General features: G+C 43.5%; 1 protein-coding gene across 9 annotated transcripts; it reads right to left on the reverse strand.

Annotated features, from left to right (window-relative positions):
• Positions 1–26216: 26216 nt before the first annotated feature.
• On the reverse strand, positions 26217–95272 carry LOC147453163 (uncharacterized). Of its 9 annotated transcripts, none has more exons than XM_086518632.1 (7): positions 95148–95272; positions 92820–94995; positions 90537–92327; positions 66605–66953; positions 66313–66487; positions 26942–27248; positions 26217–26865 (listed from the first exon to the last, which is right to left on the reverse strand). In XM_086518632.1, the coding sequence occupies exons 2-5, from the start codon at positions 93394–93396 to the stop codon at positions 66358–66360; spliced, it is 2847 nt and encodes a 948-aa protein (XP_086374758.1). In that variant the 5' UTR covers positions 93397–94995; positions 95148–95272; the 3' UTR covers positions 26217–26865; positions 26942–27248; positions 66313–66357. The 9 variants fall into 9 exon arrangements, with proteins under 9 accessions (XP_086374758.1, XP_086374759.1, XP_086374765.1 ...); XM_086518633.1 differs by having other exon boundaries at positions 92820–93483; positions 95148–95244; XM_086518639.1 differs by having other exon boundaries at positions 92820–92879; positions 95148–95242.
• Positions 95273–144179: the final 48907 nt, after the last annotated feature.

Below are 144179 nucleotides of genomic sequence, written 5' to 3' on the forward strand. Positions count from 1 at the left end.
TAAATATGTTAGTTAGAGGATCTTTAAAAATATAACCTTGCATTTTAGAAGCTACCATGATCAAGAACTATACTCATCAAGTTGACCCTCATGTATGATCACTTCAGTATCTCTCTCCACTTTGTATGTGAATACATATAAGCATTTCTACTCCATTAACTCCCTCACTAGGGATTTAATAATTACGTGATCATGTGAAATTTCTTGTGATCATAGTGTCTATTGTCATATTTACATAATCACTTAACACGATCACAAAAAAGCCGACAAGTGGTGAAATGGAAACCCATCAAAATCTTGTCGAGGTATGTGTTTTTCTTGATGGGCCCATCGGAAAACTATAAAAAAAACTAAACCAAGCCCACCAAGAAATGAAAAAACCTTAGTGGGCGTACTAAATTGGTCAATTTCTACAGGTTAAAGGGAAGTCACCTGAAGAATTAACATGATTATGTATTTTGAAATGTGACCACTCAACGTTATTAACCTGCTCACATATTCGTGATCAGGTTAACCTCCCAACCATACCTATATATAGGCCCTTGGCCCTCTGGTTCTTAGCTATATATAGCCCTTGTACCGTATGTGTATCCGTTTGCCCTTGGCCAGGGTCGTTCCCTCCTATAGTCCTACCCTTGGCATGACATTACTCCTCCCTTGGAGAAGCGTTTTCATCCCCAAAAACAAAAGTGATAGGATCTTCATAAGAACACTAATATTTTCCACCGTGGTATCTCTCATGGATCCATCTGCTTTTTTTATGGAAACATGGTGCAGTAGGAGGTCCGATATAATCAAGAATAACATCTTGATTTTGCACATTGTTGTCCATTTGCAACCATCTTGTGTTATCGGCTCCAATCCAATCATAGTGTGTAGAGTCCATTTAGAATGGACAAGAGCATGCTAAATGAGTTATCACAACAAAGATGTACCTGAAAGAGTACCGCTTTTCACTTTCCATGAAGATAACTTGCTGACATAACTCATCAGCCAAGTGTAAGTCCTTAACTTGTTCTCCAATTTCATCAGTAAACAACCCCACCATGACTAGTGCTCAAGGTTGAGAACCTGACGTATACATGAAGAGACTAAACATAGTCGCAAACATGCTTTGTCTGATGGTAAGCAAACTCCATGCAGAGTAATAAATGCTTATTAATTGGATTTCTTGGTGCTAATGTACGCACTCTGCATATCCTTTATCACAAGATTACACTTGTAATCTGCCTATCCCCTTGGATAACTGACAGTACTAAGGTGTGTTTCCCCCATATTTACAGACAGTCTTCGCAGATAACTAGTAAACGGGGATCACAATATCGTACAACATTGCTAAGGAATCAACAATGTCCTGAATAACCATCGTGGTTAACTTGAAAAATCCACAAGCACCCAAACCGAGCCATGACCTCTATTGATTGGTAGACCCAAAAGTAATCTCATAGAGATACTACACTGAGAGTGCAAAATGCTTCATAAGCAAGTAATGTGATGAATATGCATGCCGCTCCAAATCAGCCTTTGCTAAACACTAGGATACATAACACCTAGTGTGCATGCATTTAGCAAAAACAAATTTGAACCTGTATATCCATGACCATCTTTGCAAAAACTGATGGAGAATGTGATGCTCCTAGCACACATTAAAGAGGAATGTAAATTGCTCTAAAAAGAAACTAAATACTTTATGTTGCAATCATTTGCAAGCCTTGTTGAAACGTTTGAACCATAATAGAAGGTGAAACAAAAGTCACGTTTAGGTACAAACAATGAAATGTTTTCATGAACAACTCATAGCCTTGCTATATATATAAACAATCATATGTAATGTTGTTTAGCAGCACTTGTACCGTAACAAGTCATTCTAAGTATCCGACAATTTTCGGCCACTAAAAGTGCTCTTGATACGTCGTGTTGAAAATGGTCTAGAAAATAGATTTGACCAACACCTAGGGACATTGTCATGACACATACTTGAAATAGTGGGTGACACTGTCAGTCCGAGAGACTCATATTTGCCACATGTGGAATATGTATCAACTAAGGATGTCTAAAAAAAGAACATCCTACAAGTACAAGATGTACTTGTGTGTGGAGGTAACTGCAAACACTCTACGATTGGAGTGAGAGGGACCCTCATTAGCCTTGCTCCACACTGGCTAAACCGAACTCCTTGAGTCCCTAAACCATGTTGTATCTCATGTGACAACATGTGCCAAATAAACCCTACAAGTGGGTCTATAACCGCATAATCCAGAACCTTATTTTGAACACTATAGCCCAAATGTCTTTGGCTCTTATATGACCTTGTCATCTCTGCAAAGAGCAAAAATGGATATGCATCCTATGTAGAAAAAGCAAACCAAAAGAAACAAAACCAAAACAAATGCGTACCTGTAGTAGCAGAGTGAAAAGCACCTACCCAAATTTCCCGTTGGCAAGGCCTAGGAACACTAATTAGAAAATTAGAAAAATGAAAGTAATATTGCACATGTAACCTTGGGTGTTGCCATTGCAATCCAAACCCCTCGGTCATTGCCAAACCGCGTGGTTAGACTTTTGTATAAAAACTGCTCAACTAGCAGTCAACAGAATCTTAATGCAACTGTGGATTTTGAAAGTATCCACGAGCCCTTGGCAACTTATGGACTTCTTTCCTTGAAAGTGCAAGTGTGAAGATTCCAAGAATTGACCATCACACGTAATAAGGAATGTAGTAATCATGAGTTGGGTCTTACCCCCAAAACTGGACTCATATAGACACTCTTAGTGCTAGAGATAAAATAGGAGATTCACTAAAGTTGGAATCAGATTCACAACTAGATCTTTTCGGACCCAAAAATCCATAAGTTTGGATGTTTGTGAATAACCGTGCCCTCCTATAGTCCTACATGCCATATTGGCTTCAGCTATACATTTTGGTAGAGATAAGCCCTTACAAGTTTAAGACGTTCAAAACTCAACTTGATTTTCACACTCAAAGTGTGTACTGTTAAAATAACACCCAAAGAATAAAATAAAGTAAAAAAATCACTAATGGCAAGACTCTTGCTTGTCCATTAGAATTGAGGGGTACTCAACTAAATATAGTTGTTCGATCTTGAAAGCAATCACTGATGGATTACAAACAGATGGCTCTTAGCCATTTCAAAATAGGTGACTCTTAGCCCTTCCAAAACAAATTCTCTTAGCCCTGCCTGTTACCATATCGACATAGAAAGAGAGAGAGAGAGAGAGAGAGAGAGAGAATGTTGGGATGAGGAAATCACCTGAGGCGATTGTGTTGTATGCCCTGTGCAGACCATGGTTGTGTCATAGCTTATCCTATAAGCATATAGCTACACACTCTCGTAGAGAGAGGCATAGCGTATCCTATAAGCGTACATCTGTGTACTTGTACCACGCCCTCGTAGAGAGAGGTACCGTAAGTCACATCTTGACCAACTTACCATGTACATGAATGTGATTTTATTAGGGTGCATTTGTATGGCACTTTGCTCGTGATTAAACATAAAAAATATTTGAAGAAACCAGTCACTTACCTTGTCCTTGACAGAGTAGTTAATGTTATAGCGGTAGTGTATGCAAGGATGGGTATTGTACGGCCATCGTACTAGTATGCCATGCATACCAAACCCAAAATAGAATAATAAGCCCTTGGCTTCAATGATAGTCTCAACCATGTGAGCCCCTCCTATACGTGACGTGCACGATTACACTGGCATGGATACATCACAGTGCATCGTTGTGTAAATTGTGAGCGTATATCCATATAGTGCCAAAGATGTGTGCCAGTATTAGTGATCTAAAGTCAATTGGGCACATAAGAGAAGCCCTGCTTCACATGAAGACGAGCAAATCACTGTGCTTTGTTGTACAATGGTTGCTTATGGAGTCTACCCAAGAACTTTGCTTTGCACAGCAGAGAGATTTTTCTCAAAATGAAATAAACAAACATAGCTTGAAATTGACTAACCTTGTCGCCCAGTGTGGGTAGATTTCTGGTAGTGTGCTCAAATCTGACGTAAATCCATATATGCGACTAATTTGAGAGGTGTTGGATGTCCTGCACATGCCTTCTTGGCTTGGGTTAATCCAATCTATGCTTGGCTTGATTACGAATGTCCTTGACCATGTAGATTTGTTTCAATTGACGCAACCTTTGTAAAACGTTGCCTAGGAACCATGTCCTAGCAAAAAGAAAAATCCAAAATGCAACGTAGAGAAACCCCTAGCGGCTTTGCAAGCTGAGGAGTGAGACGTACCCACTGGCCATATTGTCATAAAACTTGAATGAAGTTCAATGAAGAAAAGATCCTTGTAGAACCGTAGGTAATGGTTGACCTTGCCGAGGTACCTGTGTAGCCTTCATCAAGGGTAGCAATAGGCCGTGTCAATCTCCATGAGATTCGTAAGCACGACCATGCCATGACCTTTAATTGGTCCATGTCCTTTGCAGAAAAATTCACGCTTTGTATCAAGAGTGGTTCACAAAAGCAAGCCTTTCTTGACAGTTGTCTTCACACCACTCTTTGGTATTTGTAATGCTTAAACAATAACAAAAGAAAAATTTGTTATGGCAGCACACATGTCTGTTGCATACCATGATCGTTGATCTTATTTTTAAAAACAAATGTGTCAACAAAACCAAAAGTTATTGCATAGCTTTTTAATTACTTACGTTGACTTGCCTTGCCAAGCAGTGGCTTGTGTGTCTGATTTGTACATGAATGTGATTTTATTAGGGTGCATTTGTATGGCACTTTGCTCGTGATTAAACATAAAAAATATTTGAAGAAACCAGTCACTTACCTTGTCCTTGACAGAGTAGTTAATGTTATAGCGGTAGTGTATGCAAGGATGGGTATTGTACGGCCATCGTACTAGTATGCCATGCATACCAAACCCAAAATAGAATAATAAGCCCTTGGCTTCAATGATAGTCTCAACCATGTGAGCCCCTCCTATACGTGACGTGCACGATTACACTGGCATGGATACATCACAGTGCATCGTTGTGTAAATTGTGAGCGTATATCCATATAGTGCCAAAGATGTGTGCCAGTATTAGTGATCTAAAGTCAATTGGGCACATAAGAGAAGCCCTGCTTCACATGAAGACGAGCAAATCACTGTGCTTTGTTGTACAATGGTTGCTTATGGAGTCTACCCAAGAACTTTGCTTTGCACAGCAGAGAGATTTTTCTCAAAATGAAATAAACAAACATAGCTTGAAATTGACTAACCTTGTCGCCCACGTGTGGGTAGATTTCTGGTAGTGTGCTCAAATCTGACGTAAATCCATATATGCGACTAATTTGAGAGGTGTTGGATGTCCTGCACATGCCTTCTTGGCTTGGGTTAATCCAATCTATGCTTGGCTTGATTACGAATGTCCTTGACCATGTAGATTTGTTTCAATTGACGCAACCTTTGTAAAACGTTGCCTAGGAACCATGTCCTAGCAAAAAGAAAAATCCAAAATGCAACGTAGAGAAACCCCTAGCGGCTTTGCAAGCTGAGGAGTGAGACGTACCCACTGGCCATATTGTCATAAAACTTGAATGAAGTTCAATGAAGAAAAGATCCTTGTAGAACCGTAGGTAATGGTTGACCTTGTCGAGGTACCTGTGTAGCCTTCATCAAGGGTAGCAATAGGCCGTGTCAATCTCCATGAGATTCGTAAGCACGACCATGCCATGACCTTTAATTGGTCCATGTCCTTTGCAGAAAAATTCACGCTTTGTATCAAGAGTGGTTCACAAAAGCAAGCCTTTCTTGACAGTTGTCTTCACACCACTCTTTGGTATTTGTAATGCTTAAACAATAACAAAAGAAAAATTTGTTATGGCAGCACACATGTCTGTTGCATACCATGATCGTTGATCTTATTTTTAAAAACAAATGTGTCAACAAAACCAAAAGTTATTGCATAGCTTTTTAATTACTTACGTTGACTTGCCTTGCCAAGCAGTGGCTTGTGTGTCTGATTTGTCATATTCGACAATCAAGCAATAAACACCCTTTGAGCCGTGCTCCACTAGTGACAAGCTTTCATCTTTACCTCAAGTTCAATAAAGACTTCCTTCTCCACCACCATGCTCTGCATGGATTCTGCATAAGTCATGTACTTGTCATCGACTGTATGGTAAAATATTTACGAAAATTATTTGCTTGCTTCAAGTATCGCCCTCCTTGAGAGCTTGATTACACATGGCGGTGCTTTTGGACACGACTACATGTCTTTGCCTTCAAAACAATTGACCTCGAGTGTGAGTCCGTGATTCCAAGCCCTTGCTGTTTGCAAAATCCGAGGAACACCATATTGCCCTCATGCCTGCCTAGTTTATCTCCAAAGCCGTTGGTGGTGTTCGCAACCTCGAGTTTCTTGCTGCGAGCGAATGGTGACAGGTGGGCACATGTCCTTAAATTTTTTAGGTTGGCCAAGGTACTCCAATTGGTTGCCTTAGTTTGAAAAGGTGTTCCCAACACGGTTGCGTAGGTTTTGCCGCCGATGGGAGGAGCGAGATGATGCAATCAAGGAGGCCTAATCAGGCCTCTCCATAGAAGCAAGAAATGAGCCTGACAGTAGCGCAAGCTCAACGAGCCTCAAAACCCTCAATTTCGTGCATATCGACTATCATCCCCCTCCGGCCCCAAGGACGCCTGCACACGGCCGCGTCCAACCCTTTTTGCATATCAATTGTCAAGGGCGCCTGCACACGACCGGCTCAAGCCCCTTGCCAAGGGTCTATGCACACACGGTGTGCACTCACATGCAAGACCATGCACGACCTTGCTGAAAACGAGGGAGAGACCGAGAGAGAGGTCATGCCTCATATTACATTTTAGAGAGAGAGTCCTTTCCCCTCCTCCATAGCTCTCCCCTCCCCTGCTGCTCTAATACCGGTGAAAGGGCATAGGGAGATAGACATGCCAATAACCTCCCAGCCATACCTATATATAGGCCCTTGGCCCTCTGGCTCTTAGCTATATATAGCCCATGTACCGCATGTGTATCCGTCTACCCCTTGCCAGGGCAGTGCCCTCCTATAGTCCTACCCTTGGCATGACATTAATGAAATCCTTGTCCCTCACATTGGGTTCATCACATCTGTAATAGATAATTTTCTTTCCGTTATCGTACTTCTACAACCCACATACGTGTTGTTCGTGTTCACACAAGTAGCCACATTCCTTCGCCTACGCTTTGCATTGCGAATTTCTAGCTTTGGTGGATTTTTCTCAGGCTCAACATTAAATTTATCTTTAATGTCCATCAATCCCAACTTGTTCACAATAAAGGGATTTTGCACAACTAATAGTACATGTTTCCTTCCTCATCCAAGTATCGATCACCACTATAATCTACAGGCATTTTCAAATTGGTATTGCAAATGCAAAAGTTTTATGTTTGGTGATGTTTATGATGGTCCCATTCCCATATTTGTTTCCTCCTTGGAACTCACACTCTTGAATCCTTCAATCATATATATATATATATATATATATATATATATATATATATATATACATATATATATATATATATACACACACACACACACACACACACACACATATATATATATATATATATAGGATCTCTTTGAAGAAGTATCACAAAGACTCTCCCTTAAGATTGGCTCTAGAATTGGCAATGGTCCTTGATTGACACTCTCGTCTGTTGAAATACAACTCACTTGTCTCTAGCAATCGGGTTGCTACTCAGATGTATAACCTACCTAATTGCAAATACATCAAGAACTCACTTGTCAATACCCTAACATGTTACCTCTTATGATGCATCCATGTCCTTGAATTGAAAGCACTTTGAGCCGCATACTCTAGCTCTTGCATTCTATATAAAAAACACTCAGTAGCTATAAGTTAGTAGCTATAAGTTTACAACCGCTTGTTAGTCAAACTCTGAAACCAGCAAAATTCAATCTCACTTTTGATAGAATTTCTTGTTTTTCTTGTGAAATCCACAATACAAATTCAAATTGAATATTGAAAAGACCACTATGCTCCTAGAGACTAGTGCTACCTATGAATGAGTCTGAGCTTAATCTATGACAAACGAACATGGATCGCAATCCATGTACCTTTATCTCAGATCTTGTTGAAGCTTGGTACACAACTTCTTCTTAGTCCATTGATCTTTGCTATATGTTTTTATGTAATTTGGATCAATTTAGGCCACCCAAAAGTCAAACCTTAGGTCTGTCAAGCTTGGATTTCTTTAGTCCTCTTTTGTCCCACTTCTTGAATTTGTTTGGCTACCTTTCTTTTGTAAGTTTCGTTTGTATTTATCTCTGCTAAAACAGGTTTGTATGGTCTCTGTCCCAAAAGTAAAAAAAGAAATATGGATCACGATCCATGTTCCATCAGATTTGTTGGACCACAAATTTGGATGATTACTTGCGGTCTAAGTAGTCTACTCCACCACTTATTTTTGGATTTAAAACCTTTTGTTAATCAAAAGTAAATTTTTGTGTCTACCTTGTGGTTTTTGACTAGCAGTTGATGTGTTGACGATTTGATCAAGTTTTTGTAGTCTTTTGGTAAGATACCCCTTGCAAAAGTTGTTCCAAATACCGCTAGCTATCTACTACTCAAACCTCAATCTCAAATTGTTAAAAGGTACATGGATCATGAAACATGCTCGACCACATCTGAACATGAAATTTGTCTAGTTGAATGTTTACACTCTGTAGAGGTCAGTTTTTCACTCATTTTTGGATTTGGATCTCAAAAAGTTAAAAAGGCCCAAATTTTGGTCAATTTCCAAGATTTGTGTGCCTTATGTCCAACTTCTTTATTTTGAATGTGTTTTCAGTGTCAATTTCTCACCCAAAGTGTATATGTTGTGATTAAGAACCACCCTAGACCCAATGGTATCAGTTTCTACTCAAACAATCACATCAAAACATGGATCGCAATCCATGTTTCTACACCAAATGGATTGAAACTTTCCAAATTGACTCTTCTTAGCTTGGTTATCCCCCTTTTACAGTTATTTTTGGGTTTAGATCAACTTTTGAGTTTTGATCATCAAATTTTCAAATCTTCAGAGTTATTGTCTTACTTACCAAAATATCGTTTTTGTATTGTTTTTTTCTAAACTTCTCAACCCAAATTAATGGTTTTGGTTGTTACTTAACCTACTCCTAAGTGTTGAAATGAGTCCTAGGAACAAAAAAAAACACGAAATACAAAATTGAAAGTAAAATGGATGATGGAACAACACTTTCAAAGCATTAAAAAAAAAAAAAGAATTTAATGATTTTTGTATCTCACTCACAACTCCCTATGCCTCTTAAGAGTAGATCTAGCAAGTCCCCGATTTCTAGCCTCTACCAGGCACTACACCCCGCGTCTAGCTGGTTGACCGCTAAGGTGTAAACAGAATGGAAAGAAAAATCTAAGGTCTCAAAAGTAAAAGCTATAGCTAGTTCATTCACCACCTAAGGATCACTTTCCGTGGTGGGTGTCGAGGATTAGACGTCTACCTCATAACTGTCTGGCACTAACATAATGTCAATACACAGGGAAGCGACTCAGATGGGGCACGTAGACTCTTTGAGCGTGTCAAGCTCAAGAAGTGATCCTAGAAAATGAATCTATCTAATGCACTAGCAAATCTATCACTCTCTACTCAGGCAATCTACATATGTCTTGTCTCACTGCTCTTGATTGTCACGCCATTTGGACACTCAAACTAAGTCAAAATTCAACGAAATTTTACAAGGACTATCCTACCAAGTCTGGTCATAATCCAACAAGGTACTATCATGATCCATCATGATCAAGGTCCCAAAAATTGCAACAAAACAGTCAAGAAAGGTCACCCTATGGTCCAGGAACACTCTCTTGTGGTCAAAACATCAAAAAATAACCATTTACTCACTCAAAGAACCAAATTTAGCTCGCCGACGTGTAGTTGCAAACCACAGCAAAAATGAGAATGATTGCACTTAAATTCAAAGAGCATTAGACAAGCAACACAATGCAATTGTCGAAAACAAATTTTGATTACCAAATCTCAAGAGAAATGGATTACAAGTCGCATGAGAGTAGTCACTCCATGTTGTATGCTTCAATCTCTCCAAAGCCTTTGATAATGATAAGTGTTGTGTTCAAACTTACAAAATAGGCTTTATACCTAGGGCGTCTTTTGGCCAATGGTCTGTTTACAAGGCTGAGGCTCAGAATCAGACACTACAACTCAGATTTTACAAAAAAATGGCTCAATGATCATTCAGCTAAAAATCAAAGATCCTCATATTCACAAGGTTTTAATCGAAAAAACAATGGGAGTAAAAAATTGGTAGCTTTATGACGAAGTGGCCAACTAGGAGGGTGCTCGTCTAGTCCATCTTCTAATAACTATGAGAGGGTTTCTTGGAAAAGGAGTCAATGAGGATATCTGCTCAAGAATGTCTTGAAAGAAATATGATGTATGAAGAGTACCCTCCACTAGAGATGAAGAGATTCTTAAAAACAAATCATGGGGTAATAATGCTACCCGAAGATCCTTGTATTTTGATAGAAAAACAAGAAACTCCCACAAGCATATTGCATCTACTCAGGATGACATTCATGAAGGATGGGAAGCTCATTGGTCTAAAGTCACACAGTTGGCACAATATGTGTTAGGTATGTTGAAAATTGATATGTGAACATGTATATATGTACATGTAGACTAACACTCTAGACATAACTTTGTAAGCAAAACATTGCCATGGTGTGATGAAGGTTGTCTTCTTTTGATCTTCTTCAACGATGCTAATTTCGAAGTAGCCTGAGTAGCCATCACATACCGTGTAGCGCTCATGTCATGCTACCTCATTGAGAATTTCATCTTGAAAAGGAAGACGAAAATGGTCCCTCTTTGTGGCTGTAACAACGGGCTTTGTAATCAACACAAACCCTCCACTTACCATTCTTCTTTGGTGTGACTACCACTAGAGAAACCCACTCTGAGCCTTCAATGGGATAGATGAAACCTGCTTCTAGGAGTTTCCTCACCTCTTTGAGCAAGGCGTCTTGTTGAATTACTCCTAGCCGCCTGAGCTTCTGCACTACATGTTTACTTCCCTCCTTGAGTATAATGTGATGCTGAACTACTGTGATGCCAGTGATTTTATCATATTCATCAATGAACAATGTGGTAAAATTACTTAGCATCAAAATATAATCTTCACACTCCTTTCCACACAACTAACTAGAGAGCATTCAATGTAGCTTACTTGCTTCTACCAGAGGTTGTATACCTGGTGTCTCCCCTTGGTTTGATGATGATGCATCAGGTTGCTCCATCCTCTTAGGGTCCTTGAGAATGACCCCCATCACCTCATTGCTATTGTTGCTTTCTTCAGTCACTGTTGACCCCTCCTTCGAAGTGGTAGAAGAGTCACTACTAGAAAACTCATCCTAGAGGTTTCTAGATCCATGTCGCATTGCCGACCTGTCTTCATGTCATGAAGTATTGGATTTCCTTTGGCATCCTTCATTTGGATTATGCCGGTGTCCCAGTCCCTGTTGACTCCTTCTTTGAAGTGGTTGAAGAGTCACTACTAGAAAACTCATCCCTAGAGGTTTCTAGATCCATGTCGCGTTGCCGACCTGTCTTCATGTTGTAAAGTATTGGCTTTCCTTTGGCATCCTTCATTTGGATTATGCCGGTGTCTAGTCCTACTTATCTCTCATAGCCATAAGCCAAGGCCTCCCTAGAATGATAGGATAGCCCTCCCCTTTCTGTGGCATGACAAAGATATCCAGATCTACCTCGGTGTTGAACGTCTTTATCCTAGCTACATTTATAACACCAACACATTGAACTTCTACATTATTTGTCATTTTGGCTCGGCATGGTGCCAGCATACTTATCTCTAAACCCAAACGGTGTATCATTTTTTCACTCATGATGCATATTTGTGCACTACCATCGATGTAGATATTGGAGATGTGTTGCCCTTTGATGTGAGCATTCATCACTAGTAGTATATCATCTAGATTCCTCCCAGAGATAACCCCAGCTATCTTTGGCTTTGGTCGTTTCATGCTACTAACCATCTTTGTTTATTGTCTCCTCACCCTAGGTTCTAGGTGGAGTAACTAGGGCTAGGTGATTTTTGGGCCCTGCACAGAAACATCTTGAACCAAATTATATGGTTTAGAACATTCTCCCAAAGAGAAATCTACAATGTCAATTTTACGTCGTCACTTGGACGGCTTTTTCCTAGATTTTCCTTTAGTTTTTATCTTTTCTTTATTTTAAAAAGATTCACCATGCCTAGCGTGATTTACCCCCATGAAATCTACTCCTTTAAACCTAGTCTTACCTTTTTTCACTCCCTTGATATCCTCCTCCACTTTCTCCTTTCCCTTACCTTTAAGAGTGTTGACACTTATTGCCTGATTTCCAACTGGTGGTGGGGGTAAGGGTGGAATGAGAGGTTGTGGTGGTGGTGGTGGTGGATGTGGTTGAATGGGTGGTTGTAGGATTTTCATGGGTGGTGCTTATTGTGGTGCTCTCAGTGGTGGTGATCTTGCTCTCGATGGTGAAACTTAGTTTTGTCTAGCTCCTCTATTGAAATTATGCCTCCTTGGTTGTGGACAGTAATACATGACATGGTCATCCTCCCCACAATTGTAGCAATGGTATTCTTGGTTTTGCCTTCGTTGTCCTCTCCCTTGCTCTTGATTGCGGTTGTGTGCATGCCCTTGTTGCATGAAATGCACAGATAGATTCTCAAGCTCAGTAGTGAAGCAACTCAAAAGGTCTTGATGCTCTTCTAATGCCTCTTGTGGTTGGGTTCTTTGAGCCATTGTTGCAGTCACTGGGGCTAGACGAACTGAGCTTGATTCCTCTAACTCGTTGACTTTTGCTTGTATGTGCAGCTTCTTGTCTTTAAGATGGGCTACTTCCACTGCCAACTCATATGTTGCAGGGAATCTCCCCTTCACCTTCTCTTTAAGCGGTGAGCACAGGCCAGCAATGAAACGGTCCTTCTTTAAGAAATTAGGTGCTCCTTCACCTTCCTCTAGTGAGACAACCCATCGCTCCCACAAATCCACAAACTTGGATTCGTAAATGACATACTCTAGCAGACCTCCCTGCTTTAACTCTATCAGCAGCAGCTACCATAACTTTTCTGAGGTTGTGCCTCCACCAAACTTCTTCACAAAGACATCACACGTAGTAAGTCTCATGCATCCTTGGTAGCTTGGGACAAAGCATTGTACTAAGACTTTGCCTCCACTTCCATCAATAGAGGAAAGATTCGTAACCGTGAGGCATTTTCATCCTTGTTGAAAACTACACAAGCGATGTCAAAGTTATCCAAAAAACCAGTGGTGATGTCTGCTTCCTTCTTGCCACTGAATGTGGGAAAAGAGACACTTTCCATGGTAGTAAATCAATGAGCAGACACTTACTTTTTTTTTTAAATGACTTAGTGATTCATAAAGGTTTGTACATATGTGGGAAACTTGAGCAGGAGCTAAGAAGAGCGCAAGGCTAGAATAGATTAAAGATGCTTACATCAAAAGAGTGGTAGAGTCCTTGTAAGGGATGCTCCAGAAAGCTAACTATATCACCGAAGGTACCTCCACATTTGAGAATATCCCAGCTCAATGAAAGCCTCACGCTATCGACCCTTAGCAATGTAGGTTATGCAGCAAAACATATAGCCAAGTCTCAAAAATGGCTATCATCCGGACCAAGTCTCATAAATGGCCGGGACTGCCATACTAGCCAAAAAATGGCTCCACAAAAGCGTACAATGGCAATATCCACAGAGACGTACAAGCTGTCACGACGCTCAAACAATCACCAAAAGCATGTACATGCAAAGAAATATTCCTGCGGGGAATCAAACCGCTCTCAAAAGAGCTCAAACACTGTCAAAAGTGCCAACATATGCATGTACGCATAAAAATTTGCTCCCACTGGAACCAGAATATCGCAAGCACTAAAACTTGTAGCTTGTGAGTGGATGCCGATGCCGTAGACATAGCCGAAGCCGAAATCGAGGCTGAGAAGCACAAAGAAGCTAACCAAGCCGCTCTATGTACCTATATTCGTACATGTAATGGCTATGGAAGCTCTATAGCACAAACTACCAAAAGAGAGCTGAAAAATGCAATTCATAAACCGTAGCTCGAATGAGGTTTTTGATGGCACGAATGGCTCCAAAAGGGGGGTAAAACCCTAGAAATCCTTATGGAAACGCTCTTGGAATGCTGAATTTGCCGATACCGTAGTCGAAACCCTGTTTGCACTCTTGAAAGTGCGCGCACATGAAAGCGATTTTGGAAATGAAATAGCTCTGATACCAGATGAAGGAGAGCAGCCAGGAGCACATCGGAAGAGGAAGAGGAATACGCATACATACTCACTCACACACACACACACACACATACACACACCACCATAGCCACACACACAAGTTGGAGAGAGAGAGACGACAAACACTGTGCGCTCCCTTTCTTTCTTCTTTATCTTATGCACTTAGACACAATACACACTCTACTTAGTGTTAGTGGCTCACACAAGTGTATAGTTGTACACTTAGTGTTAGTAGCAGTTAGTGATGGGCGGTCGGCCACATGGCCATTAAACCTAACATGAAGGATGCCACTGTGGAAAACATTAGTGTTCTTAAGAAAATACAACCACTTTTCTTTTCGAGGACGAAAACGCTTCTCCAATGGGACAGTAACCCAAACAAAAGAAAAAAGCCAATGATCTAAAAATAGCTTTTCCACATTTAGAGCCAACAGAAGGGATGATTTTAATGTTTATATCCAAGCTTTTGAGCAATATTCTAACCTCAAAGACATTATTGAAGATGGTTGAGAAAAATACTTCCCTCAAACTCTTGAAGGATGCAACTCAAAAATGGTACTATCATTATCCATCATGTAGATTAAGAATGTATAGCAAGTTGAAGAAAAATTTCCTTTTATAGTACAGTGAGAATAGAGGGGATGAAGATATCCTCAATGAGTAAGATAAGATTTGACAAGCTCTCAATAAGGCACTATATAGAGAAGATCCAAGAGCTTATCAGATAGCTACATGAACCTCCATTAGAGAAACACATGAGAGCATGGTTTTTAAGTGGGTTCAAGAGCAAGCAGTTACGAGAGCAGGATGTACCAACTTTGATGAAGAAATTTAATGATTTAATTTACAGAGCTTTGAAATGGAGAAGGGCCAAAAAGGTAAATCGAGCTCAAGCTCTAGTGAATCTTCTTCAAAGTATTTATCGTCCTACTAAGCATTCTAAAGAATTAGCCATAGCAAAGAAGAAAGAATCCCGGACGTGGGTTTTCTAGACAAATATCTTACAGATGAGGAACTAGACCTTTAGTTGAGAAAGTAGAGACCTGATGCATAAGGTGAAAATCCAAAAAACATCGAACTAATGAATGTGCCCAGTGCACATACTGCAAGGCCTTCGGTTATTTATGGAACAATTGCAAGATCAAGATACACCACTTTACGAAAGGGAAAGAAAGATATGTCCCTGATTGCATTGACCAACCCTGAGCCAGTCAAGCATGAGAAGGTGGTTGAAAACACGAATAACAGAGCTAATACCAATGGTATGGTTGGCAGGTGTAGATGTCACAACTGATCGAAAATATTTACAAGGAGTAATTTCAGCTATTGCACTTGCAAAAAATATGGACACTTTTTTGCTCGATGCCCGGACAATTAGAACGTTGAAGTACCCAAGGGAAAGATGGTAGAGGCACTACGAGTACGCGCGATTACTACGATCTTTGGAGTTGTCATCAAGAGAGATCCCTGAGGAGCCAGTCGGTCAACCGAAGCAGAGCGAGGAGAGCCATCAATGGGAGAAGCAAAGGGAAGTCTAGAAGGCCAAAGGGAAAGCTGAGGTGGACTAGTGGAAAGATCAGATGGTGTTGGCTGCTCAGATTAATCAAGATCTAGAGCATAGGAAGCTAGAGGCACCGAGTGCTCACAGGCCAGGTATATCTAGAAGCTTTTGCCAGCAGCTTCAATAGCCTAGATGAAAGGAAGCCCAAAAATTGGTTATGAGATAAAGGACTCCTAAAAAGAACAGTAAAATTTTAGAGAATAGTTATGGCCAGAAGAATTCAAAGAAGGAGATTTTGCAAGTCAAGCTTGATTTGCAGAGTGCTCATAATAGAGGTCTCAATATCAAATCTGTTTGTGAGTCTGAATAAAACTCTAATGCAAGAAAAGACGCTCCAAATCAAAAATCAGTTGAATGATGATGATGCATATTCGGATCTGGAGAGGTTCGAGATGTTTTAGGTGGGAGAAAAAAGAATGACCAAACACTGGAAGATTACGTATCGTGATGCAAAAGAATGCCAACTCCTCAAACACCCCAATGCCATTCAAGTTATAGAAAGTATCCCAAATACATGATACCACAAGCAGACTTCAATGGGAATCCTCAAATAAGAAGAATGACCATAATGAATACTCAAAGTTTAGGAATTTAGTTGGAGATGATATTAGGAAATCTTCCTGCATAGTTTGCATGAAGATGAAACAAAGTGGCGTTGTTAGAAGCTGCAAATTGCAAGGAAGATATTGGTCCAGAGAGTGCATATTTTGTTGGAAAACTATGCAGCCACCAACAGAGGCAAAGTCACACTAATGACTATGAGGGAATAGGAGCAGTCCCCTAACTCTTACCCCCTCCCATGTGGGGGTACATGATGACATTAACATTGCTCTCTCTCTCTCTCTCTCTCTCTCTCTCTCTCTCTCTCTTTTGCACCAAGGCCATGCTTTGTAAATTTTCGACTATTTCTTGAGCCTTGCTTGGGGCTATTACTGTGTTATCCCTTTGATGCTTCCCTCATCCATACATCACTTGGCGCCTAAACCCAAATATATGGTACCACCCACAAGATCATCCAGAAGGCTCTTCCTTGCATTTTTCTCGCCTGAATACTTTACTAAAGATGAACTTCGGCACAAAACCATTTTCAATCTAGAATATCATCAAAAAGACCTAACCCAATAAAAACAAGGTCAGTAGCCGGGGAAGCTTCCATGGGCGTGACAAAAGATGCCTCCTTCACAACATCAACTCACTCAAGATGAGCCAAAGGCACAACGGGCGCTACAGATGATGGTGGATGTGTAGTGCCTCGGGTTGGCAGTCTGCAGCTTCTGCCATCGAACATTTGCAGGAGTAAGATCATGCTTGTACACACGTGTCTCATGCAAAATCTTGAGGCAAGGTAACCTAGGCAATGCAAAAAACGAGGATGTATGAAGGCTCCCTGACACCATGCAACTCGGGTTTTGAATCACAGCTCAAGCTTCAAATCATGTGGGCTAACCATCTTACCTGCACTCGCATTGTGTACCCCCTACCTATGTTTATAATCTTATATTGTGAGTCAACATGCGTTGCCCAAGTTTTTAGGGCTTAATTCATGTCCGGGTTTAGTTTTAACATGACACCTGTAGCTGCTGCGATTGCGTCCGTTTAGGATCACCTCATCCCCCTTCATTTTCTGCTCGGTTTTCTTAGTGTTGAGGGTGTGTGCCTCAGCACTATATCACACGATGAAGATCGAACGGTGGGTAGCTAAGGCACGCAATTCAAAGCTGGCGTGCATCATCATAAGGTGTCTCAATTTACTTTTCCTTGTTTGTGTTTATTATTTAATGGTTTGTTTTGCCATGATGATATCAAAAGCTATGCGCCCATGTGGTTAGGGCATCTACTCGATAACCGGCATGTCATGGGTTCAAGTCATGTGCATCCATCTGCCTCGAGATCCCCACGCTCAAACCACCGCCGGCGATCCCACCGCTTAGCCGCCTTTAAGACCCCGTGTGATATAGTGTTGTGGCCTATGTGGTGGGTAGAGGAAGGGGCAATTGTCTCTTATGTAAGAGTATCGGAGAGCCCACTTCGTTTAAATTCCTTGTTCATATCAACTTCCATTCTCGAAAAAACTAGCATGAGGCCATAGAAAGATGATGTGGATGGCATAAGACTCACCAGTATGCAAGACAGGTATGATGGCAACCCCCCCCTTCCCCCCCCCCTTTTTCTCTTTTTTTTGTTGTTGGACTTGGTGGCAAGAATGCAATCCCTCTACATATTGAGCATAGATTGGTTACACGCTTTGCTTCAGAGATGCAAAAGAAATAGAGGGAGAGAGGACATAAGAGCCAGGTCGCACCCAAGTTAGTGGGGGGGGTGGAAAGCACAGAGTCGCCCCCAACCTCCATCCGATGTAGAAAAATCCAACAAAAAAGGGACCAGCTCGCGTGCTTCGCTCACAAATTGCTATGTTGACAGAGGAAGCAGTTGGCCCTTAAACCTCGCTTAATCCCTCCCTTTTTCCAACTCCTCCCAGGTGTGACCCAACTCTAAGGGATCAAGAGAATTGTAGTAAAATATCCAAATTTATAAAGTATTCATGTTATTACTATAAAAGGAAAAGAAAAGGAACCAAAAAAAATCTCTACTTGTTTACGAAAAAAAGAGCAACAAGCAATGGGCACCATGCAAAGCCACGCAAGACGATGAGTGGGCAATGGCAAGAGCAAGGGCCAACGACACTGCCTAGTGAAGTAGGAAATGTTTTTTTTTTTTTTAAAGCATAACAACTCGGGTGGGATAATTAGCACAAGGGTCTCATTGCAATGGTGGACGTCGTGTGCTCAATTCCATGTTAAATTCCCTCATCGTATCCAACCGGAGTTCTAGTCCAACTTGCAAGAGAATGAGGTAGGTGAGGAGTTTATGAAGATTCCAAGCAATATAATTTAATAAGTTATAGAATAAAGGAATCATAGATATCAAAGACTAGATATTAATAGTTTGAATAGGTCTAGACTTTTAAGGCTTGTACATTGTGGATTGTCCTAATCAACACTTCAATTTGAATGTTTTCTCTCTTCAAACGCACAATTGAAGCTTTTCAATTGAGGTGGGTCACTTCTCAAAAATTTACCATATCATTGACAGTAGCAAAAAAGGGTCACTTTTACTCAAATATTAGAGGGTGGTTAGGGTAATGTAAAGATAGCTGGTATACAGCCGAATAATTAGAATCTCTTGAAAGAAAAAAAAATATGGACTTTTCAATTCGAAGGAGCTCAAGGATTTTTTGCATACAGGTTGCAAATCCTATGGTGAGAAACATGTAGTGCATATACAAAAAAAGGTTGGTATGGATCTTTATATGTTCCGTTCACATCGTTGACACAAAATTCGTCAAGAATGTTCATTTTATATCAACACTTGCAAATAAAAGAGGACCAAAGGATTAAACTACCACAATGAGAACTAAATATGACTAGCCATAGCTCTCTCCCCACTTTACTTAATTGTGTTGCAAAGGTCATTGATTTGCAAGTGATCATTGTCCATTGCATCAACACGATACTCATCATATGAGCAAGGCTTGACGACCGACTCATCTATAATGGGGTATCCTCACATTCTTGTGATGTCGAGCAAACTTGGCTATCAAAATACACTCGGTCCTCCTACATGCATAAATCGGTCTATGAGACAAATTAAAAGTACATGGGTGCATGTCCTCCATCTGTCCTTAAAGGACAAAAGCTACAAAATAGTGGAAGAAAACCTCTCAAGTGGATTGGTAGAAGGTAAAGGAAGGGAGTGATGGAGGACCTATGGGGGCTGACACATGGAGGGGGAGGGGGATGGAGCTCTATCATTGTGGACATAGATGCATGTCTGTATGCTCCCGTACTGATCTGGGGGGATATGGCACGTGGGTGGGGTCTCGTATGAGTGCTGCTGGATCTGGGCTCATCTCTCATGTGTAGCCTAGCGATGTCAGGGCTGGATCTCTTGAATCTGTCTCCAATGGAGTCTCGGAACTTGCATCCTTGGACTCGTGGTCGTCTCCTGGCTTGGATCGTATCTGCTTGGTGGAGAGTGACCCCTCCACGTGTGTCTCAAGCATTGGGGCTGTAATCCTCTGGAAGAAATATGTGTGTTGTAATTGTCACCCTCCCTTCGGGGTTATTGTGGGTTGTAGTAATGCCTCTAGATCTCGATATAAAGCAGCCAAGCTGATGCTGATCTCTAGACTCTATGATCTCTCAGAGGTGGGCTTTCCTCATAGCTATCTCTAATGCCCTCATATACCCTACATCTGTAGAAGACAAAGTGCTCCTCACTCTCCACCACCTCAGTGCATAGCTGGCAGAGAGAAATGAAAATGAAATGAAATGAAATGTTATATTAAACATCTTCACAAGGCCAAAATGACCCATGAGACCAAACTGATACAATCTTGGTGGAACTAATACAATGTCTGGAAAATGAAGTAAAGTGAAAAACTAAAATCATCGTCGTCGTCATCATCATCAATGCCCGAGGATGCCAGCATCTGGCACTGTCAAAGACAATATTGCATTGGTCGCTGAAGAGTATCGTTAATGTCCGCCTCTGTAAATAGTCGTACTAGACGTCTCCCATGTCGTGCAAGATAATCTTGATCCTCTGATGGAGCCTCCGTCAATGTTGTGGTCGCCCTTGTAGACGTGGGCATCTAGCTCTCCCGAGCTCAATGGCACTGTCAACCAATCTACCTCTGGTATAGATGGGCTCTGAATTCTGTTGTGAAGCCTGATCTCCTCAAGAGACTCCCTGTGTCTACGCAGCTCTAACAAAAACAACCCGACGCATCTTTAATCCTGATATTTCACGACTCTAGCCAACGGTCCAAAGTCCTCTCTAAATAGACAATGAAAGCAGCCTTGTATCTCATAGTAAGCCGGACAATGACAAATGTGATGCAACTGTCTCTGGCTCTGTATGACACAACTGGCAAATCATGGCCTCTGTTGGTACTCTCCTGAATCTGCCCTCTCAATCTCTAACTGATGCGATGATGTGTGTATCTGACCAATAGCACATCATATCCCGTGGGATAAATGAGTGTTCATATATGCCGGTCTGATCACATATCCATCCTCTTATTAGTTGGAGAAGATGCTCTTTATAGAAAGACATCTTCGTGCCCAACTCCTGTGCCGACTGTATCCATGTGCTCATGATATCTAGCTGAATCAGATCCTGACGTATGAGTCTAGTGATCTCTGTCCGTGTGAGAGATAGGGAGGGTGCATCCCAGGAGTACTGGAACGGAGGCAGTCAATCCATGCTGAAATCACGTGACTGAAACCATGATGTCATTTGCCCATATGAGCATGTTGTATCCCCGTGGAGCGCTAGCTGTCGGGATGACTCGAGGGCTAGCCAAGTATATCTATCTCTGGGGAGGTCCCATAAACTGTGCATGAAGGATACTGATCTAGTAAGTGCCTCGACCACGAGATGGGGGGCAGCTAGCTCGACTCGAATAATCTCATGTCGCACTGAGAGCTAAGCCCGAATCATCCAAGAGATCATAGAGACTAGAGGCCTCTCCATCCATCAGTGCTACCAGATCTGCCATGATGGTCCACTGAGGGTCCCCAAATCTGAACTCTGTAAATCATAGCTGAAGCCACTAGAGTGTCAAAAAGGCAGAGCTTTGTTTGAGGTTCTTGAAAGTGAACCTGCGAACACATCCTCTCCAAACCTCCCAAGGCTGCATGAGGTCTCATCAATCTAGTCTCTGCTGCTCTCCGCAAAGAAAACACCGGTCCATTGAAGACTACCCCAAGATAGGTGTTTACTTCACCGTCTCCTGGCCATATGTAAATGCGAGTGCTGACCTCGCGACCCACTGTGGTGTGGTGTTAAACACCATAACCTTGGTCTTCCACAGGTTAACAGACAATCCACTATCATGAGCAAATGTGTACAAAACATGTAAGTGACGCTGCATACCCTCCGGGAAGTCAAAAATCAACACAATATCACCAGCATATAACAATAGTGGGATCCATGTCCCTGCCAACTGTGCTCCTCTATCACCATCCCTCTCAATGTAGTCAAAAACCTCATCCACATGCATACCAAATAGTGTAGGAGATAGCAGGCAGCCCTGTTTCACCCCGATAGTGGAGTGAATCAAATCAGAAATCCTCTCTAGAGTGCGTACATGCCCCAACACTAACCTGGCGTACATGCCCCAACACTAACCTGTATAGAGCCATGATCCCCCAAATCAATTCTGTGGGTACCCCCATCTCCTGTAGTCTGCGCATCAATCTAACTTTGGGCACTGTATCGAAGGCTTTGCGGAAATCCACAAAGCAACAATAGAGCCCTCTCTCATGTGATCTCCCCTCCTCAATAATGGCTCTGAGTGTTAGAATACGATCAAGAGTAGAGAAACCTCTCCCGAAACCAGCTTGTCCTGCTACCCATACACCCTTACTCTCTGCCCATCAACTCAACTGATGCTCAAGGATGGATGCGTACAACCGTGCCAATGTGTGCCCGATCATGATAGTGCGGTAGTTCCCAGGCTCCTTCGGGTCCCCTGACTTGAAGATAGGTACGATAATAGACAAACTCCAAGTATCAGGTAGACCCTCACATATGGCACGTTTGAACTCCATTGCTAGAAGCTCTGAAAGCAGATCTCTGGCATGTATAAAATGCTCTGCTACTAGGCCATCGTGATCATATGCTCTCCTGGTCCTCATCCTGTCAATGGCCTTCTTTACCATCTCGGCGGTAAAGAAAGCGCATGTGTGTGGGCATGGCTCTAGCGGATCCGGAAGAGGTGGTTGCCTTGAGACTCTGTAGAGAGATGATGCATACTGACCCATACCTCCGTAGAAGTGATGACTAGTGGGGGTGAATGCCCATGGAAGAGTCGCATATCTCGCCGGAGTCCTGGCTCAAAAACACCTCGTATAAATCCTGCTATGATCGAGCTAGAAATGCCCTCTTCTTCCGTCGCACATAACGTCGAGAAGCAATCTGTGACTGCTTGTGAGTGATGACTCCTAGAAGTACCTCCCTCTGAAGTCAGGCTCTCGTCTCTCTACACTCCTCATCATACCAGCTATTCTGGGGTATTCTCCTAGAACGTCGTCGCTGCCCAAGCTCAAAGTGTGGGTATGCCTCTGCTGTTGCATCCTGTAGTGCCTCTGTCAATATGTAAGTGAGCTCCTCCAGAGGTCTCCCTGGGTCCTCTGTGCATAAGCATTTGTATATACCATCTATGTAGACAGAATCAATCTCTGAAGTAAAAGTGTATCGGGTATGCGTGGATGTCTCTGCCAGTCGAGCTGTACTAAATTGAATGAGACGGTAAACGTGATGAGGGTATGATCTATTGCTACCCCGAAAGGCCACAGCCGACTGTAAAGTCCTGAATAGAGGGTATAAAACTGGGTTGAGCCAAAAGATAATCCATTGTGCTAGCCCCATGTCTATGAGGAAAACAAGTGAACTCACTCGATGCTGGAAACCTATGGAGGCCATTCAAGATGGCCAGTCCATGTTCAATCCCCATGTCTATCAGATATCCCCCATATCCAGTGTGATCCTCATCCTGCGAACACCTGGCCAATCCCATATCAATGACATCCAATTCTCTCAACATTTCCTTTGACATGTCGTATAAATCTGTTTGAGATTGGCCCGTCCTACCATTAAAATCTTCTAGAAGAATGATATCTCCATCTCTAGATTAGAGAACTCCCATATGTCCTCATCCAATATCATGTAGGGTGACTGTCCCTTGGGCGATGCATAATGAGATGTGCTGGGGGCAAAATAGCATATTGCAATGTAGAGTGGCCTCCCTGTCTCCGAGATGTCGTATAAAGCTGTTTGAGATTGGCCCATCCTGGCATTAAAATCTTCTAGAAGAATGATATCTCCATCTCTAGATTCGAGAAAATAGGACTGCCACACCTCCTGACCCACATACTCTTTGCGTTGATCTCACATCCTATCTACAAGTAGTCTCCCAATGGTATCCCATCACTCTAGGAAATGTGCAACCAGGACTCTGATGCGTCTCCGAGTAAAAAATAATGTCTCTTCCTTCGAAGCTATCCTCAAATGAGCCTACATCTAGCTTCATTGATCCATTACAATTCCATGTTGCCATTTTAAGGTTGGTCCCATAGGTCTCGCACCGTCATGCGGTGCGTCTTTCCAAAAACCACTACTTTCCCTCCCTTGTAGAAAGCAATTTTCCCTTTCTCCCTTCCTGCCTTGATCTCTAGCATGAGAGAGAAATGAAATGAAATGTTATATTAAACGTCTTCAAAAGGCCAAAATGACCTATGAGACCAAAACTGATACAATCCTTGTGGATCTAATAAGTGAAAGACTAAAACTAGAAGACTCAAATCGTCAGCCTAAAAATCATTATCATCATCATCCATGCCCGAGGATGACCGACATAGTGCGTTGTCCGAGAAAGTATTGCATCGATCGCTGAAGAGCTTCGTCAATGTCCGCCTCTGTAAATAATCGTACTTGGCGTCTCCCATGTCGTGCTAGAATAGTCATGATTCTTTGGTGGAGCCTCCGTCGATGACTTGGTCGCCCCCTAGACATGGGCGTCTAGCTCTCCCGAGCTCAGTGGCTCTATCCTGGCAAGGAGTACTGGAATGGAGGCAGTCTATCCATGCTGAAGCCGTGTGACTGAAACCATGATGTCATCTGACCATACCAACATGTTGTGACCCCTTGTAGCGCTAGCTGTCGGGATGATTCAAGTGCTAGCCGAGCATATTTGTCTCTGGGAAGGTCCCATAAATTATGCATGAAGGAAACTAATTTAGTAAGAGCCTCAACTACGAGAGGAGGGGCAGCTTGCTCAGCCCGAATAATCTCATGTGGCATTGAGGCCTTAGCCCGAATCATCCGAGAGATCATAGAGACTAGAGGCCTCTCCATAACCAGTACTGCCCTGGTGGTCCACCGAGGGCCCCCCAAATCTGAACCCCATAGAGCATAGTTGAAGCCACTAGAGTGTCAAAAAGCCACAACTTTGTTCGAGGTTCCTGAAACTGAACCTGAGAACACGTCTTCTCCAAATCTCCCAATGCTGCATAAGCTCTCGTCAATCTAGTCTCTGCTGCTCTCCTCAATGAAAATGCCGGTCCACTGAAGGCTACCCCAAGATAGGTGTATGCATCTGTACACTCCACCGTCTCCTGGCCATATGTAAAAGTAGGTGTTGACCTCCTGACCCACTGTGGTGTGGTCTTAAACACCATAACCTTGGTTTTCCCCAGGTTAACAGACAATCCACTATCATGGGCAAATGTGTACAAAGCATTTAAATGACGCTGCATCCCCTCCGGAAAGTCAGAAATCAGCACAATATCATCAGCATATAACAGTAGTGGGATCCATGTCCCTGCCAACTGTGATACATAGCTGCATATACAAGTGTCCCAAGGTGGTCCGGCATAGATGTGCCATGCCTTGATGGATAGACCCTGGTACACACAACCGCTACCGCTACTGCCATCTGCTCGTGCACATGAGACCTTTGACTCGGCCTCAACCTAGGCAACATCCCCAAGATGAATTGGGAACATGACAAACTGTATCTCCTCCTGGCAACAAGATAAATCTGGATGCCCGACTCAAGGGTGCCCTTGTGTAACTACCTTCTAGAGGATATGGAATCTTGTGCTCTCCTAGGCCTGATTATGAGATGAACTGCTTTTGCATGAGATCGCCAATATGTGGGTTGCCTTGACGAGAGGATGTCACCAAGAATAGTGCTGCCCCGTAGCCTAAAACTGAGGGGTTGATGGGCTGCCCAAAAACACATGGGGCTGCCCACCCATCACACAAGGATTTCCCTGTATAGGACACCTTGGCAGGCTGAACAGACACCTGCAAGAGACCTCCCCTCTCCCTGCGTATATAGGCACCTACAAGAACTGCCTGATCTACATCCAGCCCCACGACATGATAAAAATGTCCAACAAATGGCCCTGCTGAGAATAGGTCATTTGGGAGCACCTCTAGAGCAGGGGAAGAATAGGGCCAGGCTGGGATAAAATATCCCAACCCTGCAAAAGGCCACAGCCATGGAAAACCCTGAGCTAGCATATAGCCATGGAAAACCTTGAGATAGCATGGCTAGACAATAACCCGACATGAGAAATCTACCTTACTCCGGCCAAGCACAGTCAGAAAACAGCCCCTACCACCTGTGGTGGCAGCATTCACCTATATGAAACCTGCAAGCTGAGAGCCAAGCACCATTGCTAACTTTGGAGGTCTAACATATACCCGAGTTCTAGATAATAACAGAAAGAACGTTGATGATAACGCTAAAACCTGTGTGTTTGTTAAACAACAATACCACTACAAAAGGCAAGAATACTCCAAAAGCGTCAATAATAGAAATCATCTGAGCTGGCAACAGCTATGAGCAAGAGCAATGGCACCCACCATATCCACGCACACTCTTCCTTGCCCTCCTTGCCAAAAGAGGAGTGTTCTTTAATAGCAATCCATGTGTCAGCTTCGGGTTATATACTCAAAACCATAGAGGCGCCAAAGCCATAAGAAGCTCTAAACCTTCTCGATTCCTCCATATTTCATTGAGTCCCAGCTTTTTGCACTTCAAAACATGCTTCTCCTCCAATGCCTTCCATCCAAGCTCTCCGAACACATGCTTTTTATGATCCCGACAAAGCAATTGCACCACCCTACCAAACATGTTTGAGTGAGATCGGGCCTTGTTAACTTGATGTGGGCCTCCTTCAAGGTGTGTGAGTGGCAAAATGAAATGATACAGCTCCAAGTCCCAAGTAGAGAGAGAGATAAGTCGTTCGAGAGAAGGCAGAGCCGGAAGAGAATGCTTTGGATTGGGGGATGTGTATGAAGACACGTTTTCCTGTAAATACTTTTTGTCGAGGCTCAATGCCACACATGTTGTTATATAGTGCACCTACACAGGAGTAAGACATCATTAGGCATGAACGCAAATCTACTCTTAGAACCTTTACACATAAGGCAACACCCACCAATGCATGTGAAAGATGGACAGGTGGGTCTTTACACACAGACCTTGCAGAACCCGGTAGCTTTTCAGCTAACATGCATCAGTCTAATGGTTGGTGCACACATGTTCATTGGTGGGGCAGCGAGTTCGACCATTTGGGCACGCCCGTTGAGTTTGGGCAGGGGTCTTGGCTGCACAAACGTTTGGGCAGCTCCTTTCTTGCGGAGTGAACCGCTGAATGCCAACTTGTGTCCACCTTAGCGCACGTCCCTGTAGCCCAATTTGGGCGCATGGTGTGTAAACCCCCTCGGATCGTCCAATGTAGATGTCTGCATGCAAAAGAAAAGAAGATAAGGTGATCTAAGATTTTGGTGTTACCACCAAACTTCAAACTGTGGCTCTGAATGTGCATTTCATAGGTACAAATTAGGTATACACAATTCACCTCAAATTTTTAAAATGTACTTCAAACGAAAGCTTTACATCATTCAATCAAACCCATTGATTCTAGCCCATTCTCAAGAAGCTTAACAAGGTAGCCTTGACTCGGTAGCATAAAACCCTGAGAAGCTCGAATTTTAGTAGCACTCGAGTAGCAAAGGATCTGCTTAACTTCCTTCCCATGCATAGACCTTGGGCTATGCATAAATCTGCTTACCAGCAATACCGTATACTGAACATCTGGCCTCATAATGCATACATAAATTAGGCAACCAATAGCCTACCAACAGAGAGTGACATCAAAGTAGTCTCTATCATCATGAAGACTCAGCTTTAAACCTATCTCCATAGGAGTAGCAATATGCTTGCAATCTTCAAGGCCACAACAATGTCTCAATGTATGTTGTCTGACACAAAGCAAACCTCCATCAACTTCCTTAGACTATATACCCAATTGGAAAGGAAAGACTTATTTTTTTCAAGAAAAAGATCCTTCTATTAGTTAATGAAACTGCCCATAGGGCTACAACCTCCTCTACAAGAGAGGACTACAATAATCATGATGGGGAGACTCTCCCAATGAAAAAACAACATATGTACAATCAGGCTAGATCAGGGGATGGGAGGAGGAAAGAGCCATAGGTGGACGGTAGTGCCATCTAAGCACACCCTGGACCATGGTGAAAAATGGCCCAGGACGCCAAAGTCGAAGGAAAGCCTCTCTGCGCTCCCGCATGCGGTCGGAATTGCCCTCGAGTCCCTCGAACTATCCTCTGAGAGTATGCACCAGCTCCAGCCAAAGATCCCGAACAGTCTCTGTGGTGGTACAGGGCGAGCCTCGAAGATGCCAAAGCAACAGGCCCGTCAGATGAACCAGAGTGTCAGGCCACTGACGAGCTCCCAACACACCTCTCTCTCACTGCACCACTCCTGTGGACTAAGCTCTGTGTGGCAGGCTGGAGTGTAGGTCGCCCCCCCTGCATCACTATCATTCTGCTGGTGGATGATAACTAAAACTGAAGTGCCAGGCCCGTGAGAGTGGACCAAGCAACTGCCCCCCAAGTGTACTGCCGAGCCGTGGAAAGAGCGGGCATCAACCGAAGAACACGAAGCCACACCTGCTGTGCCAAGAGACAATCCCAAAGACAGTGATGCTGACTCTCCACAACATGGTCACAAGCTGTGCATGCAGACGAGAGGCCACTATGCAACAACCAACTCCGAACTGTTGTAGCTCTATGTGCGACCAGCCACTGAAACAAAGCGACTCGCCTCGGCAGTCTGGAGTCCCACAACCTCTTCGAAAAAGCTGCCAAGAACTCAGTTGTAAGACCCTCCTCCTGCCAATGAGGTGCTGCAACAGGGCGAGCCTCTCTCTGTGCTGCCAGTATGTGACGTCCCAGTCGAACAGTGTACTGAAAGAAAGAGACACCTGGGTGGTCTGCAGAAGAGAAGGGATCCCTCCAGAGCCACTCTCCAGGATCCCACTGGACTCGTGCCAGTGGACAGCACTCCCAAGCCCACAGTCTCCAATGTCCGGTCGCAAGAGCAGCTGGGTCAGGATCGATGACACAAGTCCTCCCACAGATGCCCACCACTCGGATCCTCTGAAAACAGCACACTGCCACCTGGGGGGCCTCTACTGCAACTCGTTGTAAGCGTCCCTCACCCTATAGCTCAAAATACAGGGAGGGAACAATCTCTGAGCAAGCCTTAACAGAGATGAGAACATCCAATCGCGTGAAGGCTCCCATCCATCTAGGCGCTGCTGACTCGAGAGGCGTGAGCCACTCAGCTAGTACTGCCTCTGAGATGTCCTGGCACATACTCTGCACCCCTCTCATGCCATGTAGCTGAAAGCCCTGTAGCTCCTCTGACAAGCCTGAAAACTGTAACCAGTCACCTAAAGAGCGTGCTCGACCCGCTGCCATGGAACCCCTAGAAACATGAGGCCGACTACCAACCAAGTGACCTCTCTGAGTGCTAACCATGGGGTTTCAAACAAGGGGCTGTCGCTCGCAGGCGCTCCTCCGTGCAAGTAGGCTGACGTTGCTCCAGGCCTCGCCACAAGTGCTCCCGAGATCGAAGCAACCCCACAGCGAAACGATCCTCCAGTCTCCTGCTCAAATCAACTCTACGCATCTCTGTGAAGATCCATCTGGTCGAAGGTTGCCAGGGGCCTCCTGCTTGAGGCACCCTAGCACGAAGCCGCTGTAACAAGAACTCCTTCCAGGGCTCCTCACCCGGAAGAAGACTTCGAACGATGAACTTCCCAAGAAGGGCTCTGCTCTGCTGTGTTGGGTCTATGATTCCAAGCCCTCCCTGGGGACAAGGAAGAATGATGACCTGCCAAGCCACTTTGGCCCGGGCTGTCAGAGTGTCTCGCCCTGACCAAAGGAAATTCCTGATCGGCCGCTCTACCTGGCTGATACAAGAACTCGAGAAGATCCAGCAATATGTGATGTACCACATAGTAGCCAACAGCACCTGGTTGGCCACTACAACTCTGCCAGCCAAAGAAAGTCGTGCGGAGCTCCAATGTAACAACTTCCTCCTGTCTATCAGGAGGACGGGAGCAATCTGCTGCTTGGGAGACAAGTCCAAGCCAACCTGACAGCCCAAGTACCGAACTACAGTCCTTGAGGGAATCCACCTGAAACCCTCACCTGACATCCAGTCTCGCACAGGAGCACTACCAACCGAGAAAGCCACTATCTTTCTCCAGTTGATCAGTGCGCGAGATGCACAACAGAAGGTCTCAAGAGCCTGCTCACACCTATGAAGGTTGGCCTCCTGGCCGTCCAAAGTACAAGGCTGAGTCGTCAGCAAACTCAGTGTCCAGTAGCTCATCTCCCCGAATAGGGAGTGCTAAGCCCTGCAAACCATCCTGCTGCGACACCAAAAACCTGCTCATCGCCTCAGCATAGAACAGAAAGAGGAAGGGGGCAAGAGGGCAGCCCTGTCTGACTGAACGTGTGAGCATGAAACGATCACCTCTACCTCCTGACAAAAGTACCTGATTGTGTGCCCGTCTTTACAAAGTTGACACCCCTCTGATCCAAGCATCTAAGAAGCTCATCCTGCGTAGAGTGCCCTCTAGAAAGTCCCAGTCAACTTTGTCGTAGGCCTTCTCAAAATCAAGAAGAAGAATCACCAAATCCTCACCATGGGGCCACGCTAGGGCAGAAGCCTCCCAAAAAGTAAAGATGTTGTCAAGGATACTGCGCTCCTTGACAAAACCTGTCTGAGTCCCATGTATAAGGCTCTCTAGAAGTGATTGGATCCTCAAACTCAGAGCCTTGGCAAAAATTTTGTAGGCTGAGTTGAGGATGGTGATGGGGCGCCACTGTCGAATCTCATCCAAGGAGCCACCCTCCTTGGGAATGAGGTAGATCAGACCCTCACTCATGCTGTCAAGCATCTCTCCTGCGTGCAAGATGTACCGAAAAGCACTACAGAGATCTGGGCCAAGCAAGTCCCAGTACTCCAAGAAAAAACTACGAGCCAAGCCATCCTCACTTGGACAGCTACCACGGGGGAGTGCACTAAGAGCCCTGTGCAACTCCTCAAGCTGAAGTGACAACTCAAGCCTCTGACGCATCTCCTCAATCACAAGGCAAGGCATCTGTGCCCACACCTGCTCCCTGCATGCATCCTGACGCTCTGACTGAGGCTCTGCAGACAGTAACTCACAGTAAAAGTCAGTAGCAGCTACACGCATGTCCTCTGGCTCAGAAGCAACTGACCCGTCGGGCCTCCTCAACTGACTGACCTTGGCATGCGTATGCCGAGGTCTCACTGCCTCGAAGAAAGCACCAGTCACTCTGTCACCCATCTGTGTCCACTTAGATGCCTGTCGATGGAAAGCAAACTCATGGCGCCGCTCCTCTGTGCTAACAAGCTCCTGGCGAGCCTGCTGTAGCTGCTCCTCCAACCAAGGATTGTCTGGATGCTGCTCCTACAACCTCTGCAAGGAAGCAACGCCCTGTCTGAGATGCTGCTCCTCCTCTCTCAATGCAGCTAGGCGAGCCAGAGACTCCTGGAGAAAGAAACAACTAATCTGAGCTAGTCCTGAGGCCACTCTGTCAGCAGGAGAATCTTGCATGTCCAAGCTCTCTGTCCAGAGAGCCTCTACTCGCTCTCTGAGAGCAGAGTCCAGCAAGACCCTCACAGGGATGCGAAGCATCGTGCTCCCCCTCCTCTGTCTATCTACCACTGTGAGGATCACTGGTGCATGGTCCAAGAAGAAAGTCCCTGCCAGAATGCCAATTGTCCCACCCAAGTCACTGAAATGGGCACTAGTGTAGAAGCGATCTATTCGCAAAAGATTCACTCCTCCCACTCTGCGGTCCGAACGAGAGAAGGCCAAGCTGTCTCGGGGCCTCACAAAACTAGAGTGCTGCCACACATTCGAGACCCTCAGAGTCGTACAAAACCTCTCCCAAGCTGCCAGCTCAACTCCATGCACAGTAGCATGGCTACCACCAATCCTGTCAGAAGGGTTCTCCAACATGTTGAAGTCACCCCCTATGCACCAATGTTCTGTCTACGGCAGAGACTCAACAATCTGTGACCAAAACTCTGCTCGTGCACTCGCCACATTGGGCGCATATATGTTCAGGAAGCCCACAAGACAACCCTGAACCTGCATAGTGATCCACTGAACCCTGCCTGGCACAATAATCCCTCTGCCCACAATGGCCTGCTGCAAAGAATCCGCAATTGTCATACATACCCCACCCTGGATTCCTCCAGGTCCAAAAGCAGCTGACCAAAAAGTATCATATCGTCCACGAAAGAGCTGACCACAACGTCTAATGCGGCTCTCACACAGATGATGCTCATGTAGCATAAGGAGATCAATCTCTCCTCCCACAAGGCAACGCTAAAGCTCCTGACGCAATCGGCCCCATTGACGCTGAAACTGGGGCCCACCAAGCCCCTGCACGTTCCATGAGACGATCCTCATGGGGAGCGACAGAGAACAGATGTTGCCGCAGCAGTTAAACGTGCTATCTTCGAGGCTGGCTTGGATGGGGAGTAATCCGCATCCGAGCGTCCTCTACATAGGCGTGACTGCAACGAGTGTCTGGCCCAAGCCAAAGTAGAGCGAGCCGTACGTAAAGCAACCTCCTCTGTCCAGGAGTCCTCATGAATGTGTACATAGCATGGCAAGCACTACGTACCAGCAAAGAAGTGAACCACAATGTGTCTACATCCTGCTCTATCTAGAGGGGTCACCGCAAACTTGGCCAATGGCCACAAAGTCTGAAGCATGTCTGTAACTCCTAGGTCTCCCATGTGGTAAGAGAACTCTAGAACCTGTGTATGCAACCACTCCAACACTGAGCCGAGAGTCCACTCAGTCTGGACCCTGCCGCAAAGGGGAAAAGAGAAGCCAACCAATGAGTCCAAGGCCTCTATCCCCCTAGCTGCAAGGAACAGAACATGACCCCTGAAGCAGGTTGCCTCATGGTCTGCTAAGGAGTCGCCGAGAAAACGTGTAAAGTCGTAGTCAGAGAAGTCCCATCGGCGCCGAATGTCGAAGCTCGTCATACCACGAGGGACTGCTGCAAAGGGAGACGTCTGTACCTGTAGAGGGGGTCACAAGAAAGATTGTCCCTCTCTCGCCAAGCGACTCGTGGCAAAGGCGCTGCCAAGAGATCTCCTAGCAGCCAGAGATGGCCCTACCCCCTGGGTCAGCTGTGAAACTGGAGCGGGAGGGGGAGTGTAGGAGCAGGGGGAAGAGGGGGAGAAGAGGGGCGGGGGGGGGCGGCAAAGGTAGAGGGGCGAGGGGAAGAGGCGGCGGGAGCAGGAGGCGGGGGGGGGGGGAGGGCCGGGGGGGAGGATGATGAGGAGGGGGTGAACTTTGGAGGAGAAGGGGCTGTCGAGGGTGAAGCTGAGGTGGGGGCTGGAGCAGGGACCTCATCGGACATCCTGCTCAAGAGGATCGAAACGGTTCCCCATGGGAACCCACTGCTACTGGGTAGGCGCTTGAGGACCACTCTGAGTGCCAAGCTGTCGTTGTGGCCCCTACCGTCGTCGACCACGAACCTGCTGCCATCCCTCCTCCACTGAGGCCCCAGGCTCGGAGGGTGGCTCTGCATGTGTGCTCTGTGTCTCTGCCTGTGGGGCTACTGGCCAGCCCTTGCAGGCTGGGGCTAAGTCTGTGGTGTAGGTCGAGGCCTCCTCCGTGGACAGGCCTTCGCAAGATGGCCCATCTGTCGAAAAATGAAGCATTGGTTCGAGAGGCCCGAATACTCCACGGTCTGTCTAAACCAACCCCCACTCACCCAAGGCAGAAGAATGACCTTCGGGAGAGTGTGAATGTCCCTAACCAGAACGCGAACTGAGGGAATGCCGGCCGCCTTGGCAGCTACTGAGACTACCGTGCGAGGTGTCTCCAAGATAGTCCCAATCGCTAAGCCTATCCTAGACAAAAGTGGTAGGTACTCCCTCCGCAAACCAGGAAAGCAGACGAAGATCGGGATGTCTGCCTCCTCTACCAGAACATCTGAAGCAGGGTCAAAACCATGTCTCCACTGTCGAAAGTGGGCTCGAGGTGCTCGGATGGTCAATGGACTCATGGCGATGGCCTTGGACGCCATCTCGGGGGTCTCGACCTCGATCTGGTAGTAGCCTCGGCGACGAGGATCTGAACGTCCAAGATCTTGCCAACCTCTGCAAGAAGGCGGGCCTGGAGAAGATCACACATCTCTTCTCTCCTGGGTCTGGTGCCGAGAATCTTGCAGATGACAGAAGCCGCCTGCAGGCGCTCTACCTCTGCGGCTAGGCTCGCTTCCTCTGTCGGTGAAAGAGCAAGTCAAATGTTGGGCTCAACGGGGTCGGGCGAAGGGGCTTCAGTGGAGTCCCTCTGTGGCGGAGCTTGAGCCTCCATCTGTGTCCACTGCTATGGCGGAAAAAGAGTGGGTAAAGCAATTTCTCTGTAAAAGGACCCCGGCAAGCACTGTCAAAGAACCAGCACTACCAGAGGCAATCGCCAAAAAAAACTCGGCGTGAGAAAGGCAGAACGAAATGAGCCCAGGAGGGGGGGGGGAGGGTTTCAGTGAGCGAAGAGAGGTGGGGGAGGGCGGGACACGAAGCACAGCGGGTGTGGGAGAGGGAAGCGGGCGTGGGAGAGGGCAGCGAAAAGGGGGGCAGCGGGTGAAATGGCAGCGGGCAGGGGCAGCACAGTGGGGGCAGGTGACGCAGCGGGCAGCGGGGACTGAGGGCGGGCACAAGAGGGGAGCAGGCGACAGGGGGGGGGTAGCGCAAGGGGAGGGCGAGGGGCAGCGCGCGCAGCTGGGGTTGGGGGGTAGCAAGCGATGGCGAGCGGGGGCGACTGGTGCAGGTGCAAGGGGGGGAGCGGCAGCAGCAGCAGCAGCGAGCCAAGACCGCGAATTGGAAAGGAAAGACTTAAAACCACGTTTTGCTGAAAAACCAATATACTAAGATGCTTCACATAAGGAACATTAAAAGGGACTCATAGCCTGGCAATGCCCTTGCAAGGTGAAGCTTTTGACTTGCCAAAAAGCATCCCCTACGAAACCGATCTTTGTGTTATAGCAGCACACAGGAACAAGTCTCAGTTAACACCTTAGTTTAATGTTGACAGCACCAATCTCAAGCAAAGGGGGGATGTTTAAAAAAACTAAGAAAAAAGGTGGAAAGAACATGTGTTTTGAAAAAATTGACCTACTGGGATGGTCAATATATACACACAAATCACACAACAAGTGAGCATACAGGAGTGAAACCACTCTCATTTGGTGTCATGCCAAAAACACCAAATTGTCTAATAACCTTTCTTTTTCTGTAATTGAAACTATATGTGAGTTGTTGCAAAGCACAGAACACCATAAAGATTAACCAAGCCAGAAAAATTACCTTGGGGAGCATAAGAATGAAGCACAGCTATTTCACAAGGTGGCTTCCGGGAAGCAAGCATCGTAGCAAGGCTACAGTGTCATTTGTCCAACGGGCTATAGTTGGCCTTGCACTTTTTTTACTTTGTACTTTTTTGGGCTAGAGCCGGCAAGCCAGCAAGAAACTGCCTTTGCTTCGCATGCACGCAAACGAGTCAAAGACAAGTTATCTTGCGGACTTGCCGACAAGGGGAAAAGCGCCTCCATGCCGTATCGTGGCATGTCAACGGGGAATGGAAGCAAGTTTCCCCCTCGGGGGAGTAAAAAGTCTTTTCATGCCATGTTAGTCAGTCCATGTTCCCTTGTTAGTCACGCCACCCGAGGGTAACGTCGGGAAATCACCAAACGAATTCAGTGATGCTGAGAGAGGGGGACGAACCCTTGTAACTCACAGACCATGCTGAATCTTGCCCAGGTACTCCAGGATTTTCACTTGGTAGAAAAAGGCCCCCGTCCAGCGGATGTCCGGTAGGACTGCCATACCCAAAGTGGGCGTCGGCTCAAAGGAGGCATCCCGTTGGCCTTGCACTGGACAGGCAGTTACAGTTGGCCGTGGCTTCACACTGGGTGGACTCTCGCCTGGGCAGCTACACGTTGCAGACACAGGGAGTGGTGGTCTCCACCACCATAGTTCGGAGATAGGCACAACTAGACTGTCAGAGATATTTGTGTTAGCCGTTGGCTGCCCTATATGGTTGTATATATGCTCAGTTGGTCTAGTTGTCATATGTATCCTAGACATCTGAGTCATTGAGTCTAGAGTCTTCGGTTCAGTCTAGCACTTGAGCATCTGCACTCTCCCTGCACAGTTGGAGCCTCGACACCCCCATAGTACCTGTGAGGATGAGTGTGCTGCCAGCCAGAATCTGTACTATTTCATGAGTTAGTCGAGGTTCATTGAGTTTGGAGTCTACTGTTGTGTTTCCTATAGTGTTTTCATTCAGTTTGAGCCCGAGGTTTCTTGCACATTGCACTTAGGAGCACCCATAGTAGAGAGCACAACACACTTTCCCTGCTACAGGTGCTCTCATTTTTTGCACACCCGTTAAGACCTCAGCTGAAGTCTCACTTCGCTCAGCGTACATGGTCTGCTGGTCTAAATTGTTCTGGTCTAGCCTGGTCTAGTCCACCTTCACCTTCGTCCACCTTGCCCCACCTGGTCTAGTCTCTCGCCCTGGTCCAACTTGGTCTAGCTGATCTTTGCCTTCGTCTAGCTTGGTCTAGCTGGCATAGTCTCTCACCTTGGTCTAGTCTGCTGATCTAACTGGTTTGATTTAGTTTGGTAGAATCCACTTTGGCCTTCGTCCAACTTGGTATAGTTTGGTCTAGTCCACCCTCTCCCTCGTCCAGCTGTCCTAGTCTAGTCGAGTCTAGCTGGTTGGGTCTAGCCTGGTTGGAGTCGAGTTTAGTCCAGTGGGTCTAGATTGTCCAACAAGTGCAAGGGTCTTCTTGCCCTGAGGTTGGGTAGGTATGTTTCTACTGCATGACACATACAAGGCATCTAAAGATCGGCCAAGCCCCCTCTTTTGTACTACCATAGAGAGCATCAGCCTTTATTAACGAGTAGAAGTCCTCAACCCCTAATCCACTACCCTCTCTAGCATCTACCTCAACCAGCTCCTCGCCGCCCTTATCACCTCCCCCAATACACTTTCCACCAACTGTGCTACAACCGGCTCCTGAGCAGGCTCCAATGGAGGAGCTGACAAGCATTCTGACCAAGATGAACATAAACTTTCCGATTTTCAAAGGACTAGGTAGGCATCTTCTTTGTTTAGGCCACGAATTTTGTAGAGGGATACAAATCTCCTAGCATGGTCGTCTGCATTTATTATGGAGAGTGCTCTTTCTATCAACCTTGGATGGCTTAGTAGAAAAATGGTAGAGTCAGTTTGCAGAGAGCCATTTTACGAATTGGGCAACAGTAAGACAACAATTTTGTGAAGCTTTCATACCATGTGACTTTCAAGAGAAGGTGTTAGATGAGTCGGCAAACTTAGTGCTCCAACCTGATGAGACTTTTGTGCAACTCATGACAAGGACGAAGTCTCTGATTGTCGAGCTCCCCACCAACTAGGAGAATTCATTGTCAGAGGAGAAGGCTCTCCCCAAGACTTCTCAACAAAAGCTATGAGAGACTTTCTGACATGAAGCAACTCTGGAAGAGTTTGTACCTGCCGCTACTAGGATAGAGAGGGCAAGGAGGCTATTTAAAGAGGCCCCTCAGGTAGAGACCACTTCAATTCTCATGGAAAGTGCCTTTGATCCCTTGATTTCTTTATGCAAGTAACTTCGAGAAGAGGAGAGGTCCTCCCATCGACAAGAGAAGTCCCCACATCAAGAAGCTTGAGACCAGATCAAGACAAAGTTGGAAGAGCTTAGGGCTCAACAAGAGTCTAAGCCTGTGTCTTGGTGTTGCTCAGGTCACTCTTCAGGGCATCCTCCAAAAGAATGCCCGCTTCGGGCTTATTGCAACTTCTTGACAGCTTGCCTCACAAAGAGACACATCTTGTTGGTATATTGACTCACAGAGCCATTGAGCTAGGGAGAGCTAGACGCCCTCTTCTACAAGGGCAACCACAATATCGATAGAGGCTCCATTAGAGGATCGGGACTATTCTAGCACGACATGGGAGACGTCCAATACGTCTGTTTACAAGCGCAAACATTGATGATATTCTTCAGCGGCCAAAGCAGTACATCCTCGCACAGCACCCGATGTCAAACATCCTCGAGCACTGATGCTCATTTTAGCTTTTACCTTTTATTTTTACTTCATTTTATTTTGTACCCAAACATTATATTAGATCCACCAAGATTGTATCAATTTAGTCTCATAGGTCATTTGGCCTTTTGAAGATGTTTAATATAAGATTTCACTTCAATTCTCTCTGTCTCTCGCAAACACAGAGAGGACCTTTTGAAGAGGGGCACAATAAGAGAGATCCAGCGACAGCGGAAGGTCACAGATTTCTTTCAGTCACAGATAGAGAAGTTCGAGCAGCCCCCACACCATAACAACACCAGAGGTACCAAAGGCATACTGCTTGACTGGCGATAGAGTTGGGGCGGTCCCGTCGCCCACGGATGAGAGGGCCCTCTCGATATTGACGCAGACTGCACCAGAGGATCCATACCATACTGGCACGATATAGGAGCCGTCCCGGATACTGATGTATATGTATATGATGCCTCGACTGTAAGAGAGCTCCATTGTATCAGCCCACCCTTTGTCTTCCCTTTGTATCAGCTTTCACCCCACCCCTACCCAATATTTTCTTTTCAATTCTTTGTACTTTTTGTACCCAGACCTGGTATTAGATTCACCACATGTAACCTTTTGGTCTCATAGGTCATTTTGGCCTTTTGAAGACGTTAATATTACATTTCATTTTCATTTCTCATGGAGAAGCCTTTGGTCTCTATGATCTTGCGGCTCATTAGAGCTAAGGCTTCAATACCACATGCCATTATCCGAGCAGAGCTAGCTGCCCCCCAACTAGTGGTTGAGGTACTCACCAGATTTGTCTCCTTCATACACCGCATGTGGGAACTTCGCAGAGACAGATACGCCCGCCTTGCACTTGAGTCCTCTCGACAGTTAGCCATGCAGGGAGATACAGCATGCTGATATGGGGAGATGACATCTTGGTTTCAAGCGCACGGGTTCAGCATAGACAGATTGCCTCCCTTCCAATACTCACTAGATGCACCCTCTCTAACTCGTACACAGTCCGAGATCACCAGGCTCATCCCCCAAGACCTGACTCAACTAGACACCACGAAGACATGGATACAGCTAGCACAGGAGCTGGGCACGAAAATGGCTTTCTACAGAGAGCATCTTCTCCAGCTTACGGAGGACGGTTTTGTGACAAGGCCAGATACACGGACACCCACTTGTCTCATGGGATACGATGTGCTATTGGCCAGATACACACATCTTCACACCAGCTACGGATCGAGACTGGGAGATACAACGGAGTACCAGTAGAGGCCAGGACATGCCCCATGTGTGACATGGAGCCTGAGACAGGGTTGCACTACACATGCCACTGCCCCGTCTACTACGAGATACAAGGCTGCTTCCACTGCTTGTTCAGAGAGGGATTTGGACCACTCTCTAGAGTCATGCGGTACGAGGATCTGAGATGCTTGGGTTTGTTTTTGCTCGAGCTGCGCAGACACAGAGAGAGCCTGACGAGAGGACAAGCTAGGCAGTCTCAGAGACCGATCACGGACTTCTTTAGAGCAGACACTGGACACCCGGAGGAGCTACCACCACAGCAGAGTTTGTCGCCTTACACCAGAGGCACATTGATCGATCGAGCGACCGAGATGGGGAGATCTAGACGCCCACGAGTACGGAGGACTACACAGCATCGACGGAGGTTGCATCAGAGGATCCGGATCACTTTGGCCCGACATGCACGATGCCCAATCAGACTACTGACCATGGAGGAGATTGATGAGATCCGCCAGCGAGACCGATACTGGATCTCTTGTGATTTAGCTATCCCAGCTAGCTGCTTAGTTCACACCTGGCAGTTTAGGATTCCATAGCATTGTATTTTCATTTTGTCATTTTGTTACTTTTGTTACTCTGACTTTGTATCAGATCCACCACATTGTAACTTTTTTAGTCTCATAGATCACTTTGGCCTTTTGAAGACGTTAATATAACATTTCATTTCATTTCTCTCTCTCCGAAGACTACAGCAGAGGATTCAAGCCATACTTTCTCGACGTCCAGAGTACAGATGAGGATGGATCTCTACCATATCTCCCCCCCCCCCCCCCCCCCCCCCCCTCTCCCCTTCTCATTGTACTACACACTGTACTGGGAAACTTTTGTATTAGCTGGCACATCCATACAGTCCCAGCTTGTAGTAGTTGTGTTTTTGTTTCAGTTCTTTTTTATTCCGGACATGGTATCAGATTCACTATGTTGTATCAGCTTGGTCTCATAGGTCATTTTGGCCTTTTGAAGACGTTAATATATCATTTGATTTCATTTCTCTCTCTCTCTCTCTCTCTCTCTCTCTCTCTCTCTCTCTCTCTCTCTCTCTCTCTCTCTCTCTCTCTCTCTCTCTCTCTCTCTCTCGGGTCTCTTACTGTTTTTAGGGTTTCGTCACTTCTTTGCTGTTTTTTAGGGTTTTGAAATTGCTTTTACGCTGTTTTTAGGGTTTCGTCACTGTTTTTACTGTTTTTACTGTTTTGAAATTGTTTTTTAGCTGTTCTATAGGGTTTCGTCATTGTTTTTTGATGTTTCATAGGGTTTTGTCACCGTTGCTTGCTGTTTTTTAGGGTTTCTCCACTGTTTTTTACTGTTTTCTAGGGTTTCAAATCTGTGTTTTGATGTTTTTTAAGGTTTTACATTTCTTACTGGTTTTTTTTTTTTAGGTTTCTTGTATTCTTTTTGTTGTTTTAGACACTCTCTCTCTCTCTCTCTCTCTCTCTCTCTCTCTCTCTCTCTCATGGGAAGCATCGGAGAAGTGCCAACGGCTTCCCCCACGTGTAAGAAGACGCATCCCTCGCCGGCCGCCCACAAAGCCTCTCTCATGCGGACAGAGAAGAGGATGTCGGTAATAGAGAAGGAAATGAGAGAATGGAAAAACGAAGTGGAAGAGTGGAGGAAGGAGAGGAGCACTATTCTTCAAAGATGGACCGAAGAAAGAGATGGCATGTGTAGAAGGATCGCTTCGCTCGAGGAGAAAGTGGTCATCCAAGATTCCATCATCCGAAATCTACAAGCAAAAAGTGGGCAGCTCGAAGAAGGCGAAATTCAGCCATCCATGATGGAAGAATTGAATACCATGAGAGAAGAAATACAGGTTATCGAGGAAGGTGAGGAGAAGAATTCATGGGCCGCGGTCATCTCCGCAACACAAAAGAAAGTAGAGGAGGCCGAAAAATGGATTGAAGTTGCCAAGAAAGGGAAAGGTAAGAAAGCTCCTTGTACACCCACTCGTATTAACATGACCCCTCGAAGAGGAACAAAGGAGGATGCAGGCTCTACATGTGAGGGTAACCGGCCTCAAGGACATAAACAATATGGAAAAAGAGGTCACAAGCCTCACATCCATGATGGGGATGGACAAGCCTCCACACACAAAGGCATGGAGAGTGGGCAAGAAGAGTGATGGCCTCAAGGACATAAACAATGTGGAAAAAGAGGTCACAAGCCATGATGGGGATGGACAAGCCTCCACACACAAAGGCATGGCGAGTGGGCAAGAAGAATGATGGCCCGGGAGAATCTTTAAAAGGGAGAGCTCTCATTCTACGCTTCCCCTCCTTGGAAGAGAAGAAGGAATTCTTGAGAAAGAGGCCTACTCTCAAGAAGACAGGTATTTTCCTCCGTGATGATCTCACTCTCTCACAGCTTGCGCATATGAGAAAGGTAATGCCAGAGATTACGGCGGCAAGACTCAGTCGGGTCAGAGGCGATATTCTAGGAGCATGCCCTAGAATACTAGGTATGATGAGTGCACAGAGATGAGAGCCGTGCTTCATCTTCTTTTAGGAGTCATCACTTACAGACAATCTTGGATTGCTTCCCGACGCTTGGTGCGACAGAAGAAACGAGCTTAGTTGGCCCAGATGGAGCGAGACTTGTCTCCGTTGTTCTTGAGTAGAGACTCAGGAGAGGCATGGCGATTCTTTCATGATCACTCCCCTCCCCCAGTGATTACTTCTCCTGATGTGTGGGGCCAGTATGCCTCATTGTTATATACGATTCCTGGACAGGACCCCCTTCCAAATCCTACAGAGCCATGCCCACCTACCAGCACCTTCTTTACCACTGAGATGATAAAGAGAGCCATTGACACGATGAGGACCAACAGGGCATATGATCATGATGGTTTAATAGCAGAGCGCTTTACACATGCTAGAGATATGCTGGTAGAGGTTCTTGAAGTGTTGTTCAATCGTGCCGTGTGTGAGGGGTTACCTGAGTCTTGGAGGTTGTCCACTATTGTGCCTATCTTCAAAGCAGGTGATCCTACAGAGCCTGGGAATTACAGCACTATTATGGTTGGGCACACATTGGCACGGTTGTATGCATCCATTCTTGAGCAGCAGTTGAGTAATTGGGCAGAGGCTGAGGGTGTACGAGCAAAGGGCCAGGCCGGATTCAGGAGGGGTTTCTCCACTCTTGATCATATTCTGACACTCAGAGCCATGAGAAGGGCAGGTAACATGGGAGACAAATTTATTGTAGCTTTGTGGATTTCCGCAAAGCATTTGACATGGTACCGAGAGCTCGATTGATGTGCAAACTACAGGAGATGGGGATGCCCATAGTGTTGATTTGGGGGATTATGGCTCTATACAGATCAATGATGGGACATGTACGCACTCCGGAGGGGATATCTGATTTAGTTCACTCCACCATTGGGGTGAAACAGGGTTTCCCATTGTCTCCTACTCTATTTGATATGTATGCTGATGAGGTGTCTGATTACATTGACAGAGAGAGTGATAGAGGCGCCCAGCTGACAGGGACGTGGATCTCATTGTTATTATATGCTCATAATATTATGTTGATCTCTGACTCACCAGAGGGTATGCAGCGACAGTTGGATGCATTACACAGTTTTGCAGAGGATAGTGGATTGTCTGTAAACCTTGGTAAAACCAAGGTTATGGTGTTTAACACCACACAACAGTGGATCAGGAGATCAGCACCGAATTTCACATATGGTCAAGAGATTGTAGAGTATACAAATGCATACACTTACCTTGGGGTTGTCCTCACTAAGGAGAGCAGCAGAGGCTAGACTGACTAAAGCTTTTGCGCCCTTGGGAGGCTTGGAGAGGATGTGTTCGCAGGTTCAGTTCCAGGAACCTCAGACAAAGTTATGGCTCTATGATACTTTAGTAGCCTCAGCTATGTTGAATGGGGTGCAGATATGGGGACCTTCTGTAGGCCAGGATGGTTAAAAAAGTATGGAGAGGCCCTTGGTATCTATGATCTCTCGAGTGATCACAGCCAAGGCCTCCATACCCCACACTATCATTTGAGCAGAGCTAGCTGCCCCTCCTATGGAGATCGAGGCACTTACCAGATCAGTCTCCTTTGTGCATAGCTTGTGGGATACTACTAGAGACAGATATGCTAGACTGGCCTTGAGTCTTTCAAACAGTTAGCTCTTCAGGGGGACAATTCATGCTGGTATGCACAGATGACATCATGGTTTCAGAAATGTGGCTTCACCATGGATAGGCTGCCCCCTTTCCAGTACTCTCTTCAGGCACCCTTGATGTCTCTTACACGTGTGGAGATTACTAGACTCATTCGCCAGGACCTAGTCCAACTAGATACTAGGAGGACATGGATAAAGCCGCCACAGGTGTTGGGCACAAAGATTGGCTTTCTATAGAGAGCATCTTCTCCACCTCACACAAGATGGGTTTGTGATTCGACCCAGCTACATGGACACACACATGTCTCATGGTTTGCGGTGTGCCATTGGTCAGATACGCACATCCTCACATCAGCTGGAGATTGAGACTGGTAGATTCAAAGGGATACCAGCAGAGAGCAGGATATGCCGCTTATGTCAGTTAGAGCCAGAGACAAAGCCACATTAGATATGTCATTACACAGTGTAGTATGAGATACGGGGCCGTTTCCACTGCTTATTCAAAGAGGGTTTCGGTCCTTTCTCTAGGGTCATGAGTTATGAGGATCAGAGATGTCTTGGGCTATATCTACTTGAGTTACACAGATATAGAGACACTTTACTGGGGAGAGATAGAGAGAGACAGTCCCAGAGACAGATTACAGATTTCTTTTCACTAGAAATGGGACAATCAGAGGAGCAGCCATCACTGCAAAGCTCGGCCCACACTCATTCGACCACTACCGGCACTCTCATCGACCGAGCACTGGAGCTACGGAGATCCAGACGGCCACGATTGAGGAGAGGGGCTACACAGCATCGACGAAGACTGTAGCAGAGGATTCGAGCCATACTCTCTCAACATCCAGAGTGCAGATGAGGATGGAGTATCTTTGTTCTAGTTCTTTTGTACCCAGACATGGTATTACTTTCACCATTTTGTACACAGCATCGACAGAGACTGTAGCAGAGGATTCGAGCCATACTCTCTCAACATCCAGAGTGCAGATGAGGATGGAGTATCTTTGTTCTAGTTCTTTTGTACCCAGACATGGTATTACTTTCACCATTTTGTAACAGATTGGTCTCATAGGTCATTTTGGCCTTTTGAAGACGTCAATATAACATTTCATTTCTCTCTCTCTCGAGCTGGTAGCAGAGGTAAGTGATTTTGTGCTGAAGAAGAAGAATGGCGAGGAGAAGCAGGGGGTAAGGGGGTGGTGGAAACTTGAGAGGGAGCAGGAGAGGTAACACTGGGGGCTACATGCGTTGTAGGTTGCTAACGAGGACAGAAGGAATGGTTACGACCCACTGTCTGCCATGCAGCCTCAGTAGGAGTTGAAGCGGAGGGAGGAACATGGAGGGTCGAAGCTCGAGGAGCACCTGCGGGCTGCTGAGGTGCTCGAGTAGTAGTAGGAGGAACCGGTTGTTGACGCTGACCACGTGGCTGAGCATGAGTGCCACGAGCCGGCTGTTGTTGCCGCCGATGGCATGGCAGGGTGGGGCAATCTCGTACCAAGTGTCCCATCTCGTGACAACGTCAGCACTGTCCTGGGCGGCCAGTGACTACCATTCGGCAAGAGTAGTCTCGATCGCGCACAGCCACAGTAACTGTATCTGGTAATGAAGTATCCCCAAACACCATGACCTGAATGCGAGGTGGACCAGATGAGAAGATGCAGGATCCTGGAACTACTGTGCCAAAATGAGCAGCAATCATCTGAAGGAGATGCTCATCAATAAAATGGAGAGGCATATCCGGGAAGGAGAGCGTCAGAGGGAATCTAGGAATAAGGTGTCGACTGTCAAACTCCTCAGTAGTAAACTCGGGATACCACCTCGTCAAGTATATCATCCTGCCGATCAGAGAGTATCGGAGAGCGAGCCAGGAGAGTTGAGGCAATGGCGGGATCTGAAAGACGTACCATGAATATGCCCCTGCCAAGGAAGAATGTAAGCTCCGAGACCCGTCCCTGAGTAGTGCCCAATGCAGTCTGACACCAATCACGTATAGAAGAGCGAGGTGGAGACTGTCCAATCATCCGGCCAACCAAGGCATGCTGTGCCAAGTGTTGTATTTTGAAGTCAATGCGTGTCAACAGGTCGCCAGTACAGTCCACGCGACAGGCAAGTGGTGATGGAGCACCGTGTAGCACTCGAGACCGGCAAAGCCGCCATGAAGAATGGGCGAGACTAGCAAACGGGAAAAGCAAGACCCGAAATGAAGCTTGGACTCTTTCTCTCTCTCTCTCTCTCTTTCTCTCTTTCTCTTGCAGGCGGTAGGAAGATGCGCACAGTTAGGGTTTGGGACAGTTAGGGTTTTCGGACAATTACGGTTTTCGGGCTGCTAAGTATTGACTGATGTGCAGCAGAAACCCTAAAACAGCAGGCGAAACCCTAAAAATGCAAAAAACAGAGATTCGAAACCCTAAAAACAGCAGGCGAAACCCTAGGAACAACAGGGCGAAACCCTAAAAATGCAAAAAACAGAGATTCGAAACCCTAAAACAGCAGGCAAAACCTTAACAGTTCTCTCTCTCTCTCTCTCTCTCTCTCTCTCTCTCTCTCTCTCTCTCTCTCTCTCTCTCACACACACACACACAGGATTGGAAGATTTTGTATCAATTGTGAAAGATGACAAGTACAAACGTTATGTATGGCTGAAAATTATGACACCAAAAAGAGCACCAATTTTTGTAGCCGGTTGCTACATTCCTTATCATGATTCTCCCTTTTATACGTGCATGGATAGAGATCAACCATTTTTTGATTTAGAAGAGGACATTGCTTATTTCAAAGGCGAAGGTGATGTTATTGTATTTGGGGATATGAATGCTCGCACAAAAACATTACAACATGATACTCAACAATTTGATATGTCATATATTTCAAGTGAGTTGGAGCAAGTTCACTTGTATGATCGTACTTCAATGGATGAGAAAGAGCCGGATCATTATGGAGAGTTACTTTTAAACATGTGTAATAGCACGGGTATGCTTATTGCCAATGGTGTATCTTTGTGGAGTGGAACCAATAGATTTACATGTAGGAAACATAATGGGGATAGTGTGATTGACTATATGCTACTCTCCGAAGCCATCATGTATCGCATAAAGAGTTTTATGTTTGGCCAATGGATCCCGGAATCCGACTATTGGACCTTATGTATTGACCTTTCATGTGGAGAAGCAACTAAGCATGATAATCTCAACCAAAAGAAAGAGAAATTATCACTTTGTATGGATTTCAAACGGGCACCAATGTACATTGAAATGGTTGAAGCAAAAGTTATGGATAACAAAGCTTCAATATGACGCACTATTGGAAACTAAATGGGAAGCTTTCAAGAAAGTTATTTGCTCTTGTGCCGAAGAATACTTTACCATAAAGCATCTCCATGATATCAACAAAGATAGATCACGCAAAAGGTGGTTAAATAAAGAATGTCAAGATGCTCGAAAGTCCTTGATAAAGCTTGATGCAACTATGGACAAAGATAACTATCAAAGTCATTTGCATACATACAAGGCATTGATTCAAAAGAAGAGAAGAAGATGGGAAGTAAAGCAAGAACTTTTTCCAAGTCCAAGAAAAGGTATATGCATGTGGAAGATTTCGGAGAAACTTGAGAGGCAAGCGGGTTGAGAATTTTAGTAACTTGAGTCTTGTGGATATGTGCACACATTGTAAGTAATTATATGAGCAAGCAAATGCTGAAAAAATGTCATTTTATGGTTCACTCTCATGTATGCCCCCTTTTTTACTATTGAGGATGTATACGGTGGGCTTGAAAAGTTGGCCACTCGCAAAGCGGGAGATCTTCAAGGTATCAGGCCGGAGATGATTTTACCCATGAGTGGATGTGTGATATGTTCAACCTTGCAGCTCAACATGGTATGCCTTATGATTGGAGTACTAATTGGGTTAAGCCTTTGCATAAAGGATGGGATGTAAAGAATGTAAACAACTACCAGACTATAATGATTGGGTCTCTTATGGCAAAGTTGTTTGGATGCATAATGGAGATGAAATTGAGTGATTGGATTGAAGAGAATCACAAGCGTGCAAAAGGACAAGCAGGTTTTCGTCGATCCCATAGCACCATTGATCATCTTGTCACTCTTCGTGTTCTCATGGAGGAAAGTCGGTTGTTAGGTGCAGCGGAATGAATGTTTGCGCTTTGCTCAAGATAAGTGCTCCGAACTGTGCTCAAGGTTCCTTTTCGTTCTTATGGAAGGTAGAGCCTTCCATTCTTAATGATGGAAATGCTATGATCACAAACAAAGTGAATGGACACTGTGCGTGCAAGTGTATGAGACTGAGAGATAGAGAGAGAACAGAGATACGACACCAGAGACGTTGTAAAACCCTCTCCGAAGGCCCCACTCTCGTCGGCGAGAGTGGTCTACTTATCATTGCACAATCTGGTACAAATGGTATGCATGGGACTGATGCAAGTCAAGGCTATGTCGACAATGACAACGGCGATGACGAAGTCGACACTAGGGCTGAAATTTGCAATCTTTCTACTGCTATCCGAAAACGCTATGGGCTGAAATCTGCAAATCTTCTATCTGCTGAATTCTGACTCTATGTCCATGATGACGATGCGACGACGACGTGCTGAAAACTTAAAAACCTTGTGGAAACTGACCGTGCGGCGAGAAACTGCTGCGGGAAGGTGAGGTCTGCGAGGTTAGGGACTTGATCTGCGGGTACTAACTGCTGAAAACTGAAAACGCTGATGGTTCTTGACTTTTCGTCACGGTAAAGGTGCAAAACGCCGGGGCTGATCTGCAACCAAAAACGCTAGGGCTGAATTTTGGTCCTTCTATCGCCGGGATTCTGCAAATGCAAAAACGATAAGCTGATCTGCTGTGTCTAACTGTTGTCGGGTTGATCTGCCATGCAAAACGCTGGGGCTGATCTACAATGGAGAAACGACAGGCTATCCTTGGTTGAAAACGCTAAGTCTCCTGCCCGGGGGGGTTCTGCTGAGAAGTTGTCTGTTGAGCGTGGAGCTCCTACTGCCTCTTTTGCCATTTAGTGCTAACTTTGGTTTGCATATATACAAACTTAGCAAAATTGCCCTACCTACTTTTGTTGGGAAGTCACTTAAATTAATAAGTGAAAAATGTCAAAAATAGGGACAATAGGCTAAATGCACTGGAACATTTCCCTGATGGATTATGATGGGAATGCTGATGATCATGCTGTGTGCAACCAGAGGATATGCATCTACACCAAGTGATTGGACATGCACGGTCTACGAACAGACTCACAAAAGTGCCATATCACTTCCTATTCTAAACTGACTAGACTGACTGAACCCTGATCATGCTGTAGCTTGTCCACGGACACATAGGACTGGATGTGTCACGTGACATCGGTTGAAAGGCAAGCAATTGTATTATTGTTTTGTGGACTTTAAGAAAGCCTTTGATATGATTCCACATAACAATTTGTGGAGAAGGATGGAAGAGCTCCAAGTGCCAAGTGAGTTTCTTCTTGCAGTTTCTCGAATCTATGAGAAGGTGATTTGTCAATTGCGCATGTGAAGAGAAATTTGAGAAATTTTTGTAACCGCTATTGGGGTTAAAAAAGGATGTCCGGTGTCACCAACTCTGTTTGGTCTATGCATCGATCAATTGAAACAAAAGGTACTTCACTTTATGCAAGAAGAAGGCATTGAAGAGGACTATTTGCAATGCGGTAATCATGCTTTTGTTGTATGCGGATGATGTAGTGCTTCTAGCACACACTTTAGAAGATGCACAAAAGCTTATGGTTGTCCTTGAGACCTTTTGCTTGCATAGTGGGCTGATTGTGAATGAATCCAAAACAAAGATCATGCTTGTGAAAACCAACCATAAGGAGAAGCCATGCATTGTGTACAACAATGAGACACTTGAAGTTGTTGAGAGCTTTAAGTATCTTGGCCTTGAGGTTCCGTCCAATCATAAGTGGCATGAATGTGCTATGTGTCGTTTGGAAGCGGGAAAGAGAGCATATTATGCATTTGAGAACATGTGTAATGCGGAAAACATCAAGTGTTGGGTTCTCAAGAAGTATCTTTTTGATGCATTGATGACACCACAGCTTCTTTATGGAGTTGAAGTGTGGGACAGGAGCATCTCAAAGTCTACTTGGAAAGAGTTGGAGAATGTCCGAAAGCATTTTCTTACAAACTTTCTCCAAGTTAAGACACAAACACCATATATGCTACTACTTCTTGAGTCGGGATCTCTTCCAATTGAGGTTATGGGCATGGAAAGGGTTGTGAAATACATGATAAAGATGCGTCAAAACCCCTCACATCGACTTCCTACAATTGCATGGGAAGCAAGCAAAAAAGTTGAAAAGATGCATAAAAGCAAGATCTTGAGCACGGGATGGATGCAAGACATAAGAAGTGGTTTGGGAGATGGGATGCATTACACTTGCTACATGATGCTTCAATTGACTCCCAAGTAAATGAATCTTTTCTACAACACCAATGTATTACGACTTGGGAGAAATCCAATGGGTCACGCTCCGTACATTACACCACCCATATTGCCCCCAACTACAAAAATCCATGTTCTTCGCTGAAAGAGGAAACTGTACTCACACTTACATGCATGAGCCTATCTCCTTGTCGACGATATGCAATATCGCAGCCATTCGGCTTAGCTCCCATTTCCTTCGATGCAAGACAAGTCGTCGGGGCAATGGAGAAGAGTCAAATCGACTGTGCACATTATGCTAACTGCAAGTTCGAGAGTCTTGAGGACCACACACTACTAGAGTCTCAGCTTTTGGTCATATCCGAACTTGCTTCTCTCACATTTTCAACCATGACTTAGACCTACACACTTTCCTCTCCCAGCCAAAGTGTGGTCTCTCCATTACAACTCTCATCACCACAATTTTGGAGCATCGAGAGTCACTCTTCAGCCATACACATACTACATCACATGTAACTTTGGTCCCATAGGTCATATTTGACCTCCGAGGACGATAATAAAATCTCTCTCTCTCTCTCTCTCTCTCTCTCTCTCTCTCTCTCTCTCTCTCTCTCTCTCTCTCTCTCTCTCTCTCTCTCTCTCTACATCCAGAGTACAAATGAGGATGGATTCTAGTAGTAGTATCTTTGTTCTAGTTCTTTTGTACCCAGATATTGTATTAGATTCACCATTTTGTAACAAATTGGTCTCATAGGTCATTTTGGCCTTTTGAAGACGTTAATATAACATTTCATTTCATTTCTCTCTTGGGATAGTTTCCTACGACGTCTTCTTCTTCTTCTTCTTCTTCTTCTTCTTCTTCTTCTTCTTCTCTCTCTCTCTCTCTCTCTCTCTCTCTCTCTCTCTCTCTCTCTCTCTCTCTCTCTCTCTCTCTCTCTCTATTTTTTTATTTTTTTTTTTGGAAAAATCAGGGCTGTATATTACGGAGTACAATATAATCCCCAGCGGATGCCAAAAAAGGGCCTATCATGTGGGGTGTACAAGCTGAATGTAAGGGTGATAGTCACTATAGTGACAACTCTACTAGAACAATCTCATGGTGGTCTATATGATGAGTGGAGGAGAAACCACTGAGGAGGTGCATAATGCCATGTAATCTGTCCACCTGTAAGTGTGAAGAAGAGTGGAGATTGAGCCCAACGCCGAAGGAAGTCAAATCGACGAGCCTCGGCTGCTCTAGATGTACCCGAGGAAGAATCCCACTGCCAAATGAGGGTGTGAATGATGTCCAGCCAAATGGCAGTGAGGGTATCCGGAAGGAGCTGTGAAGCCGCACTAAGAATGTGAAGACAACGATTCTCTCCAAACATTCCATAGTGCAATGCTAGTGATAACTAAGAAGATTTCATCACGCGTCTGAGGATCCCCCTGCCAAGCAATCTGTGGTAACATAGCCAAAGTCCCTCGCCGATAACCCGTGGAGGTAAGCATAAGAGCTGGATCTGTGTCTGAGCCCTCGTAGAAAAGATGCGGTCCGGGCATTGGCATCAACCAGGAGACAGATCCCCAAGTGAGAAATCCATGCTGAACACCAGCTCTGCTAAGTAAAGAGCAAACTGCTAGCCACACTACATGAGAAGACGAGCATGACCAAAGACAGTGTGCAGGTGACTCAGCGAGTCGCAAAGGACAGCGAGTACATAACGGATCATGACCCATAGAAGCTAGCCAAGTCCCAACTGGAAGTCCTGCATGTGCAATCATCCACATGAAAAAGGAAATACGACGAGCCACATGTAAATCCCAGATGGCTGACCAAAACTGTTGTAGATAGGCATGGGAGAGACTTGAATGTAACCAGAAACACATACGAGTGGGCTGCTCTGTGTGCTGTCTCATCAATGCGAATCTTCCAATTCTAACAGTGTACTCAAAGAATGATACATGTGCACCGGTGAGGTTAGGATGAGGCCAATGCCACTCTCCTAGGTCCCAATAAAGCTGAGATAGGGCACGACCCTCCCACACCCAAAGCCTCCAAAGTGCAGCATCAGCGAAAGCGAAACGGGGGTCAACACAACGATGCCTCCCGCGAGAGCCAACTACTCGTATGGCCTCCCATCGAGCACCGCTGTAGAGAAGGTGCGGAGAGGAGGGAGTATATGTCAATCGAGCATGCATCCCCGGAGAGTAGTCAGTCTCAACTGTGAACAGCATGGTGTCAAAACGAACTAATAAGAGAGTGCTCTGAGCAAAGAGGCCTTCCCAGCCACAATGTGGAGGCATCTTAACCGTGTCTCGCATGACTGCGTCCCAATGTGAAGGGATGGCGGAGTCAATCTCAAGCAGTCTATCTGTTACCCCGCGACCAATGTCATAATGTTCCGCCACCAAATCTGCATCCATCGTACGTGTCTCATGAAACAACCGCATAGAGGCAGCAGGGCCAGTGTCCCAAGCAGCCCAATCAATGTGGGTCCTCTCTCCAAGCTGACGGGGTGGATTAACTGAAGAATCAAGAACTGCATCATTCCAAATGAGAGGTTGGCGTTCAATCTCTTCACGGCATGAGGGAGGTGAGCGTATGATAGCTCGCCGCATGGATACCCAAATCTGAAGGAGTGAGCGGATGAAGGGTGAGAGAGTGCTGGTGCACAAGGGGGCATCCGTAAAGAGAAAACGAAACCCTGTTTCCAAGTATGGCCATCTCTAGTGCCGAGGCGTGGAGTCGCTGTGGAAAGAGCGGCCTGAAGAAGCATCTTCCAAGGTTCTTGCCCGGGAAAGAGACCCCGAACAATAATCTCTCTCTCTCTCTCTCTCTCTCTCTCTCTCTCTCTCTCTCTCTCACACACACACACACAAAGGATTAGAAACATTCTAGCCAGACACCTAGAATGCTCCTAAGAAGTTTATTTAATACTTTGTATTTAGTTTTTCACATTTATTTCCACACTTTCACACTTAGTACTTTAGTACTAAGGTACCCAGACATTGTAACAGATTCACCACTTTTGTATCAGTTTGGTCTCATAGGTCATTCTGGCCTTTTGAAGACGTTAATATAACATTTCATTTCACATAGGATATGCCAACTATGCGGTAGAGAGCCAGAGACAGAGCTACACTACATATGCCACTACACTGTGTATTATGAGATACGAGGGCGCTTCCATTGCTTATTCAGGGAGGGTTTTGGACCCCTAGATAGAGTCATGAGGTATAAGGATCAGAGATGCCTTGGCTTATATCTACTTGAGCTACACCGACATAGAGATAGTCTGCTGAGGAGACATGGAGTACGACAGTCACAGAGACAGATCACAGACTTCTTTGGATCGAGGGAGCCAGGAGACCAACCACCAGCACAGGGTTGTACCCGCATTCATACCAGAGGCACCCTCATTGACAGGGCGACTGAGCTCGGGAGATCGAGACGACCACGACCGAGACACAGGAGCACACTCCATCGACGGAGACTCCAACAGAGGATCAGAGGCATTCTTGCACGACACCCAGATTGTCATTGAGGGCCTATTCTACATTCTCACATTTCACACTTCATTTTCAGATTTCATTTTTACATTCGGTACTTTTTGTACTTGTACTTCAGAAATTGTATTAGATTCACCACTTTGTATCTGATGGTCTCATAGGTCATTTTGGCCTTTTGAAGACGTTAATATATCATTTCATTTTCTCTCTGTGCATACCCAATACACTTTTACTTCGGAGACTGACTCTATCTACATGGATAGAATTTACAAACACCTGGCCATAGAGGAGCTACAACGCCCGTTAGAACAGCTTACCCAAAATATTGACAAGACTTTACATGATGCGGCAGTAGAGGCATACCCACACCCCCAACCCAAGCATAGACAACATCCGAGAGTATGCCCCAGAACAATTGGTATGATGAGGAGTATAGAGAGACGAGAGCCACACTTCAGAGAGGGGTGCTCCTAGGAGCCATTACTCATAGACAATCACAGATAGTACGCCTAGTGCAACGGAAGAAGAGGACTTATCTTGCTCGGTTAGAGGAGGAGTTGTACAAGCCATTTCTGAGCCAGGACTCGGGCAAGGCATGGAGATTTTTTCATGAGCGTTCCCCCCCATCGGCTATTACATCAACCAAGATTTAGGACGCATATGCAACATCTCTTTACACAATTCTAGGGCAACACTCTCTACCCCACCCTCCGGATCCATGCCTACAGACATGCACTTTCTTTATCGATGAGATGGTAAAGAAAGCCATTGGCAGGATGAGGACATGGAGAGCATATGATCATGATGGATTGATAGCGGAGCCCCTTTATACATGCTAGAGATATGCTTGCAGTGCTTCTTGCAATAATGTTCAGCCGAGCCATGTGTGAAGGTTTTCCGGATGCTTGTAGCATATCTAATATTGTGCCTATCTTCAAGGAAGGAGACCCCATGACACCAGGAAATTACTGTACTATCATGCTTGGGCACATGTTAGTCAGATTGTATACATACATTCTTGAACAGCAGCTAAGTAGACGGGCAGAATGAGCAGGCGTTTGGGCATCAAGCCAAGCAGGTTTCAAGAGGACTCTTGATCATAAATTGACACTAACAACTATTACTGAGGAAAGCAGATCACATGGTAGGAGGATTTATTGTACCTTTGTGATTTTTGCAAAGCATTTGATACGGTTCCCAGAGCTCGACTGATGATGGGAGTACCCCCAGACCTCGACTGAAGATGGGAGTACCCACAGAGCTGATGTGGGGAGTGATGGCTTTATACAAGACAATCGTGGGCAGGTTCGTAGTACGTACTTGTGAGGGGTTATCGAAGTATATTCACTCCACCGTTGGAGCGAAACACGTATGCCCACTCTTCCCTACATTGTTTAGTTTGTATGTAGATGAGGTTTCACATTACATTGAGAAGGGAGGCAACACAGGAGTAGAGCTAGCAGGGACATGGATTTCATTACTATTATATGCAAATGATATTGTGTTGGTCTCAGATTCGCCCAAGGGGATGCAACGACACGTGGATGTATTGCACAGTTTTGCTAGCGATGTTGGGTTTCCAAGCCCTTGTTCGATTAAACCCGTAGGAACATGCTCTTATGGCATGTAGACAAGGTCAGTCTAGTGGAGTCTTGCATGGCAAGTTTTTCACTTATAAATATGTAAAGGCTTTTCACAAATGAATATAGTGTGTGTTCTATTTTACATTGCATGGACTTCTGCTCTCTCTCTTCTTCTTCTTCTTCTTCTTCTCTCTCTCTCTCTCTCTCTCTCTCTCTCTCTCTCTCTCTCTCTCTCTCTCTCTCTCTCTCTCTTCCTCTTCGGCGTATAGTACATCGCAAGAAAAGGGCATTTTTAGCCAAACTAGAGAAGAATTTATATCAGCTCTTCTTGAGTCAGGACTCACATGAGGCCTGGCGTTTATTTCACGAGCACTCATCGCCTCCAACAATTACTTCTCCTGAGATTTGGGGTCAATATGTAACATCATTATATATGGTATCTGGACAGCCTCCATTACCAGATCCGCTAGAGCCATGCCCTGCTACTAGTACTTTCTTTACTACAGAAATGGTGGAAAAAGCCATTGATAAGATGAAGACAAGAAGAGCATATGATCATGAGGGTTTAGTAGCAGAACATCTGATCCATGCAAGGGATCTACTTTCAGAAGTCCTTGCTCGTCTGTTTAATCGGGTCATGTGTGAAGGATTACCTCAATCTTGGAAATTATCTACTATCGTACCTATTTTCAAGTCAGGGGATCCTATGATACCCGGGAACTACCGTACCATTATGGTGGGTCACACATTGACCCGACTGTACGCATCCATTCTGGAACAAACATTGAGTAGATGGGCAGAGAATGAGGGCATAAGGGCAACAGGACAAGCTGGATTCAAGAGGGGTTATTCCACTTTAGATCATATTCTTATGCTCAGAGCCATTATTGAGGAAGGAAGAGCAAGCGGGAGAAGGATGTATTGTTGCTTTGTGGATTTTCGGAAAGCTTTTGATACAGTACCAAGGGCCAGATTGATGCGCAAAATGCAAGAGTTAGGGGTCCCCAAAGAGATTATCTGGGGGATCATGGCCTTATACGAGTCAGTAACTAGTTATGTACGTACTCCAGAAGGGGATTCCGACATTGTTCATTCCACCGTTGGAGTAAAGCACGGATGCCCATTGTCCACTACTTTATTTGGTATGTATATAGATGAGGTATCAGATTACATTGATAGAGAGGGTGACAGAGGTGCTCAACTTGCAGGGTCATGGATCCCTTTGTTGTTGTATGCAGATGATATTGTATTGATAGCAGAGTCACCAGATGGAATGCAGAGGCAGTTAGATGCATTACATAAATTCGCGGAGAACGGCGGACTGTCTGTAAATTTGGGTAAAACCAAAGTTATGGTGTTTAACACCACACGCAGTGGGTTAGGAGATCGGCACCTACATTTGCATATGGCCAGGATACAGTAGAGTACACAGATGCATACACATACCTTGGTGTGGTATTTACAGGACCGAAGTTTACTCTTAAGAAAGCAACAGATGCTAGATTGTGCAGAGCCTCTGCGGCCTTGGGAGGGTTGGAGAGGATGTGTTCACAAGTGCAGTTTCAGGAACCACGAACAAAACTTTGGCTCTTTGATATTGTGGTGGCTTCGGCTGTGCTTTATGGGGTCCAGATTTGGGGACCATCCGTGGATCAGGATAATTGGAAGTCAATGGAGAGATCGTTGGTATCTATGATTTCCCGAATGATTAGAGCCAAGGCCTCCGTACCACACACGATTACCCGAGCGGAACTAGCTGCCCCTCCGATAGAAATTGAAGCTCTTACCAGATCAGTGTCTTTTATACATGTTTGTGGGATACAAATAATTGCCGATATAATAGATTGGCTCTCGAATCCTCTCGACAGTTAGCAATGAAAGGAGATACATCATGCTGGTATGCGCAACTGTCCTCGTGGTTTCAGAGACACGGGTTCAGTATGGAAAGATTACCCCCCTTCCAATACTCTCTTGAGGCCCCATCACTGGCAATCACACGAACGGAGATTAATAAAATCATCCCGCCAGGATCTTATACAGTTGGACACTAAGAGGCCATGGGTAGACCCTACACAAGAATTGGGCACGAAGATGGCCGACTACAAAGAAAACTTCCTACATCTATCTGAAGATGGTTTTGTGATTCGCCCGAGCTACATAAATACCCACCTGTCTCATGGTTTGAGATGTGCTATTGGTCAGACTCGTACATCCTCACACCAGCTGGAAATTGAATTTGGCAGATTTAGGGGAATCCCACCTAAGAGTAGAATTTGCAAGTTATGCGGAACGGAGCTGGAGACAGAATTACCCTACATATGCCACTGCACCGTATACTATGAGATACGTGGGCGTCACCATTGCCTATTTAAAGAAGGCTTTGGACCTCTAGATAGAGTCATGCAATACCAAGATCAAAGGTGCTTGTCTGTCCTGTGAAGAGGAACACTCTTCCATAATGCACTCTGTGTCTTTACCCAAAACAACCGAGGCTCACTTCTTGAGGAAAAAGTGATTGATATCCCATCGATGGAACCATGAAACTGGCCCGTAGGGCGGTAGGCGTTGGCTTTCACCCGAAATTCTTTACTTTAGACACACACACAGAGCACTTTGCAAAGAGAACCTATGACGAGAATTAACACTTAATCGCACACATGGCTCGGAAGCTAGAATGCTCCGAGCAGACGCCGACAACCTGTAGGCCCCAAAATTGGCGCCCCTTTCGGTATTTCTTTATACTTTGAGAGGGTAAATTTACAAAGTAGAGTCCTGGGAATCCTTTACCTGTATCCAGCTAGATACCACATGATTTGGCCAAATTTCGGCAGCATAACAACCCCAAAACTTGCGCGAAACCAATTCCCCTGCTGGAACTCACTTCCACTGGCATAAACCCTCTGATTCCTGCCAAAAAACAGTAAATTCAGCACGCTGTATTTACTGGTTTTTTGCCCTGTTTTCAGCCCCAAACAGTCCCCTAACTGTCCTCTGCCAATGGGGCACTATTCCCAATGGTTCTGGCATCCTTATGGCTGAAAAACAGTCAATTTACAGCGCATACACAGCGCTGAAAACGCACCTGTATGGTGAGGTTATGACCCTCACCGGTGTCTGCTTTGGAGTAGCAGTTAGCTACCCCTGTTCCTGCTCAAGGAGGCTCTTGCCTCAGCACAAAAGCATGAAACCACACAGCTGTACATCAGTCAAATGAAGAGCCCTCTTGTGGGGCATCACATAACTGCACGTAGGGGAGAGAGAGAGCAGTGTGTAGCGTGCAGAGCATCACTCCTAGCACCACACTGTACATGAGAGGGAAAGAAAGCACTCCATAGCTCTTTACCTGTGACAGGCTCTCAATGAAGCATCCCCCCCGCATAAATCGAGCGCCCTCTCTTCTACCCTTGACCTGTAATGCATCTATGAACAAATAGATGCAAAAAGGAGAAGATTTCCATGGCTGCCAAAACCTGCGTATCGCTGAAAACGCAGCAAAACAGCCCTGTAAACACGCATCTGATGTCTTCCAATGCTGAAAATGAGCTCCTTGGACCTAGGCAAAGTCATGGGAAGCTCAAAAATGGAGAGAAATGGCTGAAAATCAAAGTTAACCACCTCCAAAACTGCTCCCAAAAGTCAGTTACGGGTTCTGTTCTCCCAGACTTGGTAAATTGACCAAAAAGTGCCACTTGGCACTCATACATGCAATTTCCCCGCATTGGGCTTCCTGCTTAAAAATCTCTCAACTGATGCATCAGTTGACTTTGCAGCAAAGTAATAAAATGTTCCCTTGATCATACCGAAGGTAATAACGCGAACAAATTTCACGGCCCAAAATAGCAATTCCCTAATTTTTAGGAGATGCTTCCGTCGGGCTCCCGCTGGTCTTCTGACCATCTATCCTCATTGGGACCGCATCCAAAAGTGCAATATGACCCAACTGTCGGATACTTTCTGTTGGTGATCCCACCTTGACTTTATGCCTTTATTGAGTTCACTTCCTAGTATCCACCAACTTGCTAAGTGCGACGGGGAGACCTACATGATCTTGCTCTGAGCCTAGACATCCTCTTACTTTACGAATTCCAGTGCCGACCAACTTCCTGTCTACGGGTGAAACTACCGTTCACATTGGCCATACAATGTCCGACCATTTGCAACTTCAAAAAGAGGGTCTTGAAAATTAAACAAAAATCATTGGAAAGAAACCAACAACTAAGGTTAGCAGTTGCCACGTCCTCGTGACACCCCCCTTTCTCTACATGATGCTCCAAGCTGTCATGGCTCCTCCATGCTATCACCCTCCTTAGCTTCAAGCCCTTCAAGTGGTATCAGAGCCCAGGCGGGCATATCAAAACGCGGCGTAGAAGGTGGACGCCATCGGCAAGCTTAGGCCAATCCAAGAGGTTAGGGGGCATTCTAAAACGCCTTGCACGTGGTGCAGCAGAGAAGCATATCAAAACGCAGTCTCAAGTGGACATTGAGGTAACGTCCATAGGTGGTGCTCTCTCTATTGCAGAGCGTTTTGAAACATTGTAAGCAAGAACAGTTTTTCAAGCGTTTTAAAACGTTGTTTGATAGTTACTATCGACAGTAATTGTTGTAGCGGGCTAGGCTAAACGACAAGCAACATCTCAAAACGCTGCTACCTTTGGCATTTTTGCAAGGCGTTCAAAACGCTGTCTTCAGGAGTGTCACCACAAAAGCATCTCAAAGCGCCTATAAATAGTGCACGCGAGCAAGGTAACTGGCAAACAATTTTGTACTGCATTTCAAAAGGCTGCGTATATTGGTAGTTTGTGGATAAGCTTAATGGCATCCAACGGTTGGAAATTCACAAGCTCTTGCAGGACGTCAAAGCAATCCTACAGTGTGGAGGATCTTTTGAAAGCGTTTGATACAACTAGAAAAAACCAATGCATTGATTATCAAAATTTGGATAATGGTTTGGATTTTGTGCATCCTAATATGCAGGTTGAGGCTTTTTCAACCGACTGCAGGTGATATCTTGAACGGCCATGATGTTTTTTATTACATGGGCATTTTGCATATTAGTTTACATGCAGCACATCTCTCAGACGTGTATGCCAAATATGTCAGTTCAATGGTTCAGATACAGTTATCAATGAGGCAAGTGATGCAGAACATGAAGATATGCTTCGAGATTGTGGTACAAGACTTCACAAACTGTTTTTACCAGTTTAATGTCATAGCTTTGTTCAAAGTTTCTCTTTTTCAAGACAATCATATAGTTTTTGTCAAAAGCCTTGTTTTAAGATGTCAGTTCTCAGTAATTGCCATGTCATAATTGTACGGGTTATAGACACTACCACATATAAGAGGTAAGACCTCCCATTTATGTTTGGTTTTGAGTTCTTATTGTCTCACTCTGATTGTTGTCCGAGGGAAGTGCGCACACACACACACCTATGTCATTGTCAAAAGGAGGGGGGGGGGGAAGGGGGGGGGAAGGGGGGCCTTCTACTCATAGTTTCATTGTAAGGTGCAACGGAATGAATGTTTGAACTTTGCTCAAGATGAGTGCTCCGGACTGTGCTCAAGGTTCCTTTTTGTTCCTATGGAAGGGATAGCCTTCCGTTCTTAATGAGAGAGTGCAATGATCAAAGACAAAGTGAATGGACACTGTGCGTGCAAGTGTATGAGACTGAGAGATAGAGAGAGAAGAGAATATGACACCAGAAACATTATAAAACCCTCCTCCGAAGACCCCACTCTCGTTGGCGAGAGTGGTCTACGATTGATTGCACAAAATGGTACAAAGTGAATGCATGTGACTGATGCAAGTCTAGGCTAGGTCAATGTCGATGACGGGGATGACGAGACGGACGCTATGGCTGAAATCTGAGGCTCTTTATCTGCTGTCCAAAAAACGCTAATGGCTGAATTCTGCTAGGACCAAAAACGCTGTTGTGGCTGAATTCTGCCTCCTGAAATTGCTGGTTTAGGGCTGTCAAAACGCTGAGAATCTACGACTATACACTGCTGAAAACGCTAGGGATGAGGGCGATCATGATATGCTGAAAAACGCCAACAAGGGGGGTGATCTATGGTGATGATTTCTTGGAGGAAAAACGCTAGGGCTGAGGTTGTCTTGCGAGGAAGTCTTGATTAAAAACACCAATGCTTGGGAGGCTATGGCGATGCTGATGCCTGCTGAAAACGCCAAGTGCTGAAGTCTTCCGGCGAGGATGCTTGCTGATGAAAAACGCTAGGTGAAGGGGTGTCTTGCTTGGAGAAGAAACGCCACCAAGGGGGGATTTTGCTGAGAAGTTGCCTATTGAGCAAGGTGTTTCTGCTGCCTCTTTTGCCAATTAGTGCTAGCCTAGGTTTGCTTATATAAAAACTTATTCAATTTGCCCTACCTACTTTCCAACAAAAGTCACTTAAATTAATAAGTGAAAATATCAAAAATAGGGAAAATAGGTTAATTGCACTGGAAAATTCCCCTGAAGGATTCTGATGGGAATGCTTATGATCATGTTGTGTGCAACCAGAGGATATGCATCTAATCTAAGTGTCTGGACATGCACGGTCTGCGAACAGACTCACAAAAGTGCCACATCACTTCCTATTCTAGACTGACTTGACTGAACTGAACCCTGATCATGCTGTAGCTTGTCGACGGACACATAGGGTTGGATGTGTCACGTGACATTCACGTGATTGAACTTTTCCATGGTCTATACCAAGTCCATTGTCCGTGGTTTGGCCTTGAGGGGGGATCGTTGGGTTTCCAAGCCCTGGTTCGATTAAACCCGCGGGAACATGCTCTTATGGAATGCAAACAAGGTCAGTCTAGTGGACTCTTGCATGGCAAGTTTTTCACTTATAAATATGTAAAGGCTTTTTACAATCTCTAGTCTTCCCCCACTTTCACTTTCACTACAACATTTTGTTTAGGATGTTAGTCTTTCTTTCAACACACAGACTTTGTATTAGATTCACCAATTTGTAACTTGTTGGTCTCATAGGTCATTTTGGCCTTTTGTAGACATTAATATATCATCTCTCTCTCTCTCTCTCTCTCTCTCTCTCTCTCTCTCTCTCTCTCTCTCTCTCTCTCTCTCTCTCTCTCTCTCTCTGTGCATGCTGCCATGGGTCCTCCACGCTATCATTGGGTCAGGCGATCTCCACCGACCCTCACATATGGTCAACAAACGGTTGAGTGTACACACGCATACACTTACCTAGGAGTGGTCTTCAGTAGTCCAAAGTTCAACTTGAGGAGAACAACAAAGACTAGACTGACGAGAGCATATGCAATTTGGGGAGCATGGAGAGGATGTGTTCGCAGATTCAGTTTCAGGAACCTCGAACAAAGCTCTGGCTATTTGACACATTGGTTACTTCAGCTATGCTTTATGAGGTGCAGATATGGGGACCATCAGTAGACCATCATAGCCGAGCTTGAAAAACTCATGGATGGAGATGTATGGAGAGGTCTCTCATCTCCATGATTTCTCGTATGATTATGGAGAGGTCTCTCATCTCCATGATTTCTCGGATGATTAAGGCCAAGGCCTCTGTACTGCACGAGATTATTCGTGCAGAGCTTGCTGCTCCCTTGCTAGTCATAGAGGCACTTACCAGATCCGTCTCTTGTATACGCAGTACCTTGGATCTTCCCAAAGATAGATATGCTTGCCTAGCTTTGGAGTCTTCTCGGCAGCTTTCCTCACAAGGAGACACATCTTGTTGGTATAGACAGATGAAATCGTGGTTTCAGCTACATGAATTTAGTATGGACAGATTGCCCCCCTTCCAGTACTCGTTGAATGCACCCTCTTTGTCCCTCAAATGACCCGAGATTACCCGCCTCATCAGACAAGATTTGATTCAACTAGACACCAGAAGGACTTAGACAGAGACGACACGAGATCTTGGCACGAAGATTGCTTTCTACAAAGAGGATCTTCTCCAGCTTACAGAGGATGGATATGTGATCAACTTGCCTATATGGACACTCATTTATCCCATGGGATACGATGTGCTATTGGTCAAATGCGCCCATCATCGAATCAGCTAGAGATTAAGACTTGCAGATATAGGAGAATATAAGCAAAGGTCAAAATTTGCCAGTTTCGTCATGTAGAGCTAGAGACAAAGTTACATCATATATGACATTGTCCCGTATACTATGAGATACGAGGCCGCTTTCACTGTCTATTCAGAGAGAGGTTGGACCACTAGCTACAGTCATGAGATATCAGGATCAGAAATGCCTCGGGTTGTTTTTGCTAGAGCTACGCAGACACAGGGACAGTCTCTTAAAGAGATAAGACAATGGGAGACATTCACAGAGGGAGATCATTGACTTTTTTAGAGCAAAGACTCGGTGGTCAGATGAACAAGCTTTATGTACCTGCTAGAGATACATAGGCATAGAGATACACTTTTGCAGCCACAAACAGAGACACGGGTGGGGAGGAGACAGTCACAGCTTACAGATTTTTTCCAGAGGACCAAACCCCCTCCACTCGCAGATCCAGCGAGGGGAGTGACTCTCCAGGCACTTTAAGGGCATGTGGTTTCTGCTAAAGGTTTAGCGCCTGATTCAGAGAAGATAGTAGCCATCATGAAGTTGCCTCCTCCCATCAATCCCAAAGGTGTTCAGAGCTTTGTAGGCCCCACAAGCTATCATCGCAGGTTCATCCGTATGTATGCACAGGTGGCTCAACCATTGATCCGCCTCGCCAGTGCTACTGAGATGCTGAGGGAGCTGGATGTTGCAGAGACTTGCCTATCTAAATTATCACAGGATGTGGAGCATACTGAGTATGGACAGCAGTTGATAGACATGGGGACTGCACATGGATTAGCCATTTTGAATGGCCTATAGAGAATTCCCGCTGCAGGAAGTTTTTCATGCTTTCCACATAGACATGGAGCCAGCACAGTGGATTATGTCATGGTACAGACGAGCTTTATCTCTAGCATCCAAGACGTCATAGTTGGACCCAAACCTATTGGTGTGGCAGTAGATCATGCTTTGGTGTCGATGACCATCTCTTTCAAGTTTAGTGTAGCACACATGCCACGGGTAGCAGCTCCTACTTGTGTGGGCATGGCTTGGGGGGGTCGGGAAGAGGTGGCTGCCCAGGAACTGTGTGCAAAGATGATGCATACTCGCCCCAGACCTGTGTCCAAGTAATGGCAGGAGGAGGGGAGTGCTTATGGAAGAGTCTCCATGCCTCACTTAAGTCTCAACTCAAGAAAAGCTGATATAGATCTTGCTCTAATCGAGCCAAAAATGCCTTCTTCCACCGCACCAGGCGTCAGAAGAGATGGTGATAGAGGCGCACATTTGGCGGGGACATGGATTCAACTATTGTTATAGGCTGATGATATTGTGTTGATCTCCTACTCTCCGAAGGGGATGCAACATCACCTGGATGCTCTGCATAGGTTTTCCCACTACAGTGGTTTGTCAGTCAACCTTGGTAAAACCAAGGTTATGGTGTTTAACACCACCTCACAGTGGATCAGGAGATCAACACCCGCATTTACATACGGCCATGAGATAGTGTCCAGTATACAAATGCTTACACCTACCTTGGGGTGGTCTTTAGTGGGCCAGCATTTTCATTGAGGAGAGCAGCCGAGACTAGACTGACCACAACCTATGCAGCATTGGGAGGATTGTAGAGGATGTGATCACGGATTCAGTTTCAGGAGCCTCGTACGAAGCTCTGGCTTTTTGACACTCTGGTGTGGCTTCCGCTTTGCTCTATAGAGTTCAAATATGGGGGCCTTCACTCGACCATCATGGGAGGTCGGATCGCATTGATGGATGGAGAGGCATGGAGAGGCCTCTAATCTCTATGATCTCGCGGCTTATTAGAGCCAAGGCTTTAGTACCACATGACATTATTCGAGCAGAGCTAGCTGCCCCCCACTAGTGGTTGAAGCGCTTACCAAATCAGTCTCCTTTATACATCGCCTATGGGACCTCCCCAGAGATAGATATGCCCGTCTAGCACTTGAGTCCTCTCAACAGCTAGCTATGCAGGGAGATACATCATGCTGGTATGGGGAGATGACATCATGGTTTGAGTTACATGGGTTCAGCATGGGCAAATTGCCCCCCTTCCAATACTCATTGGAGGCACCCTCTTTGACTCTTACACAATCTGAGATCACAGACTTATCTGCCAAAACCTCACTCAGCTAGATACCAGGAGGACTTGGATACAATCGGCACAGGAGTTGGGCACGAAGCTGGCTTTCTATAGAGAGCATCTTCTCTAGCTCACTGAGGATGGTTTTGTGACGAGGCCCAGATACATGGACACCCACTTATCACATGGGATAAGATGTGTCATTGGCCAGATACGCGCATCTTCACACCAGCTTCGGGTCGAGACTGGCAGATAGAGGAGTACCAGCAAAGGCCAGGACATGTCCCCTATGTCATATGGAGCCTGAGACAGAGTTGCACTACACATGCCACTGCCTGGTTTATTATGAGATACGAGGCCGCTTTTATTGCCTGTTCAGAGAGGGCTTTGGACCACTCTTTAGAGTCGTGAGGTATGAGGACCAGAGATGTTTGGGACTGTTTTACTTGAGCTCCGCAGACACAGAGAGAGCCTACTGAGAGGAGAGGCTAGCCAGCCTCAAAGACGGATCACGGATTTCTTTAGGGCGGACACTCAGCAGCCGTTGGAGGAGCTACCACAGCAAAGCTCACATTCTCAACACATCAGAGGCAGGGTGATCTATCAAGCGACCGAGCTAGGGAGATCCAGACGCCCACGACTGCGAAGGACTAGACAACATCGACGGAGGCTACCTCAGAGGATACAGATCACTTTGGCCAGACATGCACGACGCTCGGTCAATTACTGACCATGGAGAAGATTGATGAGATCCACAAGCAACCGATGACGGACCTCCTGTGATTCAGATTTCCCGAGGATTATACACCCTGCCCATTTTATATCAGCTCCTACTCATTGTATCCCCAGACACCCACATTGTTGTTGTATTAGCCCTCATTCACTACATCCACCCCCTACTCATATTCTACACAATTCCAATTAGCTTCTTAGTTCACATCTAGCAGTTTAGGATTCTAGAGTAACCTTTTTCAGTACCTTTTATTTTTGGTACTCAGACATTATATCAGATTCACCACGTTGTAACTCTTTGGTCTCATAGGTCATTTTGGCCTTTTGAAGACGTTAATATAACATTTCATTTCATTCTCTCTCTCGTCTTTGGAACCAATAAAAAGCTTGGCCCAAGAGATTATAAATGAGTAGATGACCATGCATAAGACTTAGTACACTAGAAAAACTTTAAGGTCCTGTGTCATATAAAAGAAAAATGAACAATGGAGCAGCCAAAAAGTTACCATTGTACAATAACAAGTTTGATGAACTAAGTAAAGGAGCTGCCTCTAGCTGTACAGCATGTAATTCTCAAGTGAACTTGGAGTATCTTGACAAAACATATTCTGCTGTGTGAACAAATCCTCCTGAAAAGTGTGAAAGGCTGCATCATTGCCTGGCATAGCCATGTTAGCTTGCCTGCCACACATCACACCCACACAAAAATCAAAACCAGCTGATAAGCCACTTTGCAAAAGTACTTGCAGAAGACTACTGGCAAGGTTTGTAAGCAAGGAGTACAGTAGAAATATTTACCTTTCGTGCTGGCTAGGTTGATTCATATCAACTTCACCCTTCTTTAGCCAGGTCAAAGCAGAAACAACACTTTCCATGGTTGGACGCAGCACAGGATCTTCTTCAGTGCAAGAAAGAGCTATTCCAATGAGAGTCAAAACCTGATTTGAGTCTGTAGTTGTACGCAGAATGCCAATATCAACAAACTGCTTCACTCTGTCTGGAAACAACTGCCTCATCTTGGCTGGAAGTGATTTGTCCAAAGACAAAACCCCTATAGCCGACCTTTTGCGAGTAATCAATTCCAAGATAGTTAACCCAAAACTATAAACCTCTGCTTGGTCACTCATGTGCTTTTCATCAACACATTCTGTTTTAACATAACATGGATGTTACTAGTTAGCCCTTCAAACAAAAAGGCAGTGTGTTTTACAGAACAGTTTGATACAGCAGGCACAGCTTGAATTTTTAAATTAACCCTTTGATATAGTGTGGGGCCATAAAAAATCATGAGCTATGCAAAATTTAAGCTACAATCTCTGGGAGAAAACTAATACACTGCATGATTTTACATGTATGTTACCAGTTAGCCCTTCAAACAATCAGGCAGTGTGTTTATAGAACAGTTTGATACAGCAGGCACAGCTTGAATTTTTAAATTAACCCCTTCATATAGTTAGGGGACATAAAAAATCATGAGCTATGCAAAATTTAAGCTACAATCTGTGGGACAAAACTAGTACAATGTATGATTTTACATTGGCTTTAATAATTCATGCAATGCCCAAACCCATGATATAGGCTTGAGGCTCGAAACAAATAATATTTGGTATCCCACATGTTGGAGTTGATCTCAAAAGTTCATTAAGTGTGAACATACAAAGGAGATAAGCTCACTCAACGAAACACCCTACCTCCCCTAAACTCAATGTACCACTAAGGATAACGTCAACACACAATTGTTTTCGGTTCATGTCCAAAATAGGCGATGATGGGAAAACATAGTGACAAAGGTGAACAAACAAAGAAGTTGATGTATGCACAATTTAAAAATCAATCATCATCAATGCTTAAAACGTTTGCTAAGGCCTCACCTTAGGACTAGGGAGCATCTTCATATATGAATTAGGAAAGAGCACAAAGATTTGTCAAAGGAAGATACCTCATGAACGCCATTATAGAACTAGGAAGCGAGTGAATATGCTCCAAATGCTAAGGAAGACATATTGTAATCTCCAAAGCACATCCATACCCATAAGGAGATATTTTCATGGAGGAACTTGGTTGTTGTTGCCGCAATGCAGTCCTTGGTAGAGACTACCTTAGTCCATTTGATAGCATAGTCAATGGCAACCAAGAGGTATTTCTTATTCCTTGGTTGTGTCGTTGGACTGATAAGACCAGCAAAATCCAAGCCCCCCCCCCCCCCCCCCCCCAAAAGGTAGCTAAGCGATGGACACCTGTAGACGACACTTAGCTTGCCGCCTAGGCTTCGGAGCACATCTCTAGCAAAAATCACATTGTCATGTGCACATCTAACCCTATGTGCATGTAGCGAGCTTCTCTTAGGGAGGCCACATTGCACGATGCACAATATGCACTCACAGGTGGGCACAAAGGCATGAATACCACTTTATAAGTTAAAAGATTCTTTTAACTGTTTAAAATACGAAAATATGTTTCTAAATATGTCACACAATGTTCCATTTGTCAAAAAGTTAAGGCCCCTAGGGTGAACAGCAAGGTCTTTCGATGTTGCTGCCTATTCCCGAGTCCCGTTTCAAGACACTTGCATGGATTTTGTGACTAATATACCTCCTAGTTTGCATTCAAGGAATACACACTGTTTAACCATAGTTGATGGTTTCAATAAGTGTTGCATGCTCATTCCTTGTAAGGCCACAGTCACAACACATGATGTAGCTCGTTTGTTCTTTAAGCATTGGTATCCCCTTTGTGGTTTGTCAAAGTCGATTGTGTCAGATAGAGATGTCAAGTTTATGTCACATTTTTGCTAAGCATTCTTTGAAAATTTTGGCACTAAGTTACATTTTTCATTTGCATTTTATCCACAGTCAGGTGGTCAAACTGAGATTTACAATCAATTAGCCTTTGCTGTCTTGATGTGATAGGTGCATGATCAAGTCTCATTGGGAACAGTATCTCCCATTAGTACAAGCAGCTTTTAATGACTCTTATTCTAGTGACATTGTTAGAGCTCCATATGAGGCAGTATTTGGCCGTCCATTCTAGTCTTGGTTGACTAGATGGGTCACTCAATTGCTTGATGCCAAAGCTGAGAGCTAGTCCTTGGAAGAGGTTACTAAGAGTGTGAAGCTTCAGCAAAGCAAGGCTCAGGAATCTTATTCAAGGCAGGCTAACAAGCATCTTCAAGATGTTACTATCAAGAAAGGGGATTGGGTGTATCTAAGAATCATGAAGCAAAGGCTTCAACAAGTAGGAAGGAAGTGTCCAAAATTGCCTTTTCCGATATATGGTCCATTTCTAATCATTAAAAAGACTAATGATGTGTCTATGAAATTGTTGTTATCTAATTCGAGGTCAATGCACAACTTTTTCCATGTTCTTTGGTCAAAATTGTTTCAAGGAAATCCCCCAAAGGAGATTCTTGAAGAGGATGAGCCCAAGATCGTAGACGAAGTTGAAGTCATGGAGCCAAAACAGATTTTACTACATCACTTTTGGCATGGCTCCAAGAAGAAAGCACGGCAACACTTTTTAAAATTTCAAGGATCGATGAGGCACTGTGGGTCGACGAAGATTTCTTCACAGATTACCCAAAGTTGTTGGCGAACTACAAGGAAGCCATGCCATGCCGCTCGATACCAGTACCTCACCTTGAAAAGAGGGGGATGTCATATGCACATTTAACCCTATGTGCATGTGGAAAAGTTGTAACTCTTACTTCTAGGGTTCAGGACAGCCTAGGAAGTGTAGTGAGCCCGTTCATAGGACGTGCATGTCAAGGCACTTTGGATAGTTGCATACCCTCTGATTGCACAGGAGCATCTGCTAGTGTCTCCTTGGTGTAGGCACTAGGGAGTGTTCACATTATAGAACATCAGTTTTTAGAATGGCCCGAGGGCCTCCAGATAATATCGTGCATCTTGCAAGGTCAAGGGTAGCAAGCTCACGCATAGTTACTCGGAAGGGGAACGGGGAACGGGAACGGGAGGGTCCGGAACGGGACGGGAATAGAGAGGAGGGGGGCCGGAACAGGAACGGGGCCAGAACGGTCGACTAAAGCAAGGCTTGAATTACCTCCCTTCAGCTTAGTCCCAAATCAACTCCTAAACAACCCCAAAACTGTCCCCAAACCTGCCCCAAATATGTCTCCCAAACAGCCCCAAATCTACCCTCAAATGCCTCCTTTTGCCCGTTTCGCCCCGTTCCCCCTTGTTCTGGAACACCATTCCGGTTACACCCCGTTCCGTAACGGTGTTCCGTTCCCTACTCTGTTTCGGGAACGGGACTCGTCCGGAACGCCATTCCGGAACGTTTGGGCTGCGTTCCGCCCGTTCCCTGTTACATTGGGCTGAGGACTAGATGGCAAACATGTACTAGCCACTGCATTGAAGCTATCAAGAGGATTAGCCATAGGTATAGATTGAATAGAAACTACATAACATGGCATGGACTCCATAACAGCGAACCACTCCATAAGGTGTTCTTCAGGTCCATCTGGTGGTGGGGGTTGGTCAAGTGGGAAAATCGACTCCACTATCAAAGAACTATGGTGTGCATCAGGATTCATCCCACCCCTCAACTTAGTTGGTCTCATGGGAGAACCAAGAGAGTGAATATACATGGCGCCATTGCCCCAATCATACAATGCTTTAGTGTGCCTAAACCAAGGCCTGTCAATAGGTAGAGGAAAACCTCCCTCCACTTGTGGAAGGTGCACCACCACAAAATCAAGACCGATACCTTCAATGGCGCCTTATCAACACTACCCAAAGGGAAGACTGTCCTTTGGACCTTGGTCAGCAAGGGTGATTGTGAAGGGGGCTAGTCTAATCAGCTAGAGACCCAAGGCTAGCATGGTGAATTCGGGCATAAGGTTGATGCCAGACCCCCCGTCAGCAATCACAATAAAGTATTACCGTCGTAAGATAAGACACTATAAGACGCAAGCTTCTTTAATCGGTGAGGGGAGTAGCTAGGTAAGAGATCATAAAAGACTTTGATGATTGCACAGGGAGATCCTCGCCACTAGGACTTGCTCTTGCGTACAATGACTGAATAATAGTAAGATTGTCACCTCTAAATGCTGAGTCTGGGCAAAGTATATCATAGAGGGAAGCTTGTTGAAATGTATTCTTAAGAATATTTTCCGCAGTAGGCTTGGTTATTGATGCCTTCTCCTCTTCCTTGAGCTGTTGTAGCTCTCCTACTACTTGCAAGAAAGCACCATCAACATTTGTGGCCAGAGAGGCTTGTTCTCCATTACTTTTAGTACATGGCTTTACAAGTTGCAAGAAGAGAGTAGTAGCCGGGGCCCATGTCAGGACCCTAGTTGGTTCATTTGACTTCGATAACTTGTCTTGGGAGGCGACTACATGGCTGGAAGGTGGTGGCTAAGGGATGGTGCTCACTACTATCAAATTGTTCTTTGGAAAGGTGAAGTCGGATTGACTATGGCTTCGACTAGATGATGATGAGGCTCATTACTTTGGGCAAAACTTGCTATATTGATCCTTCGGATAAGCGCATTGTTTGCATGGTGGAGACCCTTCAAGAAGAGGACACTTGCCTTGATAGTGCCCATACTCACCACATCTGTAGCACAAAATCGGGCGATTGGATGGACGGGAAAGGCAAACGAGGTAGTCGTTGTGTCTGCTCAAGAAGAGAGGTTGTTGCTGTGTAGAAGCTCTTAGGTGCCAAAGGTATATTGTCATGGTAGAAGCTATGGGATGGAAATGTACCTTCCATAGCTTGCACAGGCGAATTCATCAGCAAAAGGCCGCATGTGACTGGGATGGCCATATGGAGAAACCATATTCAATGCAATAGCCACTCCTTGTTGCACAATCGGAGCAAGGCTTTGTTGTAGATATCGGAGCCCCTTGAGGTATTAGCTAGGTCTCAAGGTATCTGGAAAAGTTTATGAGCTCATCTTTTAGTCCTTGTCTTCATGGCCACCTTTCTCCTAGAAGTTGCAATAGGCTCTAAGGGGACATTCTTGGGAAGGATGTTCTGGAGAACAACAAGAGCTGCACAAAACTAAAGCCTTGGAACTCTTGATGTGCCATGAGCTCTTCCAACTCCTCTTTGAGTTGGTCCAAAGCTTCCTATAGACCTTTTGTGCCAAACAGAGAGAGATCTTTCCTCTTCGAGAGCTCTTTGCAAATTTAATGCCTCCAATTCCCTACGTAAAGAAATTGAAGGGTTAGATGCACTCTCGAACATAACAGAAGCCGACTCAACTTGAGGAGGCTCTCTGAACAGCCTCCTTGCACCCTCGATCCTTGTGCCTGTAGCAACAAACTCGTCCAATGGCATTAGGTTTGAGAGATTCCCTTAGCTTCTGTTGGGAGGCCTTAGGAAGAGTCTTCTCTAGCCACTTCTTTACCATGAAGTCTCCTAATTGTTGGGTTAGCTGCTGGTGCAACCTATGGTGGGTGCCAGAGTCGAGGGTAGGCCATGGCGAGGGAGCAAGCAGAAGAACGAGAGAGAGAGAGAGAGAGAGAGAGAGAGAGAGAGAGAGAGAGAGAGAGAGAGAGAGAGAGAGAGAGAGAGCAGTAAAAAAACACGCTACACTATATTTTGGTCATGCTTACAATGTATATATAAGGCCAAACAAAGGCCATGCAAAACTTGACTTGAATCTGACAGTGAACTGCATGCAATAGGGCTTGTACCCACGAGCTAGACCGGACAAGTGGGCTTGCATACCCAACAAACCCCCCCCCCCCGTCAAGCCCAAACCACTTACAACGGACTCAAGACAGACAGACCATGGCAGAGTTCATTCACCTGAAACCATGAGTAGAAGTCCCCCCCTTGACTATAGCATAGGTGTGTGTGTGTACTTCCCTCAAAAAACCATCAGTGTAAGACAGATCAAAACCCAACCAAACAACAAAGGGTGGTCTTAACATTTTATTTTATGGCAGTGTCTATAACCCGTACAAAAGTTTGGCATGACAGTAACCGACTACCGAGAGGCTAAAACAAGGCTTTGAAATTGATATTGACAAAACAAGACTATAACACGGAATTGGTAAAATGATTTGTGAAAATTTGTATTGTAGTCGTGAAGTAGTTCTTCATGTATCGGTCTTTGACTTCCTCTATCTTCTTTCTCGAGAAGCTTCGATTTTTGGAGATTTATCAACCATTTTAAAACCGTTTAATGATGCTCATCTTGTAGCTTGGAGGCCAATTTGCAGCCTTTGAGAGGCAGCTTTGATGACGCCACACCCTTGCTGATATGCTCCTTTTCAATCTGCTATTAATGACCATCATCGAGCACCAAATACCGAGCCGATCGGGTGGGAACCCGTGCTTTAATAGGAGGTTTTAATTAACACTTTATTTTGTGTTTTAAAAAAAACAACCTGTAGCTCTCGAAAACAGCGCGAGAAGGTGGATGTTCTGGAACGCTGCAGCAGTACAGAGGCGGATGCTCGCTTGTGTAAGTAGTCGGCCTCGTGTCGGCCTCGCGTTGATGTGCTCAAATTGCTTGCAGCTTTCCTTGGCGGCCTGTTTGCCTGCGTCAAGTTCTCCTACTTGACCCTCTTCTCGCCTTGCCAACGGCAATTGCTACCGCGACCTCAGGTTGCCCCAAGAACTCCGCCAAGTGCTCTGATACCAATTGCTAGTGCAACCTATGGTGGGTGACAGAGTCGAGGGTAGGCCATGGCGAGGGAGCAGGCAAAAGAGAGAGAGAGAGAGAGAGAGAGAGAGAGAGAGAGAGAGAGAGAGAGAGGTAAAAAAACATGCTACACTATACTTTGGTCATGCTTACAATGTATATTTAAAGCCAAACAAAGGCCATGCAAAACTTGACTTGCATCTGACAGTGAACTGCATGCAATAGGGATGGTACCCTCGAGCTAGCACCAAGTCAAAAGGCTTCACAAAACTATTGCTTTAATGTTGTCCAATCTGCAAAGTGGTTCTTAGCAAACTAATTATACCTTTTGTCTGCTAAGCCATCCAAGGTCAAAGGAAAAAGCACCAAGTACGCATCTTCACAGTTGAGACCACAACCCCAACACAAAGATACGAACCTCCTCGCATGGTCATCTCCATCCTGTGTAGAGAGACTCATGAAGATAGGAAACTTTATATTGACTGTGGCCAAAATGCTTGCCATTTCTTCCATTGTTTCCTACTCTGGAACTGGTTCTAAAGGAGGGGGTAGAAAGTGTGTTGAGGTGCTAAGGGTGGCAAAAGGTGGTTGAGTGGGAGTGGGAGTGGGAGTGGGAGTGGGGGACTTCTACTAGGTAAGAATAGTCAACACTCTCTATGGTAGTATTGCAAAGGGATGAACCAGATTCTGAAGCTTGATAACCGAAAACAGAGAATTAACAGTATCGTTGCTTAATCAAATGTTAATTGTGGAGTTTATGCTCCTTACATGGTTTAATCTGCCTTAATTCGGGTGATAATAAAGAAAATCAAACTTCAGTGATGATGACAATGTCCAATAATGGATATGGGAGCTTAGTTTAGGCTTATGTTGGATGAAGGAAGGTTTGGATTAGACTTGCATGCTTAGGATAGGATTTCAATGGACATGGAGGCTTAAAATGGAAATCGAATGGGCTTATGAGGATTTGTTTACAATTGGTTTAGCAAGGTTTGCATTAGAGCGGCTTAGAAGCTTAGGATTCGAATAAGCTTTGGAGCTTAGCTCAGGAGCGGCCATGGAAGATTAGAGTGAATTGCTTATGAAGGCTTACGGCTTCGTAAAACTAAGGAGAGATTGATGAGAATGGGCTTATGAAGGCGTATGGCTTTGCCTCCGGAGAGAAGAAGATGAATGAATGACAAAAAAGCCCCTAAATGAGAGCCGCCTCCTCCTTTTTATAATAGTCGTCCTTGGGCTGCATGGGAAACCTCTTTTTACTATCTTTGGCAAACCCATTAGCGATATCGCTAATGGGTAGTCCCTCTTACTGACGTGGCAAGGTGAATTTCGAGCAGCATGAAAACCGCCGGGAGCGGCACCGAATGTGTGCGCCATGGCATGCCGGCCATTTTCCGTCTCTTGCTCGAGCGCAGCGGAGGTCTCCCCAGGCCTGCGCGAGCTACTCTCACCTTCCCTATGCCCTCTGCGTGCTGCTCGCCATCTCTTGCCCTTTTGCTTTTACACCCCTTCACACAGCCTTTAATTGCTTTAATGGGCGGCCATTGGCCATGCCCTTTCAACCTTGGGCGGCCATTGGCCATGACCCTTCAACCTTGGGCGGCCTCTTAATTCAAGAGCACCACATTTGGGCATACATATCGAACAAGCACTGCTGCTCCTTTTTTGCACATGACCATAAATAAGCAGCCATGGGTTGTTGCTATGGAGACCATTAATGGACTTGAAAATACACTTGCTAGTGGAGACAGCCTCGATTGCCACCATACCTGGCATATATATTGACCAAGGCATTGCATTTGGCTCCGACGGCTCCTATGGTTAGTATAAAAGAATCTGAACTGCCATTAGTCAACCATGTATACAATTCGACTGAAGCACTGGCTATCAATGCACTATAAGAGATGAGCTTCTGAAGATGATACCATTTCCTAGAACCTGGTTGAGGCTCAAACATTACCAGATGAACAACTGACCGAGGCGACCAGAGTGGTACGGAATTGACCCCCGGTGAAACTTAAACTGTCCATATCTTGACAACTGGAACTTCGATTGACGAACTGAAAAGACCGACACGCTCCTCAAAGTGAGCACTTCAAGCCCATGCATTCATATCATCTTTGACCCTTTATCAGTAGCTGCCCAATCCAGTACGGATCTGCTACTGCCTCAACTTCAAACTGACATAACTTCCTATCTGTAGCTCCAATTGACGAGTCGTAAAGACAGGCCTGTAGAGCACTTCAAGTACTACAATTCTGATCAATAAAATCCTAGCTACGACCACTTTAAGCATACTCACTGCTAGCATTACCAAGATATCTTTTGGCCCTTAGAGCCGCATCTGGCATATTTTTAGCTTAAAATTGGCTTGTTAGCACTTTACTACTACTGAATAATCATGTAGGATTCAAATAAACCTGATTGGCATCCCTTTGCTCATTTTCTTGTCATGGAAGCGGAGCTGCACGACACCGCTAGACCTGTTGGACCTGCTAGACCAAATCGACCTGCTCAATAATTACCAAGAACGGCAAAACAGAATCAGCCACATTGACCAGAAACGGATATAAATTGTCATCTCTTGCTATGGATACTCGCTTCTAAAACACAAAATTGCCATTCCTTGTTATGGATACTCACGGCTCACAATCTGCTGGACCAAGTCGACTTGCTAGACCTACTCAACTAGCTAGACCAAGTCAACCTACTCCATAGTTACCAGGAAAGGAAATTCTTGATGCGGAACAGGGAACAGAAACAAGTATTGTAAGGTGCGGCCGTAGTGAATGTTGAACTTTGCTCAAGATGAGTGCTCCGAACTGTGCTCAAGGGTTCCTTTTACTTACAAAAGGGAGAGCCTTCCATTCCTTTAGTGAGAGAGTGCAAATGGTCACAAACAAAGTGGTAAACACTGTGAATAAAGGTGTTGAGATTGAGAGATAGTGAGAGAAGAATACGACACCAGCATGTTGTCAAACCCTCCTCCAAGGGCCCCACTCTCTATGGCGAGAGCGGTCTACTATTGATTGCACAAATCTCTACGATGCAATGGACTTGCTGAGGATGTCAACGACGATGAGGACAGCGACGAGACGAGGGCTGAAAACTGAAAACGCCAAGGGCTGAAATCTGCAAATCTTGCATCTGCTGAATTCTGACTCTATGTCGGTGACGACGATGTGATGACGACGCTCTGAAAACGTAGATGCTGAAATTGCGAATAGCGGGCTGAATCTGCAAACTCTGGCCGATCTGACCGTGCGGTGAGGATCTACCGCGGGAAGGTGAGATCTACGAGGTTTGGGGGCTGTGGTGTCACAAGACGGGCACTAGAAAAGATCAAATTGAACAAACTTTTAGCACTTCAATAACTGAACTGAGAGAGAGAGAGAGAGAGAGAGAGAGAGAGAGAGAGAGAGAGAGAGAGAGAGACGACACATGCCACAGTGGCAGAATTCCACCCCAGAGAGTATTGGCCCCAAACCTTGGCGCTCCTTTCCGTATTTCTTTATATTGCATCAACACAGTACAAGCTGGTACTCCAGAATCTGCACCTTCTCCAGGAAGCATGCCAGAGAATGAGCCCTAACCTCATATTTAAAGGCCCTTTGCCTAAAAAGCAGTGAAAAGCCTTCAAAACTCAAAAGCTTCTGGTCCAAAAGCAATGCCAAAAAGCTGCCAACGTAATTTACGAAAATCCGTATTGTCCTGCCACGTCAGCATTGCTAGCATGAAAAGCGGAAATCCGTACAGTTATGCCACGTCAGCAATCAACGGAATTTCCGAAAATCTGCCACGTCATCAATTCCTACGCTTCTTTCTCTGTGTGTGGGTCCCGATTTATTTTAATCCTTTATGTCACTTGGGGCCCCATCGGAAGTGGTCCCCATAAGTTGGTAGGACTTCTTCTTCTGTTACTTGTTCTTCTTCGGGTTTAGGCCCCTCAGCCAGCATCTGTAAGTTGGCTCCATTCTTCAGGGCTTTGACACGTGAGCAGTTTGTGACATCTCCCCTTCTTGAAAGAGAGTAATCGTCCGCGATTACAGCATATCTGCAAACAACTCAAGCTAGCTCAAAAAAATTTGAGGGTCATTCCGAGTGACATTCCAAGGTACAATCAGTTTGTTCTTTTGATCAAGGAGTTAGCTTCTCCTTTCGGCTCTTTTGACCAAGGAGTTGGCTCTCCTTTCGTCCAAATCGGAACTCTTGATATTCCGGCATAGTAAAATTAGTCATCACACCCAAACCGCACTGATCTTCCACGGGTGTCTTGATGCACTAAAATTACATACCCAAGCAATCTCATCCAATTAGGAATATTCAGTGGTTGGCACATCACAATGCAACACAAATGCTCACATATGCATGTTACAAGACATAGAAACATAAAGTTGCCAATGAACACTCCTCCCGCATAACCTAACAAGGTCCGGGCCGGGAGATACTCAACGACTCCCTCATCACTCCTCCCGCATAACCTAAAAAGGTCCGGGCCGGGAGATATAGAGGCCTTTTACAACCAAACGCCCCCCAAACCGAAGCCTGCATTGTTTGGAGGTGCTGAGAGTAACCACTGCTCAGACTTCTTAATACTCCTCCCACATAACCATCAAGGTCCAGGCCGAGAGTCACAACAACAATTATTTTACAAGCATACAACCAAACGCTCCCCAGGCATCGGCCTAAGTCGTTCGGAGGTTTTCTAGCATACAACAAAACGCTCCCCAGGCATCGACCTGCGTCGTTCCGAGGTTTTCAAACATACAACAAAACGCTCCCCAGGCATCGGCCTGCGTCATTCCAAGATTCAAACAATATCAAAACATCGTTTCTCACTTCTCCATCCGGGAGTAAAATCACCAATCAATGAAACCAGTATTAAAACCAGAGTCAAACATTTCAAATCGGCACCAAAACAGGTTCAAAACAGATACCATCCATTTCAAACAAATTCCAACAAGATCACCAAACAAGTTCTCAAACAGATTTCAAACTTAAAAAGCAATCTCGACATTAGTCGAGCTCGAAAAGTCGGCTCACTTTCCATCCTGAAACCTACACCAAAAATTAGGGTTAGATTCATTGCATAAGGTCGTAGCCGAGCACAGCATGGTCCATCAGCTCTTGGACAGACAATGTTTCTTTGGCGGCGATGGTAGTCTGAAGACATAGCAATCACATTGGACCTCCAAGTTTATCAACTCGAGAAGAGACATCTACTAAGGGATGTCGACAAATTTCAAGTTATAATCTGCTAGGGTTTCCATGGCAAGCATTTCAGGATACCCCACTATGCCAGAAGTTGCACTCCGAAGGAAGATGTCAGAAACCATATAACTTCGGACAAAAATTTTATCGAAAGCTTGCCAAGTCCTTGGAAGTGTGCGGCTTGGTAGCTATAGACATCAACACCTGCATGGCACTGCTTCTGAGAAAAACAGTGACTCGAAACAAATCTTGAATCCTTCTCTTGCAAGTGATCTTTTTGGCTTATGCCCTGTAAGACATGAGCGGTGAAGACGGGAGCGCGCCTGATGCGCGATGTATGAAGGGTGGGAGTGGCTAATAAGTCTGGGGTCCAGACCCGAAGATACTTCAAGTAAAATTCCACTAATCTTTGGTTTGCTCTGTCTACTCTTTTGTAGGACCGGTATGCTTTGCTAATAAGCCCGGGGTAGGAGGCCCGAAGATACTTGAAGTAAAATTCCATTAGTCTCTGGTTTGCTCTGTCTGCACTTTTGTAGGACCGGTATGCTTTCAGAAAAGCACACGCCTGATGGTCTAATACCACTGTCACAAGACGGACACCACGTGCCAATAGAAAAGATCAGACTGAACAGACTTTTAGCACTTCAATAACAACTGAATGAGAGAGAGAGAGAGAGAGAGAGAGAGAGAGAGACGACACGCGACACGGAGTGGCAGAATTCTGCCCCAGAGAGTATTGGCCCCAAACCTTGGGGCCCCTTTCGGTATTTCTTTATATTGCATCAACACAGTACAAGCCGGTACTCCAGACTCTGCACCTTCTCCAGGAAGCATGCCAGAGAATGAGCCCTAACCTCATATTTAAAGGCCCTTGGCCTGAAAAGCAGTTACAGTGAAAAGCCTTCAAAACTCAAAAGCTTCTGGTCCAAAAGCAATGCCAAAAAGCTGCTAGCGTAATTTACAAAAATCCGTACAGTCTTGCCACGTCAGCACTGCCAGTGTGAAAAGCGGAAATCTATACAGTTCTGCCACGTCAGCAATCAACGGAATTTCCGGAAATCTATCACGTCATCAGTTCCTACGCTTCTTTCTCTGTGTGTGTGGGTCCTGATTTATTTTAATCCTTTATGTCACTTGGAGCCCCATCGAACGGGGTCCCCATAAGTTGGTAGGACTTCTTCTTCTGTTACTTGTTCTTCTTAGGGTTTAGGCTCTCGGCCGGCATCTGTAAGTTGGCTCCATTCTTCAGGGCTTTGACACGTCAACAGTTTTTGACATGCGGTACGGAATCTAAATGCTAAAAACTGAAAACGCTGATGCAATCATGGGTTCTATCGCCGTGTATCTGCAAACGCTAGAAGTAGTCTGCAATTGCAAAAACGCTGGGCCGATCTGCTGTTGATGCAAAAACGCTAGGGAGTCTGCTGTGATCTGTTGTCGCCAGGCACCATCTGCAATTGCAAAACGCTGGGCTGATCTGCAAATGCTGAAAACGTTGGCTGGTCTTTGGTGGCTGAAAACGCTAGGTTGCCTGCCGGGAATCTTGCTGAGAAGGTGCACTGTCGAACACTTAGTCCCTGCTGCCTCTTCTGCCAGATACTGCTAGCGCTAGCTTTTCTTATATATTGTCTGAGTCAAATTGCCCTACCCAGTTTCCCAACAAAGTCACTTATTGATAATAAGTGAAAAATGGCTAAAATAGGAAAAATAGGTCTGTGCACTGTAAAAATGCTCCTGATGGGTTCTGATGGTAATTTGATAATCATGTTGTGTGCAACCAAAGGATATGCATCTAAATCTAAATGCCTCGACATGCACGGTGTGCGTTAACAGCTCACAAAAGTACCAGAATACTTCCTAAGCTAACTGAACCCTTGTCATGAAGTAGCTTGTCCACGTACACATAGGGTTTGATGTGCACGTGACATCCCCTCCTTTTTAAAGTGAGGTACTGGTACCGAACTGTATGGCGTCGAGGGAGATTGCCAACAGCGTCTGGAATCCTGGGAAGGACTCTTCGCCGGCCCACTCTGATGGTGGGTTGTGCGATACTTGAACTTCATAAAGGTCTGCAACGCTTGCTTCTTTGGGCCGCGCCAAAAGCGACACAGTCATCTATAGCTCCTTCAATGCTTCAACTTCGTGTATAGTCATGTGTCTACCTTCTTCAAGAATCTCCGAGAATGAAAATTCCTGAAACCACTTCCAACACAAAAACATAAACATACCCATTCCATGTAAAGTGACTAGAAAAATTCTAGTCTTCTTTAAAGACTGTGCATGCAATGTAGATGAACATATAGACGGAGTGTCAAACCGTTCATCAAACACACACAAACAATGGAATCGAAACTTATGTTTCCGATCTAAATCGATCGACTCTGGCAAATCCCAATGGAAATGCCGATGCTTGATGGTCAATCCTTCTTGTGCTCTTTCAGATACTGCGTCATGCAAAGGAAGAGACATGGAATGTGAATTCCTTGGGTGCAAACATTTCATCTGTTCATGAGTAATCCACATACATCCGTGCTCGTTCATAAGTGAATTGTGTTCATCGTACCATATGGCATGTCTATGAAAAGAGATCACATAAGGATAGTGACTAAAATACAGGAAACCATCACGAATGAAACACTCGAACAATGCATGCTGATTAATCATGCGCACACATAAAACTTCCTGTGGGGGTTCCTTAGATCTCGACTCAAGAGCCAAGATCAGTTCTTCGTGATTGATCGAATTTGTAATGAGGTTAGCTTCACTAGAAAAAGCATCAACTAAACCATTATCCTTGTGAACAATCACATCTTTATCATGCAAAACATTATCTTTGTAAATAATCACATCTTTATCATGCAAATCATGTGTGTCATGCTTTGGAGAAGACAAGACTGAGAGAGTCTCCTTCTCCTTTTTCTTTTCAAGCTTCACCTGCACATTAGAAATGAGAGATGAAGAATAAACAACTTTCTCCCCATGAATGACAATGGGAGAGTCACTTTTGGCATTGAAAGTGAAAGTATTGGCTGCCCAATCAATGAGAGGGTTATGCTCACAAAACCATCGAATGCCTGAAAGCATATCACATCCTGAAAGAGGAGACACAACAAATTTCCTACGGAAAGCAGCTTGTTGAATTGTAAACGACACATCAAGACACTCTTGCGTGATGAGAGAGTCCATACTGGGAGCGAAGCCAGACACTAACCTCTAGGCGGGCTCTCTCTACAAGAGAGACACTAATCACATCATGCATATTGCCTGGATCAAACATATGACAAAATGCTGACCCTTCACATGACCACGACACTTTATGAGAGACTCATCAATATGTGTGTCAGAGACATGAGAAGATTCAGCTTGGTTCATTAAAGTGCTTGTGGTTGCTGCGGGTACCTTAGGTTCTTTAGGTGCGGCTGTCTTAGGACAAGCCGCTTTAATGTGACCCTTGACGTGACATTGATAACAACAACCTTCCTTAGCATAAATGACTTGTTCTTCTGCCATTATGTATCTTCCTATAATTCGTTTTGTAGCTTTTTCATCCGAGGTTAGCTTAGGTTTAGCAGGTGTTTTAGTTTTACCCTTAGATTCATTTTGTGAGTTCTTTTCCAAAGGATTAGAGGAAGATTGGCTAGAAGAGTTACCATTCTTACCGTTCTTACCATTCTAAGGGTTTTGAGAAGTCTGAAAGGTACTTTAAGACGACTTGTTCTCCTTGGGCTTTCCCTTGTTGTGCTTCATCTCTTGGGAGAGAGCAATTGCTACTGCCTTGTTGAGATCTACGGGGTCGAAGACTTCTACATCAAACTTGATATATCTGTCCAACCCAAAAAGGAAAGCCTCTTTGTGCTCATCATCCAATTTGTGTAATTGGGTGCCGAGCTGCAAAATACGGTTAGAAAAAGACATGACTGGCATACCATTCTACTTGAGATTGCGCCAATCTTCTTTCAACCGCGCTAGGTACTGAGGAGGCATAAACCGCGCCTTAAGCTTGTCTTGGTAGTCGGCCCAATTGAAGGAAAGGGGCGCGTCTCCGTCAGCTTCCTCTAGGTGCGCGGCCAACTGTCCCTCTTTCCATGCGTGGTACCAATTAATGGCATCACCGGCAAGCTACATGGTTGTCGTTAAAACCTTGCTATTCCCTGTCTTCTTAGTTGTCACAATATAAGCATTAAATTGATGCAACCAAGAATGAATAACACTAGCATCCATCTTACCGTCATACTTACTAAATGTCAGCTTCTCAGTGACGGGGTTGTTGAAGTCCAAATCTCGGCTTGTGCCAAATGATGAACCACCAACATTATTGGCCGGCTCGGGTTTCGAGGTAAGTACCTGTAGGACCAACTCTTGCATGCGTTGGTCTCTCTGCGCCTCACGCTCTCATTCCAAGGCAACCCTTTTTTCTTCGGCCGCCAAGCACGCTTGCTCGCGCTCACGCTCCAAGTCAGCCTTTCTTTCTTTGCGTTCGTGATCCAATGCTGCTTTTCTTTCTTCGCGCTCGCAATCCAAGATTGCCTTTCTTTCTTCGTGCTCGCCCTCCAAGGCAACGCGTTGCGCTTCATGCTGTAGCATCATGTCCATCATCATCTTGACCAAAGCCTCTATAGGATTTGGTGCAATCCTTGGCGTAGATGGGGAGGGGGGAGGGTCGGAAAAACCTCTTGGTGGGGAAAATTCTTCTTCACCACTTCCATGCTCATCACCTCCATGCAAAGTATCCATTCCGCTTCGGGTGATGACCATACATTGAAGTCTTGGGTTCTTAAGTTCACGAGGAACTTGGGTTCTTGTGGTCCTTGGGTTCTTGAGTTCTGGAGGGTCTCGAGTTCTTGAGGTTCTTGAGGTTCTTCTTTAGCTTGCAATCAGTGTTAGAGAAGGATCTTCTCTTATCCGAGCTCTTCTCTTTCCCGTGGGCGCACCCCTTGGCGGCCTTGCGCTCTTACCAAGGTTGCTTTTTCCCACCTCACGTCGATTGGCCGGCCGCTAAGTGCAAAGTCCGCTCTCAATGAGTAAAAAGAGAAACAAGGGGAGGCTGGACAAGCCCTTCTTTCTTTGGTTTCCTCTCACTCTTCAAAAAGGAACAATTAGGAGTCGACACGCCCAAGTGGACTTTGGTTACGTGCGACCGCAACAAGCAAAAAAAAATTCTTGTGGTTCTTTCCTTGAGTGATACAGAACACTGTCAAAGCTCTAATACCAATGTAAGGTGCAACGGAAGTGAATGTTAAACTTTGCTCAAGATGAGTGCTCCGAACTGTGCTCAAGGGTTCCTTTTACTTACGGAAGGGAGAGCCTTCCCGTTCCTTTAGTGAGAGTGCGCAAATGTTCACAAACAAAGTGGTAACCGTTGTGAATGAAGGTGCTGAAACTGAGAGATAGAGAGAGAAGAATCCGACACCAGAATGTTGTCAAACCCTCCTCCAAGGGCCCCACTCTCTATGGCGAGAGCGGTCCACTATTGATTGCACAAATCTCTACAATGCAATGGACTTGCAACGATGTCGACGACGATGAGGACGGCAACGAGACGGGCTGAAAACTGAAAACGCTAAGGACTGAAATCTGCAAATCTTGTATCTGCTGAATTTTGACTCTATTTCGGTGACGACGACGACGCCGAAAACGCAGATGCTAAAATCTGCGAAGAGCGGGCTGAACTCTCGCTCATCTGATCGTGCGGCAAGGATCTGCTGCGGGAAGGTGAGATCTGCGAGGTTTGGGGGTTGCGGTACGGAATCTAAATGCTGAAAACTAAAAATGCTGATGCAATCATCGATTCTGTCGCCGTGAATCTGCAAACGCTAGAGGTAGTCTGCAATTGCAAAAACGCTGGGCTAATCTGCTGTTGATGCAAAAACGCTAGGGAGTCTGCTGCGATCTGCTGTCACCAAGCATCATCTGCAACTGCAAAACGCTGGGCTGGTCTGCAAATGCTGAAAACGTTGGCGGGTCTTTGGTGGCTGAAAACGCTAGGTTGCCTACCGGCTGAGAAGGTGCACTGTCGAACACTTGGTCCCTCCTGCCTCTTTTGCCAGATACTGCTAGCGCTAGCTTTCTTATATATTGCCTGAGTCAAATTGCCCTACCCAGTTTCCCAACAAAGTCACTTATTAATAATAAGTGAAAAATGGCTAAAATAGGGAAAATAGATATGTGCACTGTAAAGATGCTCCTAATGGGTTCTAATGGTAATATGATGATCATGTTGTGTGCAACCAGAGGATATGCATCTACTCTAAGTGCCTGGACATGCACGGTCTGCGAACAGACTCACAAAAGTGCCAGAACACTTCCTAAGCTAACTGAACCCTTGTCATGAAGTAGCTTGTCCACGTACACACAGGGTTAAAGGTACACATAATGAATTGTCATTCCCTATTATGAATACTCGAGTCTAAAACACAGAATGGGGATTCGGAACGGGAATTTGGAATGGGACCGGAAAACATAAGCTTGAAAATGGGCAATTCTTTGCTATGACCTTAGGACAAGCTGACCTAATAGCCCTCTCGACCAGCCAACCCAAGTCAACCTGCTAGCCTAGCCTAGACTCGTCAAGCCAGCCTGCCAACCTCTTCCAGCTTGGCTAGTTGTTTCACTGCTGGAAAAAGCGATGGTGTGAAATTTCAGCTGAGGTCCCACAAGGCATGCCAGAACTGAGAGCATTTGTAATAGGAAAACCATGTCGAGCTCTCTACTATGGGTGCTCCTCAGTGCCGTATGCAAGAAACCTAGTTACCTCACTCAATGGCACAAACTAGGCAACTGAAAGGAATGCTTAACATACTAATGTCACGTGACACATCCCAACCCTATGTGTCCATGGATAAGCTACACCACAATAGGGTTCAGTCAGTTCCGTCAAGTTAGATTAGTAGTGATCTGGCACTTTTGTGAGTCTATTCGTAGACCGTGCATGCCCAGTCACTTAGCATAGATGCATATCCTCCGATTGCACACAGCATGATCATCGGAATTCCCATCAGAATCCATTAGCATCAGTTAGGGGAATTTTCCATTGCATTTAGCCTATTTTCCTATTTATTGCGATTTTCACTTATTATTTTTAAGTGACTTTCCTACAAAAGTAGGTAGGGCAATTTTGCTAAGTTAATATATAAGCAAACCAAAGTTCACACTTTCTGGCAGAAGAGGCAACAAGAGCACCTTGCTCAACAGGCAACTTCTCAGCAGAACCTTGGTGGATTCCCTCCAAGCAAGATCCCAAGCCTTGGCGTTTTCTCCAAGCAGCTGATTCCTATCCCTAGCGCTCCTCATCATTCGTGTAGAGGAGGGCTTGCATTCTTTGCCTCTCATCTCTCACGTGCAGGTAAAGCGTGAATTACGACGAGGAGCACAAGCGGCATTCATCTATGCTGCTCCAGTTTCCTAGAGCATTCAGGCTCTAGCTAAGTATTCAGATTTGTTTACGAAGTTTAAACATCTCTTTTTGTAAGATGATCTTCCACCTCGTCTCTCACCCGAGCGGCCGGAGGACCATTGCATCGAGCTTATGGAGGGGGCACAGCCTGTCAGTAAGGCTTTGAACAACACACAGGAGGAAGAGTTAGAGCGACAACTCACGGAGTTGGTGGCTAGAGGATTCATACGCCCTAGTGTAAGTCCTTTTGCTGCCCCTATTTTGTTTGTTCGCAAGAAGGATCGTTCGTCTTGCTTGTGTGTTGATTCCAAGGCATTAAACAAGATGACCGTCAAGAACAAGTTTCCGATGCCTCGCATTGAGTATATCCTTGATAGGCTCAATGGGGCAAAGGTTTTCAGCAAGGTCGATCTCAATAGTGGATACCATCAAGTACAGGTATTCAAAGGCGACATTTTCAAGACCGCTTTTCACACCGAGCGAGGGCAATGGGAGTATATTGTTATGCCTTTTGGATTGACAGGTGCTTAGATACATTTAATCGTCTCATGGTAGGTCGTTTCGGCGATATGGTCAGTGTATGTGTGTTCATCTTTTTAGATGATATTCTCATTTTTTCTGCATCGTGGAAACAACATGAAAGAGATGTCGAAAGGGTACTAACTCGTTTAGATGAGTGTCAATTGTACATTGCAGCTAAGAAGTCTGAATTTTTTCTTACTAAAGTCACTTATCAGAGTTATATCATTTGTGCAGAGGGCGTCAAGCTAGATTCCGCGAAGGTGGAATGGGTTCGTAATTGGGATTTGCCCAAAACTGCATATGATGTGCATTCTTTTCTTGGTTTATGTCAAGCATATAGTTCGCACATAGAGAATTTTGCACGCATTGCTGCACCTATGACTGATGTTTTGAAAGGGGTAAAGTCAACGCGTAGACTTGCCCGAAGCAGCCGTTGAGGCTTTCGCAGCTCTCAAGGTTGCGGTGACAGAAGCACCGTGTCTTATCCTTGCCTCTTGGGATGATCCCTTTGAGGTATGGACGGATGCGAGCAATGTCGCCATAGGCGCTATGATAAAGAACTTTTGTCTGTCATTCACTCTCTTAAGCATTGGAAGCATTTTCTTTATGGTAGAGAGTTTACAGTTCGCACAGATCATCAGGCCCTCAAGTGGCTACAGTCTATGCCTAGTGCACATTGGAGTGATCGCCAAGCACGGTGGTCACAATTTTTTGAGCAATTTGGAGGTTTGATCGAGTATGTGCCTGGAAAAACTAAGCCTGTTTGCAGATGCGTTGAGTCGCAAAGGACAAATTTTGGCTCTTGAGTCGAGATCCACATTTTCTATTCACGGTGAGACTTTTGACAGCATGAAGAATCAGTATGCGGATTCCAAGTTTGGTAAGCATTGGTTGCAGGCTCTTGCTTTCCAAGGGCCAAGCAACTATCTCATTCGTGATGGTTTGTTGTATGTTCGTCAACGTTTATGTGTGTTGCCCACTTTCAGGCCAACCATATTGCATGATGCACATGATTCTCACAGGTGAGCACAGGGGAATGAACACCACTTTGGAAAAAATTGAAAGATTCTTTTATTGGCCTAAAATGCGAACAGATGTGTTTCGTTATGTCACACAGTGCACTATATGTCAAAAAGTAAAAGCTCCTCAAGGTAAGCAGCAAGGCCTCTTGCTTCCGCTGACTATTCCCGATGGATCTTTTCAAGATATTTCTATTGATTTTGTGACTAACCTACTACCAAGTTTGCATTCAAGGAACACTCAATGTTTGACAATTGTTGATCGTTTCAGCAAGTTTTGCATGTTGATTCCTTGTAAAGCCACAGTTACTGCACAAGATGTAGCACGGTTGTTCATTAAGCATTGGTACCCCCTCTGTGGTTTGCCAAAATCAATTGTTTCAGATAGGGATGTTAAGTTCAAGTTCAATTTTTGACGCGCACTCTTTGAAAATTTTGGCACTAAGTTGAATTTTTCATCGGCTTTTTCATCCACAGTCAGATGGTCAAACAAAAATTTACAATCAATTGGCTTTTGATGTTTTAAAGTCGTATGTGCATGATCAGCAGTCTCAGTGGAAGCTCTATCTCCCATTGGTACATGCCATTTTGAATGACTCTTTTTCTTCTGCTATTGATCAAACTCCGTATGAGGCAGCTTTTGGCCGTCCGTTCCAGTCATTTTTGACTCGCTCGGTGAGTCAAATGCCTGATGCCAATGCTGAAAGTCAGTCATTGGATGAGATTTCTGAGAGTGTGAAGCTTCGCCTAAGCAAGACTCAGGAATCTTATTCACGGCAGGCTAAAAAGATTGTCAGGATGTTTCGATCAAGGAAGGAGATTGGGCATATTTAAGAATCATGAAGCAACATCTTAAGCAAGTTGGAAAGAAGTGTCCAAAGTTGTCTTTTCGTATGTATGGTCCATTTCCAGTCATTAAAAAGATAAATGAGGTTTCAATGAAATTGCAGTTGCCTAACTCATGGTCAATGCACAACGTTTTCCATGTTTCTTGGTTGAAAGTGTTTCAGGGAACACCTCCAAAGGACATTTCGGAAGAAGAAGAACCAGATATCATTGATGAAGCTGAAGTCATGGAGCCGGAGCAAGTGTTGTTGCATCGGTTTCGACATGGTTCAAAGAAGCAAGTGAGACAATACTTTTTGAAGTTCAAGGATCGAGGAACCCACGAAGCGGTGTGGGTAGACGAAGAGTTTTTTAAGGATTATCCAGAGTTGTTGGCAGACTACAAGGAAGCCATGCAGCTCGGTACCAGTACCTCACTTTAAAAAGGAGGGGATGTTACGTGACACATCCAACCCTATGTGTCCGTGGACAAGCTACAGCATAACAGGGTTCCATCAATCCAGACAGTCTAGATTAGAAGTGATCTCGCACTTTTGTGAGTCTATTCGTAGACCGTGCATGCCCAGTCACTTAGTATAGATGCATATCCTCTGGTTGCACACGGCATTATCATAAGCATTCCCATCAGAATCCTTCAGGGGAATTTTCCAGTGCATTTACCCTATTTTACCTATTTTTGACATTTTTCACTTATTAATTTAAGTGGCTTTTGTTGGAAAGTAGGTAGGGAAAATTGGGTAAGAAAATATATAAGCAAACGAAGGTTAGCACTAAACAGCAGATGAGCAAGGAGAACAGCAGGCCATTGGCGAAGGTTCCCTCTCTCTCAGCAAGACTCTCCAAGCAACCCTTGGCCATTTTCCCTCTCACAAGCCCTAGCATTTTTCCTCATTGCCAACCCACCTTTCCCCTTGGCGTTTTTCAACAACCCAAGATCGCCACAGTCCCCTTGCACCTAGCGTTTTTCATCATCGCCAGCAGCCCTCTTCTCTTGGCGTTTTCAGCACCAACCTGCAACAGAAGGGCAGCGTTTTCAGCACCAAAACGCAGCAGTGACATCAGCGTTTTCAGCAGGCAAATTGGCGTTTTTCACACAGCATAAGATCAGCCCGAATTTCAGCGTTTCATTTGCAGCAGATTTCAGCATTGAGCGTTTTTGGACAGCAGATAAAAACATTCAGTTTTCAGCCCTATTGTTGGCCTCGCCATCCCCGTCGTCATCGTCGACATAGTCTAAACTTGCATCAGTTTCATGCATCATCATTGTACCAGTTTGTGCAATCAATCGTAGACCACTCTCGCCAACGAGAGTGGGGCCTTCAGAGGAGGGTTTTACAACAGTCTCTGGTGTCGTATTCTCTTCTTTCTCTATCTCTCAGTCTCATACACTTGCACGCACAGTGTCCACTCACTTTGTTCGTGATCATTGCACTCTCATTAAAGGTGGAAGGCTCTCCCTTCCATAAGAACAAAAAAGAAACCTTGAGCACATTATGGAGCACTCATCTTGAGAAAGAACATTCATTCCGCTGCACCTAACATCCTGTGCAAGTGAGAGGAAGCTTGGTCCTTTCCCTAAGCAAGGAAGGATATGGATGCATTAACTATGTAATCCGATATCATGATTGAATCTTCAAAATTTAGGCCCAATGAACACCGGGTTTGCCCCTGCCCATCCCCTTGTAGGACGGATCTGCATGCGTTACACACAGATTTGCCTGACTAGAAATTAATATTTAAAAGCTGGCCTTCTTTACACAAAGAGGTCACTATCCTATTGGTTGAATCATTTCTCTCTTTTGATGCGGGTCTGAGGCTCAACCTCTGGACACGCGCGGGCGGGGGAACCTAGGAGTCCAAGATTTTGGTCAGCAGGGAAAACGCGGAGCGCCATGTCTACTCACGCACCTACTGCCCATCCTCGGGCAGTGGGTGTGCATGATGCCTTTCTATTTTGTGGTCGCCTCAGAGCACCTCTCTGCTCATTTCACAGAATTAAGAAACATTCTTTCGCAGTTTAATTCTCAGAAAACTCGTCAATGACTGACTACCAGAAGTTGATTTGCTAATGTGTTAAACAAATCATGATAATCATGTTAAAGACAATAGATTTTGACTGACCAGGTGCAAGATAGTTAACAAAGTCCTTTGGGTCAGGTCGAGTCTCAGGCTTTTTGTTCAAAACACCCTCCACCATAATGGTTGGATCACGCTCCCTGATGAGTCGCAATCCTCCAATTTTAGCTCCACAGCGTTGATCAAGGAGAATATTACTTGGGCAAAGGTGGCAATAGATTCTTCGCTTCTCCTTTTCTAACTGTTGCAAATAAGCAAGACCACGAGCAACATCCAGTGCTATCCCCAATCTCTCTTCCCATGTTAGAGAACCCATGGTCTTTCTCCCATATAGTACATCATCAAGACTGCCCTTGGGCATGTACTTGTACACAACTGCAAGAAAGTTGGGCTTATAACACCAATCAAGAAGTTCCATCACATTGTTATGTTTGATCTTTGCAAGTACTTTGCACTCACTCAAAAAATGAGGCTTGGTTTGCCACAAAAAATCACGGCTCAGAACTTTAATGGCAAAATTTTGATCTTTAGTCAGCTGCCCCCAAAAGACTTTGTACCGAAGGCCAAAACCAATCACACTCCTGTTACAAAAATGCTCAGTGGCCAAACGAAGATCATTGTACGAGAACCGTTTCTTTTTTCCACAGCAATTCAGCAATGGCGAGAAAACAACTTGACAATATTCCACAACTTCCTCATAAATTTTGGGCCGAAACGACTGGAGGAGCAAGCACATTACCAAGACCAGCACAATACCAACTCCGAGAGTGGCCATAATGAATATAGGGAGATACTTCAATTTCTCTTCTCTGGATTTGAGAAACTTATAGACTTCAGTCCCTAAATCTCCAAGAACATTAGGTGCCGAACTGCATGTAACATTCAAAACAGGACCACAAAGTCCCCGTTCGTTATTCAAGTACCCTGACTCAGCAAAGCGCCGAAATAGAGGAATCTCCACAAGCAAGCCTGATAACTCATTATATGACACATCAAAAACATCAATGTATGTTAAATTTTCAAGTGATGCAGGGAGTGATCCGACAAGCCCATTGTGAGAACCATCAAAGTATGACAGGCTAGTAAGGCTGCCAAACCAGTCTGGTATAGATCCCGTTAAGCTGTTATATGACAAATCCATCACAGACAGTGTAGTGAGGCTGCTAATTTGAATGGGCAGACCACCTACTAATTCATTGTGTGACAGGTTGAGAAATTGTATATTCGAAAAACCTTGCATTGAAACTGGCAGGCTTCCACTAAATCGATTGGAGGACAAATCCAAGGTTTTGAGAGAATAAAAGCTTCCCCAAATGTCAGGTATAGCCTCTGACAACCGATTGTTGGAAAGATCCATCTTTTGAAGGCGCTCCAGATTGCCAATGGATGATGGGATGCTGCCACTGAGCATGTTGTCTGACAGGTCAAGCAATGAAACAAGTGATGTTAACTTTCCAATAGTTTGAGGAATCGCTCCTTGAAGCTTGTTATTTGACAAAGAAAGGTGCTCCAAAAAGGCTAGGCTCCCTAAGCTTTCTGGAATGCCCTTTCCAATCTGATTGTTGCTAAGATCCAATGTTACCAAATAAGTAGCTGAGCTGATTGATGGAGTGATGAACCCTGTGAATTGATTATCACTGAGCAGCAACTGTGTCAAATACTGCATTTGTCCAATGGCCTCAGGAAGACTACCTGTTAATTGGTTTCCAGAAAGATCAAAGACCCTTAAATGTGTAAGCTCTCCCAATGTTGATGGGACAACACCATGAAGAGCATTTTCAGAAAGCTTCAAGACTTCAAGTTTGCTGCACTTGAAAACATCCTTAGATATTATGCCTGCAAAAGAGAAACATGTCTCTCAAATTTCTCATTAATCGTGCTGTTGAAGATTCTAGAGGAAAAAACACTAGCCATACACAATGTGTAATATGTGCATGCAGATGAGCGTGTGCACGAACCTGCTGAAGTGACTGTGCAATGAATGCGTGACATCCACCTAACGTAACAAAAAGAATTTGCGATAATCAAAATCTTGTCCCAAATTGAGATGCTTATGTATTTCATGTGGATTTTGATCACATGCGTTGACTACAAGGATTGCGCCTTTAGCATGTATGTGTGCAAGCATTCTTACAGAAGATCCAATGCACATACGTGGTGTTAGGCTAATCCAGCAATTTCTTTTGCTACATGGCTTGCTTTATGCAGCCATATTGTCTCGTTCATTGGCCATGACTTTCAGTGCATATCTTCCGTTATCCATACATCATCAAATACTAACAAAAGAATTCCTAGTTCATAATTGGAAATGACGTGAAGCATGCATACCTGTCATTTTGTTGTTACTCAAATCCACAATTCTGAGAGCATCCCCATCACAAGCAGCACCTGGAAAGTCACCCTCTAGCTGGTTGTTAGAGAGCAAGAGGGTCTTCAGATATGTGAGCTTTTGAAGAGGAGGCAATACTCCAGTAAATGCATTATTGCTCAGATCAAGAGTTTCCAATACAATGACATTGTTGATATAGCTAGGCACCTGCCCTTGAAACCGATTCCCTGTCAAATTTAGGGTCTTCAAAAACCTCAATCTGCCAATCTCTTGCCAAAGAGTGCCCAATATGTCTTTGTAAGGAAGAGAAATGCCCCTGACTACAGGGACCCCCGTTTTCAGAACACTCACGTCACATTCTACACCTGTCCAGTCGCAAGGACCAGCAGGCGATTCCAACCTCCAAGAATAAAGTACTTGTGATGGGTCCTCTTTGATGGCGTTCTTGAATTTGTAGAGGAAAATGGCATCCTCTATGTCAGCTGCAGCCGCAAGGGTTGCAAGCACAAGGTAAAGGGAGAAGGTATTGATGATGATAATGGTGTTTGGAAGTGCACCGAGTGGCATACTCTGCATATGTTTGCCTTCTCACGGTGAGGAAAGAAAGCTAGCTAACATTTTCGAATTTGAATTTGAACCGCAATGTGCATGCTTGATCTCCTTCTGTGACTCGTGAGTGAGATTCTTAAAATCAGTTGTGGCTATGAACAAAATAGTAATATTCTCTGAACTTTATTATTTAATATTGAGACATGCTAATGGGATCAAGGAGTCAAAATTTCTAATAGACATAACTCTATGAAATGTGTCTCAATTGCCTCAATCTAAAGATACTCCTCGTATTAAAGATCAAAAGGTTATGCTCTTGCAAATGCCCACATTAATCCATTGCATGTTGAATTTGTGACATCCCTTAAATATGTCGGGTAAAGAGGCTATAAATTTTTAATTATATGGGGGGTTGCATCTAAGATATGTTTTATTAGAGATATAATTTATAGCAAACATGGCTTCAATTACTTCTTGAGTTCTTATGCAAAAAAATTGGACATCAAAGGGTATATCTATTTCCTACCTATTCTTCAATAGGTTCTCTTGGAATTTTGAACTGGGAGGAATGTTCTTGTAGAATCATTTTTATTGCTCGTTTGGTTGGAAGCTCTTCCATTCCCAAAAGTTTTGCCATAGAGAAAAACCTTTGGCTGTTTGAGGAAAGTGGTGCGCTCAGTTTACTCCGTGCCCACGGCTACTTGGGCACATAGATATGTTCTCCAAGATAGCGGGCAATGCAAAAGCCTGTGTGTGTGTGTGTGTGCGCGCGCGCGTGTGTGTGTAGCTAAGACCAATATAGACACACTAAATTCTTTCAAAAGGTTTACTAATTGAAGAATTGAAGCCAAAAAAGATAGATTCAATTAGCATCGAAACTATCTGAGTTGTAATACCCTCCTTTGAGGTCATTAACAACTTCATAAGGAATGGGAGTAAAGGTCTCCTTTAACTGCGAATCCGACCTTCTAATTGCCTCTTTGTTGAGATCTCTTCACCCTTGGATTTTGCTTCAGCCTTTAACAAATCTATGACGCCGTGTCCGACCTTCTAATTGCCTCTTTGTTGAGATCTCCAAGGATTTTTCTTCAGCCTTTAACAAATCTATGAAGCCCTCACGGCGTCATGAAGGCATGTTCAATCCTCACATGGATCTTCTTCTTCACAATGAAGGTACTCACCTGCTTATTCACTTCCTCTCCAGTGCGGTCTCGGTAGAGCTTGTGAGGGATACGTGACATGTTTGTTCACCTACAATTATACATAATCGTTGATCCTATATATAGGTGCGGAGGTATGCGGAGGCCTCGAGAAGAAGAAGAAGTGCAAGATATTTTTGTGCGCTCAGCTGATATCTTGCTCTGCTTCTTATATTAACTGGTTCCTCTCTCTCTCTCTCTCTCTCTCTCTCTCTCTCTCTCTCTCTCTCTCTCTCTCTCTCTCTCTCTCTCTCTCTGCCTCTGCGATATTTTCATGCATCCAACACCTCGTGATGAGTAGCATGTTGATGGGGCCCCACTTGATTGTAGCTAAGCGGACATCCATTGAATATGGTGATGCAGATCGGAGCCAGTGATGAGGAATGGTAGGGCTTTGAAACACTGGCAACCAATAGGTTGACACTCTCTGGTTGCAATCACTCCAAAATAAAAAATCTCTCTCAATCTCTCTCTCTCTCTCTCTCTCTCTCTCTCTCTCTCTCTCTCTCTCATACACACACACACACACGACATTGTCAATGTGCTAAAGCAAAACAGGATGGGAAGCAAGAGGCTTACTTGTATTCAGCACGCAAGCTTGATCCTCGTGTGGTCGAAATCCCTGCATGCTCAAAAGACGTCTTGAACGTCGTCGACGGTTGATAGTATAACCCTTCTTTTTCACAGTTGTTTCTTCAATTTTGTGCCTATAGCATTGGGTTCCACCTCCGTTATCCACGTGGCTGGACCTTTACATTCTGTAGGGCCTCTCTCTCCATTATAATAGTAAGATAAGAAAGTCGACAATCCAAATCAGCTCACTCTTACTTCCTAGAGACATAGATAGTGGATTGTCAATTGTGTTATTCGGTTGATAATGAGTTAGCTCTTTTTTACCTCCGCGTAAGCTAGTAGCCTCATATATCAATATCCATTGGTGAATGTTGTTTAGATTATAAACTCTAGTATCTCTAAATTACATTGTACTTGTAAACGAGAATTATATACACTTGATTAGTTATAGCACTTTTATAAAAACAAAAATTGTATGGTCAATCCACATTGTAGAAGGCAGCAACAAAACTCAAAGCAGTAGTAAAGCTCAAAGAATATGGTGTGAGGAAAGGAGTGGGGATATGTGCAAGAGCTTCATTGTGGTAAGATTGTATCCACGTTTCAATGCAACATGTGGCCATCTCTTCCATGGCAATACGAGCACTTGTTTGGTGTTGCCATAAACGTAGCGGATTGCACTGCACCACTTGCTTTTATTTGGGTTCACTTTGCAGCCTATGTAAAGATGTGCAAAGAGAAAGGACAATGCAAGGTTGTGTCAAATTCACTTGAATCCTCTAACGGAGCTTCGATGGAAATATGTGAGGATGCTAGAGGTGACAACATAGGTACGCCAATGCAAAGAGGACAGTATTCGGAGGTCTCTGGGTCAAGTGTTGCAAGATCAACACAAGGGAGCCTGAGTACAGGGAGTAGACCCACCACCCCGCAAATTATGCAAGCAACTTTTCAAAAGCAGGACATGTACACATTGCATAGTAAAGTGGACAAAGGCGTTTATGGCATGTGGAATTTCATTCAATGTCATTAGAAATCCACTTTTTAGGAATGACTTGATGTCCACTGCAAAAAACAGGTTTGTCTTACCCGACCAAAAAGAAATGCATACAGAATATGTTGATAAAGTTAAGGGTGCCACAGAGGAGATACTCATGATTGATTTTGTGACAATGTTTGGTTGTAACATAGCGCTAGATGGGTAGACCAGCTACCATAAACAACCATTGATCACAATGCTGATTTTCTCAAAGGGATAATGTTTTTGGAAGCGATCAATACCTCTCTAAAGGAGAAAACACTTAACTTTTTAACAAAGGTGTATGAGTGTGTCATCCACCGTGTAGGGGGGGCAGAATGTCATAGAAATTGTCACTGACAACGCCTCCAACTACAAGGGTGTAGGTTTGGCCATTCAAGAGAAGTACCCTGGAGTCATGTGGGTACCATGTGCGGTCCATAAATTGAATCTAATCTTAACAGACATTGGAAAAATACCACTTGTAAACAAGGTTTTTCTATATACCAATCATGTGGTGAAATTTATCAGGGAGTATAAGTTCACCTACGCCCAATTTCGGGCCAAGTCACCTAATAAGTCCCTCCAAATCTTCTATGAAATCCTCTTTGCAATGGTGTACTATGTTTTGGATGGTCTGCATACTATTAAAGTAGCATTGACAAAGGCTATCTCCGGTCAAAGATAGGAAGGATGGCTCTCAGAGTATCCAAGTTCTCAAACTGCTACCCAAATATGTGTGTCTCTTGTCCAGAGGCAAGAGAATTATTCGATGCATCAGAAAGATGTGGCTTGCTCTTTGTTTGGTTGTTAAGCTCACCTCATTCAACGTTCAATTAAGCACACCATCTGTACTTGTCGAAAGTCTCACTTCCTTGATTTCCAAATCAAATTTGGTCGTTGTGTGCAAAGGCGTGACACAACAGCCACAATCAATTTGGCAATCAAGTATGTGGACTTCCTATAAGCTCAGATGGCATGCTTGGAGAATGAGGTGATCTTAACCCAACAAAGAGAAATCCACAATGATATTATACTGGTTAATGATCAAGAGAGCTTCAAAAGAGCTTTCATCTCCCATCTTGTTGTTGTCTAAACAAGTTTTCGCTCTTTTTATTAGTAAGTCCTCACTTATCAGTGCAATTGTCATTTGGCCATAACTATGTCAAATCTTTCTTTACTATCTGAGTTCTTTACTCTTGCAACCCTAAATATAAATGTTGAGCATTTTTTGTGTAACATTTAATGGCCTAAAAACTTGTGTGTAGCGGAAATTAACATGAACATAGTGGGCATTTCATTAGAATAGATTCCTAATGAGAATTACAAGAGTGCTTGGGTGGAGAGAGCAACAAAAAGCATAACACCTAGTTAGATAGCATCAACAATACTTTCAGAAATTAAGCTATTGACAACAATTGAGGACCGGATTTGCATGGAGCCGGTCCCCCCTCCAAAAGGCTTTGTATTATGGTTTCTCCCATCAAGAGAGACATTGTACAATACAATTCTTTGTGTTCCTTCAAGACTAGCTAGTGCAATGAAGATGAAAGCTTCATGCACTAAGCAAAACACTTAGCAAACACAACTTTAATTATCCCCGTTCTCAGACCCAAGACCTCACACACCTTCGAAGATGGTGAGAGCTAGCAGGGTATGAGAGTAGATTGAGAGGAAGAAGGAGTATCTTACGAGAAAGATGTACACCTCCTCACATAATCACTCATATTATCATAGCTTTAGCTTAGTAATTAGCTTGGTAGAGGAGATGAGCATGCATTGAAGCTTGGCTCTTGGTTGGATTTGCATCCACAAGCCAAGAGTGTGTCGATGTAGGCTTCTATCTCACAAGCTTGGAGTAGGTGATGAGCTCTCCATTAAAGCTTGGGAAGAGATAGTCTTCTCTTTCTTCACACATGAGATTGTGTGTGTGTGTGTGTGATAATGCCTTGCAAAAATCAGCCCCCTCTCTCTCTTGGGCAAGTCCTCTTGCTATTTTCTCTTGCAGCCTCCCCATTGGACCACCCCAAGTCAAGCCAATGGCTATTAAGCAGCATAAGTGATAGCCTTCTAACATGTGTCCCCCTTTCCCCTTTTGTGAGAGCTTTAGTTAATTTAATAATTAAATTAAACTCTCATTGGACTCCTTTGTCTCCTGGCCAATAGGAATCAGGCAAGCCATTGGGCTCCTGAATGCTCATTGGACCCCTTGAGAGACTGTCCAATAGTCTTCTAAGAGACTTAATTCTCATTGGTTCTTTTATTAAGTGTTTTTAAATTAATTAAACTAGATTTACTCTAGCCTAATTCTCATTGGTCCACCTCCAAGGCCATCCAATAGGAATTGGGCACACCTTGTGGGCATCTGGCCTAGGGAGCTGACATGTGTCCCTAATTCCCTTTGTGTAAAGGGAGCTTGTGTGTGTGTGTGACTTTCTCTCTCATCCCCTAGAAGAAGGGCTCTCCCCCTCCCATGTAGGGATATGCAAAGACTTTTTAGTTACACACAAAGCATCCAATGTCCCCTAGGTTTGACCTTTGGACACAACCTTTGAATTTTGGAACCTTAGCATTTTGGAAGTCTTAATGGGCTGAACCTTAGGGTCTTTTTAGCCCATTGTTGCACATGGCTCTTTTGCAGATGGCCCCCCTTTGGATCCCTATTTTCCCTCCTTTGGATCCCTACTGTGGCCGGTCTGCTAGCTTAACCAATATTCTAGCTTTTTCTCCCCTGGCACTTCCCCACATTAAATGATCATTTTAATATGAGAAAATCATTTAGGAGAAATAGATATTGATTATTATGATATTTTGACTTATTAAATCTTCAAATTAATTAGTCTTGAAACATAGACAAATTGATATAGCGAAAACCAAAGTATAGAGACTTGTTAAAATGATTTGTCAATTTATACAAACACTTGTGATTACAAAATAGGGGCTCAGTGGAAATCATGAGTAGGTGGATCAGTGAAAAAAACTAAACTAACTTATAAAAATTACAAAATACAGTGTTTCATATGTCTTGGCACTCATACTCATTAAGCCAATAGCTCATCGATGCCAAAGACATCATTCTTTGATGCAATTGATGGTGAAAGAGGCCCATATTTGGCCTCGTATCGTGTCACAATAGCCAAAAGCTCTGCTATTAGTGCTTCTTTTTGTGCAAGCTTGGCATGTAGAGCAAATGTATTCTCCCCTTGACTCGCCAATGTGGCCCCCTAGGTGGCCATCTCCAACATCTGATCATGCTTGTGTGGCAACAACACAATAGGCCTCTTTCTTCGTGGGGGGCTACCTCTTCTTTTTGTTGTTGGGACCTTTTCTTAGTCCTTTCTAAGCCGAAACCTGCAATGTATGGTTCTCTTGCCCAGTCCACCCTTCATCCCACGATATCTTGTAACAAAAGCTATTGTATGAAGTACATTGCTATTTGATTATTGTTTGGCGTTTTACGCTTTTTCTAGATGAATCGCACCAATAATCTTCTTGCCAAACTCTTATGCTACAGGGCTGAAAGCTTCAATGGCAAGTTGCACATGGCATGTCCAGACACTCTGAGAAGAGTGTTCATGATCCACCATGAAGGACAAAACTCATCGTACTGCTTGTGGTGGTCAAGTGGCTCACCTGTCCGTTCCAAACATGTGGGATTTCTCTTGTAGGATGCATTACACTTTATCGTAATCAATATCGGCCCCAAAATTCAAAATCTGGGTTGTGGACATTTCCTGTCAAAGAAAACCATTTCCAAAGCTTAAAGACGAACAAAATCTACTCCATTAACGTACAACATCCACCAGTATCAAAGAGGCATTAGACAAACAAAATTAATATTCAACAAAAACAACTTAAACCATTTAAAGATGCACATAAAGATTAACAACAATCAAAAGACGTAGAATTTGCACTGTATTACTCAATATTGCTCAAGCCGTAAAGCTGATGTGGGCGATAATCCACGACCTATACGCTTTAAGCTACCCAAGTCTTCTAAGAGATCGTGTGCATCTGTGTGATCCTCTATAGTTGATTGCAAGTCCAACTTGAGGAATTGCTTATACTTATATACCCATTGGCAATAATTGGTGTCTTCAACCTTGGGTAGGTCCTTCAAAAACTCTAGTATATATTTCACCAATGCATATGTATCTTGTGCTTTGGTGAAAACTGGTGGATTTGTAGATATGCATTCACGTGCAATCCACCAATTTCCTTGTCCACTCCTCACGTGTGGACAACAACAAGTTTGGTAAAGCTGGAAACCTCTTTTTAGGGGATAGAAGGTATCTTTCCCTCAATTGCACAAGTCCACGTAGACACCATGCCATCCAAAGTGAAGCATGATATTACTTCCATGGATGTCATCATGTGTGCAGTTGTGTGCATTCCAAAAGGTGATGGTGTGTAGCAATCCATGGACGATGCTCCACATGTTGGCTTGAATCTAATCAATGCTACCGTCGACATCTTTAATGGCCTTGTTGTATTGGAGGCTTTTTTCCTCTTGCTCAATCTCTCTAGCCAACTGTCAAGGTTGCCTTTATTCTAAAAGCGAAATATCAAAATTGGTGGCGTGACGGTTGGGGCAATTTGTACTGGTGAAATGATGCCTACACGTGTGACTGGCACAATATTGCAATCACGGTAGGCCATAAGCTCACCACATCAATAGCTTGTCCTTTGAACATTTTCTACATAGATGCCATCTTTAAATCCATCTTCAAGCACTTTGACTTTCACCATAATGTTGAATCTGCCCTCACCAACATTGGCAATTGAATGCAAGCATGGCAGAAAATGCGAAGCACATGAGGCACAATGAAGCACATGAGGCACAATGCTACGTGTATCCAGCAACGACAGAGCAGCGAATGCTAACACCACTGATGCTTGAGCCACTCCACTAATGCGAGACTCACCATCAGTGCATGGACACTTGCATTTCTTCTTTCAGTTTCCATAAAGAGTTTCAACCATCTCTATGCCTGGTCGAGTCTTCACTGCTGGATCAAGACTCTCGGCAACCCTCAGTACTTGTCCCAAAATCTGCACGACCTCTCTTACTAGCTACCCTTTTGTCAAAATCTCTATGCCACCACATGCTTTGCCATTTTTAAAACCAAGGCATTGTATGTATCTTGTCATAAAGTGTCAAGAAAGGGCTTGAATCCCAAGGCTTCGCTGGAGGTCACCCTCTCTAGCTGAGTAAAGTTGCAGGCATATAACTCCTCTACAAATTGACGCTCTGTTTTTGTGACTTTATCAGCCATTATGTATGGAGTACTTCCATCAAATATGCTCCATTCACAAAGTCATAAATCTAGGAAAAAATCATTAACATGATGACAACTTACAATTTACAAGCAAACGTGATACATTATGACCATATAACAATGCAATCAAACAAACTGAAATGTGACCAAGCAAATACAACATGGTCAAGCACTTACCTTGAACAAAAACAAACACAGATAATAAAAAAATGATATTGTATGTAATCTTGTTTGTTGTAAGTACCAAAGTCACTACTAGGATTCAACACAGAGGCTTTTAGCCCCATTGTAAGAGCAAGGGAGTAATCATGGATCTAAACATAGAGCAAAATTAAATTGAAAACAAATCACTATGAGCATAAACCAAGTAAACACAAATTGTAAAACTTGCCCGTTGAAAGTACCTAAGCTACTACCAAGATCGAACGTAGTGGTTTTCAATCCCATTGTAATAGCAAGGGTGTAACCGTGGATTGAAATCTTGAGAAATATTACATTGAAAGCAAGTCATTACAAGTAGCAATATCGCTTTTCTCTTTGTAAGAAACAAGGCTATGCCAAGGATTAGAACACGGAGAGAAAAGTGTAATTTAATAGCTTAATATGTTGGAGCTATGCTAACCTAAAAAAAGCACTCCATAAAGTAGGAAATGTTGTGGGCAAATAAAAAAACATGCATGCTATCTATGGTCTCCTAAAACAACACCTCAAGTAGGACCGATGAGTCAAACAAAAGGTGTGCCATCTAATTTTTTCCTAAACTATTGTGGGAGTAAGAGATTGTATCAAAGGAGAACAACCCACATTATTGTCTAAACCCCAAGCCCCTAAACTAACATTGGGATAGGATTCACCAGATGGTGAATCAAACATTGCAGGTAGTGTATATATTCTCTACACACCCCATATGCAAGTACGATATATCAAACATGCATACAAACACACAGAATTTGAAAAGATTTAAATTTTTTTGTTTTTACAATTTATAGTTAATCACTTGCATGTAGCTAGAGAGAGGATATGTGTTTGCAACCTAGAGAGAGGGTGTGATCTCAAGCTATAGAGAGAGTGTGTGTGATCGCAAGCTAGAGAGAGAGAGTGTGTGTGTGTGTGCATCTATAAGTGACGAGAGAGAGAGAGAGAGAGAGTTATGTGAGAGATAACAATATTGACCGATAACGTAATCGATTGATGTTAAATTTTGTTGTTTTATACTTGTAACTTATGAATCGATATGCATATTGATCGATAAACTTATCGATTGATATTATATCAATCAATAAGTCTAAGCATATCGATCTGTTAATTAGTGCTTTATTCATTTATTCAGATATAATTTGAGAATACATGTTTATTTTGCATTATATAATTTTTTTCATTATTCGATTAAATATATGCAATGCAGGTTTCTCGTGTGCTTCGTATTTTGCACCATGCCCACATCAGGTTCTTGGAAGTGTTGGCAAGAGAAAATTTGGGATCATAGTGAAAGTCAAAGTGCTTGAAGATGGATCTAAAGATAGCATCTATGTAGCAAGAACATTCAAAGGACACTCAAATGATGTTATTGATTTATGGCCTCCCATGAGGTTATATATTGTGCATGTCACACACGCAAGCACGATTTCACCAATAGGGAGTGTCCCCCACCCATCACGCTCGTCGATTTTGGTATTTCCCTTTTGAAATAGAGACATCATTGATGGCTGGCTAAAGAGATTGAGCAATGAGTGAAAGAAACTCCAATATAGCAAGACCGTTAAACATTTTAAGGGAAACATTGATTGGGTCAAAGCCAACATGTGGAGCACCATCCATGGATTGGTACACACCATCACCTTTTTGCATGCACACAATTTCACCAATAGGGACTGTCCCCCACCCATCAGGCCCGTCGATTTTGGTATTTCCCTTTTGAAATAGAGACATCATTGATGGCTGGCTAAAGAGATTGAGCAATGAGTGAAAGAACCTCCAATATAGCAAGGCTGTTAAAAATGTTCAGGGAAACATTGATCGGGTCAAAGCCAACATGTGGAGCACCATCCATGGATTGGTACACACCATCACCTTTTTTCATGCACACAATTGCACATGTAATGACATCCATGGAAGTAATATCATGCCTCAATTTGGTTGGCATGGCGTCTAAGTGGGCTTGTGCGATTGGAGACAAGCTATAGTGTATCCCATTGAGAAAAGGTTTCCTGCTTTGCTAAACCTATTGTTGTCCACACGTGAGGAGTGGGCACTTAGATACTAATGGATTACACCCAAATGGATATCTAGAAACCCGCCAATTTCCACCAAATCACAAGATACATATGCATTGGTAAAATATATACTAGAGTTTTTTGAAGTACCTGCTTGAGGACGAAGACACAAATTATTGCTAGTCGGTGTCTAAGTACAAGCAATGCCTAGCGTTGGCCTTGATCCCAACTATAAAAAATTGCAGAGATGAACACAATCTCTTGGACGGCTTGGGTAGCTTAAAGCACATAGGATTTTGATTATCACCCACAACAAGGTTACGACCATTTGATGATTGATAACAGAAATCATATTTTTATAACCCCATTGCTGGAACCCTCAAGTATCATTGATGAACACAAATCTATTGCATCTTTAGATTGTCGTTAATCTTTATGTGCATTTTTAAATGGTTTAACTTATTTGTCTTGAGTGTTAATTTTGTTTGTCTACTACGTCTTTGGTACTAGTGGATTAAGTACTTCAAGTTAATGGTACAGATTTTGTTTGTCTTTAAACTCTGGAAATGGTTTGATATGGTTTTCCTTGGATGTTGGCACTGAGATTGATTACAATGAAGTGCAACACATCTTGTAAGAGGAATCCCAGAGGTCTGGCATGGAGGGAACGTCATGATTTTTCTATCAGGCCAAGGGCTAGGACACACATGCGGTACATGTGTCCTATATATAGCACGGAGAAGTGATGGGTTAGTGGATGCGAAAGAATACTCCCTAATCATTGATGATTAGCATTAGGTTATGGAGGGTGGAGCCTTAGCTTAACCATGGTGTTAGGGTTAGGGTTAAAGAGATGGTGACTAGGGTTAGATTATGCCAAAGCCAAGAGCATAGAGAGAGAGAGAGAGAGAGAGTATAGACACAATGATAGGACTCAAAGTGCAATTGATTAATTAGAAAGTAGCCTCTACATAGGCTTGGTGCTTTACAATCATTGGCTAGATGGGTTGCATCCTCTTGCTATTGGACCATGTCATCAATTATCTCTTCCTAGGTTGCTAGACGGCTTTCCCATAGTGGTGCCACAAGTTGGGATTACCCTAACATACGCCCCTTAAGCCAAAATTGGGGTTTACAAAGCTTTCATGTGTTCATGTGTAGATGGGCATCATTTTGGTGAGTGTCAAGTGTAGCACCCAAAATACAAAAGTGTCCTCCCCAAAGAATTGTCAACTGGGTGTAGGATCAAAGTGTGCACCTCCCTAGAGATTTGTAAGCAACTAGGTGGTAGGTCAAAATACAAAATGTGGTGCTTTCAAATGGTTTTGTGTGTGTGGCCCCAATGTCGTAAGGTCACATGTGTTGTTAATACCATCTTCAAATATGCAAAGTTGTTTGTCGATGTCAAATTTTTCTTCTTCTTCATTTTTTTTGTCGTCTTTTTCATCTTCATGTCATTGTTGTCTTCTTCATTTTTTATCTTCATTGGTCCATTGTGTTGAGGATGCGGCCCTCATGGCCAACGATGTAAAACACACAAGCATGTTGTGTACTTGTGTGTGTGCTCGTGCTTATGTGGAGGAAGGTCTTACCACATTTAGTGGCAGTGTCTAGTTCCCTTACATGTATTGACACCATTATATCCTCATGGATAAAAGTGTAAGCATACATTTCAATGGTGGTGCATGGAATGTGTGTGTGTTGTGTCCTCATGCACATTTCTATCATGGCCATTTCTATTTTGACATCATCACGGCTTGGCATCACTTGTAAATGATTGAGAAAGATACATTGGATGACCATTGGCAAAGGTTTTTGGGACACTTATTTGCCAATGTCTTCATTATGGGAGATTATTTGAGGGACTAGATTGAGTTGTTTTGTTGTGGTTTGCCAAAAGAGACCTGAGAGCATTGTCTGTACCAGAAGTCTAACTCCATTCAAATAATTATGGGACATTCTATGCAAGGATATGCATGCAAGGATTTGGCAACAATGTCGGAAGGTCACTTGTGTTGTTAATACCATCTTCAAATATGCAAAGTTGTTTGTCGATGTCAATTTTTTCTTCTTCTTTATTTTGTTGTCGTCTTTTTCATCTTCATGTCATTGTTGTCTTCTTCATTTTTTATCTTCATTGGTCCATTGTGTTGAGGATGCAGCCCTTATGGCCAACGATGTAAAACACACATACATAGCATGTTGTGTACTTGTGTGTTGCTCGTGCTTATGTGGAGGAAGGTCTTACCACCTTTAGTGGCAGTGTCTAGTTCCCTTACATGTATTGGCACCATTATATCCTCGTGGATAAAAGTGTAAGCATACATTTCAATGGTGGTGCATGGCATGTGTCTGTGTTGTGTCCTCATGCACATTTCTATCATGGCCATTTCTATTTTCACATCATAACGGCTTGGCATCACTTGTAAATGATTGAGAAAGATACATTGGATGACCATTGGCAAAGGTTTTTGGGACACTTATTTGCCAATGTCTTCATTATGGGAGATTATTTGAGAGACTAGATTGAGTTGTTTTGTTGTGGTTTGCCAAAAGAGATTCGAGAGCATTGTCTGTACCAGAAGTCTAACTCCATTTAGAATTATGGGACATGCTATGCAAGAATTTGGGATGCATGCCAGCTCATGGACATGACAATATCCATCTTATTATGGCAAGAGTCTTCCAATTAAGAGAAGGAATAAAGAAATTGGATAACAGATCATCACTAAATTCCAGAGCAGTACAAGATCAATTGGTAGCGCAACGAGGTTTCAACAAACTAAAGAAACCTGATGCAAGATCATCAGAGGATTTCATAAAAGAAAGATGAAAATGATGAAAGAGCTTTTAGAGAATGGTTTCACTCAACCTAGTACACCACCTTATTGTTGCCAGTTTTGTTGTCTTTGAAGAAAAATTAACCTTGAAGAATGTGCATTGACTATAGAACTCTCAATAAAATCACCATCAAGACCAGATTCCTATCCCAAGGATCGATAATACACTCGACAAGGGTCTACTTGCTTTATCAAAATCAATCTAAAGGGTGGATATCATCAAATCCAAACTGCTTCTGGAGATGTCTACAAGACAGCTTTCAGGACAACTTTTGGTTTGTACAATATTTGGTGATGCCATTCGGCCCTATGAATGCTCCAACAATATTCAATCGTATGATAGATAGAATATTTAGAGAGTACCAGTTGTTTGTGGGCACTTTCTTTGACAACATAATTGCCTTCTTCAAGAGTGAGATAGAGCATTGACACCATATGGTATGTGGTATATGTTTTCCTCGGGGGCGCCGGGGGGGGGGGGGGTCACTTAATAATTGTGTGACTATCATGTGAGTGCATTAGAAGGGGTTAGTTATTTTAGATTTTCTCACATTTTATACAAAAGAGTATTGCAAAATGAAATCGAAAAAATTTACAGATTGAATAGAAATAGGGTGTATTTTATTTGTCAAAAATTCATAGATAAGGAGTTTTAAAAATAGTGAATGCACGCGATATACACAATTTATACATAGTGAACCCCCCCCCCCCCCCCCCTCCCCGAGATGTTTTCCAGGCACTGCAAAAACATAAATTGGTCGTAAATGCAAAAAAGAGCGAGTTCTTCTTGCCAAAGTTACACTTTTTGGGACACATCGTCTCAGTGGAAGTTGTAAAGATAAACTTGGCCAAAGTTGAGACCATTCGTGATTGGCCAATTTGAAGAATGTTCATGAAGTTCAAAGCTTTTTTTGGGATCATATTATCGGAGATTCATTTAAAAATTTACAGAGATAGCTTCTCCCTTGCATGTGGGTTCCTTTTACTTGGGGACAGATAGAGATTGAAACCTTTCAGACTCTCAAGGAAAATTTGATAGCAAGACCAATTTTGGCCTTGCTAGACTTGCAAAAGCCATTTGAAGTTTACTATGATGCTTGTGGTCATAGTCTGGGAGCAGTCTTGATGTAAGAAGGCCATGTCATTGCTTACGAGAGCAGGATGTTTTCACGTCCCAAATCGGTTGCATAGATTATGAGAAAAAAGTGTTGGCAGTTATCCATGATCTTACACAGTGGCGACATTTTCTACTCGTAGTTGACTTTACTATCTTTAGAGACCATCAGAGTTTACACTACTTCTTGTCACAAAAGCAGCTTTTGGAAAAGCAGATGTGGGCTAATATTCTTTTATAGTTTCATTTCCTGACAGTTCATGTCCAGGGACAAAAGATTTTAGTGGCAGATGTGTTGTCTTGCGAGCCCTTTTTTACATCATTGAAGCTTCAAGGATATGGTTGATCAGTACACCTTTGATCTTGATTTTGTAGATATATTTCAACAGATACAGAGTGGGGGGATAGCTGGAAGCTATTCCATACTAGATGGCTATTTGATGCAAAAAACGATGTTGTGTGTTACACAGCCTTTGAGGAAAAATATTTTGACAGAGTGCCATTGTCCGCCTTTTTCGTGCCACCGTGGCATATATACACCTTGAAGGTGTTGAATGCTACTTCTACTGTCATGCTCAAAACGGATGTGGACGAGTTTGTTCGCAGTTGCCTAGTATGCCAAAAGGTCAAGTTTGACAGACATAAGGCACCAGGATTTCTACAGCCGTTACCCATACCCTCCCATCCCTGGGAAAACATTGCCATGAATTTTATTTTTGATCTTTCCAAGTCTCATAGTGGGCATGATGGCATTTGGACAGTCATCAACATATTCAATAAGCAGGCCCAATTCATTTTGGTAAAGAAGACAATTTAAGCCTGATCATTTGGTGAGACTGTTTGTTTCATAGATTTTTCGGTTACGTGGCATGCATGAGTCCATTGTTTCGGGTAGAGACCACCGATTTACTAATTTGTTTTGGAGGGAAATTTGGGATAAAATTGGTTTGTGGTTGTAGTTCTTGTCCTTGCTCCACCCATAGACATACGGGAAATCTGAGATAGCCAGTTCAATGGTTTTGGATTTGTTGAAGTCTTTTATTTTGGATTAGAAGACTATGGGAAAAGTATTTGCCCTTAGTGAAGTTTTCCTACAACAACAGAATTCATTCATTGACGGTGAATGCGCCATTTGAGGTAATCAAGGGTGCTAAGAAGGTACCACCATTTCTAAGCACCAAAGATAATTTTTTTGAAGCAGATCAATATACACGAGCTTTGGACACTACTTTTGCCAAGGTTTGCAAAGCTAATTAGAAGTCTCGAGCACGCCATAAGAAGGAATCCAAAACGCATCGACATGAATTGCAGCTGAAGAAAGATGATTGGGTGCTCTTACGGTTTGAGAAGGCACGCCTAAGGAAATGAAAGGGAAAGGAGTGGCTTTTTCCAAAGCTAAGTATGCGGTACAATGTCCCTTTCCACATTCAAGAGAAGATAAATGATGTATCCTTTAGAGTGAAGTTTCCAGACACTTGGAAGATTCACAATGCTTTTCATGTGAGTCTATTGAAACCTTTCAAGGGTGAGATTCCAATTGACAGGGAGCCTGAGGAGCTATTTGAAGTGGAAGAGAGAAAGGAGATTCCTGTTCTGGAATAAATACTGGCTCACAAGGAAAGGAAAGTGAAAGATAAAGTGAATGGTGGTTCTTACTTAGTCAAGAAATCTTTGACCTCGAAGTTGATGGAGGAGGAGGAAAATCCAGTACACTAGGTAGCATCAACACAACTTGTCTCTCATTAAACCCAAATATATTTAAAGGTTGCTTGATTTTTTATGATTTGATTGATAGCATTTCATTTCGTTCCGTATCTTGTGCTTCTTCTTCAAGTTTTATGGGCTCCTCAATCTTTGCCACTTCATTGTACTCCATGTTTGATTTTTTTTTGAAGACGATAGTGAAGATGAGGTGATGGAAACCTCCAATAACCCAATAGAGTGCCTCAAACTCTACTTTGAGAAGGCAAAAAAGTATAAAGAGATGCTCCTCAATGAGGCCACCTTGCAAGAAATCCGAAATAAAATGAGGCCCTCAAGAAACAATCAAGACGTAAAGGATTGGTTTAAGCACATGAAAATGGGGTCAAGCGGATTGGTGGACCTATGGAGGGATGATTTTGGATGCAATACGAGAGCTTCATGGTATGGAGCCCCTCCTCTCTCTTGCCCTTTGACTCATCTTTGCGTATGTAGTCTTGCATTGCTAACAAGAATGACTTTCTTCATCATCATACTAGAGACTATTGTGGAAGGGATACAATCCTAGCATAATATCTTGCAAAACTTTGCAAGGCACGCGTCCTAGTCTTTCACAACGGAATGTCACAAGAGGGGATTATCTCAACATTTTCCTTAAAGACTCTCTCGCGCTTCCTAGGTGGACCAATGCTATCACAAAAAGTGGACAAAGTAATCCTTGTCGACAAAGTTTTTGTGAGAGAATGTTTTGGATATTGTCCTTGGTATATGACTCATTGTGCACCTATGATCTCATTAGGGAAACACGACTCAAATAAATTCTTAAGAGTATGGAAAACACTTAATGATCCGATACAAGGAAAAAGCACCAAAAGATATATGTAAATCGAGAATAAGTTAAAACACAAATTATGTTTTTGTAATAGTGTGACTTGTACATGTTGTGTTAAATATTTAAGAGTCTCTTGCTCCACCTATGGTTTGCATATTCCATTGTCTCCCTCCACTTTTTTTTGGCCTTCATGAGCACTTGAGTCATTGAATGTCTCTAATTGTTTAATCCTTTTTAGTATAAATGCCTAATTGCCTATGCTATTGTTGAAGAGGCTAATACTTGCTTTTGCTACATGTAGTGAAGGATTGTTCGACAGAACCATTGAAATAGTTCTTTTAAACCTTTAAACTATTTGATTTGTCTCGAGAGACACCATGCTCTATGTGTCTGAAGTAGAAAATTCTGGCTATGTAATGAAACTTTTCCAACCCTTGGGTATTTCACATGCTTGGGTTTCCGTACTTTTGAATAAAGTATGATAAATGATTTATAATGATGTGCTACACATCAAGTAAGTTGTTAAGCAAAGTAAACACTCACAATATAGTCCTTACTAATTACAAGAGTGCTTGAAGCATACCATGTAATGGGTAATCTGAGTGTCATTCCATGCTATCTCCTTTAACTTTTTGAGATTGTCTTGTGACCAATCATCTTTGTCACGCATAAAAAGAAGTGAGTCCATGGAATAACACACCTCACCTTGGCATTGCAAGTATCGGGCTCTTGATTCTTCATTGTTGTATGAAGTTTTTTCCATTATAGTTACTCAACTTTTCCAACATAGGTGGAGTGATATATCCTCTCATACTTTGCTAGCTTCACATCCTTCATGCCTAGTGGTTTACATCAAAACATGTGTACCTTGACTCCACAGATGGATGGTTTGCAAGGCATGTCATTATCACTAATTGATCTTTTTTTGTCTCATTGGATTTTGACGTTGCCCCCATGGAGAACCATAATTAATGATAATAGTTCAAGGGCCTATAGAGCCACCTACCGCTCACTTGATATCTTGATTTTCCAAGAAAAACCAATGAAGAGATATAGTAACTTCTCCACAATTTGGCAAAGGAAATGCATTGTACAAATATGGACATTACCAAGTGAAATATCCAGAACTAGATGAAAATTAGGGTCTTCATTGTGACGACTAGGATTCTTTTTTTACCACTTTGGGTCCATCACCTTTGTAGACTGAAGGTGCCGCGGGAAGCGTGTGTGAATGCAAGTGCGAGAGCAGAGAGAGAGAGAGAGAGAGAGAGAGAGAGAGAGAGAGAGAGAGAGAGAGAGAGAGAGAGAGAGAGAGAGAGAGAGAGAGAGAGAGACCTGCTTTGGGTGGAGCGCACAACAATGTTATCCTGTTTTGCAGCTCCTTATTCTATTGTATTAAAGAATAAGTGTATACCTGGTTAAGTTAGTAGATGGGTTAGTAGTAAGTGGGATGTCCAGCTAGTGGTCCTGAATCCCAACAAACTCCCACTTGAAGGCCAATGCAGCCCAAGTGACCTGGTATGTACAACCGTGAAGCAATCTAGTGGCTTCAACCTATACCCATCAACTCATTGCAGTGTGTAAACCGCTCCAAAGCTAAGCCTTTTGTCAAAACATCTGTTGGGTTGTCGCCAGTGTGTACCTTGACCAAATCAATGAGCTCTTTGGCCAAGAACTCTCTCACGAGATGATACCTGACTTCAATGTGTTTCGATTTGGAGTGAAACACGAGATTCCTTGCCAATGCAAGAGCACTCTAACTATCACAATATATCACTGGAGTCTCATCAATGCCAAGATTTTTGACCAAGTGAGATAACTATACAGCCTCTTTACTTGCATCCGACAATGCAACGTACTCTGCTTCCGTAGTGGAAGACGACATACAATCTTGAAGACATGATCTCCAAGATACTGCTGCACCAGGAACAAGGATAGTCTACGTAATCATCCAATGCCAAAGATACGCTTTGCACAGGATTTTCTCATTGATATGGTCATAATTCCAATCGTGAACCATTTTAAGTTGTTTCGTGAATGAACATCCTATTGTCGACACAACCCGCATAGTCTGCATCCGCATAACCCACGATGGATGCATCACTGTTCCTGGAGCATAAACACCTGCCGACCGTATCTTTGAGGTACCTAAGAATGTGCTTCACTGCTTCCCAATGCTTGCTGCTAGGATTTGCCATATATCGGCTCACCACTCCCACTGCAAAAGCAATGTCTGGTCTTGTGGCCACCATAGCATACATGAGACCGCCCACTGCCGAAGAATATGGTACCTTAGCCATTTCAGCTCGGTCAGCATCAAATTTGGGTACATCTTCCTTGCTAAGTTTCAAGAATGCCTGCATTGGGGTACTCAATGCTTTCCCCCCCTGCATATTGGAACGCTGAAAAACTTTCTCAATGTATGTTTCCTGAGATAACTCAAGAATACGACGTTTGCGATCTCTTCTGATTCGCATGCCAAGAAAGTGTGTAGCATCCCCCCAAATCTTTCATTGCAAAATTATTGCTAAGTGTTTTCTTCAAGTTGGTAATTTCCGTAATGGATTTGCCAGCTATAAGCATGTCATCAACATACAAAAGTAGAATGATCATCGAACCATCATCTAGCTTTCTTGTGTACAAGCAGTGATCCTCTTTGCTCCTTTTATATCCTTGAGACCTCATACATGCATCAAATTTATGATACCATTGCCTCAAACCCTGCTTTAAGCCATAAAGTGCCTTTTTGAGCTTACACACTAGCTCCTCACGAGATGCCCTTCAGGCAATTGCATGTAAACATCCTCATCAAGATCCCCGTGAAGAAATGTTGTCTTCACATCCATTTGGACAAGTTCCATGTTCTCAATCACTACAAGACCAAGTACGGTTCTAAGCGTTGTCATCTTGACCACAAGCGAGGAGATTTCATCAAAATCGACTCCCTTTTGCTGTTTGAACCGTTTGGCTACAAGTCTAACCTTGTACTTTGGATTTGGATCACCTGAGGTAAATTTCTTTTTGTAAACCCATTTGCAAGGTAAAGCTTTCGCATCATTTGGCACTTCTACCAAGTCCCAAGTGTCATTAGCCAGAATCGAGTTATACTCAGATTGCATTGCCTACTCCCAGTTCACCACATCATCCGTCATCATGGCTTCTTGGTAGCAGCTTGGCTCAGCGCAATTGGTCAACATGATGTAATCAAGACCTGGATCGAAATGTGCAGGTGGACGAGAGACTCTAGTAGACTGTCTCACTCCTTGACCATTGCTATCCGCTCCCTCTGGAGCATTGCTAGTGAAAGGTACATCACTAGCCCGTTGAGTTGATTTCACTCTCTGAGACAACATCCTCAAAAGTGACTCTCCAAATTTCTATTTCCTTGATAGGTTGTTTATGCATCTTCGACTCATTGAAGATCACATCTAAACTACGCATGACTCGACGAGATTCCGGGTGCTAGAGACGATATCCCATCTCTCCATATGCACCATATCTAATGAAAATACATTTGTGTCACTGTGGATCTAACTTCTGTCGAAGTTGTTTAGGCACGTGAGCATAAGCTTCACAACCAAAAACACGTAGATGTTCATAGTGGGGCTTACGTTTAGACCTTAACTCTTATGGAATCTCATAATTCAATGGCGTACTAAGCGAACGATTTATAGTGTGCACTGCGGTCAAAACAGCTTCTGCCCAAAAGCCTTGTGTGAGATTTTCCCTAGAAAGCATGGCCATGACTCTTTCTTGAATCGTACGATTCATATGCTCAGCAACTCCATTTTGAGCTGGTGTGTATGGTGCAGTAAACTGCCTTTTAATCCCCCTTTTAGCACAGAAATCGTCAAACTCCTTGGAGACATAATCTCCACCGTTGTCAGTTCGCAACCTCTTGAGTTTCTTGCCAGATTGATTCTCAATGAGTGCTAAAAAAATCTGGAACACAGGAAGAACTTGATCCTTATGTTTCAAAGGATATGCCCATAACTTTTTAGCAGTCATCTATGAATGTCACAAAATAGCTGCCCCCCCCTAGAGATTTGGTTAACATAGGACCATAAACATCACTATGTACTAAATCTAGAGGTACAGCTCGCTTTTGACCCAATGGTAAGTGCACGGACCTAGTCTATTTACCATAGATACAGTGCTCACAAACAGGAAAGTCAACATAAGGCAAGACAGGTAAGTAGCCAAAACGAGTCAGAGTTCTCATTCCTTTTTGGCTAATATGACCTAGCCGGCAATGCCACAACTCAGTAGACGGAAGCGGCTATAGATATGTAATCATGACCAACATCTGACACATGCATGGAATACAAGGTACCATGCTTCTGACCTCTAAGTACAACAAGATTACCTTTGCGTACTATCCACGAACCATTGCCAAATGTGGTGTTGTAGCCCAAATCATCAAGCTGACCAACAGAAATCAAGCTTTTAGTCAACTTGGACACATGTTTGACATTGCATAAAGTAAAGTGCGTGCCATTCCTTAAGTGCAATTTGACGTTTCCGACACCCTCAATGTCTAGTTCATAAGCATCACCAAGTCTCACTTTGCCACAAGAGTGAGAATAAGTAGAGAACCACTCTCTATGTGGTGTCACATGGAAACTCGCACCAGAATCTACTATCCAATTTTGTGCATACTGCGCATCTTCTGTAACAAGAGCCTTGACAGGTAGATCTGCTGTGAAGAACAATACGTCAGAGGTAAGTGGCATAACAACCGTTGGAAGAGTCTCTACAATAGGAGCATTTGAAGACTCTAGCACATTGATCTCCTCTAACTTTGCTTTGCCCTTGTTTGAATTATCAGACTTAGAAGTTTCACCGGATTGTTTATCCTTCTTGCTTTGCTGCCATTTCCTGCAATCCGTCTTCACATGCCCTTTTTTATGGCAGTGATAGCACTTGACATTACGCAAAGAATCCTGAGACTTACTGCGTGAGCCCCCACGTTCCTTGCTTTTGGCACGACTTTGAGTGCGACCCCTATGTCTATCATTAGCAACATACGCATCACCATCATTCTTGCCTTTAAGAGATTTCTTGCGAATCTCCTCAATAAACAGACTCCCAAGGACGTCATTGTACACTAGACTGGTACCAAGTGCTGAGTTGCTAATCGCAATACAGAACGTATCCCAAGACGAGGGTAAACTGCATAGCAAGAAGATACATTTGATTTCCTCATTGAAGACCAAACCTTGAGTGGTCAACTGAGTGAAAATGATATCGAACTCCATAATGTGAGTAGAAATAGTGCCCTCTTCCTTCATACAAAGGTCAAACAGCTTCTTCATCAAGAAAACCTTATTAGTGGCACTTTTGTTCTCATAACTGGAACACAACTTATCCCATACATCTCTAGCAGTTCTCTCTCCAACTATAGTAAAGTACACAGATTCGGCCAAATGCAAACGGAGGGTAGATTTGGACTTAGCATCAAGTTTCTCCCACTTAACATCTGTATACTTGCCCTCTGGGTGCTCCATGATAGGATCCAGTTGGCCTTTTTATATAAGAACATCTTGAATCTGCTCTTTCCAGATAGCAAAATTCGTCCCATCAAATTTCCGAATATTGTAAACATCCTTTTCACCACTAGATGACATGGCTGCAAGCTAAAGATAATATGGTGATAAACACTGGTAATTCTGGGAAAATTTTGGCAGAGTTTCCCCCAAAAAATTAACAGAATCTCAATCCAAAACTGTCATAAGAGATCAGTAACACATAGAAAAGTAATGCTCTCAGAGCATAAGACAGGCGCATCAACCACTAACTGTGCATAAAAAGTCAAAAGTTGATCAAGACTGCCAACACGGCGTCAAATGCACCTAGCCCTCTCTATACATGTCCTATGGTGAGGCCACGAAAAAGGGGTACTCCATCAACCTATATCACCAAAAGGATCTCAACATTCGAGAATCCCCCAGCTCAAGAAAACCTCACGCTATCGACCCTCACAAAAGGTTATGCAGACAAGAACCAGCCTAGTCTCAGAAAGGGCCTCCGAACCAAGTCTCAAAAACAGTCGGGAGTGCCAAAAACAAGCCAAAATCGGCTCCACAAAAGGTACATATGGCAGTTTTCGCAACTCAACGTACATCCACTGTCAACAATACTGCAAGGTGCAGTATACACGCTCAAATAGGCACCAAACAAAATGTGCAAGTAGTAAAAAAATCCTTGCGGGGAGTAAAACCGCTCTCAAAAGAGCTCAAGCACTATCAAAAGTGCCAAAACAATGCATATCCGCATCAAAAACTCCCACTGAAATCTATGCTGATGCTAAACACCTCAACCTGTAAGAAACCTAGATGTCCTATATGTATGCAAGAACCTGTGAGGAGATGGATGCGTGAAAAACCCGAGACAATGTTGATGCCGAAAAGTGCTCCTAATCAACCCATAAACACCATCTCAATAGAACATAATAGCCACAGAGCAGCTATATACCATCCCAAAATAGTCTCTGAACAACCTGTACATGTGTCCTATACCTGTACCTGTATCTGTAGCATAAGTGGAGTTGAAAAATACAACTCCTGAAGTGTAGCTCGGATGAAGCTTTCGACTGCACGAACAACTTCAAAAGGGGGGTAAAACTTCAGGACATGTACTGGAAACACGCTTGGAACGCTGAATTTGCCGATGCCGAAATCGAAAACCTGTTTGCACTTTTAAAAGTGCGCGTGTGGACGCAAAAAACGGCAAGCACAAACCCTGCTCTATTACCAATTGAAGGTGCCACAAGAAGCGTTGCGAGTGCAAGTGCGAGAGCAGAGAGAGAGAGAGAGAGAGAGAGAGAGAGAGAGAGAGAGAGAGAGAGAGAGAGAGAGAGAGAGAGAGAGAGAGAGAGAGAGACCTGCTTTGGGTGGAGTGCACAGCAACGTTATCCTGTTGCATCCTTATTCTGTTGTATTAAAGAATAAGTGTATACCTGGTTAAGTTAGTAGACCGGTTAGTAGTAAGTGGGATGTCCAGCCAGTTGGCATGAATCCAACACGGACTCCAGGTAGAACAAGCATAGAGACATAGCCATGGCACCCATTCCACAATTATGCATACACTTCAATGTTTTGAGGTCAGTTGCAAGATGCCATTAGAGTTGAAGGTCTCCCATCCCATGTACATGTACCACCTCACACTGATTCATTTGTCTGTCAATTATATTAGGAATAGGGGTTTGATGGAAAACCCAAAATAAAGTGTCATGTCCTCTTTCTTTACCTGCAAGATTAGTTCCCATGTGTTGTGAAATAAAAACTAGAATTTGAGTACAAAAATAAGCTCACTAGAGCTACAGAGTTAGCAGAGAATAAATTACCTCAAAAGCTCCAAGCCACCATATGTTTCTTTCTAATTGAACCTTGAAGTATGAAGAATCATTTGTGGGACATTTTGAAAGTTTGCTATTCATTAATGTAGTTGTGACTTGCTCTAGCATCTTCTCTTTAAGAGTCTCGCACTCATCTAGCTTCAAAACAAAATGAAGCACCCTGCAAGCCTCTTCAAATGTGACATTGCAGAACTCTACAATGTCACATTATTTAAGTTTGCAACATAGCAAGCTCCATGAAGGTATTGTTGTACTCATCATAAGTTACAATTGCTCCTTGGGCTTTCTAAATACCTTGAATATAAAAGAGACATCCAAGAAATTCAATATGTACATGGTTGAGGTGAAGTCTCTCTTTCTAGACACTTACTGCTATTGGTAAGACTTGATCCCCTTCTTCACAAATATGGAGGAGATAGACTATTGAATAGCTAAATACCCTCTTTGTCCACATCAAGGGAGTCAAGTATGCCATGTGTTATATTAGCAAGCACTACATTCTCTAAAATAAAACGGTCCACCACATCTTGATGCAATACCGTAAACTTTTTGTTATGAATTATATCCTTTGCAAGACAACTACTTATCAAGGGAGTCAACTGCTTTCCTACATTGGGTTTGAGATTAATGTTTTCTTTTTTTGGATAAATAGCATGTCTATAAAAGAAGTGATATATACAAAGAAACCAAGTAGTTTTCATGCAGCTCCGCTTCCATGATGGGAAAAGAGCAAAGAAATGCAAGCTAAGCTTCTTTGAAGCCTACACATTTATTGAGCAGTGATTAGGGCTTGTTAACATGCCAAGTGTAATGTTAAATGTATGCCAGATGCAACTTTAAGGGGCAAGATCTTATGTTTTTTTATGCTAAAAGTGGGTATATCTAAAGTGATAATAGGTGGGAGTTTATAGACTAGAAGTCTAGTGCTCAAACTTCTCTATGAGTCTGTCTTTATGGCTTGTCAATTGGAGCTACGGTGAGGAAGTTATGGCAGTTTCAAGATGGGCTTTTGATTGCAGATCTATACCAGATTGGGCAGTTGTTGCTGATGAAAGGTTAAAGTTGGTATGAATGCATGGTCCTGAAGTGCTCACTTTGTGGAGCATGTTGGTCTTTTTAGATCGGCAGTCGAATGTTCTAGTTGCCAAGATAATGGCAGTTTAAGTTTCCTTGAGGGCCACCTAGTTTGGTAGCCTCGGTGAGTGTGCCAACCGGGAGTTTTTGGATTCCGACCGGGTTCTGGAATGCAATGATCGCGGGATATAACCAACAGAGGCAGGGCTAGGAAGCTGGCTATTTTTATCAGATGCAAAGAGAGGACAACTCTCCAAATGCAATCACGTATGCTTGTATCTTGAAGGAAAGTGGCACCATGCAAGACATGAAATGGGCAACAACATTCACAATGATGTTGTCAGTCGAGGGGGCTGATGTGAAAGGATGTCGTGGAAAGCAATGCCTTGGTTAACGTGTATGCTAAATGAAGTGTAATAGCCGCCCAAAAACAACCAAGGCAAATGGCCGCCCATGGGATGGCCACCCACTTAAATAAAACAAGCTTGAGTGTGAAGGGAAGGGAAAAAAAAGCATGGCGATAGATCAGGCTGAGAGCAGGGCGCAGGGGAGAGAGAAACAAACTCGCGTTGACCGTTGTGATGCTCCAACCGTGACATGCATGAAGTGGCTTTTGCTCAGGGCCCCGGCACCCCTAATCGGAACCATTTGCAACAGGTTTTGCATCGATCAAAATCCGCCATGCCACGTCAGCTATAGGTGTTTTTACGCTCCGTAGCAATGACGATGCCATCATTGCTTAGGGAGGGGGAGGTATTTATAGGGTTTTAGGGCATTGCATAAAGTTAAGGATTGGAACGTGAGGAGGGTGAGCAAGAAAAGAAAGGACTCTCTCTCTCTCTCTCTCTCTCTCTCTCTCTCTCTCTCTCTCTCTCCCCCTCAAGGAGGAAAGCATGAACAAGGAGGAGAGAAGGGGGAATTGCATGAAGAAAGGGAATGAATGAGAGGGGACGTGAGAAGGAGCAAGAAGAATAAGGCTAAATCTCTCTCTCTCTCTCTAGACCTCAGGTAGAAGACTTGATCTCTCTCTCTCTCTATCTCATATATAGAGAGGGGGAATTAGAGAGAGAAGAAAGAGAGGTAAAGACAAAGGCTCGGGTTCTCTTTCTCCCTCTTGAAAAATCTTGAAAGTTGGAGAGCTTGCAAGAAGAGGGATAAAGCCATATGAAGAGAAATAAGCCGTGGCTTATCGGGCTCCAAAGCTATTCTCTCTCTTGACTAAGGTGGGACTTTAAGGAAAATCACTCTTTCAATTAGGAGAATCATGGAGAGCAAACAAAGGGAAATTTTGGCAATGATCTTCAGGCCAATCAAACCAAGACAATCAGAGCAAAATTTTGAAACTTATTTTTGGTAATTGAGGCAGTAGGAAAGAGAAAGCTCTTGAGGGCTACTGAAGCAAGGAAAGATCGACATAAAAAGAGAAGATTTGTAGAGTCCAAGAGGCAATTAAAGCGAGAAGACTGACATGGAGGAAAATTATTGCCGTCATCAACTTAATATTGATTAATCATCTTGATAAGTCTCGGAGCCGTTAACGGCCTGCTTACCTTGTAAAGGGAGCTTAAACTCCTAGTTATTAGAGTTAACTCGAGTGACGGTGTCGTTAACAACCCGCCTTGGATATTGATGATTACGTGGTACTCAAGGCTTTAATGAAAGTTTATTGATGATTACGGTGATTGCCAGAGTTGTCAGTTCTTGTTGTTCTCTCTCTCTCTCTCTCTCTCTCTCTCTCTCTCACACACACACACACACACACACACACACACACACACACCTCACAGCTAGAGGCCTTGTGCCTTCCTAGCTCACATTTCTAACACATATCACGTTTCGGCATGGGATGTTTTCAAGGAGTTCATCAAGAAGATGAACCTCTCCAGGATACTAATGGATCTATTAACACTATAGCCGAGCTGGACAATAGGGTTTTTGCAGATGATTGCATTAATAAAGTTATTACATATTCAGCAACTGATGAAGTGACAAAGATTGTGGAGCCAGCACAGGATGAGCCTGAGAATGCCGATGAGCCTATGGTTGCTACTAAAAATATGTTTTCAAGTGTTGTTATTATAGAAGAAGATGCCATAGTTAATGGTTTCTTGGTCAGATATGAAGGAGGTGATTATAACAATATAGAAGAGCTTTCTGATGCGTGTGCACCTTCAGAGGTGGTGCCAAAAGGACCTTTGGAGTGCTATGATGGGTTGTTAAGTAGCATGGGTGCAGATGAGGAAGCAGAGGATGCAATACCACCATCACACTGCTTAAACTATATGCCCAAGTAATGATGCAACAGCCCCAAATCTTTCACCTTGAACGTAGCATTCAAATCAGCCTTAAATTCAGCAATATGTCTCTCATTTGGTCCAGTGATCAACAAATCATCAACATAAAGAACCACAATGAGAAGTACATCACCCTCACACTTTACATACAATGTACTTTCTGTTGGACTGTTACAAAATCCTCGTTTGACCAAATGAGTGTCAGCTTTTTCATACCAAGCACGAGGAGATTGCTTCAACCCATACAAATCCTTCTTACATCTACACACTTTGTCCTCTTGTCCTTTTATGACAAAACCGTGAGGCTGCGTTACATAAGCTTCCTCAAATATGTCACCATTCAAGAAAGCAGTAACAATGTCTGATTGACGTACATCCCAACCAAAATGAGCTGCCAATGCACATAGAAAACGCACAGTAGTCATACGACAAGTGGGAGCAAAAGTCTCTTCATAATCTATGCCTTTTTTCTGTGCATAACCCTTTGCAACAAGTCGAGTCTTATGGCGATTGATCTCACCATCCAGCTTGTGTTTCAACTTGTAAACCCACTTCGTACCAATGGCCTTTTTCCAGGAGGCAAATCACATAAAGTCCATGTGTCATTTCTATAAGTGCATCATATTCTGATTGCATGGCAGTCATCCAATTTTCTGAATTCTGTGCTTCACAAAAGACAGAGGCTCCTCAACATCATGTAAGCTAGACACATTCAAAGCATAACAATCTGATGCATAAGATACATGGCAAGAGCCTGAACGAGTATGGCTAGACAGAGGTGCATCCAATTTACTGTCATGCAAAGTGTGCACCAGCCATTTTGGCATACCTCTAGCCTGCTCATTTTCAGCCCTTTCCTCATCAAGTACATTATGTACATCTGCATCAGTAATAGGCTGATCTGTAACATTTTCAGAAACCCCCATAGGCTGTACAGTTTCCTCATTGGAACTTACATTCGTATTTCCACCACTGAAAAGAGGCAACAAAGTGTCATAAATGTCATGTGAGCTTACATTATTGTCTCTAGTACATGACAGCAAGGGCTGAACAGAATCTTCCACAAACACTACATCCCGTGAAACCAGAATACGCTTTGTTTGCGGATGATATAACCTGTAACCTTTGCTTTCAGCACTATAACCAACAAAAATACATTTGACAGCCTTATCATCCAATTTTCTGCGCTGTGTTTGTGACACCAAAGCATATGCCAAACAGCCAAAAACACGCATGTGCTCTATAGAAGGCTTTCTATCATGCCATGCTTCATATGGAGTAATAAACTGCAAAGCTTTCGTAGGACACCTGTTAAGTACATAAGTGGCACACATGATGGCCTCAAGCCAAAAAGAATGCAGCAAAGCTTGACTTTTGACCATACATTGTGCCATTTTCGTAAGTGACCTGTTTTTCCTCTTAGCAACACCATTTTGCTGAGGTATATTAGGCATTGTACATTGGTGTTTTATCCCATGACTAGCTAGAAATGCATTGAATTCATGAGACATATGCTCCCCCCCTCGATCGGAATGGAGGGTGTCCATTGTACATTTCGAGAAATTTTCAGCCATAGCCAAAAATTGTTTGAAGGACATAAAGACTTCGGACTTCGCTTTAAGCGGAAATACCCATGCATGCCTGGAGTAATCATCAATGAAAGTCATGAAGTAAAGGTAATTGCCCAAGGACGGAGTTTGCATGGGCCCACAAACATCACTATGCACAAGCTACAACCTGCATGTGGCCCGAACTGAACCATCCTTTGGAAACTTAGAATGCTGCATCTTACCCAAAATACAACCTTCACAAACATGTTTGATAGGTGCTTCAAGAGGCGGCAAAGAAGCAACCATATCAGATTTCTGCAAACGCAGCAAACTGGCAAAATTCAAATGAACCAAAACGTGCATGCCAAAGTTTTGCATATGAATAGCCCTTGAATCTGCAGCATTTGCAAAATTTTATCCACACTTGTCATACAAAGTGAGCTTATATAGCCCACGGCACAAAAGGCCAGATGCAACAATTTTATCACCAAAACTGAGATCATGAACTGTACATATGTCATCCACAAATTTGACTACAAGTCCAAGTCTAGCAAGTGCGGATACAGACAAGAGATTCTTCTTGATCCCAGGTACCTAAAATGCATCAACAAGTGTGAAGGAACTGCCATTTGCAGCAGTAAGCACAATCTTTCCAACTCCCTGAACCGGATAAGAGGCATTGTTGGCACAAGTGACTGAATTCATTTGAGCGACAGACTCGAGAGAGGTAAACAATTCACGATGTGAGGTAATGTGCTTTGTAGCACCACTGTCGAAATACCACACATGTGAATCTGCAGCAACTGACAAGCATGCATCATGGACAACAGGATTGTAAGTGCACTCTGCGCTAAAAGCCCATTCTACATCAACATCAGCAACACAGTCTCCTTTCATTATAGAAGACTCAACAATGGTTGCATTTGTAGTGGAACCAGCATTTGCAGTGGAACCACCCTCTATCTTCTTAGCCTCTTTGGCCTTCAACTTAGGACACGACATGATCAAGTGATCATTAGCTTTACAATAATGGCAACGCATTTTCTTTTTTCCCTTATCACCAGAATTTGCAGACGAATTGCTGCCAGCAGAAGCATTAGGAACAGAAGTTGTCACTCGCAGCAGAACCATAACAAGTGGTTACCACCCTTTCTTTGAGAAGCAATAAAAGCCTGTTCAACTGCACGCTGTCTAGTCCTGTTTTTTCTAGAAAGTGACTCTTGCAATAGCAATGTGCATAATGCATCAAAATTGACAACTTCTGGATTTCCTTGGGTCATAAGTCTCCAAGTACTAGCAAAAGTCTGGTAAGAATCTGGTAAGGCATCAAGAACAGTCTGCACAAGGGAACTGTCTGAAATGACTTCACCTGCAGAAATAAGTTGCTCATTGATATCCTAGATACCAGCAAGAAAAGTGCCCATATCATCTTTCTCATGCATAATCTTAGACTCCAGCTCTTTACGCAGCAAAGTGTTGGGGTATAAAGCCCAATGTGGTCGCCCAGGTAAGTGGGCGGGCCGCCAGGTATGTACACATATTCTTTTGTAAAAACCTAATAAGAACTCACTATGCTCTACACATTACAGTAGAGCGAGTTCACCATATCGTCGTGCTCTTCTTCTCGCACTCTCTCTCACGTCGCACTTCCGCTCGTACTCCTTCAACTGGTATCAGAGCTCAGATTGAGGCTCGGGGCAGCACTGCGGGAGGCTAGAGTCACCAGCTCAGATTGGAGTGAAATTCGACAGGCAAAGACACGGCCCCAAATCTTGTGGGCGAGCCCGTAGGGCTCGGTGTGCTCAGAATTTCATTCTGAGGTCATCTCGGTCACCGTTCGGCTTCGACAAAGTTCTGCGCAAGTCATTTTCGACTACGTGGTCTCAGCGGGTGCAGATCCGACTCTGCAAATTTGGGGTTTTTGGCCTACGACTGCAGGTGCTCAGGATATCGACACTCCCAGAGTGTTGATTTGTGGCTGTCTACACATCGAAGGACGGCTCACAGTTCTTGGAGGCGTGTCACATACGACACGGGCGCATCTACACACAGACTGTAGGCGACATCCACTAGTTCATCAGGTAGCTTGTGTTTGCTGCTTGATATTCTAGATTTCATCCTGACATTGCAGGTACTTCCACATGGGATGTATTGTCAGAGATGATGTATGTTTGTTGAGAGTTTGCTGGCTGTGAGTCACGCAACAAACGACCGCCGCAGCGGTTATAGCATATAGTGGGAAATTTGTGGATGTATGACTTTGTGGGAAGTCTATGTACTGTCAGATTTACTGCAGCCTTTGTTGAGGGTCGAGTGAGGTTTTATTGAGCTGGGGGATTCTCGAAATGTTGAGATCCTTTCGGTGATACAGGTCTTGGAGCGATCCCTCGAGCACCCTTAGATAGGCAGCTAGGATGTATTGACTGTGAGTTAGACAGTTGGGATTGCATCTTTGCTTTACTGCCGTTGAGGCATTTTCACAGTCTATGCTTACAAGACAGTGACAGGACAGTGAGAGACAGTACAGGTGCAGGACAGGTTTACCCGTAGCTTACAGTGTCAGAGAGATAGTGTTTTTTGAGCTGTTTTTTGAGCTATTTTTTGAGCTATTTTTTGGTCTTTTTTTTGAGTACACCAGAGCCATTTTACAAAGGAGACTCTGCCGAAATTTATGCAGAATCTGAAGCTTTCTTGGTTCATTTGACAGGTTGATATTGGTTCAGAGGTCAGTTTACAGGGGAAACTTTGCCGAATTTTTCCCAAGAAAGTAAACCACTGTGAAGCGTAGCTATGGCTGGATCATAGGACACTGCTCTTTACAATATCAAGAAGCTGGATGGAACCAATTTCCCATTGTGGAAGAAGCAGATTTGGCACGTGTTGGTACAAAAGAAGCAGATAAAACCTATAAAGCTCAAGGGGATAAAACCAGAAGATATGGACGAAGATGAATGGAGCGAAATGGATGAATTGGAACTTTCTACCATTATGCTGACTTTGGCAGAAAGCGTTTACTTCAATGTAGCAGACGAGATGTCGGCTTATCAAGCATGGTTAAATCTGAGTGATCTTCATGAGAAGCAGAGTGCAGCTTCACAGGTATACTGGCTTAAGAAGCTTGTTGACTTGAAGATGAAAGAAGGGACACCTATGTCTAATCATCTGAATGAATTCAACACAATCTATAGTCAGTTGTCAGCTCAAGGTGTCAAGTTTGATGAACCTGTTAGAGCTATGTTCCTGTTGATCACATTGCCGGAAAGTTGGGACACTTTTCGCACAGCTTTGAGTAATTCTGCACCTCCAGATGGTTTGAACATAGCAGGTGTAGAAGGAAGTCTGCTTACTGAAGAAACCAATAGAAAGACAATGGACAAAGGCAAAGGAACAGCCTTAGTTGTCAGGGGAAGGACCAAAGAAAAGTACAAAGGTGGAAAGAGGAATCAGTCTCGTAGCAAGTCCCGCAGTGCTAAAGGCAATAGTGGCATAGAATGCTACCATTGTGGCAAGAAGGGTCACATTAAAAGAGACTGCAGAGAATGGAAAGCAGAAAAAGGCAAAGAGAAAGCTGAAGACCATGGTGAGAAGAACAAGTCCTCAGTGAAGATTCAAGAAATAAATGTGACAAACACTGTTGCAGAGGATGACAGTCTAGTGTCAGGAGACATCTACTTCTTGAAGAATACAATGGACTCAGCTCTTCTTACAGCATCTGATGGAAATACACTGAGTGACTGGATTATAGACTCAAGGGCATCACTTCATGTGTCTCCAAACAAGGAGTGTTTTACCTCTTATGTGACCACTAAAGATCATGTTCGGCTAGGCAATGGGCAGACATGTGAGATCTTAGGTGTTGGAGATGTTCAATTGAAGTTTCAGAATGGCTCTTCTTTCACGCTGAAGAATGTGAGACATGTTCCCGCAATTACAAAGAGCTTGATCAGCACAGGTTTACTTGATGATGCTGGCTACGTCACCACTTTTGGACAGAACATGTGGAAGATATCCAAGGGTTCTATGATAGTAGCACATGGAGTAAAGTCTGGAGGACTTTACATGATTTATGTATCAAATGTCTCTAAAAATGTAATCAATGTAACCGAGCAGCCGAACGTTTCTTTGTGGCATTGCCGGTTAGGACATATGTCCAAGAAGGGAATGGAAATCTTGTCTCGTTCTGGTTATTTGCCTGGCCTTTCATTTAATGATTTTGAATTTTGTGAACATTGTCTGTATGGTAAGCAAACACAGCAGCCACATAAGCATAGAAGCAGTAGAAGAGATACACAGCTGGCACTTGTTCATAGTGATTTGTGTGGACCTATGCCTAACCTATCTCTAGGGGGAGCTTCTTACTTTATGACATTTATAGATGATTACTCGAGGAAAGTATGGGTTTACTTTCTCAAGCACAAGGATGAAGCGTTTAGTGTTTTCAAAACGTTTGTGACACTTGTGGAGAATCAGAGTGGCAAGAAGCTTAAATGCTCACGCACTGACAATGGTGGAGAGTATGTTTCAAAGGCCTTTCAGGAATTTTGTGAGTCAAAAGGTATAAAACGTGAACTTACTGCTCCTTACAATCCTCCCCAAAATGGTGTTGCTGAGAGGATGAATAGGACCATACAAGAGAAGGTCAGAAGTATGTTGTCTAATGCACAGTTGCCAAATGGGTTTTGGGCTGAAGCTGTATCAACAGCTGTTCATCTTGTAAATAGATCTCCTAGCAAGGTTTTGCAGAAGGATTTAGTGCCAGAGATGGTATGGTTAGGCAAGGTGCCCTGATACAAGCATCTCAGAGTCTTTGGCTGTGAGGCATATACTCACGTTGCAAAGGAATTTGGGAACAAACTTGAGCAAAAGAGTAGAAAGTGCATCTTTCTAGGCTATGGTAATTCTGGTGAGATGGGGTACAGACTTTGGGATCCCGAATCCAGAAAGGTTATCCGCAGCAATGATGTTCACTTTAATGAAGCCAAATATCATTCTAAACCAGAGAAAGTTGAGGAGATTAGAAGAGTTGTCTTCCAAGAAGATGGACCTGCACGTGCAAGACAAAATGTCAGGGCTCAAGAGGAGCAAGGACATGATAGAGTGGAACCACAGGTTGTGGCTGAGCCTGAGCCACCTATTGTGCGTAGATCGGGACGTGTCATGCGACCTCCTGATAGGTTTGTTCCATCTATGAACTATGTCATGTTGACTGATTGTAATGAGCCTTCATGTTACAAGGAAGCAGTGCAAATGAAGGACTCCGGGAATTGGCAATTGGCCATGCAGTCAGAGATGACAGCTTTGCATAAAAACAAGACATGGAAGCTAGTTAAATTACTACAGGGCAAAAAGGCTCTACCTTGTAAATGGGTTTACAGGTATAAGATCACCACTCATGATAGTCAGCCAAAGTACAAAGCAAGGCTTGTTGCCAAGGGCTTTAAGCAAGAACAAGGCATTGACTTTGATGAAGTCTTCTCTCCGGTGGTCAAGATGACTACATTGAGATGCTTTCTTGCATTGGTTGCCATATTAGATTTGGTGTTGCACCAAATGGATGTCAAGACAATGTTCTTGCATGGTGATTTAGATGTGGAAATTTACATGCAGCAGCCAGAAGGGTTTGTTGAGAAAGGCAAGGAAGATTGGGTATGCCAGTTGTTAAAGAGTCTTTATGGCTTAAAACAATCACCGAGGGCATGGTACCATAAATTCCACAAGTTTATGCTTTCTCAAGGCTACAAACGTAGTGAGTTCGATCACTGTCTATATACAAAGAAGGCTAAGGCTGGTAGTTGGTTGATCCTTATTTTGTATGTGGATGACATGTTGATTGCTGGCAAGCACTTGGAAGAAATTTCAGCTTTGAAGTCAAAGATGGCAAAATCGTTTGACATGAAAGACATGGGTGAGGCAAGTCATATACTTGGTATGCGCATTGAGAGAGACAGATCAAAGAAGTTGATTTGGTTATCTCAAACAGAGTATATTGACAAGGTTTTGCAACGTTTCAATATGGAGAAGGGAAAGGCATTGAGTGTTCCATTGCCACCATATGTGAAACTTAGCAAACAAGATTGTCCTGTGTCTGAGGAAGAACAGGCTGAAATGGATAAGATTCCATATGCGTCTGCAGTGGGTAGTTTGATGTATGCAATGATTGCTACTCGCCCAGACATTGCATTTGCAGTGGGAGTAGTAAGTCGATACATGTCAAACCCAGGCAAGAAACATTGGGAGGCAGTGAAAGGAATATTGAGATACCTGAAAGCTACAAAGAGTATGCGTATATGCTATGGGAGTCAGGAGCTAAGTGTAAAGGGTTTTACAGACTCAGATTATGCAGGTGACTTAGACAACCGAAGGTCTACGTCAGGGTATGTCTTTACATTGGCTGGTGGAGCAGTATCATGGCGTTCTAGATTACAAGATTGTGTTACTCAGTCTACTACAGAGGCTGAATATGTTGCAGCATCAGAGGCATGCAAAGAATCAATTTGGCTTAATCGACTAGTAACAGATTTGGGAATCAACGAAGAGATGCCTGTGTTATATTGTGATAGTCAAAGTGCTATACAATTGGCTCGCAATCCAGTTTATCACTCAAAGACAAAGCATGTGGATGTGAAGTATCATTTCATCAGGGAAATGCTCGAGGATAAGAAACTTCAGCTTGTCAAAGTTCACACCACAGAAAATCTTGCTGATCTACTTACAAAAGGACGACCTTCCCTCAGAGAGCTTTGCGCATTTTTGCAAGCAGTTAGGTGTAGGGTAGTACATCACTTCTCTACATCTCTTGTATATTAGCTTGTATAGTAGCTTCTCTCACAGTTAAAGTACCACATTGAACTTTAAGTGGGAGGTTGTTGGGGTATAAAGCCCAATGTGGTCGCCCAGGTAAGTGGGCGGGCCGCCAGGTATGTACACATATTCTTTTGTAAAAACCTAATAAGAACTCACTATGCTCTACACATTACAGTAGAGCGAGTTCACCATATCGTCGTGCTCTTCTTCTCGCACTCTCTCTCGCGTCGCACTTCCGCTCGTACTCCTTCACAAAGCAATTTTAGCCTCATTGCGGCTTGCATAAAGACCTGCTAGAATATCCCAAGCCTGTTTTGCAAATTTTGCTAAACGGATGTGAGGAACAATGGTGCGCTTCACAGACAACGTAATCAATGCATGAGTCTACGCATCCTTTACATCCCAATGAGCTTGTTCTGCCGTAGGCAAAACAACTCTAATAGCTGCAATCCTTGCAGCAAGACCTGCAACATCCTCAACATCGCCTACATCCTTAGAACTAGGACGCACATCAATGCCCTGCATAATATTCCAGACACCCTTGACACAAGAACGTGTTGCATCATATAAGCCCACATAGGGTAATTGTCCCCATCCAACCTGTCCTCAGCAACAAACATCTTGAACACATTTGTGTTGTTGTCAGCCATGGTAAATGCTGCACCTGATGTAAAAACTGCTCAAAAATAGGAGAAACGGAGCGGGAACAACACGTGCTATATAGCACAAACCGCAGAAGACTATAAGGCACCTGTTATGCAAAAAACGGCACTGACAGAAACTCTGCACAAAATGACGAAATAATCTGTGCAGCACTGCCTGTAGTGGAAACGGAGGCCGAAATGTTCCGGAATCAAAAATCTGAGCAGACTGAGCTCTATGAGCTCACTCAAAAAATTTGTCGACCTACGAACGCTCGCAAAGCTCACTGAAATCGGAGATAGTGAGCAGGCGTGTGCTAGAAGAGCTGGTGACTAAGCCCGGGAGGATGCAACCTGCTCTGATACCAATTGTTGGAATTAGGGTTGCAGAGAAACACACACAGCTTGGAGAAGACGAAGGAAGCTCAAGGCACACAATAGAGAGTGTGTTACTTAGTGTGCAATGGAAAGATAGATAGCACTAGAGTGATGGGCGTATATACAATGCTCGAGGGGAAAAACCTCCTAAAGAGGGAAAAAATGCCCCGACGGTCCTAGTGTGTTCACACACATCACTATCACATGTACATGGCAACAAAAAAATGGGTTTGTTTTATAAACAATCCATAGAATCTAGAATAGTGTCACCTGCATATAAATATAAAAATAAAATATATAAAAATATAAGGAATCAATTGAGGGGGGCCTCATTTCTTTTTATTGATGTAGGTTTATTTACAAGAAGTAAGAAAAATGAATGTAGAAAATGGCAATTTAGATGTAGGGATTTTTCTGACTCCTTTTGGGATTTTCGCATAAAAAATGGTCTTTTTTGGATAAAAAATGAGCTAAATTGCCTAGTTTTGGTCCAAAGTGAAAAAATGGCCTAAACATTGCCACATCAGATGAAAATGCCGTAGGGAAGAGAGAGAAGGCTTCTTTTTATGAAAAAACCTGCAATTTTTCTCTAATGTGCAATAGCTTCCTTGGTAGCCCAATCTATGTGTGTTGCAGTCCCGCCTCTTCGCAATCTTGTATCTGAGCTTGTGAGGGAGTGAATTAGGGTTTTTCCTTATAAAAAAAGGTATGTGGGATTCAATTTAGAAGCTCTTAAATCACTGTAAAATTAAAAAATTGTCGCCATGAAGGTGGAAGCTCATGTATTCCTTTCAATTGTTTGATGTTATGACCATGTAATTGGGGTCGAGGCTACATGATACCATGAAAGAGGATTGGGATTTGTGCTTGAATGAGCATTGAGGTTTCATGGTTGAAAGTTTAGTGTTATTAATTGCTCTTTTTAAGCAAAATTGAAAGTGAATTAATGAACCTTTCATCACGAACTCACCTATGAAAACAAGCAAATCCCAAGCACGATTGGGGAGAGGGTTTCTAACTGTCTTGTCACGAACGCTCTTAAATTTTCAGTCATCTTTAGAAAGAGAGTTGGTGATTTTCCATAAACGATTTTTTTAAAACTGTTTGTGACTCTCATCAGGAACTCTCACAGCCAGAGGTTTTACACCTTCTCAGCTAGACTGCACACACCCCGATAGCAAGCGAATGCACCTTTAAGAATGAGAAGCTTCGTTTGTTGGCATCAAAGTGCATGGTAACATTAACCCCCACCCTTTACAAAATCCTTTTTAGGTGATGCCCACATGGAGGCGGGTAATTGTTATGCATTACCCCCTCCCTCCTTCCAATAACTACACTTCAAAAGGGTGCATACAAAAATGCACCCTTCCTTTCATGTGTGTGTGGTTTTAGATTGTCTTTGCCAATCGAATCCTACAAATTACCCCCTCTCGTGGAGACCCCTTATTAGGTGTTGGAAAAGCTTTGAGAATGAGGGTTCAATAAAGAGGTAATGTGGCAATCCAGGGAATGATCGAATAGTAGTGAGAGTGATAGTATCTAGAGATTTTGTAGTGGAGAGAGAGAGAGAGAGAGAGAGAGAGAGAGAGAGAGAGAGAGAGAGAGAGAGAGAGAGAGAGAGAGAGAGAGAGCATATTGCAAGGGTCGTTTTAGCAGTTTGATGAGAAAGATGCTTATTAAAATGGCTAGGTATGTATGGAGGATGATGAGACATTGGTCGAGGGGATTTCCTTTTTCTTTCATCTCACTAAGAGTTGTCAGGATTTCGGTGGCAATGAGCAAATAATTGCCCCTCTCTCTGTGTATCTTTGCCCTTAAAACATTTTCATGATTTATTGGAAAGGACTTACTTAGGGTAGAGCCTTAGAGGGAAAGCCTTAAGGGATAGAGCTCTCTCTCTCTCTCTCTCTCTCTCTCTCTCTCTCTCTCTCTCTCTCTCTCTCTCTCTCTCTCTCTCTCTCTAATAAGCCATGCTCTAATCTAAGGTTATCTTAAAACTTTCGACAGCATTTTTGGTAGCATGACCACTTTAGAACATAACCTGGCTGCGAAAATTTCGACAACATTTTGGCAGCATAACTACATCCAGAAAATAAAAACCAAGAGTCACACTGGCTTCCACCACAAAATCACAACCATAATCCATGAGGGATCTCAACCCTTTACCACAAACCATATTCACGATGAACCGACTCCCACACTCGGAGTTTGACATATCCCCTGCAGTTAATCGGAGTCCACACACATATGAATCTTAAGACATGAAATAAGTCCGACCAGAAACGAAACATGATATAAAATTTCAATTTTGACAACATCTAACCATGCAAAGTTGATGTATCATATCTGCACTTCACCCCTCTAGCACATGTGGCTAGTTTTGACCTAGAAAGGTGGAAAGCAATCATACCCATGCATGTGAGGCATCCACATCAACCCATAAGGTTCCATACATCATATTATAACATTCCATCACCATAAACACGATGCAAAATAGCTCCGACCTGTAGGTCAACCATAAACCATAACTTCACACATATGCAAAAAACAACTTTTTGACATTTTTGGGAGCATGCATAACATGCAAATGAAAGTATTTCACTATAAAACAATGCATCAAATTCAACTCCATAATGTAGACTAGCACTCTATCACATCACTTTACCCATATGATACTCACACAACAAACGATAATCCAAAAAGAAAGCCACTTTAATCATATCTGCCTATGCGGTTCGGGTTGTCTAACAATATACCCTCGCATAAGTTTATGAGCATCTAATAACTGAAATGAACTCACCAAAACAAACCATAAATCATACATAAGCGGCTTGGTTAACTCACGACGTCATATGATACTCCCCTTGGTAGCACCTCTACATGCGTAGGTAAAAACCAGTTATAGAAGGATCAATAACTCGTATACCCGAGGTGGTAACGGAGACCTAAATATATTTATCATCAAGTTTCATCAAGATTTTCAATTGGCTACATGGGCTTGCCCATCCGATGAATCTATATAGTGGTTCTCCAAGGAGCCTTGGGTCAATTAATTGGACGTGCAGTGGACAACAAGCTATTTTTTGACCATATCTCTTAGCTCGTGCGTGATTTAATGATGTGTTTTATCTCTGGTTTAAAGCGTTCGCGCTGATTCAGAATGGTTTGTGAGTTTTGACCAAAATAGTGTTCCTACAGCTTCTATGACGTGAAACGAAAAGCATTTTTTATGCACACAAGTGATCATAAACACATTGTGTGCATAAATTAGCGTGTTAAACATGATGAAATAATCATGGGGCAATTTCATACGTACTCGGTAAATCTATACATGCACTCGTATATGAAAAGCAATCATCGAGAGGGTGACTACTCAGAAAAACGATATAGAGAGAGAGATGATGATGGCTATGGAGTTTAGAGCTTCTCATTGTGCTTTAGAATCGATTAGGACTATCGAAAAGCTTCTTGCTTTGCCACAAGAGAGCGGTCATGAGAGCTACGTAGAGGTTTTCACCATGAGAGCTTTCGGAGAGTGCGTACACTGTGAAACGAGAGAGGAGATAGTAAGCAAGTAGAGAGAGTGTATCCTTCTTCTTCTTCTTCTTCTTCTTCTTTCCGTATATGAGAGAGAAGAGCTTATGGAGATGATCATGAAGAGCTTGCACCACTCCGTATAATAGATACGACGCAATAGACGGCACTGAAAACTGAGCACTCCCTGCCAATTTATAGACACTGCACAACAAGCCAGAGTGATGTCCAAGCTAGAAAACTAGCGTTGATTTTTGGGCTAGGAATAACTGAAGCTTTTTGTGCTTTGCTAAAAACATGCATTTGCTTTTGGTGGTCAACTCTCCCACTTACCATCCAATTTTTACAGTAAAATTGATCAATTGAACAATATCTAGCCAACTAATGGAACCTTGGCTAGACTATGCCGCAATGTGATGTCCCGACATAATTATGACTTTCTCGTACTACCCCGACGTATTTATGGTACTGCTTTTTATAAAAATAATTTCCATAAAAATCTCGTTTGGTCTCGTCTTTTGCTCCAGGTGGTCATTTTAAATCTGAAGGAGACTAAAATTAATATTTTTATGTTTAGGTCATCCTAAAAAGCACATTGCTACTCAAAAACACCGAAAAGCATGAAAAGCTAAAAATAGCGTTTAAAAAAAATAAAAAATTCTAAAATTAAACCACGGGTTCCCCTTGTCCACTGGAATAAGAAAGCGGACTTGCTTTTCACTAAAAAGAACTAAAAATCATGAAAAGCTAAAAAAAGTGTAAAAAACACTCGAAAAGCATATATTTACAAAATTGAACCATAGCTTTCTTGGAACACGTAGATAAAGGATTTGACTCTGCTGTTTGCAAAAAAGCAACTAAAAGCATAAAAAGCATTAAAAAAACTAAAAATAGCGGATTTTTTCAAAACTAAACCAAACGTCCCGTCTAACCTATTGGAATATGGAAACGACCTTGCTTTTTACTTTAGAACCTTCCAATAATATCAACCAAGCATCTTAAATCAAAATTTGACAAAAATAGATATTCATTAGGAGAAAGTTGGACTCAATTTTGGGCCCTGTAGGAAACACCAACTCAACATAGAGAGAGGTAATCCTGAAAAATACAAAAGTAGTTTTTTGAAATTCTATTTCTCATAGTACATACGTAAAAGTTTGCTCAATCACTTAAATGCATGCTCGTACAAAATGCTTTTCGAGAGCCCAACTTAAGTGTGCACCAAAATCCATGTCCGTGCATCTTAACACTAGAATGGTGACCTAACAGGACATAAAAGTGTCCTTTCAGGGTTTTGGGAAAAAATTCCAAAACCATAGTAGATCCACTCATTTTAAAAAATCCTTTCATGAGCTTATAGCTCAATAACTACTACATATGGAAAAAATGAGAAACTTGTAATTTTTCTCATCCCTTGGTCACTACAAGCCTCCAAAGTTGATGGACCAATGCATTTTGCCCAAAACAACAATTTCTTACGGTTGATTGCATATAAATAAGTGGGGATTTTTGTAGGACATGAGATAAAATGCCCCATTAACTTCAATGGGTTGGTGACCAAAACATATGGTTTCTTTTACCTCACTTTTTTTTTTTTGGGCAAAAAAAAAGGTACAAAAAAGTTGCAGTTTTGCCATTCTGCGGACCTATCATCAAAGTTTCTATAGTCACGCTCAATACAGATACTATATACATGTTTTCTTAGTTCCCTTTGGGGGTTTGGATTCAAAAGGAGCCATGGAGCATGTCAAAAGGATAATGGATCTCTTACAATTGGAACCTTGGGGGCAATGATAAAGTGCTAAATACAGCAAACATGAAAAAACTGGGTTTAGCATTATGACCTCTAGAAACCCATAGAAACTACTCAATATCTAGCCAAGTTTGTAGTCTATGATTAGATATGGTTAGTACCTACAAAATACACACAATTGGCCTAAGAAAATAGCAATATTGAGATAGTTATACTTGCTACTCTAAAATGTTTCGTATTCTTCAGCAATCAAAAAACTCAACCATCATCATATACTATGTTATACACTACAACAAAAAAAGGTGTCATCGACGCAGATATCGACGCACTACGTCGCTATGTGCGTCGATATCCGCATCCCTGTGAACTTGTCGCTATTTGCGACGCAGATATAGACACAGATAGCGACGCACATAGCAACGACCATAACAGAAATTTTTTTTCTTGGGCAGAGGGCAGGTAGCCTGGCCTGTGCCTAGTTAAAAGATGGACACAGCCACATCCAAATTTCCTGCCCTCTGCCCAAGAAAGCGAGCAACAGCAAAATCAACCATGCTCCCGCGCGTAGAAATTTTGGCAGAGTTCCCTTTGTTTTTACATAAACTTTTCAAAAAAAACCATATCATGTATACGCCTCCTACATGCTATCCATGTAGGATCTCACATGAGATTTAAGGCCAATGAAAGACAAGTACCGTACCAACTGAAAAGCATAAACATAACGAACCATAACCATAACTTAAAAGCATAACCAAAATGAACCATAACCATAACTTAAAAGCATAACCATAACGAACCATAACCATAACTTAAAAGCATAACCAAAATGAACCATAACCATAACTTAAAAGCATAACCATAACGAACCATAACCATAACCATAACTTAAAAGCATAACCATAATGCAGATAACCATAACTATAAACAAAATTAAAAATAACCATAAGCATAACCAGAAAGTTAAACATAACCATTAACAAAACCTGATCCATAACTATGTTTATACAAGAATAAGAGAAATAACCATGTCTATACAATGACAATGACAATAATCATAACCATAAGGGAAACAATAACTGTCTGTACAAAAAAGAGACACAGAAGCGTGTCTGTGTCTCACAAAGCATATATATATGAAATCCGGTCCACTAATGACTAGGTGTCGCAACCTGCACATAGGACAACTCACAAAATTAGTATTGATATTACTTCACATATACTTACTTAATTAAATCAACTCACACATATTAACGTCTCACCTCAAGCGATCAGCGAGACTGTAAGGCCTCCCAGTCTACAGGCTCTCCTGAAGCTTCAAGATCATTCAGTATTTCATAGATACCTCTGCGATATCCATCTGACTCCTCCTGGCGTGTCGGAGCTCGATGCATCGCAAGATTCTGCGTTTATACAAAAATCAAAGTAATAAGAATACATGATTCATCGCGTTTTAAAAAACGCCATAGTTAAGATTGGATTAGAAACTCACAAACTCATAGCGAAAGGTGTCGAAGCCTCCGCTGCCAAGATGAGATGTCCCCTTGGTCATCTGTTGTACCTGCGCGGCCTCACGATGCTTTCTGAACCGCGTGTCCGCTGTCTGCTCATCCTCCCTGATCTGCAGCCACGTCTCGTGTGGGATGCCCGAAGGCTTCGGCGAGCCGGTCCTGAAAGCCTTCCGAGCTGTATCTCGTCGATGTTTCACGGTGTCCCGTGCAACACCCTTGATCCACCTCCTCGGAACAACAGAAGAACCCGGAGCAGACTAGTAGTCTCTCAGGATGGTCTCCACTATGTAATTGACTTTGTCCCCATCCTGATCACCCCAAGACGTCAGAAGGCTGGTCGAAAACTACCGCTCCGCGAGCTGGCGAATCCCTTGTTGCATCTCAGTCCCGACTCTATCCATGTCAACAGAACCATCTGCCTGTACAGTATAGAGCTTGGAGACACTAGGATCGTGTGCCCCCCAAGGTGTCCGAGGTGTGCCAAGAGGTGTGTCGAGAGGTGTACCTGGGTGTGCCAAGAGGTGTGTCGAGAAGCTTACTTTCAGGATATCTGACACCAGACCACAGTAATCCAGGTTGCTAGTGCTTTCATTCGTGTCTCTAGCACTGGCCCTGCTCTTTTGCATGAAACTAACCATTACCCCACTATCAAACGTGTTTCTTCTGTTGTCAATTTGTTGTGTTCTGAAATGCTTTCCATGCGACCACAGTGCTCTATATTGGTCGGACCTTCACGCATAATCTTTCTCTCTCTCTCTCTCTCTCTCTCTCTCTCTCTCTCTCTCTCTCTCTCTCTCTCTCTCTCTCTCAGATGTAGGTGCTATGTCACAGAAATCAATGCTCGTTCCGTAGGAGTCGTATCGCAGATTCTGTACGGTTTCTCTAGCAAACTCTCCGTACTTGTGCACATGCTCATTACATATCCTACGCTTGCGCAGGATTTGATACTTGCAGAGCGTACATGAGCATGCAATCTTTTCCTCCATGTTAGTTGATGACGTTGCCATCTACAATGATTATGAATGTTGTTTTAATATATATATATATATATATATATATATATATATATATATATATATATATATATATATATATATATATACTCCTCACAATGTAAACTACCTCGCATTCTCTAGTCTTGCCCAATCTCCGTATACCTCGGTCCAGAGGTGTACAGAGATTAGGACCACCGGGTCAAAATCTCGTCTTTATTGGTCAAATCCTATATGGGTAGACACATACGTGCACTCCAGGTGTACATGGCAATGCATGTAGCAGGCAAAACCCCTTTGCCTCTTTTAGTTCCATAGTTTCTTCTCTGTCTACGTATCCTATCTCTCGTTCTTTCTCTCTCGATCTCGCTCTCGCTATCTCTCTTTCTCTCTCTATTTCCCTATTTTCCTATCTCTCTCTCTGCCTCGCTCTCCACTTCCCTATCTCTCTCTCTCTCTCTCTCTCTCTCTCTCTCTATATATATATATATATATATATATATATATATACATATAACTCTCTTTCTCTATCTCTCTATTTCCTATCTCTCTCTCTCTCTCTCTCTCTACTTCCCTATCTCTCTACTGATCGAACGAGTGACTGAGCTAGGGAGATCTAGACGCCCACGACTGCGGAGGCCTACACAACATCGACAGAGGTTGCATCAGAGGATCTAGCTAGGTCACTTTGGCTCGACATGCACAACGCACGATCAGACTACTGACCATGGAGGAGATTGATGAGATCCGCCAGAGCGACAGATGTTGGATCTCCTATGATCTACCTATCCTAACTAGCTGGTTTAGCCATTTAGTCCACACCTTGCAGTTTTGGATTCCATAATATTTTATTTTGTTATCTTCTTACTCTGACTTTGTATCAGATCCATCACATTGTAACTTTCTTGTCTCATGTCTCATAGGTAACTTTGGCCTTTCGAAGACGTTAATATAACATTTCATTTCATTTCTCTCTTTAATTTTTTTTCTTTAATTTTAATTTCCTAAGCATACATTAATTCTCTCTCTCTCTCTCTCTCTATCTCTCTCTCTCTCTCTCTCTCTCTCTCTCTCTTTGATTACCTACACACACACACACATTTCTCTCTCTCTCTCTCTCTCTCTCTCTCTCTCTCTCCTACACACACACACCTCTCTCTCTCTCTCTCTCTCCCTCTCTCTCTCTCTCTCTCTCTCTCTCTCTCTCTCTCTCTCTTTCCTACACACACACACACCGCTCTCTCTCTCTCTCTCTCTCTCTCTCTCTCTCTCTCTCTCTCTCTCTATTTCCTGCACACACACACACACACACATGCACACACACACACCTCTCTCTCTCTCTCTCTCTCTCTCTCTCTCTCTCTCCTACACACACACACACGATGTAGAGAGAGAGAGAGGGAGGGGTTGGGGGGGGGTGGAGATGGCGAAAATGGCCCCTGCGCGCGAGTTTCACTTTTTTTCCCCAAATTTTTTTGCGTCGCTATACACGTGGATATACGCGTCGATATACGCATGGAAAATAAAGCCTTTCCACGCGTATATCGATGCACATTGCGATGCGTATAGCGACGCACGCTAATTACGTCGATATACACGTGGAAAAGCATGGATGTCGATATATACGCGTCGATATCTTCATGTAGTGTTGTAGTGATATAGCATATTAGGTCCCCCAAAACTCAAGGAAGATTAGCTTTATGTTATACATTACACTTACACAATCAAGATTGAATTTGGATATCAAAAAAGCCACCAAAAAAATCATAAAAGTGCTAATTTTGGCTTAAAAACAGGATTATGCAATTCTTGTAAATTGGTCATAACTTTCAATTTTAACACTTAGCTCTCCCTACAAGCATCAAAACATGTTGAGAACTATGAAGGCCTAACCTCTAGCCATCTAAACCTCACAAACATGAAGTTTAGAGTGGTATAGTTGCCAAAAATTGAAAAAAAGCCAAAAACAGGACCCGTTTTTTCACACAATTTAGGTTCAAAAATGTTGTGCAAGAGTAAGGTTAATGGTGAGATCGATACTCCAAAAAAAATGCTAAGTTTTTTTCAGCTCATAAGGCAACTTTGTGGATATATACCACCTAGAAATTCATTTTCATACTCTTCAAATAATTCAAGCAAAATGGTCACTTAACAGGACACAAAAGTGTCCAAGGAAATAAAAGTGTCCAGTTACCATTCTAGTGTTAATTAATGAGTGATGTGATGTGCGATGAGAGAAAACACATAAGAGATGTTTTCAAAATACAAAAAGAACACCAAAGACCTTAGGATAGCACTTTAAAATATTGAAATCCGACGTCTTTAGCTCAAGATACAGCCGTTTTAAGCTTAGGGCCCCATGAGGTCAGAACTAAATGAATAGAGGCTCCCAAGCCCCCTTATGGACCTTTATTCACTTGGTTCTGATCCCTTCACGTCTTAAATAGTACCTATCAATCTCTATCAAGTACAACCCATTCGAATTTGAATGGCAAGTATCTCATAAAAAGGGGATTGATGCTTGTGCGAGATAGCAACAGATGGTCATAAAAAGGCGCTCGACGCTTGTGCAAGATGTCATTATCAAGCGCCTCACTTTTCTCATGACAATGATAATTTCACCAAAATGTTTTTCATGGTTATTTTAAAAAATGAGACAAAAAGCTTTTCAACGTAATGTTAGCCTTCTTCCTATTGGCTAAGGAGCATTCTCTCACTAGAGCTAAAAGGCCCGAAAATGAATCCATTTCTTTCCTAATGGAAAACAAATTTTCTTATTTTTAAAGAGACCCAAAAATTGGGGATTTTACACCAAAAGGCAAAGGTTATATATAGAGATGCTTTCTCTTTTTCCTGACTAAGATAGGAAAAAAATTGACTTGTATTTTCAAACATTTTTTGATAGACCAAAAATGTTAATTGGTTGATATAAGATAGAGGGCACTCATTTAGATGACTGGTACTCATTCCTAAGAGTATAAGGAGGTCAGTGGTTATGGAAATGATAGCAATCAAAAACTATCAAAAATCAAAGACTCCGATTTCTCTCATAAGCAAATGCACATTGAATGCAAGCCTTAAAGATTGGAAGTGGGGAGATTACTTAGTGGAGGGAGGTACGTGGGATACAACTTTTTGGGGGCCTTCATTATAGGGGTACCCAAAAAGATACCCCATTAGCGTGCAGCTGGCGTGAGGTTCCGACAGGTAGGAGCAAATTGGCCATGGCAATAGCTCCCAATTAGAGGCATGTAGGGCAAGTGGCTTCAGAAGCTGCCTGGAAGCATGCAAGAGTGAGGAAAGTGTTTCTTTTGCGGATGTGGTGGGGTTGAGCTCAGGTGGGGGATTTAGCTACAAGAGACGAAAGGAGCAAAATAGGAGAGATGGACTAATGCAGGGAGAGAGCAATACCCTTCCCGGACTTTCTCTTCAAGGGATTTCAGAGGTGGAGCCGCACTCTCCCTCCCTCCCTCCCTCTCTTGCGTTTGTCTGCAGCGGTTCAAGGCAATAGTGGGAGAAGTAGGTTGCACACAGGGGAGGGTCTAAGAGCACAGCTAGAGAGGTGCTACGGTGGTCGGTTTGTACTGAGGGATGCGCATCTTCATGAGGTGGCCAATACAGTTCACACAATCTCAAGCTATGGTGGAGGCACAGAGAGCGAGAAAGATTCCACCTATGGCAGATAAGTTAGAGTTAGTGGGCATTCATTGAGGTCGAACGCTCTCTAAAGATGATGAAGCATTGTGATCTCGATAAGCTCGAGAGTTGAGAGACATGAAGAGGCGGCATACTCTCTCTCTCTCTCTCTCTCTCTCTCTCTCTCTCTCTCTCTCTCTCTTTGTGTCTACAATGTGCCAATGCCATAGAACCTAAAGGTGGTCACTTTGTGTCCCCACTTATAGGTTCTCACTACTCAAATCTCCAGCCCTCTTACACACATTGCCCCTCTTGTAGGCACCAGCTAGAAACGAGCAAATCATGCTTTGAATGATAATGTGATGGGACGGCATCACCAAAAGCTTTTAAACTTTGTGGGTCCCACAACCTGCTAGAGGTGAGATGCAGAGAACCAATAAGAATGAATGGTGTCCTGGTAGCTATAGGTGATGAGGCAAGCGATTCCAGTTAGGATGGTCGTGGCAAGGTGGACGAGGTTATATATGATTGGGGTTATAGAGCATGAAGTAGAGCTAATCACAAGTATACATCATAGATCGGGCACTTTGGAATTGTGGTGCACCAGAGACTCAGAGGAGGGCTAGTGTTCGGTCTGGCATTGACCACATGCAAGGAGCCCCCTTGTAGTAGTTGAACGGAGTAGGTGATCACTAATGCAAGGAGCCCTTGCTTCAAACGCCTCAATTCATGCACCTTTCTCTTATTTGCATCCACAATCCTACCCACATAGCGATTGCTACAAGCAGAAGACGTAGCGTCCCTGCAAAATACCTCGAGATAGAATGATAGAAACAACAACACACTGTAAATATGCATACCTGACAAAGCTTGTGAGCATATAATCAAACCGTACTCGAACAGAGAGAGAGCGAGAGCATGTGCAGGCGCACCTCCTAGAGCGGAGTGCTACGCCGACACGGCGAGAGAGAAGAGAGGAGAGGTGAGAAGAAGAACACATGCACTGGGTGCAATCTCCCCCCGTGCAAGAGTGACCCTTTCTCTCTTGCACGTATTTAATTTATAGATTCTTGAATGGTCAAAGTGAGTACAAAGTGATTCTTGAATGGTCAAAGTGAGTACAAACTGGCGCCGGTCATAAATGGCCAAAGCTCATAAAGAGCACTTGAATAATAAAATGTACATAAAATATGATATCCTTTTGCAATAGCTTAGCTCGGTCAAGCCTTTTCCACATGTCACAGCTGCAATAAATAACAAGATATCAATTCCATAACATACCTCTCTGTTGGAAAGCAACTGTCCTCAGTTGCGAAGATAAAAATCTGCAAACTATACTTGTCAAAAACATCACATAATAAAAGAAAAATTTATGAAACTAAACAACATTAGCTTATGCCCGGGTTAATGTTATGCAAGTTAGAACAAACCAAAATTCAAGTCGTACAGATGGATGTCAAATATCGGTGAGGTGGAATGTATATGTGAGTAAGTGTTTAAACCATTTATTTTTGTCACAGGAAAATTAGTAAAATTTCACCAGTGTTATTGAAGTAGTTAAAATAGCAAACATCGGCTAGATTCCATGCTTTCCTTCACGTAAATCGACAAAGTTTTATAAGTTTTAGTGTGAATACTGGAAAACCTTTGAGTTGTGACCTAAAAACAAAAAAAGCTTTAGGTGTGCCCTTATTGTCTTTAGTTAGGAAAATTGTTTTGGCAAGCCCTAACTCGATCAACAAACATTGCTATGAGTACTCTGATCCAACGAGAATTTATCATGAAAAATTTCGTAGGAGCTACTTTCGATGGTCATCTTTGAATGGATACAACAAACACTAAAATACCAAGAGACATAGCAGCACTTATCGCCAACTTAAATATAGACACACAAATCTCACACCACGTAGCCACGAACATTGACTTCAAGCTATGAAAGACCATATAGAACACTTATAGTATGTGTGTGTGTATGCTTATTTCAAAAGATGAAAGAGATGAAAGAGAGACAATCCTTGTGGATCTAATCCAATGCTTGAGTACAAAATAAAATTAAGTAAAGCAAAAGACTAAAAGTCAAAAATTGTCGGAGTAAACCATTATCATCATCCTCACTGTCCGCCACTGGAAGCAGTCGTACTCAGAAAGAGAGAAAAAGTGGAATGCAATGTTGATATTCTTTCCACTGGGGACGATCCACCTAATCGCATGGCAGTTCATCCAACAGGGCATGGTATTGTGTGCTCTTTCACACGAAGTTTCTCGCTCCTTTTTTTTATATTATTATTATTAATTTAAGACCAGTGGGTCTGAGCCCATAATCGCAAACCAATGTTGCAAGACCCAAAGATGCCAGATTTACAACTAAATTGCGACAAAGAAGTTGTTGGTAATAAAATAAAAAAATAAACAATAAAACAATAATTAAAAAAAAATAATAATAAAAATCATGAGGGACATTAAGCACCAAAAGGTACAGTTCATTCAGGCCCACCACGGCATCCGGCCATTGACAAATCA

This window comes from Adiantum capillus-veneris, chromosome 8 (genome assembly GCF_014529385.1).
Source record: "Adiantum capillus-veneris isolate H3 chromosome 8, ASM1452938v2, whole genome shotgun sequence".
NCBI classification, from domain to species: Eukaryota; Viridiplantae; Streptophyta; class Polypodiopsida; order Polypodiales; family Pteridaceae; genus Adiantum; species Adiantum capillus-veneris.

What these genes read in the sequence shown, in the direction of transcription:
- LOC147453163 (XM_086518632.1), bottom strand. Translation starts at nt 93,396, where the DNA reads ATGCAGAGTATGCCACTCGGTGCACTTCCAAACACCATTATCATCATC. An exon ending in TGTTAACTATCTTGCACCTG is followed by an intron (nt 66,954 to 90,536) that starts GTCAGTCAAAAT and finishes ATGTTAAAACAG; the next exon opens with AATGTGTTGATGAAAAGCAC. An exon ending in CAACCTAGCCAGCACGAAAG is followed by an intron (nt 66,488 to 66,604) that starts GTAAATATTTCT and finishes GATGTGTGGCAG; the next exon opens with GCAAGCTAACATGGCTATGC.